The 144,179-nt window shown below is 45.1% G+C and overlaps 1 protein-coding gene and 1 long non-coding RNA gene across 2 annotated transcripts; both read left to right on the forward strand.

The window, feature by feature from the left end:
- The first annotated feature begins 1,637 nt into the window (after positions 1–1,637).
- LOC115096172 (cyclic nucleotide-gated cation channel beta-1-like) lies at positions 1,638–119,829 on the forward strand. Its single transcript, XM_029610685.1, has 16 exons — positions 1,638–1,749; positions 6,523–6,679; positions 15,720–15,877; positions 20,445–20,639; positions 31,113–31,321; positions 36,704–36,754; positions 43,709–43,795; positions 53,351–53,415; positions 61,976–62,098; positions 67,379–67,520; positions 89,396–89,555; positions 94,028–94,125; positions 100,188–100,271; positions 108,905–109,023; positions 116,135–116,281; positions 119,556–119,829. The coding sequence occupies exons 1-16, from the start codon at positions 1,638–1,640 to the stop codon at positions 119,827–119,829; spliced, it is 2,181 nt and encodes a 726-aa protein (XP_029466545.1).
- A 10,564-nt stretch (positions 119,830–130,393) lies between these two features.
- Positions 130,394–139,095, forward strand: LOC115095379. Its single transcript, XR_003857754.1, has 2 exons — positions 130,394–130,508; positions 137,613–139,095. It is a non-coding gene; the product is annotated as an uncharacterized LOC115095379 (long non-coding RNA).
- Positions 139,096–144,179: the final 5,084 nt, after the last annotated feature.

Genomic DNA, 144,179 nt, shown 5'->3' on the forward strand with positions numbered 1-144,179 from the left:
CAGAAGAAGAAACATAATTTTAAGAAACTGTTCTTATAGTACAAGCTTGGGGTCTATATTCAATTCCCTGTACATACCAGGATCATTCCAGACGATGGGTTATGTGCCCTGTCCAGCAGATGGAGTCAGAAACAGATTTCTGGGGGAGGTGCTACACTACGTCACCACCCTCGTCATCATCCCCAGTATCTTTCTGACTCCAGCAGATGCGGTTTGTGGAACTTGGGTTCCTCACAACTTTATCTTCATTATTAATTTTTCTCTCATTTTGCTTTAAGGGATCAAGTAAAAACTTTCTCTTATATTATAGCTAATTTCTTTATTTGGGAAAAGTCTAAAAAAAAAAAAAAAAAAAAATTTTCTATTGAGGGAAATTGAGCGCAGTAACGGTTTGTTACCTCACCGGGGCTTCCTGACAAGCCTCTTTTCTCTCTCTTTACTACTCTCTCTCCGTTTCTGTTTGGCTGGGGTAAGTGTTGCTTTTTTGAATTTAATTTTCAGGTTACCTCAGCGCTTTTTCGCCGACGTTTTTCGACGGAGGGTGCACGCTGGTGGTCCAGCCTCTCCCCCACTTTCCCCCTCCTCCCCCCACAACGCTATCTAGTCGACCCGCGGTCCCGCGAAGTTCATTCCCCGGGACCGCCGGCTGCCGGGAAGGTGATACCCCGGCGGTTCTTGGGTCGGCAGGGGGGAGTTTTTCTCTTTATTTCCCGCAGTCATCTCAGCGCGAGGCTATACTTGCCGCGCTTATTCGCCCCTCCCCCCTCATTGTTTTTTCAATGCCGCGCCCGGCGGCCTGTGTAATATGCGGCCGACAGGGAGCTAAAATCGTCAGGGAGGGGCGTTGCTCGGGCTGCCTCCCCGATGGGGAAACATGTCCGGCTGAGGGGGACGCCGAGGGAATGGTGGACCGCGATTTGAGAAAAAGACAGGCCCCGTTCCCGCTCAGCACAGAAACGGCAGCCATTTTAATGTCAGACTCGGAAGCGGGGTTATCAGAGGAGGACTCCCCGATTATTTCAGCACTCCCTTCGAGAACTCAGCGGACCTCAGCAGACCCCAGTCACCGAGAGGGTGAGGCCTCAGGGGCCCCCTCCGGAGGATTTTCTGCTTTTTCACCGGAGTTCGTTGTTCTGATGCACAAAGCTTTTTTGCATTTCAAGGATGCTTCTTCAGACTTCTCTGTCCCCCCTCCCCCAAAGTTGGCCCGCCTTTCATCATTGCAGGGGGATTCCCCCTCCCAAGGGATTTCCTCTCCTTCTGGCGCTCCACCTCAGCCTTCCAAGGATCCCTCAGCTGTACCTCCACCCCCGGTTTCGTGCTCAGGGGGGGACCCTCCGGGAGATCCTTCGGGAGATGATCCCACTTTGCTTTCTCATCTGGAGGGAGATGATCCAAGGATTCTACGTATTTTCCAGTCAGAGGAATTGGAGGACCTGATCCCTCATATTTTGACGGAAATGGACATCGACCCCCCTCCTGAGCCTGTTGGACCACAACCAAACGTAAGGAAAGGTGACCCTCTCCTTGCGGGTTTAAGGCCTTTGGCCAAGTCTTTTCCCACTCACCCTTCTTTTCTCCAACTCATTTCCCGTGAGTGGGATACTCCTGAGGCAACCCTCAGAGTTAGTAGAGCTATGGAGAAGCTCTACCCACTCCCACAGGATTTTCTGGACATCCTCAAAGTTCCCGCCGTGGACTCGGCTGTATCAGCAGTGACCAAACACACTACCATACCGGTCACGGGAGGTACGGCTCTGAAAGACACTCAGGATAGAAAATTGGAAGTCTTTCTCAAAAGGATTTTTGAAGTTTCCGCACTAGGCATGCGAGCGTCCATTTGCAGTGCTCTTGCTCAGAGAGCAGGTTTACGCTGGGTACAGCAGTTGCTTACCTCGCAGGAGTTACCAGATGCTGAGGCCCTACAGGCGGATCGGCTGGAAGCCGTGATGGCATATGGGGCGGATGCCTTTTATGACCTACTCAGAGTCCTCGCCCGTTCCATGGTAGCGGCAGTCTCAGCTCGACGCCTTCTCTGGCTGCGAAACTGGTCCGCGGACGCATCCTCTAAAACGCGCCTGGGATCCCTTCCCTTCAAGGGTAAATTCCTTTTTGGGGAAGATTTGGATCAGATCATTAAATCTTTGAATGAGAATTCAGTGCATAAGCTTCCGGAAGATCGTCCACGATCCTCAAGGTTTTCCTACTCTTCTTCCAGATCTCGATACAGGAATCAGCGGAGGACACGAAACACTCGTCAACAAGCTCCTCGGAACCCATCCTCACGTTCAGGTTCCTGGAACAGGCCCTTTCGAGGGCGCCGTCCCGGCAGGGAGGGTCAGGGACGGGGTTCCTCTAATTCCTCCTCCTTCAAGACAAACCAATGATGCCAGTCGGACCCACGACCCGGTTCCCCGGCTGGGGGGCCGGATCTCTCTCTTTTACAGCGAGTGGGTCCAAATTACATCGGACCAGTGGGTCCTGGATATTCTAAAGCACGGCTACGCATTGGATTTTGTCCATCCTCCCAGAGACAGGTTCCTTTTCTCTCCTTGCGGATCCAGTTACAAGCAAGAAGCTGTCGCTTCCACTCTCGACCGACTTTCCGCACTTGGAGCGATTTCACCAGTCCCTCCCTACGATTGGGGTCGAGGTCATTACTCCATCTATTTTGTTGTCCCAAAGAAGGAGGGTACTTTTCGTCCCATCCTGGACCTCAAGATGGTGAACAGGTCTCTACGAATCCCCCGTTTTCGCATGGAGACTCTTCGGTCGGTTCTAGCAGCGGTACATCGAGGAGAATTTCTAGCTTCCTTGGATCTCACCGAGGCCTACTTGCATATTCCTATTCTCAAGGATCATCAGCGCTACCTAAGATTCAAGATCTTAGGTCAACATTTTCAGTTCCGGGCCTTACCTTTCGGTCTAGCGACGGCTCCACGAGTCTTCACGAAAATCATGGTAGTGGTGGCAGCTGCATTGCGCCGGCAGGGCGTTCTGGTACACCCTTACCTGGACGATTGGCTCATACGAGCGAAGTCATGGGACCAGGGTTGCCGGATGGTCAGAATAGTGCTCCGCATGCTCCAGTCTCTCGGGTGGATTGTCAACTATGCCAAGAGTCACCTAGTTCCTTCCCAGTCCCTGGAATTCCTGGGAGCACATTTCGACACGAAACAGGGCATGGTATTCCTCAAGAAAGAAAGGGCTCAGTCCCTTCGCGATCAGGTTCTCCGATTCTTGGATCTTCAAGAACCCACATCATGGGATTACCTTCAGCTCCTGGGCACGATGGCCTCCACTATCGATCTTGTTCCTTGGGCCTTTGCCCACCTCCGCCCTCTTCAAAGGTCTCTGCTCTCCAGATGGAAACCGTCCTCACAAGACTACCAGATGGTACTCCCAATTCCGATGGATACCGTCCACAGTCTCCACTGGTGGCTAGAATACCGAAACCTAGCTCAAGGAGTATCTCTGGACATACCAGAATGGATAGTGGTCACCACGGATGCCAGTCTATCAGGATGGGGGGCGGTCTGTCAGGAGAGCTCTCTACAAGGTCAATGGACGGCGGAACAAGCCCGGTGGCCCATCAATCGTCTGGAGACCAGAGCGGTACGTCTGGCGTTAAAAGGGTTCCTTCCTCGGTTGCTTCACAGAGCTGTCAGGGTCCTTTCCGACAATGCGACCACGGTGTCTTACATCAACAGACAGGGGGGCACACGAAGTCTTCAAGTATCCTTGGAAGCGGACAAATTAATGCTCTGGGCGGAAAGGCATCTGTTGCGTTTGGCAGCCTCCCACATAGCGGGAGTAGACAATATACAGGCAGACTTCTTAAGTCGTCAACGCCTGGATCCCGGAGAATGGGAACTCTCGGGGGAGGCAATGGATTTGATAATCTCCCGATGGGGTCCTCCCCACCTGGATCTCATGGCCACAGCAACCAATGCAAAGACTCCGCGTTTCTTCAGCCGCAGAAGAGAACACGGCGCAGAAGGAATCGATGCTCTAGCCCTGCCTTGGCCGCGGAACATCCTACTTTATGTCTTTCCACCGTGGCCTCTCGTGGGAAAAGTGATTCGAAGAATCGAGAATCACCACGGTCCAGTGGTCCTAGTGGCGCCGGAATGGCCTCGTCGACCGTGGTTTGCGGATCTTCTTCTCCTAACCATGGAAGGCCCTCTACGTCTCAGCCACATTCCACGCCTACTTCGGCAGGGACCCATATTTTTACAGCAGGCCGATCGCTTCTGTCTAGCGGCCTGGCTTTTGAGAGGCGCAAACTGAGGTACAGAGGCTACCAGGAGGAGGTCATTTCGACTCTATTACTAGCTCGTAAGAGATCTACTTCAGTCACTTATATAAGAGTTTGGAAGGTCTTCGAAAATTGGTGCGGATCTCACGACATCCACCCCACCAATGCTTCCGTATCTCAAATTCTCTCCTTCCTTCAGGAAGGACTAGATCTCGGCCTCTCTTACAACTCACTTCGAGTACAGGTCGCGGCTTTGGGCGCCCTCTTATATAGTGGCGAAGGATCGCGTCTCTCCTCTCATCCGGATGTGGGTCGCTTCCTTAGAGGGGTGCGTCACTTGAAGCCTCCGTTACGTCCTCCTTGTCCGTCCTGGAATCTGAACTTAGTTTTACGAGCACTTAGCGGTTCACCTTTTGAACCCTTAAGATTTTCCTCTCTTAAAGATCTGACTTTTAAAACTATCTTCTTGGTGGCAATCTGTTCAGCGCGACGCATTTCAGAACTACAGGCACTATCCTGTCGAGAACCGTATCTCCGTTTTTCAGATGACGGCGTGTCTCTCCGCACGGTCCCATCTTTTCTTCCTAAAGTGGTTTCGGCCTTCCACCTCAATCAGTCAGTTGAGTTGCCTTCCTTCAAATCAAACGAACCCAGGGATTTACGTCTTTTGGATGTAAAGCGATGTCTGTTGCGTTATTTGGAAGTTACCAATGAATTTCGTCTTTCCGACCATCTCTTCGTTCTCTGGTCGGGCCCCAGGAAGGGTCACATGGCATCCAAAACGTCTATTGCTCGCTGGCTGAAGGGGACAATTGCTTCGGCTTATATTGGGGCCGGTAAGCAACCTCCTTTGGGGGTTAAAGCTCATTCCGTTCGCGCACAGGCAGCATCATGGGCAGAGTCTAGCTCTGTTTCAGTCCAGGAGATTTGCAGAGCGGCGACGTGGAAGTCTCTCCATACTTTCGCAAGGCACTATCGTCTGGATGTTTCCACATCATCAGACGGTTCTTTTGGGGATCGAGTCATCCGAGCAGGGCTATCCACGGCCCGCCCATAAGAGGGAAGCTTGGGTACATCCCATCGTCTGGAATGATCCTGGTATGTACAGGGAAAAGAAAATTATTCCTTACCTGCTAATTTTCGTTCCTGTAATACCATGGATCATTCCAGACACCCTCCCATTACTATTGAAAGTTTTAATTAAGGTGGGCTATCTCTGCTCGACTATGCTCTCCTTATTTTTCTACTCACTCTAGCACTCAAAGTTGTTTTGTTCAAATATTTATGTGTTAATAAGTTCTCTGTTGAGGTTATCATTCTGTTCTTTAACAGTTTTCAAACTTTAAATTTTAGTTAATACATTTACTTGATCCCTCTCTTCCTCTTGGGCTTGGCTTTGCTAGGCTAGATACTGGGGATGATGACGAGGGTGGTGACGTAGTGTAGCACCTCCCCCAGAAATCTGTTTCTGACTCCATCTGCTGGACAGGGCACATAACCCATCGTCTGGAATGATCCATGGTATTACAGGAACGAAAATTAGCAGGTAAGGAATAATTTTCTTATGTTACATAGTGGGATAAGTAAGACTTATCCATCTAAGTGGCGACCGCTGAATATCTAGCTATACAATTTAGCTGGATAAGTCACTTCTATGACTAAATAGTTAGCCGGATAGTCAGTGAGCGTGCAGTGGGCATAACTGGGAGGTGCTACTTACCTGGCTCACTTATCTGGACAAGTAGCAATATTCAGACTTATCCAGTTAAGTTAACCAGATGAGTTAGATGTGCCCCGCATGCACCAAAAATATTCGCGCAGAAAAAGCGCAGATTTCAGCACGGGTTTTATTACATTGGCCTTATAGTTGACTAGATTTAAATATTGGCTTCACTCTTAATTTGGCTCCCCTCTTTCATTCCTCTAATGATCAAATATGCTGCACCTGATTTCTTGTGGCAGAGGTTTAAAAGAGAAGCCTTCTCTGAGACTGAGCCTATGTAATTTCACTCTTGAGTTAATTTAGGATACCCAAAATGCATGAGCTGATCGTATCCCTCCATTAACATGTACCACGCCATGGCCCAAACCACACAATTAGCTCATCCAGGAGAATGGATGTGTAGAGTGCTATTGCTGAGCCATGTCTCTTCAATAGAATTCCCTTTACTGTTGGTCAGAGAATACCCAGATGAGATAAGTGCTATACTGGCCACAATTTATAGGCCATTTTCTTTCTGATTATCTTGTTTATCTCCTTTAAGAACCCCATGGAAGCCCCCACCCAGCTGTCAATGTGGAGGATGTGGATTCTGACAACAAAGCTATGGGCATGCAGACACAGGATTCCATCCAACCTCCTCTCTCTCCCTACAGAAACAAAACCCTTACAGTACCAGGAACTTCTGCTACTACAAAAAGGTATGGGTGTTATACAGGGACCGCTGCATTGTAACATGGATCTTCTGAGTGAGGTCCATATCCATGCATCAGGTTTTGTATGTGAGCCACTTTCCTTAATATAGGAAGACGGTATTCTCAGGTTATTCCAGGCAATGCTCCTACCCTCCACCAACCTTCTTCTGTATTCTGTCTGAAAGACTAGGTTCACAAATTTCAAAAGCTCTCTTTTATTCTGTACATGAGGATTCCCATTGTTTCCACAGAAACCATGTCCCAGCTCCATTCTTCTAATCTTTACCCTGCTTCTTTAACCAGATAACCCTAACAGTTCACCTCTAGAGCTTCTGCTTCTCTCTCTCCAGATAGGAGATAACTTCCCATTGTCTCTGTGGGAACTCCTCAACTATTTTCCACTCAAGATCAGGATAAGTTCTTATCCATTAGTCCCTGTCCTATTCTGAACATCTGGTAAGGCCAGAGATCTTCAACTTGTGGGTTAGGACCTAAATGTAGGTCATAGAAGACTTGCAAATGTTCACAAAATGAATCACTGTTAGAAAAACCTAGCGTAAACTGAACAGCAGCCGGTGGTTTGTCAGAGTTTTCAAAATGAAAAGCATATTGTTACCTATAGTTTGATTATCATCTAAAATGTTTTATTAAATACCATGCTCAATATAAACACTGGGATATCAGTGTTAAAATTATAATTAGTGGTATTTTATTTTTGTGGTAGGTCTCATGGTTTAATAAGTCTTGCGTATAGTGCTCCTTTATGTGAGATGTCCCTTGATGTGCCTCCTTGGTACTGATTTTTCATGATGTTTTTAACATCCTCTTTTATTAAGGGGGTCTAATACACCCTCATAATAAATCAACTCTCTTTGTATCCTTATATATCAGTTAGATCTAAGAAAACTCACTTAACACAATAGCTAATCCTAATGAGAAAACTAAAAAATGGATAATTTATCCTGCTAAAGTTAGCTGGAAAAGTTGTCAGGGATTCTCCGAGGATAAGTGAGATGGCAGGCCTCATATATTGGTGACCTCATTAGATGGAGCCTAGCATGGAAATTTGTTTTCAAAGAGTCTAGAAACATGCCCTCAGAAGCAATGTGATGACTTGGGTTGCTGTTGGACAAGGGAAAGAAGTGCGGAAAACACATGGTTTGGTCAATCTTTAATGTTTTTGAGATGGCATCAAGAGTCTCTGCAGTGAACATTGGCGCCCACAAGCTGACTTGGCTGTAGGCCTCAGACCTTCGGCCGGATGTTCAGGAAAGACTCGGTGGTGTGCCTTGCAAAGGAGAAAATCAGTTTGGATATATAGTCAAGGAAGCTGGGGCTGTGTGATGCTTCAGTTACCTCTCCACTGCCATTCCAGAGCTACCCTCTTCAACTAGGAGGTACCCTAGTGGAGCACTGAGAAAGTATTTCTTTCAGTTGAAGAGACATTTCCTTCCGCCCCCCTCAGATTCATCAATAGCAGGTTCCTCATGTTCATCCTACGCAGCAGAGGGCCACAAAGCCACAGCCAACACATCTGTCAAAATCTTGGATGGGGTTTTAACTGGATCATAGGTAACATAGCCAAGATCCTGGTATCTGTGCCAGGTGATCTTCATGTCAGAGGCAGGCTAAGGTTTTATGTAAACCATTGGCCCAGAATAACTTGGGTCCTCAGCATAATTCGAAAAGGATACAGCCGTCCACTGAAACTCACTTAGTAGCTGTCTCAGCATCAGGAATTGCTACAAAAGGAGCTCTTCTCTCTCTTAGAAGTCAAAGCAGTCAAGGCTGTTCCAGCAGAGGGCGGGAATTTTACTTCAAGTACTTCCTTATCCCTTATCCCAAAGAAAACAGGGAGCTCTGTCCCATCATAGATATGAAGGCTTTGAACAAAGTTCCTGAAAAGGAAAAAGTTCAGAATGATGTCCCTGGGCACCTTGATTCCCTTTCTTGAAAAAAGGAACTGGCTATGCTTTCTAGATCTAAAGGATGCTTATACCCACATAGAGTTATTTTCATCTTACAAGAAATATCAAATTCGTAGTAGAAAGATATGACCTTCAGTATCTCATACTGCCCTTTATTTTGGTGTCAACACCACCTGTATTCACAAAATGTCTGCCAGTGGTAGCAGTGTAGTAATTTAAGGGAACCAATCTATCAATTTAGAAAAATGTTTATAATATATCCAAAAGATTTTTAGAAAAAAGATTACAAAAAATTATTTAACAATAAAAACAATAAATATCATATGTAAACCCTGTCTAGCTGCCCAACAGGAATACCTTGTATCCATACTTATCTCACTAGACATACCAACACAATATAAGAACACATCACATGTGCAAAGCTACCCACAAAACAAAAGACAAAATTTCAAAGTGTACGCCGGCCAGGGCTGGTGCAAGGGGATTAGGCGCCCTAGGCACCTTCTGCCATGTGCCCACCCCCCTGGTTGCGTGCCCCCCTGATCACACTGCCCCTCCCTGTCGCACCGCCACCCCGATCTCGGCCCAGATCATGCTGGGCCTCGAGCAGCTGATACTCTACTCCTCCTCTACTCCTACTCTTGTGGTGCCGCTCACAGCCAGTGGCCCCACAATTGTTGGTGCCCTAAGCCCAGGCCTAGTGGTTCCGCCGGCCCTGACCTCGACAGAGGCCATTTTTTCGCTGAGTGTCAACTTCTTCAGGAGGCTTTTTTAACTGATGACATTTGCATGTACAACGTTGCCTTCTAAACGTGTTGCACTTTCGAAAGGCATGAGTCAAGGATTTTTAGTAAAATTTCAAACAGATAGTCTCGAGAGGCTGAGTGGTTAAGATTATCAATGCAGCACCACACCACTTTTAAATTGAGTGAATGGGATACATAACCTTCATTCTAGAAAAAAAGGAAAACAAAAAAGTTGTTAAAGAGATATAACACGAAGTTGGATTATTCTGAGATGCACGTCAATGCTACTTACAATAGAAACAAGGGAAGACAGTTCTAACCTTTCCACAGAGCTTTATAAAAAATGCTGCCAACCCGCTGCTGTTTGTTCATGTGATCTCTCATGTATTTTCTACAGAAACAAAAATGAATATAAAGCTGAAAACTAATGAGTTTAAAGATATGGAACTCATCCAATCAATTAAAGTTGTTGTAACACACAAAGTCAATGTGAATTGTGAAGCGCTTTTCACAGCGTACTGTTGCACCGTTTCTCAGCCCGCAAAGACATCTGTGAATTTTTGAAAAAACTTTTGAATGAAAATCACAAAAAATTATTGATACAACTTAAACCCCACACAAAAATATCCATATAAGAAAACATTTACTATCTGATAAAACTGCTTTCGTATTTTCACAAACTGAAACAACAAACCAAAGGTACCGACAATGCGGCCCTGCAGCTCCTTAAAACACCGTGCAGGCGCAGAGCTTTATCACCAGGTTCAAACGCCGTATCGTTCAAACTGCGCATGCACTGAAAAAGTGTTAGCGTTGTTATACAAACGGAGCCCATTCAGTTTTTTGATTGAGTCCCTTCGGGTGAAGCGTATGCCACTGGAAAATAAAACGCTGTTCTCTTTGTTTAAGAATCCCCGAGATATCTCCTCCCCAATGCAATCTAATCTTGCAAATCACAAAGAACATTAAATCATGTCAAGAGTGTCCACATGTGTTCCACGAAGGATGTTCGTAGTTTTAGTGTACGAATACAGTTTTTGAGTTCAATAATTCATGTGCGTATTTGTCTTTTTGTCTGCCCTATATAAACCAATTGACAGGGGCAGATAATAGCATAGATAACTTGACTTGTTTGGCATTTGAAGTTCTCTGTAAATCTGATAAGGTTTTGACAAATTGGGGTGATAAAAGCTTGAACTATTTGAGTGGACACAAATGGAGCAATGCCCACATGCGGAATGGCTACCATTCAGAGTCTGTACTATCTTCTGATGGGAACACAGCTGACACAAGATGATTTTGAAGATTCTTGGTTTTTTTAAAGGAAAAATGAGGGGGGGGGGGTCATTGAAGAAAACATTCCTGCTAATATATGCCAATGTTTGTAGATAATAGATTTAATCCTGGCTGCCCTGTTTGAGAAAGGGATTGTACAAACAATGTGTTCTAAGGAAATCTGTTCTCTGTTTCTGAACAGGTTGTCTCAATTTGCACAGAGAGCTCTTTTATAAGCTTGCTGTATGCATTTGTGAGTGTATTCCCAATCTAGGCAATGTTCAGATAATTTTTCAGCTTGCCTTTTATACTCATGAGTGGAGAAACAGATCATTCTTAAACGCAGAAACTGGCCCTCCCGTATATTTTGTTTAAGGACTCTAGGGTGAAAACAAGAATTATGCAGTAATGTGTTTTTGTCTGTAGATTTCCTATAAATAGTGGTAAGAATTGTATCATGTTCCACCTTTACTAGTAAATCGAAAAAGGGAATTTGTAAACTGTTGAATTGAAAACTTTAAATTAAAATCCTGAAGATTTAGCCATTGAATAGAAAACTTTAAATTAAAATCCTGAAGATTTAGCCATTGATATAAATTCCTGCAATTTGTCAACTGTATTGGACCAAATCCAAAAAATATCGTCATTGTAGCATCTCCATATAATGATATTTTGCCAAAATGGTGATTGGTATTTGTATCGCTTCTCAAAATCTGCAACATGAAGGCATTGAAGACTCCACAGCCACTTCCTTGACTCCTGATTTATGAGGCCAGAGTTCTAACTAGAAAGCTGCTGTAATTAAGCTTCATGCTTCCAGCAAACCAGTTGGAAAAATGATCCGTTTCTTTTTTTACATGTCCCCATTTGCTGTATGATCTTTTAGCAGGATCGATCATTTGATTATCTTTGCACTTCTTAATAGTTTTAAATACCTCTCACTATAGATTTTAGATTCCAATACACATTCTTGGAAACATTTCTGGCTTCTTGGTAGCTACAAAACTTTCACATTATGGATTTGTTACCTGCTATTTGTGTGTATAGCGAGCAATGGTGTGAATTGCATGGGGGGAATGGTATGAACTAGATGACTAAGACTGATGACTGGTTTGGTTGTGGAACTCATTCTGGCCATTTGCTTCTCTACAGGAGGAAACTATATTCCACAGCAGACAGCATGGAGGATTTACTTGGTTCTCCAGGTCAATCCATTTCGCAGGAAGAAGGGTGAGTAAGGCAAAGAGCCCAGCTATATGGTGCTTGACACACCAACAGACTTTATGAATTACCTTTTCCCTGTACGTACCCGGAGCAGTCCAGACCATGGGTTGAGCCTCCCTTCCAGCAGGTGGAGACAGACTAAAACTGAAAGGGTGTCCTATATGAGGACAGAGCCTACCCTGCAGCCCTTCAGTATTTGTCTGTCTCCAGCAGGTGGAACAGCTCACCCTGTGGTTCCCTGTTAGCTTGCCCTTTGTTCCGCTCAGGGTTCCTTCTTGATTCTTTTCCTGGGGCAAGCTCAAGCAAGTATTCTTTTCATCTGATTTCTTGTAAAAAAAAAAAAAAAAGAAAGAAATTTACTGACTGTGTCAGGGAGACAGTTCTGTCTCCCTCGCTCTTGGGGTTCCTAGGGGGGCTTGGCCCCTTGATTTGCTCAACCTATGTTCCCTTCCTGGTGACCTTTTTGTGGGTGAACTGGTGGTGCCAGTCACTCTCCCCTAGTCTGCTGCCTTGCCCCGAGATGTCCATTCCTTGGGTGCTCTGTCAGGGACGCAAATTCCCCTGTGCCTATCTGTGAAAAATAAAATAAAATAATAAGACAGGAAGCAGTCAAATTTTATTCTTTGCTTGTGCAAGTTAAAAAAAAAAAAAAATAATGGCAGCAAGATTTTTTTGGTAGGAGGGAGTGGGGTTCAATCTCCTGCTCTTCTCCTCTGGGACTCTCCAATCAGCTGGTTTTTCTGTGTATTGTGACTGCCTGTTTTTCTTCATGCCACGTTCTAACCTGTGCCTGGCCTGTGTAGAGCTGGCCTCCCGGCTCTCCCATGATGGGGTGTGCTCCTGATGCCTCCCGGGGGGGGGGGGGGAGGGCTCCTCCACGGTGGCACAAATTACTCGAGCCCGGGGTCGGGCTCCCCGACGCATGGCCACGCTGTTCCCATCCCGAGAAATTGCGGGAACGGCGGACATTTCAGGTATTTCGGAGGATGCAGGATCTGCTTCTCCCGGGGCAGGGGAGCAGAATTTACCACTTTTACCCCCCAATTTGAGCCCAATGTGCTCTCGGGGGAGTGGGGGGAGGTGTGACACAGACCCCCTCCTTACCCCATCGCCCCTCCTCCCCCAAGGAAAAATCGTCCCGGGCCAGTTTTTCATCGGATTTTGTGCTGCTACTGCACGAATCATATTTGGCTAGTCTACAGAGGGAGGTGGACCCCCTGTTCCACCCCCTGTTCCACCCCACCCCCTGTTCCACCCCCTCCGAACATTCCTCAGATACCCATGCCGGTTTCTGCCGCGGTTCTGGACCCACAAGGCTCTGTTCGGGTGCGGGTGGTCCTGGGAATCCCCCCCACCCCGGTGGACCCCCCACTGGACCCTCTTGATGAAGGCGATGGTGAGGCCTCTGCTCAGGCCACCCTGCTCAAGGGCGAAGATCCCCGCGTCCTACGTTTGTTCCAGCGTGAGGAACTGGAACCTTTCATTCCTTTTGTGCTCCACGAATTGTTTTATGCAAGTCCTTCTTTATTTTCAAGCGTAAAATATATGCGCACATATTTTTCCAATAGATAGAAAAAGTATCTGGTTGATTTTAAAAGCCCTGTGCACTCCACAGCCAGGAGATACGCGCGTGACTTGGCTCGGCGCGCACCATGCGTATTTTAAACAGCGCACGGTTACGTGTGCATCTCCCGGTACGCGCGCAAATCATATAGTTCAAAAAAGGGGCAGGGCCTGGGTGGGCGAGCCTATTACATGAAGTCTGCGCGTAAGTATTTCCACCCTACCACATAACTTTACTTCTGCTATGCCCATGCCGGGCAGTATTATTAAAATAAAATAAGCTAGGCTAGTCAGTAGGGTTTTAAGGGTCAGGGCTAACAGGGTAAAAGGGAGGCAAATTAGCTAGGGGGTTTAGGAAGTCCTCTCCATCACTGGGGCGAACTGGGAATGAACTGGTGAAACAGGTAATTGCGTTGGCTCGCGTGTCTACTAAAATCCCCCCCACTTACGCGATTGAGGCAGCATTTGCGTCAATATAAAATCAGGCACACATGTATGCGCGTATAACCGATTTTATAACAGATGCACGTATATGCACGAATGTTATAAAATCATTGCGTCCATGTGCACGAGCCAACAAACGTGCTCATGTTTAATGCATTGCATTTATTCGGGAATAAGCATACAGATACGCACATGTTGTGGGGTAGAGATATGTGTATTTTATATTATGTGCATATATAATATAAGCAGGCTATAAAATACTATCACAGATCTACGCGCGGCCATATACACAGGTATCTGTCGCTGTGCAGTTATTTATTTATTTATTTATTCACATTTATAGGCTGTTAATGCCTTAGCCAGAAGTGACTTACAATGTAACATACACAGTCCAAAATAAAAAGATAAAACAAAGACCAAAAAAGTTATCCTCATGTGTATCATTCATGTGTATAAAATTTATTTTTGATGATTTGTTGTATTATTCATTTTACAATGGTGTAATTTATAGAGTTTTAATGGTTCATTGTCATATGTTTTATTTGCTTTTAAGTTTAGTTTCACTGACATTGAAGAAGGACTATCCAGTCACAGGGAAGATAATTCTTCAAATAGGTATATAAGAACATACGATATGTTACTGGGTCAGACCAAAGGTCCATCAAGCCCAGTATCCAACAGTGGCCAATCTAAGTCACAAATACCTGGCAAATACCCAGACATTAAATAGATCCCATGCTACTGGTGCTGACAACAAGTAGTGGCTCTTCCCTATTGATTAATAGCAGTTTATGGACTTCTCTCCCAGGAACTTATCCAAACCTTTTTCAAACCCAGCTACACTAATAGCCTTAATCACATCCTATGGCAACAAATTCCAAAGGTTAATTGTGCATTGAGTGAAAAAGCACATTTAAAATGAATCTGAAAAAATTCCATTTGCTAACTTCATGGAGTGCCTCCTAGACCTTGTATTATCTGAAAGAGTAAATAACCGTTTCACATTTACCCATTCAAGTCCTTTCATGATTTTGTAGCCCTCTCTCATATCCCCCCTCAGCCATCTCTTCTCCAAGGTGAACAGCCCTAACCTCTTTAGCCTCTTCTGATAGGGGAGACGTTCCATGCCCTTTATCATTTTGGTCAGCCTTCTGACCAGGTGTCTTTATATTACATGAAAAACAGGATTCCTAGCTGAAACTCTGAAGTATAAAACCCCTGTTACCACAGCTATTTGTCTGCCCATGCCCTGACCTGGATCTTTTATTACCTTTCCCAGGCTTGCAAGCAAAGATACACAAGTATTTTATAACCCAGGCATATCATGTCACGCATTAAATAAAATACGTGTGTCTCTACCCTGTAACATCTGCGAGTATGTAGGCTTATGTGTGATGCATTGAAACCATGTTTTCATGCCCTATCTCTGTCCCTACGTTTTAGGTACTCAGCCCTAGTCAATTTAGGGTAACTTCAAAGTCAGATGCTTAAAATTTTTGAAAATAGATCTCATACTTTTTAATATCAAAAATTTGCTCCTAGGTTCCAGCTCACCCCAGTTCTGCCCTTCCCCAGAACATCTTTCTCCTGTTTGCGTAAACGCACGGGTGTATTTGGGTTACGCACATACTCCAACGTGCACTGAGCCCCGGGCTATTTTCTATCAGCCATGTATGTACTGGCTTTGAAATTCAGCCCTAAGTAACCATGGGCGAGTATCGTACAGTTCAAACAATATTATAATCGAGCCTTGACTCAATGACAAGTCCTACGTTTCTAAAGCCGACTGGCTGGTGTTTCAGTCACTGAACTGCTGCTCTCCCCCCAACTGTGAATAGCTTTGAAATTATTATTCCGTCTTGACAGCGTGCAAGAGCGTCCAAGCTCAGCAATGAGCCACAACAGCGCCGTCATCAATGAGCGACTTCAGGAGCTCGTTAGACTCTTCAAGGACCGAACTGAGAGAGCCAAGGAGAAGCTGATTGACGCTGAGGCTTCCAGTGATGAGGAAACCTCCGCTGCATGTGAGTCACAGTCCAGGGCAGGGGAAGGGAATCGTTTGTTTGGCACATGGCAAGAAATCCCCCAACTTGGAACAATGATACCTCATTTTTTGCGGGGTGTGGGGATGAGGAAGTCTTGGGGGGGGGGGGGGGGTCAGATTTGGAGTTTTTACTTAAGGAAGGCACAGGATAAGGGAAAGGGGCGGAGAAAAGAGAGAAGGCTACAGCACGTGATGCACCCACTCCCGCTTCTCACTCCCCCCCCAAAAATGCCATCATTAGAATTTGCTGACTAGTTCAGGAGATAAAACTAACACAGATGGAGCATTGTAAACCGGCATGATGTGCTTCACGAATGTCGGTAAATAAAAGTTAAAATAAATAAATAAATAAATAAAAAAAAAAGTTAATAAATAAATAAATAAATAAATTGCTGTGTCAGTTCTTCCACCTATAATTTCAAAAACAAGTAAAGACTATATAGGTATGTCCAAATTATTAGAAAACCTGCTCAGCGGGTAAACGAGGTGGTTCATTTTAACCTGCAGAAACTGCTGATTTGGAAAAAATCTTGTTTTAAATTTGGCATAGAACTGAACTCATGTGGGTTAAAATTAGTAGCTGAGCAGGATAATCCATGTGCCAAAACACACCACCACCTGCCCCATGGCGACCCCTCCCCGCCGATGGTATCCTTGTGATTGTGTAATCTGCTTCTGGTTTGGGTCCCCCTGGTGATCACACACCTTGCCCCCCATGGATCATGTCTCTCTTTCCTCCTCCCCTTACTGGGACACCCCTAATGATGGATATCAAGCTTCCCCATGGTGAGCACCAATCAAACTCCCCATGGAGGCTTCAGGATCTGAGGATCTCACATTTGAGGTCTCAGTGGAGGTCAGCAGAGAGTGGGTTATCGAATGATCAGGGGTCTTTGGGTGGGGGAAGGGGAAGGGGAGTTCAGCAATTCTTGGGGGGGGGGGGGTGGGTTTGGCAATAGGGCTTTAGGGCCTCCTGGAGTGCCACAGTCCCAGAGCCGGTGCAAGAGCATTTGGCACCCTAAGCAAACCTTCGGTCTTGCACCCCCCTCTCCCAACCTGCTCCAGCTCCTACAGCGGCAGTGGCTCCAGCACAGCGCTCCCTTCTTTGGCAGTATTGGCTCTGGCATGGCACCTTTCTGGGCCTCATGCTGGCAGGATTTTGCCATCCCCAAAATGTTGGTGCTCTAGGAAACCTAGTTTGTCTGATGGAAGCACAGTTTTTTTTTTTGGGAGGGGGGGAGGGGGGGAAGAGGCAATCAAAGATATAGAATGGACGGTTGGGATTCCGTCTAGGTTTGCGTCACCTTCATTAATGTGTGCAAGTCAGCATGGGTAAACTACTCACGTACATTGTGAAAACAAAATGAAATGATATGGCAGTTTTCTTCCCTATCCCAGTTCCACCCCTAGGCATGACTATTTGTGATGCAGCTAAAGGTACCCACTTTGTGATACAACGTGGATACTTTCAGCCTTTGAAAATCTACATTATGCAGATAAAGGTAATCTACCTGTGTAAACTGGAAGGGAATATAAATCAAATAAATAAATAAACCCTTGTTTTACATGGGCAGATGGAGACTAGGTTTTTCAAAATTTATCCAAAAATACATAATAATTTATAACATGATCCAATATTTTAAATTGAAAAAAAAAGTCTTACCTTTGATATGTGTGTTTGTTTTCTTCTTAATGTCGAATATTCAAAACCCTTTCTACTCTTAAAAAAGCCTAGAAGTTTATCAAGTCTAACCTTATCCTAATTTCCTTACTGCTTTCTCTGGGCCCTGTTTACTGAAGTGCATCAATGCTGCACCTTAGTTCCCATTGCGTTTACTAAATGTGGTGCAGCGTTCCCATAGCCTGTAATGCTTGGATGTTGCTAGCAGTGGTAATGTCCATGCCTTACCACTATGGGAATGAATTTTAACAGTCACCTGACCTGCAAATGAGAAAGGGGCAGTTAGCTCCAAGTGAAAGCCCCCCATCTCTACCCCCCACAGATATCCCCCCTCCCTATGCTGAAATCCTCCTCTCCCGGGGCACCTCCCTTTGCAGGAATGTTCTCCCTGCACCAAATCAATCCCTTCCATGTATACTCTCTTCCCCTTTACTCTAATACATTTATTTATTTATTTATTTATTTATTTATTTATTTGCTTCTATATAAAACATCCGATATTCTGCCTTTTACCAAGAATTGCTCAAGGTGGATTACAATCAGTCTAAATCAAACAGTACAGGATATTGTGATGGTTATAGTATCAAAGCAAGATTTTTCTTCTTCCTGGAACAAAGAACAAAAAGAAAGGGAAAGAAAGAGGGTTAGGAAAACTGAGTCATCTACTAGGAGTAGGCAGCATCTGCAGTAAGATCAAGGATCTGGAGCAAGAGTAAGAACATAGGTGCATAACAATAAGACTAACATCTGATGCAGATACGCGAGAATCCCATGGTGTTTAAGTTACAGTCATAACTCACAATGTCCCACCCTCGGGTTCTGTTCCCCACCTGAACCACATCCCATTACCCCATGGCAGAATCCAGGTCATCCTAAGCAGGAGAGATGCCCAATTGCTCCTGTCCCACTGGGGACAAAATCCAAAATGGCACTGGCTGATAATTACTTTCTACTTGTAGACGTTTAATGCATGTAAAAAGTGCGATAGTGTTAACATGCTTGTGTACAGGAAAGTTGTCGCAAATGTAGTGGCTCTCCAGTTGCTGGGGTATGTGTCATCGGCTGCATTACTGGATAAATATCAATCAGGTTTTTGTGAGTTTTTTTTTCATACTGAGATATTGCTGATGTCTTTTTTAGACAATTGTTACTATTTTAATGATGATGGAATGGACATCGTGGTGATCCTTCTTGATTTCTCTGCAACATGTTGATTGCCCGAATAAGAGCAGAGGGTTTAGACGATAGACAGTATTGCAGTTCTCCAGGACAATGGCAGGAAACAGCAATTGCAAATCATCAATCTTCACCCTGGGAACTGTCTTGTGGAGTTTGGCAAGAGTCAGTCCTGTCCCCTTATCTTTTTAACCTTTATAAGGCACCTTTATGCAAGATTATTAGGGCATCAGTTTTGAGATACCATTGCTTTGCCGATGACATTCAGATTTTTCTCTCAGTTTCAAAAGCTGGCTAGATAGACATGGAGTCAGTCAGTTACAGACTGAAAGTTATTTCCCCATAATTACAGGTTAATAAACTCAAACTGATTGTTAAAAAATTGGAGCATTAGGGAAAGGGGAACCTCAACCTGATTTTAAGATTATTTTAATGATTCCACTATCTCCCTTAAGTCTTCTGTTCACAATTTGGGAATATGGGTTGATTCAAGGCTGACCTTGAGATTCAGGTTTCCTCAGTGATCAAGTTGGTCTTTGGTTACCTAAGAATAGTTCATCAATAAGGCCCTATTGTTCTTAATGGCTCAGGCATTAGTAATCTCTAGATTGGACTATTGAAACTCAGTTTATTTGGGATTATCTGAACTTTTGATCAAGAGACAATAGTTGCTGCAGAACACATCAACAAAGATCTTGGGTGGCTTGCATGCCAGAGCCCATGGGTTCTCCTTTCCTTAAGCACTACATTGTCTCCCAGTTGAGTTCCAATGCAAGTTCAAGATTCTGATGGGGATCTTTAATTGTAGCTATAGAGGTGGTCCGGAGTATTTTGCAGAAAGATTAGCTAACTACGTACTATCTCAGAATCTGAGGTCCTCTTGGGAGAATTTTCTTATAGTTCCATCAAATGAAGAGAGTTACTTACCAAGAATAATGAAAAAGAATCTTTTCAATTAGGGGTCCTGAACTCTGGAATAAGCTTCCTAGAATAGTGAGGTCCCTGGAGAATTATAGGTGCTACAGGAAGGAAGTGAAGACCTGGCTTTTTTGAAAGCCTTCTCCCAGTGAAACAATTACATTTATAGCCGAGTTTCAGTTTTAGTTCATCAGGTTCAAAATAAGTTTTAAATTTGTTTTATATGGATTTGTTAATAATAGGAAATGGTTCTGGATTATGAGTTTTAATGATAAATTGATGTTTTGTCTTTATTGTATTGGTTTTAATTGTTTTGTATTCACAATGTGTTGTTTTTGCAAATCACTATGAGCTATTGGTCATCAGCGATCAACAAATGTAAACGTAAAGTAAAAAATAAAGTAAAGGTGAAAAATTGTAAATGGCTATCCTTACTGAAGGAGGCTCAAACCTCTTGTTGGAGCAGATGGATAATTTTCTGTGGAGTCAGAAGGACCACAAAAGTATTTTTAGAGATTAGGAGGTTGTTGAAGCAATGGAAACCCCTTCAGGTTCCCATCAGGCTCCATCATTTCAGGCCGAGCCAGTCCAGTTCTGGTTTCACCCCTCTGCCTACATGAACATGGAGTTGTGTTTTTATTAGGGAACTTGAAACTACAGGACCATGCACGCAGAGATGTAAAAACCCAGGGCTGCCCTGAGAAAATGGAGCCTGTTGCCAATATCCGAGAAACCTCGGATGACTGAAATAATTCTGAGTTCTTCCACACAGCCCCTGCCAAGAAAGAAACTCCACCTCCCCCTCCTCCACCTCCAGAACCACCTGAGCAGAAGAAAGAGCCAGAAGGAGCCAAGCATGAAGAGGAGGAGCATTACTGCGAGATGCTGTGCTGTAAATTCAAAGTCCGTCCCTGGTCCCGTCGTCGAAGACAGCACAAATTCCCATCCAGCATTGACCCTTTATCCAGTGAGTACCTGCAGGTGTTAGCTGAGTGATTTGACAGCGTGAACGACCGGTGAATACACCCAGGTGTTATCTCAGTGTCATGGTAGTGAATTACAAGAAGGGCGAAACAGAGGTAAGAACAATGAGAATGCAGGAAAGTAAGGCAAGGAAGAGGCAGGTAGATGAAGGAAGGATGAAACAGAAAGCAAATTGGGAAGGATTGCTGAGGAGAAATGGCACACTATACAGCATGAAACCTAGTGCTATTCTCTTGGGGAATTCCTCATTATTTTCTAGGCCAGCAACATTCAGGTAGTTATGTGTGGTTAGGAGGAGGGGAAGATCACTGGGAGACCGATTATTCAGCGCTGCTTAGCCGGAGAAGTAGCAATTTATCCAGCTATCTGAATATTTATTTATTTATTTATTTGGCACTTTTAGATACCGATATTCTTGTAAACAAGTTACAAATCACCTCGCTTTACATTTTAACAATAACCTTTGCACAAGGATGCATTACATAGAACAGGGATATCACAACTTGGAACCAACAAATGGGGATAACAAGTGGAAAATTTGGTTAGAGTATTAAAGCTGAAAAACATTTGATGGCATGTCGGTCCTTAGAGGCGGCTTGCTAGTGATGTGGTTCAGCTAACAACGCTGCCTGACATGAGCCCGAAAGGTCATCCGAGTTGGGCAAAGGCTTCGCCAAACAACCAAGTCTTTAATTTTTTCTTGAAGGTGTTTGGGCATTGTTCTAGTCTAAACTGCAGAGGGAGGGAGCTCCATTGCAACGGTCCCGACGTGGAGAGGGCTCTCTTCCTTAAAGTGGATTTAATGGGGTGGGCCAGCAGGGTGTCTCTGTAAGCTGATCTCACTGGTCTGGATGGCATGTGAGGTCGAAATGGGAACTTAAGATCCAGGGGGGAGATATTGTGGATGGCTTCCGGCTATGTTCAGCAGCCACCACTTAGCCGGATAAGTAGATAGCTGGATATCTGGTGGGCGGGCGGTGGGCGGATCGGAGCAGTGCTACTTAGCCAGCTAACGTAACTGGGTGTTTATTTATTTATTTTATTTAAATGTTCTTCTATCTTGCAGCTTCACAATACATGTTCAGTAGCAATATTTGTACTTAGACAGTTAAGTTAATTGGATAAGTTAACCCTGTTAAACAGCAGGTCTAACTTAGCTGGATATAACCTATACGGCTAAGTAGCACCAAGTACGGGGATATTCATGCTGCTGAATATCCCATGTAAGTTAGCCAGACTTGTTTTATCCAGCTAACTCAAAATATCCGGCTAACTAGCCATTTTCTTTTAAATATCCACCTCACTGAAAATGAAGCCAGGAAAAAAAGGACTTCCTTCTCTACCATTGAAATCTTAATCAGTTTCAACACTGCTTTATCCAGTACCCAATAATAACATTGACTGACTTCTTAAACTCATACAACTTTTATCAATGTTTCCTGAACTGGTTAAAGCTGACTGTTAACGTATCCTACAAACGTGGTATAACACCCATCAACATTGTACTCCCTTCCACATTTATAGGAATCTCCTTGTGCTCCTCATGAACAATCCCTCACTCTTTACTTTCAGGCCGATACAGTAAAAATCGCTGGAGAGCGGGCAAACGCCCACTCTTCCGGCGTTCACACAGGCCACGCTCCTGTGCGCGCCATTCAGTAAATAAAGTTATTTAAATTAGGGCCCGCGGTAAAAAGAGGCGCTAGGGACACTAGCGCATCCCTAGCCCCTCTTTTTGGACAGGAACGGCGGCTGTCAGCTGGTTTTACAGCCAATGCTCAATTTTGCCAGCGGCGGTTCTCAAACCCGCTGACAGCCACGGGTTCGGAAACTGGACGCCGGCAAAATTGAGCGTCCGGTTTTCAACCCGCGAGCCGTGGGCCCATTTTACATTTTTTTTTTAAATTTTTAATTATTTTTAACTTTTGGGACCTCCGACTTAATATCGCCATGATATTAAGTCGGTGCCGAGAGAAATTAACGCCTACTTTTGGGTAGGCGCTTATTTCTGAAAGTAAAATGTGCGGCTTGGCTGCACATTGTACTTTCTGAATCGCGCTGGAATAACTAGTAGGGCCATCAACATGCATTTGCATGTTGCGGGTGCTATTAGTTTCTGGGGGGTTGGGGTAAAGCTAGCGTGTCGAAAACACGCATCCAAACGCGGGTTAACAGTGCGCTCCGCACAATGCTTTGTGAATTCTTCTTTTGGCCTGTGTCTGTTTTCCCCAGAGAACTCATTATTTCTGCTGGCTTATAGGTAGTGTTTGACCTCTGCACTGTAGTTCAATACAGCCGCCGGAGTGCACTGTATTGTATCGGCTTGTTAGTTCTCAATCTGATAAGCTGCCTGCCATCTCCTTATATGGCTTTATGAGGTCCTTACACAGTGATCAGATCCTGCAGGCTATCCTTCGCTCAAGGCCAAGAGCCTTGCTTGAGACAGTCTCTATCTGTGTTAACTTCATCACCTCTGTTATCAATTTGGAAGCCCATGTTTTTAATTTTTCCAGCTCCTGGCCTATATTTCCAAAAAGCTGTTTGCTGGGTTGGGGAGATTCTATGGTGCATTATCCCAACATCATGTGTTGTGACCCGCTGCCCGCGGGCCCCCTCCCGCGAGTTGACTCACTTACCCACGCCTTGCTTCTTCACCCGACGCGGCATGGACGCCGACGTCGGGCCTGCCTGTGCGGCCGGAGCCGCGGTCTAGCCTTGTCCACGCAGCCCAGAGGCCACCCCTGCTCCTTGTCTTTGTCGCGGCCAGAGCCGCAGTCTTTCCTGCCTTCCTTCGTGGCATGGAGCCGTCCCGGGTCAGCCCTCGCGGCAGGGAGCCGCAACGCCATCGTGAGGGTCCTCATGGGACAGCCTGGAAGCTGCCCTGAAGCCTGCCTGCCCGTTTCCTGCTTCTCAGCATCTGACGTCGGTGCAGGCCGCTGTCCGCGGTCCTGCACTGGTCTCCTGCTGCCTCTTAGGTGCCGGCCCACGCCATTCTGCCTGATTTAAGGGGTCAGCCACAGGAAGTGTGGCTGACTCCACCTCTAAGTGGACTTCCTGCCTCTGCCCTATAAAGGGCTGCTTTGTCAGTCTGTTCCTCGCCTTGCATCGGAGTGTCACCCTTCTGGAGGCTCCGGCCTGCCAGAACTCCATCAGGCCTTCCTGTCTTCTCCATGGAGTTCCTGGTCAGTTCTTGTTGTCTCGTCTTGCCTTCGTGCCTGAGGTTCCTGTCTAGATGTTCCATCCAGATGTCCTGTTCAGATGTCCTGTTCAGATGTCCCGTCCAGGTATCCTGATGTTCTTGCTAGGGATGTGCAGACAAAATGTTTATGTTGATAAGTCCATAAGTTGAAGGTGAGGGTCAATTTCGGTCAATATGGACATATGGAGAATTCCATAAGTTGAGGCTATGTCCATATGTTCACCGGTTCCCTAAATAAAAATTTAAACCCCTCACCCTCCTTAATCCCCCCCAAGACTTACCAAAACTCCCTGGTGGTCCAGCGGGGAGTCAGGAAGCCATTCCTGTATGCCTTTGCGAGGAGCACGTGATGTCGGCGTCACGTCGGAGTGACGCGGACGTCATGTGATTCACTGCGTCTCCGCTCCGGGACCCCCGCTGAACCCAACCAGAACTTTTGGCCAGCTTGGGGGGGTCAGGAGGCCCCCCCAAGCTGGCCAAAAGTTCCGGTTGGAACTTTTGGCCAGCTTGGGGGTTGGAACCAGGGAGGCGCGGTGAATCACGTGACATCCGCGTCACTCCGACGTGACGCCGACGTCACGTGATTCACCGCGCCTCCGCTCCGGGACCCCCGCTGGACCCAACCGGAACTTTTGGCCAGCTTGGGGGGGCCACCTGACCCCCCCAAGCTGGCCAAAAGTTCCGGTTGGGTCAAACGGGGGTCCCGGAGCGGAGGCACGGTGAATCACGTGATGTCCGCGTCACTCCGACGTGATGCCGACGTCACGTGCTCCTCGCAAAGGAATACAGGAATGGCTTCCTGACTCCCCGCTGGACCACCAGGGAGTTTTGGTAAGTCTTGGGGGGTCAGGAGGGTGGAGGGTTTAAGTGTTTATTTAGGTTCGACGTATTCAACATAGCTATGTTGAATAAGTTGGAAATCGCGATCGTTGCGCCTCATCACTTTTTTAAGTTAAAAAAAAAAAAAGTTGCGTTTTACATATGCGTTCAAAACGAATACACACCCCTAGTTCTTGCTTTCCTGGATGTTCTTCCCTGCGTCTTCGTATGTGCTCCTGGCCTTTTGACCTGTTGAGCCTAGGAGTGGCCAACAGGTGGGATTCGTCCCTGCGCTTGGAGCTTCTGTTCCCGCCAGCCGTCGGAGCTACGGATGCCATTGTTCCCGACATCGGAGTTCCTCCTCGCCTGGATCTTCCCTGCGCATGTCCCGCTCTCCTCGTGGTCCGTGACCAGCCTTCAGGCTGTGTAGGGCGCGCGGTGGGACAGGGTGGTCCGCGACTCAGTCCCATGGGTGGGTTGAGTAGGGCGCCCTGAGAGACTGTGCAACTGTCCTTTTGCCCAAGTGTCTTTGTGATGTCTTCATACCCGAGTCTTGCTACAGTTCCTGATGTCTTCATATCCGAGTCCTGCTGCAGTTCCTGTACTTGAGTCTTACTGCAGCTCTTGTATGGTTCCAGTACCCGAACCCTGTTACCGTATATATTTACCATTGTCCTGTCTTCGTGTCAAGGTCCTCGACTGCCCTCTACCTCAGGCCAGGCCTGCTGCTCCATGCTGTTCGCAGCAGGTCCGAAAGGGCTCGGAATGGTCGGAGGACCATTCAACTTCCAACATCCTCGGATGTTGGCCTTGGGAGCTTGCAGGCCTTGCAGAGGGTCAGACGCCTGCCACGCTGGAATATGCCGTCAACCCTCAGGTCGGTCCTGGGTTCGCCTGGGGTCGGGCTGAGGCCCAAGGGCACACTAAACAATGCAAGGCCTTGAGGCCGCAACAGAATGTAAGGCCTTCAAGGTTGCAAAGGGGTGTAAGGCTCTCGAGGCCGACCGTGACATCATGAACACAACACAGCAGCTGGCGTCTTCCACCTGATAACACTTTCAGTGTTAAGCTGAGGTTTCTGCAGAATTTTCTGAGGGTTGTATGCTAATGAACTCTTTTAAGAAGGAAATGCTGGGTTCCAAAGGATTCAGTGCTTCCAGATAAAGGAATTATATTCCAACTGTGGCGAAACAGGGGTTTTAAATGCTTTGTGAATTCTTCTTTTGGCCTCTGACTGTTTTCCCCAGAGAACTTATTATTTCTGCTGGCTTATAGGTAGTGTTTGACCTCTGCACTGTAGTTCAAACAGAAACTTGACTCAGAATGAGGCTCGGACAGCATGCATATCCCAGAATCCTTGAGGAAGCTATAGGGCTCAGGGCCGGTGCAAGGGGATTTGGCGCCCTAGGTGAGCCTTCTCCCTTGCGCCCTCCCCCGGTTCGCGCCACCACCCCTGGTCTCAGCCCCGACTCCTACCTCATTCTCGATCACGCCCGCCGACTGTGTGGTTTTCTGGGTCACGAGCAGGTTGGGCACTGCTTGTGGCCCACCAAATCTCCACTCCTTTTTGCCACCACTTGCGGCCCCATATGGCTCACACCCAGTGGCGCACCAAGGGGTAGATTTTATAATTTTGCGCGAGTGCGTACTTTTGTTCGTGCACCAGGCGCGAACAAATGTACGCTGGATTTTATAAGATACGCACGTAGCCGCGCGTATCTTATAAAATCCGGGGTCGGCGCGCGCAAGGGGGTGCACATTTGTGCAACCTGCGCGCGCTGAGCCCAGCGCGCGCTGCCTGTTCCCTCTGAGGCTGCTCCGATTTCAGAGCGGCCTCGGAGGGAACTTTCCTTCGCCCTCCCCCCACCTTCCCCTCCCTTCCCCTCCCTAACCCACCCCCCGGCCCTATCTAAACCCCCCCCTTACCTTTGTTGGTAGATTTACGCCTGCTGAAAGCAGACGTAAATCTGTGTGCGCCAGCGGGCTGCTGGCGTGCCATCACCCGACCCAGGGGCTGGTCCGGAGGCCTCGACCATGCCCCCGGGCCCGCCCCCGAAACGCCGCGTCACGCCCCCGAAACGCCGTGTCATTTTCGGAACGCCCCCGACATGCCCCCGACGCGCCCCTTTTACGAAGCCCCGGGACTTACGCGCGTCCCTGAGCTCTGCGCGTGCCGGTGGCCTATGCAAAATAGGCGTGCCGGCGCGTGAGGGCCCTGCGCGCGTAAATCCGGCCGGATTTACACGTGCAGGGCATTTAAAATCCGGCCACAAGGGTTTCTGGCACCCGGGGGCCAATGCATTTGTGTGCCTCTCCAGCATCCCCCCCCTTAATCCTTCTTGTACTAATGCTTAAGGTCACAGAAAATCAGTGGTGTCTCTAGACAGAAGAATTGTTGGGGGGGGGGGGGGGAGCCAAAATGACATTTCTTCATCACACCCATCTCTATAGCATGGATCCTGCTTTAAAATTGGTTATAAAAAAAAAAGTGTTAATAAAAAGTCCAAAGGGTCTTCTGCATAATTTTAAAAATCTGGCCAATTTCACACTATAAAATTATTTGATAGCCTCGTTCAACTAATTCTATATGGCTATGAGAGTGAAGTCTGGAATATATAGGAAGGGACAGAATGTCAATACAAATCCTGCACCTCCAGTTCTGTAACTCTGTGCATCCACTGAAATTCCCCCAAACAATGGAGCTTGGATGTTTCCTTTACAGCTCATCATAGTAAAAGATATTTTCAAATTCTGGTGTCACCTCACAGTAACATCAACACAAATACCTTCCACTGCCATTCCATTGTGAACCTTCCACAAATACCTTCCACAAATACCTCCATTTTGAACCTTCCACAAATACCTTCCATTGTGAACTAACACAAAACCCCGCAAAACAACAATAACCCTACCTGTGAAAAAGCAAGGGTAAATATTACACTGGGTCCTAGAATACCAATACACCACCTACTGAGGAAACAAAACAAACCCGATTGCTATAGATCCCTATACAGACACTATATGCTAGCAGAATCTCTCATCATGGTCACACACACAGAGCAGAGACAGATCCTCACCAAATACAGAATAAGGCCACATAGAGTATAAATAGAAATTTGTAGACAAAAACTGAACTGTAAAATGCATCGTGCCAGACTCTATACAGTGTAACAATGGAAAAACAAAAACTTCACCATTCCTCGTGAAACAAATCAATAACATCATTAATCATAATTATAAAATCATACAAATAAAATAATTTCAAAACAGCTGATTAATAGAATATCCAATAATTAAAGACACATGCAAATTTTGAAAGTTTTACCAAACACCAATAAAATATTTCAAACAGCAGACACATCACATACTACCCAATAATTAAAATGGTAGTTAATCAAGAAACATGAACTTAAAAAGCCCCCTTTACTTAGCCTCTCCAGCAGTTCTCTTACTCCTTTCCCTTGCAGGCCACACCAGAAGCAGCAGTAGCTGCTGAAGCTGTCCTCACGGTTCTCTTCCTTAGGGACCGCAACCAGTCTCTTCTCTCTCTCTCTCTCACACACACACACACCAGTCACACCCTCAGGACCAGTTTCTGTCTCTCACACACCAATCATCTCCCCAACCAGTCTCTCCCTCTCTCTCACACACACACACAAGCACACACATACCAGTCATCTCCCTGATCAGTCTCTCTCACACATACACACGTCACCTCTCTGGCCAGTCTTTCTCAATCACACAATGCTCTCGCTCTCTCTCTCTCTTATTTACACACAGGCTTTCAATCACACACATGTTCTATCTCACTCACAGCCACAAGCATGCTCCATCTCTCTCGCACACACACATTGACACACAAGCACCCTCCCTGACTCACATATATACCACACATATACAGAAGCACCCTCCCTGTCTCACATATACACCACACATATACAGAAGCACCCTCTGTTATGAACCCTCCTGTAGCGGTGCTACAGGAGGCTCCTTACCTCTTCCTGGAGGCCGCTCCAAGCCAGGGTCTCACCTGTGAACTGTCCAGGATTTGCTCCAGGGAGGCCTCAACGTCCTTGGGCCTGCCTGAGGCTGCTTGTGTTTGCATGGACTTCCTGGTTTGAGCCATGCCCTTCCCTAGGGGCCGGTCCGCAGCACTTCTCCGTAGTTATAGGGCCAGCTAGGTGTGGGCCTGCCAAACTCCTCCCAGGGAGTCGCCGGTCTGCAGCCCTATAAAAGGACTTTAACTTCATTCTGTCTTTGCCTTGCATCATCATGACTTCCCTCTGGAGGCTCCTGCCTGCCAGAGCCTTGTAAGTCTTCTGTTCTCCGTGGAGCTCCTTGTCTCGTCTGCTTTTATACTACGTCTTCGTGTCTTGATGTTTTGCCTGAGGTCCCTGACCATGTCCTGATGTTCCGCCATGATCTTCCTCATCCTTTTGTGTCTGCCTGCCAGGATGTTCTTCCCTGCGTCTTCTTCATGAGCTCCGGGCCTTCTGACCTGTTGGGCCTAGGAGTGGCCAACAGGTGGGACCCATCCCTGCGCCCTGGAGCATCTGTTCCCGCCAGCCTTGGAGGAAGCTTCGGATGACACCGGCTTCGTCATTGGAGTTCCTCCTTGCCTGGGTCTGCCCTGAGCTTGTCCCGTTTCCAGTAGTGGGACAGGGTGGTCCGTGACCAGCCCATTGGGTCCGCTCGTGAAGGTGGGCTGTGTAGGGTGCCCTGAGAGACAGTGCCAATGTCCTCCTGCCTTATGTCTTGTCCTGTTTGGATCAAGTTCCTCGTCATGCTTGTGATGCCGTCGCATCAGCCCAGTCTTGTCGCACCAGTCATAGTCCTGTCTACGTGTCAAGGCCTCCGTCTGCCCTCAACCTCAGGCCAGGCCTGCTGCTCCAATGCCGATCAAGTGGCAGGTCCGAATGGGCTCGGAACAGTCGGAGGACTGTTTCCCTACCAACATCACATGTTGTTGTTGGCTCTGGGAGCTTGCAGGCCTGGCAGAGGGCAAGACTGTGTTCAGCTATGCTGGAGCATGCCGTCAACCCTCGGCTCGGCCCTGGATTTGTCTGGGATCGGGTTGAGGCCCAAAGACACACTAAACACCCCCGCTCACAACAGAATGCAAGGCCATGTGCCCGACGGTGGTGCCCCGCCGATGGATTCGCCTTGCTTTTGAGCCTTGTTTGTTCCTGGACTGTTTATGGTACTGGAAAAAAATTTTTTTCAGGTTTTTTGCATACGACCTGCTGGAGGCGCCAGCGGTCTGGATAATATGACCTGCAGGAGGCCTGCAGGTGGCCTTCAGCCCCTACCATGTGACAGGGGCTACTGGTGCCATTTGTTGGCCCCTGTCACATGGTGGGTCTAAAGGTCACCGGCACCATTTTGCTTAATGGCAGCCGAGGCCCAGGGAGCGGCAGATCGCTCCCGAGCCCTCCGCTGGACCACCAGGGGGGGCGTTGGGAGGGTGGCACTGGGGGGGGGGGGAGGCAGGGCGAGTCGGGGGCTGGCAGAATTTTGAAAGGGCACTTTTTGCCCTTTCAAAATTCTGCTGCCTGCTGAGGCGCCCCCTAAGTCTCGGCGCCCTAGGCACAGGCCTAGCTCGCCCCGTGGTTCCTCCGGCCCTGGTAGGACTGTAACATCTTGCAATCCTGTAGCCCAGAAAACTATTATTAGTCAGAAGACCATTGGTCAGAGAGCTATTGTTAGTACTTTGTGTCCTGATTGGCCCTTCAGACAAAGAACTAGCTCTGACTTTGCTAGCTTTCTTTAGTTTTGGCTGGGAGTACAGAGAGAGCAGATCTCTGTGCTGAGACCCTGCTCCACCTCCAGTGTACAGCACATTCCCTGAAACTCCCCAGGAACTGAGAAGCAGTGAAAAATGTTTAGTTGACTTTTATTGTTTAATCTTTATTATTTTACCTGTCACTGGATGCAAGTTAAATCTTTTTACATTCACTGTTCCCACTTTTTATGTTCACTGTTCCCATTTTTGTAGCTCTGTCTGTCCTGAAATAATTAAAGTTCCCAGTGTTTTTGCATTTGGTCTGTAGGTGTATTTCTAGGAACTGTGTGACTCCTGGATTGTGCGGGGTCCCAGTGTCCCTAGAAACCACCAGGTGATAGCTTGCAGGTGGGGTACTTGCCCAAAGGCAAGCGGGACCCAGTTGGCAGATGTGGGGTAGCCAGTATAGGAGCACGTGCTCAGGTGCAGGCGGGCCTGGGCGGTGCTTAGCAGAACCCTCCGAGTGGGTGTTAGGAGTGGAGCTGAGGTGTTACATGACACCAACATATTAAGGAATCTCTCCAGTATTCAATATTTGTCTCTGAATAGTCTCTAGGAATAATATTGTTCCACCTGTCACATTCATGTACCTTCCTACAGTCTTGGAATCTGGTAAGGGGAGGTCGCTTCTCTTTCCCTCTCTTTTCTCCACTTAGATCTGATGTATATCCTGTGGCTGTTCTTTGTGGTGCTGGCCTGGAATTGGAACTGCTGGCTGATCCCAGTCCGCTGGGCTTTCCCTTACCAGAAACCAGATAACATCTATTACTGGTTGCTGATCGATTACCTCTGCGACCTCATTTACCTGCTGGATATCACTGTGTTCCAAACACGTCTGCAGTTTGTTCGTGGAGGAGACATTGTGGTAAGAGGTCACTACATGCAACATCTCCTGGGAAACCTATGGGAAAGCAGAAACCGTTCATTTCTTGCTTGCATGAGTACCATCCCCTGTTCTGATTGCAAAAGTGGAAGAGGGAATGGATTCATGAAATGGGGTCATGAAGACGTTGAAGTGTACTTTCAATGCAGAAGAACCCCAGGTAGATATAATAATCCATGTCAGACACTGTTGATATCCCAGTGGCTTGCTTTCTTTGAGTTAGATATGGCAGTTCTGGTCAATTCTCCTATTTCTGCTGAACAGACAGATACTCAGCAATTCGGGTCGCCGCATCTCAAAAAAGATATAGTTGCGATGGAGAAGGCACAGAGAAGGGCAACCAAAATGATAAAGGGGATGGAACAACTCCCCTATGAGGAAAGGCTGAAGAGGTTAGGGCTGTTCAGCTTGGAGAACAGATGGCTGAGGGGGGATATGATAGAGCTCTGCAAAATCATGAAAAGACTTGAACTATTAAATGTGAAACAGTTATTTACTCTTTCGGATAATACAAGGAGGAGGGGGTCACTTCATAATGTTAGCAAGAAGCACATTTAAAACAAATTGGAGAAAACAGTTTTTCGCTCAATGCACAATTAAGCTCTGGAATTCATAGCTAGAGGATGTGGTTAAGGCAGCTAGAGTAGCTTGGTTTAAAAAAGGTTTGGATAAGTTCCTGGAGGAGAAGTCCATAAACTACTATTAATCAATAGGGAATAGCCACTGCTTGTTGCTGGCATTAATAGCATGGGATCTATTTAATGTTTGGGTACTTGCCAGGTACTTGTGACTTGGATTGGCCACTGTTGGAGACAGGATACTGGGCTTGATGGACCCTTGGTCTGACCCAATATGGCATATCTTATTTTCTTATGTTCTTATGTAATATGCAACCTCAAGTCACACGTCTAACAGCACTACAGAAGTGCCACATGCCATGTGATTTCTAATCACTGTTCTCATGTTACTAGGCTAAACAGCTTTCTAGAAGACTTCTCCTTTGGCTGGCCCTGTTTTGGAGGCAGTTTCCAGACAGAGGGTCCTGCAGAGAGGATGATATTAGGGATTTGATCTGAATGCTAAAACTCCCTTCAGACTCTTCCAGCATCCTGTGGCTCAACAGTGCATAGATCCTTGTGCTACCACAAGCTCCAGCTCCTTCTCTCTCCTGAAACACTCAGATTCCAATTCTAGAACTTTCTTTTGTTTTTATAATTAGAAATGTATTAGAAACCAAAATGTACAAATACACGTATAAAACACGCTATACAGCTCATTTCAAGCTCAGCAAAACCTCCAATGCAGAGAGTTAGAACATCGAGCACTAAGACTCAGCAAAATTACAATAAGTATCATAATCCTATTGACAAGCTAACTCTTTAATATACCTTTTCACCTAGGTAATCAATGTAACATTGATATATAAGCAATTTACCATTTTGGATCAGTGGTGCATAATAAAGAATATAAAAGTCCAACTTGTGGGGTTCACTAATTTGTTTAAATCCCTTCCCACCCTCTCCTCCAACCCCCACCACTATCCCAGCAACATTGAAAGGTAATATGAACAGAGTTTCCATTAATGAAAATATATAGAAACGAATGAGTACTAAAACTTTAGTTTTACAGTCACAAATACCTATCGGCCATGAATTCACGACATTAATTTGTTTTGTACCCCTTTCCAATTGATATAGGGTAACCAAGTTTTATGAAAAGAGGCAATAATTTTATTTTTGTAAGCCATTATTCAGCTCAAACAGAAGGTCAAGTCAGCTCTGGCCTGAACTTTAGATCAAGAGGGAATATCACTGTGCCTCCAAAGGCATGCTATTTCACAGCGAGCCAATATTATTATATGATGTATTAACTTCTGTTGATATTTATCTACAACAGAACAAGGTACATTCAAGAGGGCTATTTTTGGAGATAGTATTATATCCATCTCCCGCCAGAAATCCTGAATGCATGAGCATGCCCACTAGGAATGAAAAAACATGCCTAAATTACTGCAACCTTTCCAACATCTATCCGATAATGAGGGAAAAAGTTTGCTTAAGCATTCCGGAGTATGATATCAACGATATAGTACCTTATAGCCATTTTCAATCAAGGAAGCTGAAATCAATCCCTTGCCAGTAATCCGGAAAATCTCTTTCCAGAACTCTTCCAGACTCTCCTCGCCCAGATCCTTTTCCCATGCCCAAATATATGAGGTTTTAAACTTTAGCTCCTGATTTAACAGCATGTAAATCTTTGACATGACTTTCAGTGAACTATCAGCAAACTTGCACATAGATTCAAATAATGTAACCCCTTTTTAATAAATCCTCCCGTAGATTAGATTTCAGCATAAAGTGTCTCAATTGAAGGTAGGACAATATTTCTGTATCAGTTAATTGATATTTTGCTTGTATGTCTTGAAACTCCATAAGATCTCTAGACCCCCAAATATTGTCCCGTTTGTGAATACCACGTGTTGACCAAGAAGAAAAGGCTTGAAAGGCACACCCTGGAGGGAAAGAGGTATTATGAAATAAAAAGTTATTGCGATAACCTCCATCTCTCCCAGATACATAGGGTATGAGTCAAGGAATCCGGGAGGGCATCTAAGGGTTTCCAAGACTTTCAAGATTGCCATACAAGAGCAGGGAAAGGCATCTGCCCAATAATTGCCTGCTCCAAATGTGCCCAAGGTTTGCGAGTGCCTATCTTATACCAATCAACAATTGCCCTTAATTAAGCTGCTGCATGATACTAAATAATATTTAATTCTAGAACCTTCTATAAGATCCCAGCACTTCCCCTGCTGGACAGGCACACTCTCCCCCCATCCCTCAGTCTTCCCTTCTCCCTCCAGGTCATCAAGATCATGTCAGCAACAGCATGTGCTGTGCAGATAGACTGCATAGTCTCCAGCTCTACACTCGTCCTCCTCTTCCCTGCACGGCACATCATTTCTGAAACTGGAAGTTGGGGGAGGATGAGGAGCAGCTGTGGCAAGAGAGTGTGTTCACTCTTTGTCTTTTTCCCCATGGCACACACTACTACTGCTGCCATTCTGGAGACCTCAAGGAGGCTGCTTGAGTTCTGGGGCCTGTGGCCTGGGTATCTACATTTGGAGGTTCTAAGGAAGATTTGGGAAGTGGGAGGTAAAGCAGGCAGCCCAGAAGTCTCCCAGAAAACATGGAAGACTTTGTCTGAACACCTCTGAGGCAGTGAGTCAATTTCATTATAGATTGCAGAAATGATGGAACTCAGCAGATCTGTACTGCAACAGATATACCTACCATCTATATATTATCAGGGTCAACCAAGCAAGGGAACATGTTCATGCAATGACCTTAAGGCAAAGGTCAACACAGAATGACCATTTCCTTTTGCTTTTCTGCTTAGCATTTGAATTCCAAAAAAAGTATAATTTTTCTCCTTTTGGAATATTTTTAGTTTCATATATGTACTCCATTTGAGTGTGTTTTATTACAGACCAAATCTGATTTGCAACAGAAGGCATACATGCCAACGTTTGTAGAAACAGAGGTCAAACAACAAGTTGTAGATGTTAGTAAAAGAAAAAGGTAACAATACCTTTGTAACTAACTAGCATTAAAACCATCATGGTAATGCGAGATTACCTGCCAGCTTTAATAGGGGTGTCATATCAAATTTTAATGCCCAATGTACTCGACTGATGATACACAGAAAAGAGCTGCATTACCATGAGCGGATTAAAGAAGGCGTGGCCCTAGTAACACAGGCCGTGCTCTGCATATGACATTTCCTCATGCTAACTGGCCAGTTAGCTCAAGAAACTCTTACCCCATCCCCGCAAACAGAAATCATTCCTCGAGGTCCATGACCTCCTTTCCCCCCATGGTAGCAACATTGATCATAAATTAGCTTTGGTATTTGGGTCAGAGTGTCTACAGTGCCATTTTGTATTCAAGGGGCTTTCTTTTCAATAAATGGAGGGGTCTGTGTAGGTGAGTAGGAGATCATGGGCTCAGCAACCCAATCACTGCTTGAGGCGTGGAGGTGGGGGAGATGAGGTGGGCCCAACGACTCAATTGCTCTTCAGGAAGTGGGGTCTGAAGGCCCAGAGTCCCAATCATTGTTTGGAGGGTGGCAGGTCTACAGGTCCAATCACTTTTTTGGGGGTGGGTGGGGGGAGGTCACAGGCAGGGGCCTGGTTGCCTTAGGTAGCGGGCCTAAAGACCATAACAGAGAAACATAAAAAACATATCCCTGTTTGAGGGGTTGGAACAGGGGGCACAATGACTGTTTGGAGGTGGTGGGGGGAAGTCATGGGCCCAGAAATACCATTGCTGTTTGGGGAGGGGGATTGTTGAGGTGGGGATAACAGGCCTAGAGGTATGACTGCTGTTTGGGGGGGTTGTATGCTTGGAGGCCTGTTTATATTCTGGGGAGTTCAGGGAGGAGGCGTGATTGGCCTGCTTATGCTATGAGGAGAGTGAGGGGAAAACATGTCTGGCCTCATTTGTGTTCTAGATGGGTGGGTGAAACTGGCCCAATTGTGTTCTGTCACATGGGGGAGGGAAGTGCTAATATTCTGGGGAAAGGAGTTGCGGTGAGTCTGGTAGAGGTGTAGTTTATTTTCTTGTGTTAAGTGCCCCATTTTAAGACTCACAGGTATTAATGCTTAATGAGACCATTAGCACAATATTTTATTTTATTTGGGTCATTGGCATGCACATTACATTACAGTGTGATAACACTAATGTGTGTTTTACATAAGCATTAGGTAATGCCTGTGTTAACATCTATTAACACCATTAAATTAAATGCATTAACATGTGCTCTTGGTTAGTCCAATAAAAAGATACCACCTACAACTTGGTTTGCAGACCTTCATTCTATATATGCAGGTGGACTAACATGGCAAGCACACCAATTTTTACTAACATTTGAAAACTCTCAAAAAGGAGGTCTGATAAAAGAGACAGATTTGCTTTGACCTGATAAAGAGCGTGCAGCACTAAAGTGAGTGAAATCTATATGAAGGGGAGAATTTTCAAATAGTCCAGCATAATCATGATCTACGTTGGCAATTTTGACACATACTCCAGGGAAATTTTCGAGGAGAAATTACCTGCATTGTTTCTCCTTGAAAATGAGCACATGCAACGTACATGCGGTAAAAGCTGTGTATCACTGATTGTAAGCCAGAGATACCCTTTGACTGAGGAGGGCTGGGTCAGCCATGGCCCCGGAGATGCAGAACCACTTTAGATCTCAGCCAGCCTTCTGATTGCAGAGGAAGAACCCGAATGCATTTGTATTGCCAAATCTGGCTGAAATAGCAAAGAAAGCTGACCTGATGGATTCTCTCTTCTTCTTTTGTAGACGGATAAAAAGGAAATGCGAATGAATTACCTAAAGTCAAACCGCTTCAAGGTTTGTCCGATTTTTGTTTGCCCTTCATCATTTTCAAGAACTGTTTCCCTGTAATTAGAGCTTCTTTACTGTGTCTGGGTTAAATAAATTAGTGTGGCAAATATTTGGTTCATTTGCCTGCACATTTAGCATAATTTCTTATAACATAAACTATATTTTACTGGTGCTTTAATTTAAAGGCCAAATTTAGGTTTTCGGCAAAAATAGTGCAATCTGTTGCTCAAGAACTTCATTTTCTAAAACTTCTGAAAAGAAAAAAATTCCACAGCAAAACTGTGCAAGAAAAAAGTTCGGAGAAGGCTTTGTAGAACTTGGACTCGACCACCCCAACTCACCCTTGCTAATTAACAGCAATCTCAGGGTGACCACAACTCAAACGTTCCCAGCCAAGATCACAACTCTGGGGGACTGTACAAAGCAAGGCAAAGAGATGCCACAGTGTTAAGTTCCTTGCTGCATTTATCATATGGATATCGGAGACTTGATATATTTTGAAAGCCTTCGTATAAGTTTAAACATGTCTAGGATGTTTTATGTTGAATTAATCAGACAAATTGTGTCATGAAAAATGATCTAGTAGTACCAGTCTTGGCCATGTTGGTTCTCCATGGTCCCCTCTGTGGTGAGACAGAGCAGGAGGCACTAGCAGGCAACAGCTATTAGGTTACTGGCTGGCTTGAGGGGCAGATGTACCAAACATTTCCCCATAAACACAAAAAAAATGGGAAAATCCCTTTAGTACATCTGGCCATATGTGAGTAATTCTAACTAGGCAGAAGTAGAAGAAACAGGCCTAAGAGAGGTTCCTGAGTGCAGACCCAGCATGAGTGGGTGGGCAACACACCCCGGGGGGGGGGGGGCGGCAACAGAAGAGACCACAGGACCAGTGGAGCCAAACCTGCCAGCGACTGAAGAGGAAGAGAAGCTGCAGACAAAGTTCAACCCGCCGGCGGCTGAAGAGGAAATACTGTGCTGCCGTAGTGTTCCCTTGTTGTGTCCGTCGGTGCCCGACGCCCTCTCTCCGCCCTCCTTACCACTCTGGCGCCTCCCTCTTCGTCTGCAGGAAGATTGGCTGCCGCGGCGTCCTCGGGCGTTCCCGGACTGGCTCGACGCTACTATCCGCCATGTTCCTGGAGCCTAGGGGCACGCGCGTGGCGCAGCCCCGACTGAAGTACCGGCAATGGCGTGAACCTCAGGGGTGTCCCCCGAAGATGACATCACCCGCGACGGATATTTAAGGCCTCAGAATTTGGTAACACATCGAGTAAGCAAGGAATGATTCGGACTCGCTTCGTCCTTCCAAGCTACTCTGCCTCCTCGGACTTATCAGAGGTACCCGCTCCTCGGGGCCCTCGCTCTCTCCTTTGTTTTTGAGGTGACAGTCTGGATCCGGTACTTGCTCCTCGAAGGCCCTTGTTCCCAGACTTGCTCAGTGTACACTTCTGCCTGGAAGTCTTCACTACCAACTATTTCAGCTACATTAGTGAGTTCCCTTTTTCTCTCTGAGCTTTCCCTGGAACCAAGTACTCGCTCCTCGGGGGTCCTATACTTTCCAGCTCCTGGGCTTCATTGGGACATTGTGTGAGTGTTACCATCTGCACACCCTGCCTACTCACTATATCTCAGTTTCTCTAAAGCTCAGCCTCCAGGGATCGCTGTTCCAGTACCTGAGGGACTACGGCCCTGCCGGGCTTACCAGCTCACTACTGCCATCTCTGGTGGTTCAGTATACTGTCTAATAAAAGAACTAGTGTGTGTTTGTCTCCTAACTCTAAGCCTGAATGGTGGTCCCTCTCGGGATTACTCCCCGGGGGCGTGGTCATCTGCCACTGGTCCAAGGATCCACCCACAACTCTCCTAAATAACATCAAATCCTGAACAGATTGCTAACTCTTTAGCAGATCCAGAACAGATTGCTAACTCCTGCAACTGAGACAATAACAAATTACTAACTCCTTAGCAGATCCGGAACAGATTGCTAACTCCATGGATCCAGCACAACTTAGTGCTCTGCAGGCCATACCGACCCTGGCCCAACGCATTGTGGAGCAACAAGATGCCTTGGAGAAACTTACTTCAGCGTTTCTTCAACTATACACACAGAAGGTTCAAGGCACAACCTCCAACCAAGAAGGTCAGTCACCGGAGGTAACGTTGAAGACTGCTGTACCACTGGCGGCTCCAATCCGCTTTTCCGGAGAAATCCAGAAGACCCGGGGCTTTTTGAACCAGTGCTGTATGCACTTTGCCTTACAGCTGTCTCTATTTCCTACAGCTCTCTCCAAGACTACCTACATCCTTTCATACCTGGATGGTAAGACCCTGTCTTGGGCATCCACCTTGTGGGAACGCAAGGACTCCATTTTGCAGGACATACAGGGATTTATGGACTTGTTTAAATCTGTTTTTGATGACCCTGCTTGAACTTCTGTAGCTGGTTTTGCTTTAGTGGATTTGAAGCAAGGCAACAGATCATTGGCTGAATTCGCCATAGAGTTCAAGGCTCTTACAGCTGAACTCTGCTGGGACCCCAGGTGTCTCAAGACTCTCTTCTGCAGAGGCCTGGATAACTGTTTAAAGGACGAGCTGGCCGCTCGCCAAACACCTGACTCGCTGGATGAATTGATAGTCTTGGCCACTCGGATTGATCTCCGGCTCCGGGACAAGGTGAAGGAACTCCGGCCTAAGGTGTTACCTGGGTTGAAACAGGCTAGTGCTGTCTCTACACCTCGGATGGTTCCAGTAATTCCTGCTACTGATACAGATGAACCGATGCTACTTGGTCGTGGACACTTGTCTTCCAAGGAGAGAAGATTTCGGAAGAAGTGCGGCCTTTGCATGTACTGTGGTCAGTCCGGCCACAATGTCTCTACATGCTCCATTCGGCCAAAAGGAAGGACAAGCCAAAGTCCTACTGGTGGACTATTCTTAGGCCTTACTGCGCCCTCCCGTACGCTCTCTCTTCTAGTCTCCTTGACTTGCGGACTGTTCACGGTTCGGATTCTTGCCCTGGTGGACTCAGGGGCAGGAGGCAATTTCATTCTCAGACATCTAGTGGAATATTTGAGGATCCCCCCCTCTTTAAGTTGAAAAACCCACTACGATTATCTTCTATTCATGGAGAGCCCTTACCGGGGGATGTGACTTACCAAACTGAATTAGTCACTCTTCGCACCAGAGCCTTTCATACGGAATCACTCTCTTTCTTCCTACTGGAAAAAGCTGTGCACCCTATCATCCTGGGGTTACCCTGGTTGCAAGTACACCAACCCCAATTTGACTGGACATCTCTGGATCTCTCACATTGGGGCCCAGGATGTCATGGGAAATGCCTGAAGGAGGTATCGCCTGTTATGGACACGCCTGCAATGCCAGCAGTTCCAGGACTGCTGCTCCAGTACACCCCCTTTGGGGATATCTTCTCCAAAGAAGTAGTTGATATTCTTCCTCCACAGGAGTCCTATGTCTGTGCCATACGACAGAAGTCTAAAACTGAGTCTTCGAAAGGACAGGTGCACTTTCTCTCAGCCCTTGAGAGTAAAGCAACGTCGGAGGACATTGAAGAGAATCTCCAGAAGAATTTTACTCAACCATCTGAGTCACCCGCTGGTATGGACATTTGCCTTGGAGGAGACGAAGACAATACACTAACTAGTGAATGTTCTTCAATATCTCAAGACAAGGATAATACACTAACCAGTGAATGTTCTTCAATTCCTCAAGATGAAGACAATACTCTAACCAAGGAATGTTCTTCAATATTTCAAGACGAAGACAATATACTGACCAGTGAATGTTCTTCAGTATCTCCAGACGAAGATGATACTACTCCTAGTGAATTATTTTCTATATCTCAAGAATCACTTATCTTCAGTACAGAAGACGAATTAGAACTCAAGATCACAGAGATCCTGGATGTTTGTAAAAGAGGCAAGACTTTTGAATACCTTCTAAAGTAGGAAGGTTTCGGCCCCGAAGTGATTTCTTGGGAGCCTCAGACCAATATCCTGGATAAAGAGATGCTTCGTCAGTTCCACCTCGCGCATCCTTCTAAATCTAAGCCTGGTACCCAAAGAGGAAGTCACCCTTTGAAGGGGGGTACTGTTGTGTCCGTCGGTGCCTGATGCCCTCTCTCCACCCTCCTTACCTCTCTGGCGCCTCCCTCTTTGTCTGCGGGAAGATTGGCTGCCACGGCGTCCTCCTGCCACAAGTCCTTGGGCGTTCCCGGACTGGCTCGACACTACTATCCGCCATGTACCTGGAGGCCTAGGGGCGCACGTGCGGCGTGGCCCCGACTGAAGTACCGGCAATGGCGCGAACCTTGGGGGCGTCCCCCGAAGATGACATCACCCGTGATGGATATTTAAGGTCTCAGAATTTGCTAACACATCGAGTTAGCAAGGAATGATTCGGACTCGCATCGTCCTTCCAAGCTACTCTGCCTCCTCGGACTTACCAGAGGTACCCGCTCCTCGGGGGCCTCGGTCTCTCCTTTGTTTTTCACGTGACAGTCTGGAACCGGTACTCACTCCTTGAGGGCCCTTGTTCCAGACTTGCTCAGTGTACACTTCTGCCTGGAAGTCTTCACTACCAACTATTTCAGCTACATCAGTGAGTTACCTTTGTTCTCTCTGAGCTTTCCCTGGAACCAGGTACTCGCTTCTCGAGGGCTTATACTTTCCAGCTCCTGGGCTTCATTGGGACATTATGTGAGTGTTACCATCTGCATACCCTGCCTACTCACTATCTCAGTTTCTCTACAGCTCAGCCTCCAGGGATCGCTGTTCCAGTAACTGAGGGACTACAGCCCTGCCGGGCTTACCAGCTCACTACTGCCATCTCTGGTAGTTCAGTATACTGTCTAATAAAAGAACTAGTGTGTGTTTGTCTCCTAACTCTGAGCCTGACCAGTGGTCCCTCTCGGCATTACTCCCCGGGGGCGTGGTCATCTGCCACTGGTCCAAGGATCCACCCACAACTCTCCTAAACAACATCAGATCCTGACCAGATTGCTAACTCCTTAGCAGATCCAGAACAGATTGCTAACTCCTGCAACTGAGACAATAACAGATTGCTAACTCCTTAACAGATCCGGAACATCCCTGAAATATACCACACATGCACCCGCGCACAAGTTTTCCCGCTTTAGTGCCAACTAAGCCCCCCCACCAGGGCTGATGAGAAGAGGAGCCCACGGGGCCATAGTGGAGCTCATCCCACTAGGCCCGAAGAGAAGAGGAGCCCAAGGGTCGTGATGGAGCTCATTTTACCAGGATGAAGGGAACAGGAGGCCATGTATGTGTGTGACTAAGTCGATGTGACAGCTTATGTAGGTATATATATCTGTGTGTGAGCTTGTGTGTGTCTTTGTCTGTGTCTGTGTGAAAGCTTGTGTGTGTGTGGCTGTGTGACAGCCTGTATGCCTGTGTTTGACTGTGTGAGAGCTTGTGTGTCACCATGTGAGAACCTATGTGCTTGTGTCTGTGTCTGCCTGTGTACATAGGATTTACGCGCGTAGGAGGGTTACACGCGCCAGGCCTATTTTCAAAAGGCCCAGTGGCGCGCATAAAGCCCCAGAATACGTGTAAGTCCCGGGGCTTGAAAAATGGGTGGTCCAGGTGCGGGAAGGGGGCGGGGCCAGAGGCCTCTGCAAGGCCATTGTGCACAAATGTACGCCGCATGCGTTTGTTTTAAAATCTGTCCCATTATGTATCTATGAAGAAGAGAGGGAGTATGTGTAAGAGCATAGGCATGTATATGAGACAGGAAGTATGTTAGAGAATCAATGTGTTATTGTGTGAGTGAGAGAGAGAAGATAAAGTTTGTACGTCTTTATCTCCCTAAATCCATGAAAATTTCAGGGTGACTGGAAATCAAAAGATCCTAGGTATGGAAAACAGGAGATTTTTAAATCCTTATTAATTTTAATTATTGAGTGTAATTTGCTTTTGTTGTTTTGACATATTTTTTTGTTTTTTTGGGAAGTATTAGAACATTTTTTAATTATTGGATTTTTAAAAATATTGTATTTGGGAAATTTTGGATATTTTATTCATTAACTTGTTTGAAATATTTATTCTTTTTATGAATATGATTGTACTATCATGTTTTATATTTCTTCATTTTATTATTTAATGTTTTATGAAGACTGGTTATGTGTTTGTTTTTCCCTTGTTGCTCTGCATATAGAGGCTGGCTTATGTGGGTTCCAGTTCATTTCTTCTCAGCACGTTTCTATTTATACTTTCCAGACTCTTTATTCTGTATTTGGTCAGGGTCTGTCTGTATTCCTCATATGTGACCGAGGTGAGCTATGTTGTTGACATGCAGTTTCTGTGTAGGAATCTATAGTAACTGGCTTGTTCTGTTTTCCTAATAGGAGGTGTATTGGTGTTCTAGGGCCTGATGTAATATTTGCAGTGTTGCCTTTTCATAGATAAAGTTGCTACTGTTTGAGTGCTTGTAGTTAGGATTGTTTGGTATGGGAAGTTTACTATATTGTAATGGTAATTACGTTTATTTAATGCTTTCTGAGGTGCCATTATAAATTCCATAGGAATTCCATGGTAGAGAGACTGAATGAATCATGGAGAGGTGGGGCAGCACAGTAATTGTTCTCACAGGGCTGCAACAAAGCTAACACCAGTCCTGCCTGAGTGGAAAAGATTGCTCTGGTGATTTTCATTTTTAAATCTTGTTTTGGTTTGCACAGAGCTCCAACTGCTTGGTCCCCACAAATTGTAGGCACTTGACTGGTTACTTTTCAGGTGCTCAGCTCTCCTAAGTTATTATTCACTACTTGGAAAGAGCCTTCTTGGTCCTCATTGCATTTTTATTTGTAGTCCATATTGCCTATTTCTTCATGCCATCAGACATTTAGGTATCACATCCCTTCAGATGAATGAACTTTTATATGTGTTTCCTGATTTTATTTGTTTAAATAACTTATTTCAGATGGATTTGATCTCGCTTCTTCCTCTGGATTTCCTTTACTTTAAGTTTGGTGTGATATCGCTATTGCGTTTCCCACGCCTGTTGAAGGTAAGCATATGTAGCTCCTTCCTCTCCTATGTCCTGGTTACAGAGGTGATAGGCGTATGAATCTCATGTATGGGGTCATGCAGATAGTGAACTGAAATCTCAGCAGAAGGAAACCCAGGATAACAATTTCACTCACTGGGTTGGGGTTTCCCAATTACTTGCATTTATCTGGGGTAGAAGGTATAAATCCAGTAGTTAATGGAGAAACTATTTACTGAATGAGAAAAGTAATTATGTACAAATGCATCTCTTACTTTTTTTAAGTAGGGAAGAAACATAGTCCACTCCTTCCGCTCCATTTAAGCTGCGTGTAGCTCAGCTCCACTTTAAACTGAATTAAAAGGAAGTCCCTGCTTCTCAGACACAAGGGTGAAGGCTAAGTCTCCCTAAAGTGGCTCTCTTCCAAGGTGAAGATGGCAGATGGATATTCTCCAAGTAGAATTTTAGGTCTTACTCACAGTTCTCCTCTTTAGTTGTCTCAATGGGATTTTTCATAGAAAGAGTCCATTAGCTCTCTACAGATGTCCCCTCTTCAGGAAGGAAAGGTGGCCACAAACCTCCTCCTGGGAACTCAGAAAAAGTCTTCACAAAAAACAGCAAACAGATCAGGAATCCTCTTGCAGGAGGTCACCTCTGGTCCAGCCCTCTCTCTAAGGGCATTGGAGTCTTCCCTACCCCCTAATTTAACCTAATTGTTGGACTCTCCGAAATCCTCCAGCCAGGGGTATCAGGGTTCTCACAAGTTGGAAACCTCAAAAATGGCAAAAACATCCAAAATTCTCCAATCCAAAATATGGAACTAGCAACACCAAGAAAGGCACTGACCCCATGCTATGAAGCCCAGTACCAAAACAGGGGAACAAACTCATAAAAATCACTCCTATTCTTTCAAACTTCTAACCAATCTGCCACACTAAGCTATACTGCAGGCTACTTTTATAAAGGGGGGGGGGGGGGAGCTGGCTGGCCATTCCAGCAACCACAGAGAGGAGCCATTTTGAATGGTGCATCCCACCCTCCATTACCTTTCCTGTTCTAGCTCAAAGGGTTCAAGACTAGGGCCTCTATAGTGACAATCCCAAAAGGTCATCACAGGTATAGTCATGCCCATTTATCAGTGGCCCCAGGTAAGGAGCTGTCTGGTGCTCCATGCTCTCATTTTCTCTTGCAACTGATCTCTTTGGGATGGCATCATGACTGCTTATGCTCCTCCAGGAGTGTTGGCCTGCTTGGCATCGTGTGCTGTGTATATGGCTGCCCGTTAGCAACTTTTCTTTTTCGTTCTAGGGAAAGTATCTCTAACACACAAAGTCCTCGATGGGCTCTCTGCAAGCATACTATAATCTCCTGAACTCCCTTCCAAATCCTTGCTTAACCCTTCCTTTAATCCCTGGGACAATGCCCAGACATCTTTCTCTGTCTTCTTGATGCTGTAAATCCCTCTGGATGTGCATGATGGCCTCACCCAGCTGAGATATTGCAGGCATTACTGTTGTGTCCAGTTTGGAAAGGATAGATATCAAGAGTCTCGCCATTTCATCCACCTTGGAGATGTAGGAATGGCAGATGTTTTTAATGACCTCTGATTCTCTAATGCAATCTAGCTCTCATTCTCTTCCATTTTGACCTGCATTGGATTGGCTATTCTTCCTTCTCTTCCTTCTTCTCCATACTCCTTTTGAGTTTCCCGAGATCGCATGTCAACAAAAGCTTGCCTGGAGTAGTGTGGCACTCCAGAGTGTAGCTCCCTATTGAGGGCACCCTGCCATGAAGTGCCCAAGAGTGCTACACCACAGGCACTCATCTCCCTGAGCTTGGCTCCTAGGGAGGAAGAGCATCTATTTACATTGATTTGGGACTACTGTCTTCAGAGGCAAAAGGCAAAGAATTTGTCAAGGGGAAGGAAAGTGGCCATCAAGAGCTTCCCTTTATGCTCCTTGGTGTTCCCCTGGTCGCATATCTCTATGGATGCTAATGTTTATTAGCTCTTCCAGGTTGGGGGTGGTTCCTTCTTAATCTCTCTTAGCTTAAGGCAGAATTGCTGCCCCAGGGGTTCATAGCTCCATCCAATGTTCATCTGCAACTGATGGAAACAGGTTGCATAAGAAAGAACAGAACCTGTGACTTGCCTGTAGAAGGCCTCATTCTGCATGCGCCCCTGATGTGAGTCTGAAAGCATTCATGGGAATTTGGTGATAAACATGGCCTAGGTTATGTCCTAATGATCTAGCAGGGTGGTAGCCCATTTCAAAGTGTCCCCTGAGTTACTGCCCAAAACAAATTCTCAGTTTCCTGGTTGCTGCTGCTCTTCTAGGGTAGCCATTGCTACAGAGCTACAGACTGTGCAAGAGGCACAAGAGATTCTTAATATTGCATTAATTCAGGCAAAATTCAGGGCATATATAGTCTATTTAAAGTAAATTGGACATACACACAGGTCAATGCAATAAAGTGTGCCCGGCCTAGCGCACAGGTTTACTTGCGGTTGGACGCATGTTTAGGGCACACAATCTTAGCATCTGATGCAGTAAGATTAGTGTGTCCATAACGCGTGTCCTAACCAAAGCGTATCCAATAGCACCCATCACATTTAAATTGCATGCAAAAGAAGACATTAGCTATTATCGCCCGATGCAGGAAAGCACACCCAAAGGCTGGGCACCCAATGCACATTTTTTTTTCTGGCAGAAAATTAACTCCAACTCTAGAGGTGGAGTAAAGTATATTTGCAGTCAAGGGCTCATGAGAAACATAAAAAATGTGGTCCTCTGTGTTACGATAAATGTGCCCCTTATAGGACAGGGTTGTTTAGAGAGATTTCCATAAGATTTATTTGTTTGAGGTTAGAACAAAAAAATAATAAAATTATATGTAGGGATTAGTGGAGAGGAGCATGATGATTAGCTAAAGGACACCTTAAAAAGCTGTGAGTGATTCCTTTACTTTTGGTAACAGGCATTGCAGAGTTCCATAACTTCATGTAAGCAATGCACTTTTGCTAGGAACACACAATAGACGTCCTTGCGCCCGATGCAATATACTTTTGAGTGCCAGAAACGCATATTTCTTCCTTTTTCTACACTGCTTTGATATCATTCTCATTAAGACTATTGCATCGGGAGCACAAGGGATGTGGATGCGCATGCGTTAGGAAACGCGTGAGCGCCTGTTTTTTTGCGCGCATCTTACTGCATCGGCCTGACAATGTCTCTAGGCAGATGTTCACTTTGAAAAAAACACAGTTCACTTTTTCTTCTGGTGAAAACACAAAACCAGGTTTCAGGAGTAGACTTGCCAATCAGGATTCGTGCTCAAGCTTTAGAACAAACAGGCTTTGCAGGTTTGGGCAGAGGACTACAGTCAGGTTGTTAATTGCTCAGAGCATCTAGATGACTTCCAGAAAACAAACAAGCATATATAAAACCCTACCTCCTCTTTTGGAGTAATGGCTAAATTCAATTAATGCACTAACAGGCCGATACAGTAAAGCGCGGCCGCGGTTACCCTGTTTCTAACCCGCTTTGTACGCACAATTTGGACGCGTATGTCTAACCCGCGATTCAGTATCCGGTTTTACGCATCCTTACCGCTTCTTGAAATCGACGCGTATCCCTTTCCGCCCGCAGCATGTATATGATATGTAAACGATCGGATTAGCTATTCCCTTCGATACAGTAACATGCACCCAGATTATCGCCTTTTTAACCAGCTATTTTGCCGCGTCTTTAACCTGCAAATTTACCGCCTACCCTGACCCTGGCGTTAGTGTGGTGAACTTAGCCGCCCAGTCCCAAACCAACCCAATCCACAGAACAAAATGCTTCTCGCACAAGGGGGAAAAATTATTACAAAAAATAAAGCAAGGCACAGTGCGAAAATCATTTCTGTATTACGCTCGGGCATTGGGGATTGCCAGCTTGACAAGCGTCAGGCAAGCCCCAGCAGCCGGCGATCGGCGGCAGGGAGCCCAAGAAGCACCTGTGCGCGCAGCTCCGATTTTCCACCTCCTTCGGACGGGCAAGAGAGAGATGAAATTTCACGGGCAAACTTTCCCCCAGCCCCCGCTCACCTGCCCTGGCCGCGGCCATGCAAGACCCAAGCAGCAGCAGCAGAAGGGTGTCCATGGGTGCAGGTCTTCCGTGCAGGCGCACTGACAGCTCCGGAGCAGCCCCAGTCCTCTCTCCTCTCCTCCCGAGGCGTGCACCGCGGCTCCCCTGACTCCTGGGGGCACCCGGCGGCGAGAGCGGCTTCAGCAGCCTGGGGTGGATTGGGCGCTCCCTATGCGAGGCGGCTTCCAGCAGTCCCCGCCGGCGAAGGTGCATGAAAGCACGCCTATACACCCAATTTGGGCGCTCAAGGCAGCAGGCTCATGAACGCACGCCGTGACCTGAGCACCCGGCTGGACGTCCGAGGTCACGCCCTCGTGGAGCGAGTACTGATTCCTATGTAATAGAACTCACTGTGTTCACGTCTGCGATCGCTTCCAGGCAATGAGGAGTCTTCCGAGTGTTCTGGCAATCTGAAATAAAGAAGAGAGAGCGGAGCCCCCATGGAGCAGGTACTCCTGGTAAGTTTGAAAAGGCTGAGAAGTGGAGAAGGCTTCCCCTCGCTGACTCGGATCGTTGTTGCAAGTATCGTGGTCTGCCGAAGCAAGTCCTGTTGCAGTTCCTTGCTAACTTGTTAGAGGTTAGCAAACAAAGACCTTTTAAAGTGCAAATGGATGACGTCACTACGGGGGGATGCCCCCGAGGTTTGCCCCTTGCTGGTACAAAGTCTGAAGCACACGCCCTTACGTAATCAGGAACATGGCGGATCCGTGGTGTCAGGCCAGCCCGGGGGGACCGGGACCAAGAGGTGGAGAGAAGCCGCGGCTGCACTGTCCGTCAGAGCTGAAGGGAGTCGCATCCCAGGTAGAGAGGGTGGAGTGAGGGGCGAGAAGAGGCACGATCGCAACACCAAGCAAAGTTACCTCAGTGAAAACTAAACTCTAGAGGGCGGAATATGGTGGATTCTGTCAACTTGTCAGATTGAGGACTTCCCTGCAATATGTGAGCCAAGTCTAGTTCAGAATATATGAAGGGGTGTATTGAGGAGTATCTAAACAGAAGAAAACCAGCAGTCTGATAAAAGTAAATAGCATAGGGATAATGCAAGCACAGTCCAAGATCCAGTCCGGGTCAGTTAATTCACTTATATCAATATTCGACAGGTTTGACACAGTTAGACTATCTTAACAAAACTTCCACAATACTCTGTTTACAGGAATAAATACGTGGGTAGGAGGTAGGGATGGGCGTTTGTTTAAAATCACTTGGTTTTTCAGAACAAAAAATATTCAAACATTTTTGGCTATTTTCAGGTTCATTCCGCACCCCAAAAAAAAATGTTTGAAAAGGGCCTCCCTGGGCACCCATGCCTCTACCTCAGGTCCAAGGGTTCCCTCCCACCCCTGCAATAAGTTGGAGCCTCCCCAAGCTTCTCCACTTCCTCACACCTTAGAGGAAGCCATGGCTTAATGGAGGGAGGTCTGGGGCTTGAGGCCACAGCAGGGGTGGGAGTCCTGGGTGAGTCTTGTTTTGCTTTTTTAAAAATATGTTTATTTTTGTTTGGCAAACAAACCAAACTGAAAATAAACATTAAACAAACCAAAAATACAAAATGACCCTCTCCCCTCAGAATCTCCTGAAACGAACCTCCTCCAACAGCTCAACTCAGCCTCTAGCCCTCAAGTTACCAGAACACTGGGGTGATCCCAGCATTCGTTTTTGAAGCCCTGAAAAACAATCCTGATTTTCAGGGGGCAGGGAGATCAGTATTCTGACTCTAACTGTACTTATGTAAGCAATAACCTCTGACCAGACAAACCCCGCTTCAGAGCACTATTTTCCCAGACAATTCCCGGTGTTTGGGTGATAATTTACCTTATTTTAGGGCTAAGGAGCCTTATATTCCACTCCTTTACTTAAAATCTTGCTCCCTCTGTAAGACGCTTCTTCTGCTTTACAGAGGTAGACAAAAGACAAAGACCTCGATTAAACAGCGAAACTTAGGGAATTATTCCTGCCTCCCATGTAAAATCAAAGCCGCCATTATGACATAGCTTGGGGCTCAGTGTGCGTAAAAACACACATGCAATCTGATTTCGCATGTGCTTATACGTTCACTGATGATAGGCAGGTCTGGGGGAGGAGAGTTGAGACTTCCTCGCATACACTTTAATTTTCAAAAGTGTGCGCGCAAGTTATCCTGCACAAGTTAGGCCCTGCAAAGAGCAGGCATAACTTTGTACACAGTGAAGAGCATTTTCTTTGGCCCTTTGAAAGCAAATTTAAGTCGAACGCAGACTTTCACATTTATAAAATTACCCTCATTAATAGCAGCGAAAGATATACCTGCGGGCCTACTTCAGAGCTGATCATTTCCAAATACACGTTTAATTGATATTAGCATCATCTCTCTTTTCTGACTACTTGCGGGAAACATTACTACCCGAAAGGAAACCTATGTCCAACTGTCCGCGTCAGACCGAAAGACCAGAAATAAGAAATTAACAATAGGGCTAATGATCTGGGGATATTAGTTGAAAAGCTTTGGTGCAACAGTCAAAGCTAGATGCATGTTGACATATATGGGGGAGAGCGGCAGGAAGGCTGCTGAAGCAAGCAACAAAGATGTCATTCTCCCACTGCTGCAGGCATTTGTCGGGTCCTATTTAGATTACGGGGGCTCAATTTTGGATGACTGCTTAGAATCTATGACTGATGACTTAGAATCTATGACTGATGCGCTATTTGTTTCACTATGAATGTCCTGTTGTGGCTCAGCGGAATACAAATGCTATAAATAAATAAATATCCATCCTCAAGAAAAAAATGTACAGATATTAGGGAAAGTGAAGGGAAGGTGCCAACACGTGCTGAAAGATTGTCCAAAAATGACAAAACAAAAAGATGCTTAAGGTGAAACCTAAAATTACCCTATGAAAACGTAACAGTGGATACCGCAGGGATCTCGTAAGTCAATCTTCTTTCCACAGCAGCAAGAAATAAAACAAGGGGGCAGCCTTTAAGGTTAAGCATAAGTAGATTTGACCACCTTTTAGAGGAAGGGCTTTTTTTAGTCATGGAGTGGTGAAATTAGGGAGCATTTTGCCAATAGAGGCACTCATTACCACAACCCTGTACAACTTCATGACTAAACTGGACAAGTTGTAAAGGAAAAAGAGGTCTGGGGTAGGATGATGTGGTTAGATGTTTGGGACAAATGCTGGTTCAGAGATTTTTAGCTGATCACTATCGGGCCGATACAGAAAAACCCAGCGCGAGCCCAGGCCACTCTCCTGGGCGCGCGATTCAGAAAAACAAAAAATGCAAATGAGGGCCCGCGGTAAAAGGAGGCGCTAGGGACACTAGCGCATCCCAAGCGCCTCCTTTTTGACAGGAGCGGCGGCTGTCAGCGGGTTTGACAGCCGATGCTCAATTTTACCGGCGTCGGTTCTCGAACCCGCCGACAGCCACGGATTCAGAAAACAGACGCCGGCATTATTGAGCGTCCGGTTTTCAACCCGCAGGCCGCGGGCAGATTTTAATTTTTTTAATTGTTTTTAATTTTTGGGGCCTCCTTTGGCAGGAGTTAGTTTCTGAGTGTAAAATGTGCGGCTTGGCTGCACATTTTACTTTCTGAATCACGCGGGAATAATTAATAGGCCCATCAACATGCATTTGCATGTTGCGGGCGCTATTAGTTTCAGGGGGGTTGGCTGCACGTTTTCCATGCGCTGTTACCCCTTACTGTAAAAGGGGTAAAAATAGCGCGTCGAAAACGCGCGGCCAAATGGGGGCTAACAGTGCGCTCAGCCTGAGCGCACTTTACTACAATGGCCTGTATATTTGGGGACTGGTTTCTTTTTTTTCACTGCCACAGAACTCACTCCAGATGTTTAATGATGTTTTTGACACTTCCCTTGGATTAACATGTAGTCAGAGCTGTTAAGGCAGGGGTGGGCAACTCCGGTCCTTAAGAGCCACAAACATGCCTAGTTTTCAGGATATCCACAATAAATATGCATGAGATAAATTTGCATACCATGGAGGCAATGTATGCAAATCTATCTCATGCATATTCACTGTGATATCCTGAAAACCTGGCCTGTTTGCGGTTCTCAAGGACTGGAGTTGTCCACCCCTGTGTTAAGGTATAGCAAGAAAGATGGACTGGATGGATTTCAGGTATTTCAACCTAACTATCTATGTAACTGTACATAATCTATTCTGCCTGCACGAACATTGAGGGACCAATAATCAAAACATTTTACTTGGGTACATGCGTGTGTGGTAAAAGTATGTGTGTGCTGCTCATAGTGCGTGTACTTTTAGCCATGTTAAAGAAAAGGGCGTGGCTAGGTCAGGGGAGGAAACACACCCTTGGCACAAGCATTTTCAAATCACTACATGTACTTTCCGGTGCATCCTTGGCGCCTGAGTGGAATTTTGAAAGGAAAACCCCACAAGGAGTTTCCCTTGGAAAATTAGCTTGCGATTAGACCTGTGAAATTGCAAGGCCTGCGTGGTGTCTCGGGGAGGATAATTTTCTGTGTGTTGTGGGATAAGATCTGCAAATATGTTTTACATGCAGACTTTTACCCCAAACTTTCAAAACAAACTTATGGGCACATGTTCACTGGGAAAATGTGTGCATGAGTCCTCTGGTGTGTGTAGAAACTCAGCCACACAAAGTTGCACCTGCTCTATCAAGGATATAACTTGTGCAGGTGAAGTGCCATGCGCACTTTCTAGCACACAGAAGCATGTGTGTAAGTCCTAGCTCCGCCTCCTGGAATGCCTTCCCCCAGTTTGCATAAAAGCGCACACAGAGTTGGGATACACAGATACTTTTATGCAAATTGATCCCCGCCTATTTTGGTATAGCCATTTCCGCACATGAAACCAGGCTTTGGAAATTCAGTCCTTAAACAGAGGCGTCCCGTACATATTACAGAACTGACGCAGGGTTGCCTGGGCGGGAGAATGATTGCTAGTCTAGCGGCAACCGCTGCTCGCACAGGCGCCATTCTGAGGAATTCTGTCTCGCCAAAGATGAACCAGAAGGCCGGGTGTCCTGGGAGGATGGGGAAGAATGTGAGAAACACAAAAAAAGGTGAAAAGCTTCTGACCAGAGTATAATATAGAATGCGTTCTTCAGAAAACAGAACCTTTTATTTCAGTTTATTAGAGGGAAGACGGGTTACAGTAAAAAGTTCTGAAGAAAGGGCTAAGAGTTTGAAAGGAAGCGATAAAACTCTGAAGAAAAGATTTGTGACTTGGTATGACGGGCGGGGTCCAGAAAACGGATTTTAAAAAGTGTTAGGAACTCAATAGCCAGTGACTGGGAATGAAGACCTGCAGGCTGGGTATGAAAGGAGGAAACATTTAATTCCAGATCACCGTGCGTGTGGAGTCTCTCTTACCGGTGATGGCTGAAATTGTGTGAACTGTAGCTTATTAAAGCCTTCGGAATTACTGATTCACTGATTTGTCTCTCTGTCTTTCTTGATAGTACATGGCCTTCTTTGAGTTCAATAACCGCCTGGAAGCCATTCTCAGTAAGGCTTACATTTACAGGTGAGACTGCTCAGCAGCAAACCCCTGCAGACACATATTAACTTGTTTTTTTCCTGTGCGCATATACTGGGGCAATCTATTTCCACTAAGCCACTCGGTAATAAGGTGTGCAGATTATTTTGTACCCCTCATCTACTAACGTCAGTGAATTTTCAAAGAGAAACTAGATAATTTTGGAAAATTCGCTAAAGCATATGCTGGTACCATATAGTTTGCACCTCCTATATCTGTGGCTGGGGTACATAGGGCAAAACTGTGGGCATATTGGAAAATACAGTATACCTGCATGGTTTCCTTTCCCAACCTAGACATGACCCCAGGAACACCTTTGTTTTGTGCAGGTAAAAGTGCTTGCATTGGGAAATATCGTGCCCATTTTGTACTCATTAACAGGCTGATGCAGAAAGATGTGTTCAGCCGAATGCAGTTGTACCTGCACTTGAATGCATATTTTGTGAACGTAAATCTTACTGCAGATGCAGCAAGGAGTTTTACACTCACAAAATGTGCATTAAAAAATGTGAACATTGCTTAAGCACTTTTTAGACTCCATACTGTGTAATGACATATTAAGCCAGAGCAAGTCCTTGTATGAGAATTTCTGTGATCAAGCTGACCATATGCAAGGGTTGATATAAAATACTTATGACGTTCTCAGTCGGTTCCTTGAGCCACTGAAGCATATTAAAGCCTGGGAACTAGGCTTGGGAGGACCTTTAAGTGGTGAAGAATGGGATCTAGTTTACATTAATGCCAAAAGATGCTCTGTCTCTGCCTCTCTACAGGAGAACTGTTACAAACTCTTATACCGTTGGTATGTAACCCCTGAAAAATTGAACCGTATGTTTGCTTCTGTGTCAGTTTCATGCTGGAGGAAATGTGTCCACACCGGTTCTTTTTTCCATTTACGATGGCATTGTGGGATGGTTGTTTCTTTTTGGGATCACCTTTCTCAATGGATAACCCAGTCTGTAGGGCTATCGGTGATTAGAGACCCTAGCTACTATGTCTTATTAAGTGTCCCTACACCTGGTTTAGATAAACACATGCATCGCCTGTGTCAGCAAATTTTCATAGCAGCTAGGACTGAGTTAGCTTTACATTGGAGGCATTCTGAGGTTCCCTCGGTCTGGAAGGTTATTCATCGTTTGCACACTTGTTACCGCTTAGCACACCTCACTGCTATTTGAAACAACCGCCTACCCGCTTTTCAGGCAACCTGGGAGCCATTGACTCATTGGTTCCAAGCACAAAATCCATCAGACTCTTGAGGTCCAGGGTTCATGATCAGATAACTTGTCTTACAAAGTCAACTTTGGGAACAAAGAATCACAATTATATAATATAAACCATGGAGTACCGCGAGGATCTGCCCTATCCTCTACCCTTTTTAATATACATATCCTCCCCCTCTGTCACCTCCTATCAGAGCTTGGCATCATGTACTTCATTTATGCTGACGAGGTACAAATCGTCATCCCCATTACTGACTCGCTTAACAGTGCCCTCAAGAAATGGGATACGGCCCTTACAAGCATTAGCGCTCTCCTTACCAGCATCAACCTGGCCATCGATCCCGACAAAACGGAAATTATGGTAATCTCCCCTAATAAAGGCAACAACACGGAATCTTCCGCACCCACTCTACTCCCCTCTGTCACCTCTACGCAGAATGTCAAAAACCTTGGAGTCACAATAGACAACCATCTTAACTTTAAAAAACACATCAATAATACCATAAAAGATGGATACTTCAAACTGCACACTCTAAAAAACTAAAACCACTCCTGTATCAATGTGACTTCCGTACAGTGCTTCAAACCCTCATATTTACTAAAATTGATTACTGTAACGCCCTCCTATTAGGCCTAACCAAATCCACCATCCTACCACTGCAAATGTTGCAAAATGCTGCTGCGTGCATCCTCACTGACACACGAAGGTCAGAACATATCACTCCCATACTCAAAGATTTGCACTGGCTGCCTGCTGTACAAAGAATCACTTACAAAGTATTATCATTAATACATAAGACCCTACACACTGAAAATATGAGCTGGCTCCGTAATGCCATCCATTTCCGCAAACACTCCAGAACCCCTAGAGCGCAACATGCAGCCACACTCCACACACCCTCTCACAAAACTATCAGACTCGACACAACTAGACAACCTGCCTTTGCCATAGCCGGCCCCTCTTGCTGGAACAGTATGCCTCCTGATCTTCGTCAGGAATTATGCCCGAAAAAATTCAAGCCAAAACTCAAAACTTGGCTATTCTTAAAAGCCTTTGCATAAAGTACCCAATATTGTATTTCACCATTTCCACCTCCCCCCCCAGCCTCTCTATTCCCTCGGCTTTTAACCCGACATCCTTTCCTTTCTCTGATCCAGCTGCCCCTTCTGAGCCCCCCTTTCGCAATGTGCTACTTGTCCTATCCCTATGACCTCGACTTCCCTCTCTTGAAATGCTCCTTCCTTTAAAGATTTTATTACTTCTGCAGTCTGCCACGCATTTTTCCTCATTGTTTCCTCGCCCCCCATGCATTCAACACACGATTAAGTTCTGTAAATTTTGTACTTTTCTTCTGCGTTCTGTAAATTTTGTACCCCCATGCATTCACCACACGATTAGTAGGGATGTGAATCGTTTTTTGACGATTTAAAATATCGTCCGATATATTTTAAATCGTCAAAAATCGTTAGAGGCGATATTTAATAGGAATTCCCCCGACTTATCGTCAAAAATCGTAAATCGGGGAAGGGGGAGGGCGGGAAAACCGGCAAACTAAAACATCCCTAAAACCCACCCCGACCCTTTAAAATAAATCCCCCACCCTCCCGAACCCCCCCCAAATGTCTTAAATTACCTGGGGTCCAGTGGGGGGGTCCCGTTGTGATCTTCCACTCTCGTGCGTCGGGCGCGTTGATAGAAAATGGCGCCGGCGCTACCTTTGCCCTGTCATATGACAGGGCAAAGGTAGCGCCAGCGCCATTTTGGTTCCTGTTCCCCGACGTCACGAGCATAGGAGATCGCTCCCGGACCCCCGCTGGACCCCCAGGGACTTTTGGCCAGCTTGGGGGGGCCTCCTGACCCCCACAAGACTTGCCAAAAGTCCAGCGGGGGTCCAGGAACGACCTCCTGCACTCGAATCGTGTTGCCGTACGGCCGGCGCCATTTTGCTGTACGGCAATATGACGCCGTATAACGATTAAGTTCTGTACTTTTCTTCTGCGCTCTGTAAATTTTGTACTATTCTTCTGCGCCCTCTAAAGTACTTCCAATAATATCTCTATAAATGTTTCCTTTAATTAATCATCGTAACTAACCATTTAATGCTAGTTTATTTAGTTAACTCCCCCCCTGTTTGCATTATCATTTATTTCTCTGTTATTCGCTTTCTCTTAGCATTGTTATGAAACATTGTTGACTGTCATTAATTGTAAAGCACTGCCACTAATCTCTGTTTTTCTAGCGTCGATGTGAAACATTGTTAACTGTAAACCGACAGGATGTTACTAAACGAATGTCGGTATATAAAAAACTTCAAATACAATAAATAAATACATTTCTGTATTTTGTGTTATGTGGCAGACATATGACAGAAAAACTGGGAAGTTGCTTATATATAATGTTTATTGTACTTGTTGACTTCTAATAAAAATGTTAATTACAAAAAAAATGTAAACTGTGTTTTAAGAAACTGTGCTTAATTTCAGCACACAGTTTTAAAGCACAGATTATTGCATCGGCTTGTAAAATGGAATACATTTTTGTGTTACTCTCAAAGTTGACCGTGTAAAATCCAACTAACACACTGGAAAATCCATTTAGCATTTACATGCACATATATCCTGCCAACTACAGATACTCATAATGGCATTCACATGCTCTACACATGCAAGCCATTCCTTTCACATGTATCCATCACTAGCTCTCAAACATGTCCAAAGATTGCAGGGGTCAATGGTTCTGCTTTATGGGATGCATTTAAAAACAAATGTATCACAGTCTTACATTATTAGGTCATGGATCATGTTATAGAGCAGACATTGGAACCCACATAAGATCACACTTGAAAACCTTCTTGCCTCATAGTCTGGTCCGTTTGTCAAGTCTACCATTCCTGTGGTAGGTTGCTTTTTAGAATGTTGCACTGAGCTGTCAGAGCAGCCTAGCAATGAAGAGGTGGTGTGCTGATTCTTCAGTGTAAGAGAAAATAGGGGTATGCATGGGGAAAATTGTATTTGTTTCTTTTTTCATGTGTATTTTCATGTGTGTGTTTTTTTTTCATTTCATTTCTTATGCACATTATGTTACGATTCCTCCTGTAGCTGTGCCACAGGAGGCCTCTCACCTTTTCTCTGGAGGCCGCACTGAAGCTGGGGCCTTGCCTGGACAGTCTATCCCGGTTTTGCTCCATGGCTTGGGAGGCCTTCCTTGCCATCTGGGCCTACCTGAGGCCTGCTCTTCTTCCTCCTGGACTCTCTGGTTTGGGCCTCGCCTCTTCTTCCTAAGGGGCTGGTCCGCAGCTCTTCTTTCTAGTTATAGGGCCAGCCGGGTGTGGCCCATCTAAACTCCTCCCAGGGAGTTGCCTGCTTCCTGCACTATAAAGGACTTGTCTTTCAGTTCTGCTTTGCCTTGCATTGGAGTTCCATGCTCCTGGATGTCTTGCCTTCCAGTGCTCCATCAGGCCTTTGTTCTTCGTTGGAGTTCCATGTCTTGTCTTAATGTCTGTTCCTGATGTCTGTGATCCAATCCTGATGTTCCTCGCCTGTTCCTGATGTCTGTGATCCAGGGGTGGTTCCCAACCCACCACACAGCCAAGAGGAAGGAACTAAGGGGTTGAAAGAAAGGAGTTGCAGGTTCACCTGGCAGTCCCAACCTGCCATGTGGCCGAGAAGGAGTTGTGGGTTCACCCAGCGGTTCCAACCTGCTGCATGGCTGAGAGGAACGAGCTGTAGGGCTACCTGCCAAGCAGCCAGAAGAAAAAAGCCGCAAGGAGATTCCCAACCTGCCCCCAGAGGAAGTGAAGAAGCTGAGGGCTTGTGGCTGCCGAGAGAGTCATTGGTGTGTGAGTGAGAGTGAACCGATATGTGTGTGTGTATGAGCAGGAGGGAACCTGTGTGTATGTCTGATCGTGCGTGTGTGTGTGTGTGCGTGAGCATGTGTTTTTCTGTGTGTCTGAGTATATGAATGTGAAAGGGAGCATGAGACAGGTGAAGAGACCAAGCTCTAGGAATGATGAAGTAAGAAGTCTAAATAGTTCTTTTTGAACAATAAATTCTGCAGTTTATATCAGGAAAGGTTGTGGTATCCAAGCATAGGGTGTTCTCTGAATGGTTGGGTCCAGGACTGCCACTACTCTTCCTGTGTGTTCTGAGCATATGTGTGTGAGTGGGTGGGTGGGGGTGGGGGGGGGGGAGTGTTGACCATGCATGTGATATGTGAGATAGAGGATTGTTGTGTGTGTATGTGAAAGAGGGAGCATGTGGGAGGTAACTGGAAAAAAATGCTCAGGAATGGAAAGCATGAATCCTTATCCTTACTAGTTATTAGTTTTAATTTTTGGGTGAAATTTGATGTGTCTGTTGTTTTGAAATATTTTATTGGTATTTGGGCAATTTAAAACAAATTTTATACAAGTTTTTAATTATTAGATCTTCCATTCATCAGCTGTTTTGAAAAAGTATTTTTATTAGTATGTTTATATTATTATGATTTATTATATTTCTTGATTTTATTGTTTAATGGCTGAGGACTGGTGATGGTTCTGTTTTTCCATTATTGCACTGATACAGAGTCTGACTTGTGATTTCCAGGTCAGCCTTTGCCTACATGTTTCTATTTATACTTTATAGTTTCTTTTTTCTGTATTTGGTGGGGGTCTGCTTGTGTTCTGCATGTGTGACAATGGAGAGGTATTCTGCTAGCATTTAGGAATCAATAGCAGCTTGGTTTGTTCTGCTTTCCTAATAGGAGGTGTGATTGGTGTAATATTTGCAGTATTGCCTTTCATAGGTAGGGCAGACAGTGTGTTATGGTATGGCAGGTTTATTATTGGTTCTGAGTACATTTTTTGCAGGGTATTATACAAGGTGGCCCATGGAAAAGTAGCCCGCCTCCAATACCAATGCATTACACAATGTTCCTAGCAGTGGATGGAGTTTGTATTGCTGTTCCTAAGGTGACATCAGAATTTGAATATTATTTATTCTGGTGAGTGCATGGTAAGGGATGCTATCCTTCTTCTGCTCTGCACCCTTTGTTGATGGAATTTTTGTGAACAGAGATTATTGTAGAACTTGACGTGCAAGATTTATAATTGGATTCTATCCTATCTTGTATAGACTCCAGAATTCACTTCCTTACAAAATAATTTTTATTGCTTGATATTTTTGAATAATTATGTAGTAGCGTTATGGGTCCTGGAGTCAGGAAAACCCACCTGGGGAGCGGCACGGGAATACAAGGCAGGACTCAGGACAAGACAAGGGCCAGTATTCAGCCTAGCCAGCCCCCTCCCCTGCTGGACACAGGCAGGAGTATGACTGGACAGGCAAGGCTTGGAAACAGCAGGCTGGAGACGAGGCTTGGACAAGGCAGGGTGGAGACAAGACTTGGCAGGCAAGGCAAGGCAGGCAGGACAAGGCAAGGCTGGATACTGAGCAGGACTTGGAGCTAAACAAGACACAGATAAGGCAAGGACAAGTCTCTGGTACAGGCAGGACTGGACAGGCTACTGGAACAGACAGGGCAAGACCAATAAGGCAGATTAGGGCAGGACTTAGACAAGGCAGACAAGGGAAACACCAAACAAGAACACAGAAGCCTGAAGGCAGCAAGGTTTAGAAAAGGCAGAATAGTCTGAAGGCCTCAAGGCAGGATAGAAGAGAGAATAGGCCAAATAGCCTCAAAACAGGAAACAAGGCAGGATAGGTCTGAGGGCCTCAAGGCAAGGCAGAAGGCCCATAGGCCACAAGAGAAGGCAAGTACAAGAGTCAGGTCATGGAGCCAAAAGTGACAGCATGAGAAGACAAGACTACTACGGCAAGATAGGTTTACATAGGACTGAGGCAGAGGCATGGCAAGGGCAGAGAGGAAGAGCTTGATAAGGCTAGAAGTAAGGCTTACTGAGGGCCTCTGCTGGTGAGGAGGCATCAATGCAGGAGACAAGAAAAGGAAAAGGCTTTGTAGCAAGTGAAATCCTAACAAGTTGGCAAATTAAAATACATTTCATTGTGTGCACCTGTTGAATGTGTTCTATCTTCTATATGCCGTATGTACTGTGTGATTTTTTTTTCTTATTTTTTTCACATTTTTGTAAAGATCTTTATTATAAAGGTTAAACTTTGTAATAAATTCTACTTTGAATATACGTACGGATATTTGATGAAATCTGATTTACCCCCTGTGCTTTTGATGTGATTGTACATATGTGATGTCCTATTATGTGTTTTTATAGGATTGTTCCTGGGTGGGGAGGAAGCTGCGGAGCATGATTAAGTTAATTATGAAAATCTCAGGGGGGGTGGAGAGAGAAGGCTTATGGGCCTAGGACCTAGATCTTTTAGGTACCGAGTAATGCCTCTGCTTGTTTCTCTCTCCCAGGGATAAGCTCTGGCTTTCCCATGTCTACCTGGCTAATAACTGTTTATGGACTTTTCCCTACAGGAACTTGTCCAACCCTCTTTTGAACCCCACTACGTTAGTTGTCTTCAGGAACAGATTCCATAGCTTATTGTTTGCTAAGTGAATTAATAAATATTTCCTACGATTTGTTTTAAATTCGCCGGTTGCTATTTTCATGGAGTGTTCCCTAGTCCTTCTGTTGTTTGAAAGGGTAAATAACCGTTCCTTTTTTTTGCCAGTCCTTGCTTCAGCACGCTACTTGTTCTTCCCCTGCTTTATTTCAGATGTGATGCCAGAAGAGCAGCTTTGCATGTCCGAAAAATACTCAGGCATATTGGCTCATGAATATTGTAATGAATCAGGACTTATATTACAACCAGGAGGGCCAGTCTAAAAATCAGTGCAAAGAGGGTTTATTCATCTTTTTCAGAAATGTGCAGGGCCGCTCATCCTCTGGCTTAAAACAGAAGTTTTGTATTCATCAAACTTTACCCCGAATTTTCAGAGCAAACCTCTGCATGTATCAACCTGCCTGCAGAAAGTGACACTTGCTCTGCCAAACTTTGGTGAATGCAATATTTTGCAGTCCTGACTGAGTGAATCGAGTCCCTAGATTTTAGAAGAATATGTTATGATTTAACCTCTGCTGCCCCTATCCTGTAGGTACAAAACATAGTAACATAGTACATGGCAGCAGATAAAACCCAGTATGGCCCATCCCCTCCGCCCAGCGGCAGTTTGTCTACTGTGGGTAGATGGCTTGTACAGATTCCCATATGGACCCCTCCTGTGTTCCTCGCCCAACCTTTTCAAAGTACTGTCACTGCTTTATAGCCCGTATTCCCCTGATTTGGTTTACAGTGGGTCTTTGTGAGGGCTTGTGGTAGAGTTTTTGTAAATTGTGTCGTCTTTTTGCTTTTTTTTTCAGGGTGATCCGGACCACGATGTACTTACTCTTCAGCCTTCATGTGAATGCATGTCTGTATTATCGGGCATCAGAATTCGAGGGCCTAGGATCCACGGTCTGGGTCTATAATGGAGAAGGAAACAGGTAGATTGCACTGGAAGGGGGTAATTCTGTAGCACTGCAAATTAAAAGGGCAGCAAATTGTGCGCATCACTTTAGCAGTTTTCAAAGTGGACTTAACACGCATACGACTGCCTTGAAAAAGCTGGCGCCAAATCTAGCCTGCCCTGGTTGCACCTGCTAAAATGTGAGCACGGATTTTTCCTGAAGATTTAGGTGAGTGGTTTTAAAAATCCATATGGGGCAAACTCCTCCCTAGCTACACCCCCAGAAAACTCCAGGTAAAGTTTCACTTGAAAATGAGGTCTGCCTAGAAGTTTACCCATCCAGTATACTCACCGCTACTGGTAGGGTTAAACTTGTTCACAATTAACCTAAATCCAATAACCCCACAACTGTTAAATATATATAGGGGGGAAGGTGGAGGTTTCATATATCAACTCAAGCAGGCCCCAACGGCCTCGGGAGCTTGTTATTTTTCAAATGTATAATCATTAACACGCCACCTACCCACCCTTTACTTTTTGTGCACTGTGTGATAACTCATTCAAAACTAAATTTTTCTTCCCTTTCCTTGTTTTTTCTTTTTTACTTTCTTTTTATTAATTCTTTTAAAATCTTCAAAGGCCATTATCACTGACTCCCAACTTGAAACAAACAGTCTCCTCCTTAATAACTTTCATCAACTCCTTAGCTGTCTCCTGCTCCCGACATGGCCGTGCTTCGAAAGTTCTTCCTTCATCTGGGGGAGCTGCGCCTTACTCCGGTCGCTGGACACACTGATCCCCGTTGGTGTTCTGAAATGTTGTTCCCTTTGAAAACTGGTGCAGAATCCTTGGGTAAAAGTGCCCCGTGGACTTTTCCCCCTGCTTGCACAGCTTAGAAAATTGCCCCCTCCCCTCCCCAAATATTACATCGTAATCTGCACTCCAAAGCATCATTGAAAGCAGAATGTGAGACAGAGGAGATTTTACAAAGGCATTTCCGTATGTAAAGCAGCGTCGTCCGCACAGAAATGGGCTCTGAAAATCGCCTCTCCTCTCTGTATGTGAAAGCGTGCGAGTAATGTCAGCACACGAGAAGGAGTTCCTGGGGGCGTAGTCCAGGATGCGCTAGCGCTCACGCACATGATTTCACTGGGAAACGTAGCCCCCCCCCCCCCACCTACCTACACAAATAGCAGGGACAGGTCTGCGTGCGTACCTTTTCCCAACCTGATTTTCAATTTGAAAATTGCTGTAAAGTCTGCAGATAAAAAGTACCCGCATACTTTACAGCTGCTGCGGGCAGCTTGAAAGTTGCCCTCCTAGTAAATATCTGCGTAGGTAAAGACTGATTGGCCTGTACAACCTGCCCAGACATCTGAGGCTCTTTCTCTCCAGTTGTCTGCTAGCTCGAGGAGATGAGCACACAAATTCCCAGTTCCCCACCGTGTCCCTCACCTGACCACTCCACAACCCTGTTCCCATCACCACCCTCCACAATTCCCCCAAGCCTGTCCCTCTGCCATTTCTTCTCCTCAGCATCCTGTAACCCCAGCACGCTCTGTGTCTGTTCCAAGCATTTACAAACTCAGTCCTGGCTTTGGTTGCCGACAGCTCCTCTGGTCGGCCACTCCATCCCTGCAAAGAAACATCTGCTCATGTTTCCTCTGCACTCACTTTCCTGCAACTTCACATCGCAACCCCCTCTCCCCTCCCCCCATCCCAGAATATTCCATTTGTACCTCACAAAACATTTTACATCTAGACAGTGAGGAGCAAGGGCGTTGGTTCCTTTTAGCTGTGGAATAAAGACTCATCCTTATCATATTGAAGGTCCTCATGGCATCATGAAATGATTGTAAATTAAGAAGTCATTTTTCACAGAATGTTTGCCTACCTGATGTTCTTTGTTCTTGATCCCAGAAACATCCAATTGTTGATACTGAGCGTAAATGAATCATAAATGACAAACATAAATGGTTTATTATAGTATTTTAAAATGGGATCCTTCCTGGAGGAAGACTGTGCTGTTATTTTTAAAGATTTGAAGCGTAGCAGCATGGTTTTTTTTTAATCGAGTTCTATTCAATGTTTAATCAACACATCTACCATAAAGTAGCAGTAACTTCCTAGAGAGGTTGTGTCTTCCATGCAAATTTGGATTGCCAACTTGCTCCATGTCAAAAGGGACAGTCCTAGTTTTACCCTCCTGCATGCAGGTAGTTCTGATTTTCCCATTGATGTCCCTAAGAAAGTCCAAGTTAGAAAGCCATGCATCCATTGACGTAAATCCAGGCTTGGATTAGTCTGTGCCTGATGACATACAGCAGACCCATCAGGCAACCCTAATACCAATACACTCTGTTGCTGTACAATACTCCTTCAAAAGCACACTGTGAGATCCATTCACTAAACATGGAGCCATCAGTCCTCTTCCTGCTGCTGCCAGGGGCGGATTGACCTATCGTGGGATCAGGCTTCCCCCGGTGGGCCGGTCACTCCTGTCATGTGATTTTTTTTTTTTTTTTAAATTATAAAGTTTCCAGCCAAAGTATTAGGGGGCGCCGCGAGCAGTGGTATCCCGAGGGGAGCCAATGCCCCCGGGCCCAGGGAGGCTCAAGCGGCCGCCAGTGACACGCATGTAGCAGGCAGATCGGCAGGGCCGTGGTGGAGCTCACGTCACCACGGCCCGAAGAAAAAGATCGCGTTTAAATGCGCTGATGCTCCTCCTCCTTCCTGCCCACGCGGTCCCAGAAGTAAACATTGCTGGAGCCGCGTGGGCAGGAAGGAGGAGAAGCATCAGCGCGTGTAGAAGAGGAGCAGCATTTGCGCTTATGGGCCGCTGCGAATCATCTCAGTGGCCGGAGAAGAGGAAGAGGCCCGGTAGCAGGGCCGCTGCGGCCGGAGAAGAGGAAGAGGCCCGGTAGCAGGGCCGCTGCGGCCGGAGAAGAGGAAGAGGCCCGGTAGCAGGGCTGCTGCGGCCCGAGAAGAGGAAGAGGCCCGGTAGCAGGGCTGCTGCGGCCCGAGAAGAGGAAGAGGCCCGGTAGCAGGGCTGCTGCGGCCCGAGAAGAGGAAGAGGCCCGGTAGCAGGGCTGCTGCAGCCCGAGAAGAGGAAGAGGCCTGGTAGCAGGGCCGCTGTGGCCAGAGAAGAGGAAGAGGCCCAGTAGCAGGACCGCTGCAGAGCCCATCCTGTGGCGACCCGCGAAGAGGAGGCTCAGAGGTGAGAGAGAGGCTGAGGGTCTGTAGAGTGTGTATGTGTGCGTGCATGAGATGAGTTGAGAGACTGTGTGTGGGAGTGAGGACCTGAATGTTTGCAGAGACAGTATGTAAGAGCCTCTATGTGTGTGAGAGAGACAGCATGTGACAGTGAGAGCCTGTGTGTGTGTATGAATGATTGTATGAGAGAGAGCATATGACAGGAAGAGCCTGTGCTTGAGCAAGACAGCATGTGGGAGTGAGAGAGCCTGTGTGTGTGTGTGAGAGAGACAGCATGTGAGAGCCTCTGTGTGTGTGTGAGAGAGACAGCATGTGACAGTGAGAGCCTGTGTGTATGAATGATTGTATGAGAGAGAGCATGTGGCAGTGAGAGCCTGTGTGTATGAATGATTGTATAAGAGAGAGCATGTGACAGTGAGAGCCTGTGTGTGTGTGAGAGAGAAATGCATGTGAGAATCAGAACCTGACTGTGTGTTTGAAAGAAGAAGATGGAGAGAAAAAAAGATAATATAAAAGGAATTGGAAAAAAAAATAAGAAAGGGAAGGTGGGAAAAAAAGCCTGTGACCAACCGATTAGAAAACTAAGATCAGCCAGCAAAGGTAAAATAAAAAAATAAATTACTTTTTAGTGTTTGGCACATGTAATCTTTGGGAATGTGCAAGAATAGCACTTTCTCTATGCGGATCTCACAATGTAGGAGATCAGCATGGAGAAAGTGGAAGCCCACGGGGCCTGCACAGAGGAGGCAGCAGAATGGGTTTCAGTGTCAGTAGCAGCAATCGGCACCTCCCCAATAGCCATGCGGCAGCAGTGACAGTGGCAGCAGAGGAATGAGAGAGGCTCTGAGGTTGCTGGCAAAAAAAAGAGAGGGGGTCTGCCTTTAGTGTGTGCATGTGTATGAATGGGAGTCTGCCTGGGGGTGTATGTGTGTGAATGCATGGGAGCCTGCCTGGGGGTCTGTGTGTGAGAATGAATGTGTGCATGCCTGGGGGATGGGGAGGGAGTGCTGTGAAAATGAATGGGAGCCTGCCTGGGTGTCAGTGTGTGTGTGTGTGTGTGTGAGTGTGAGAGCATGAGTGTGTATGAGAAAATCCAAGGGAGTAAGAGTTTGTGTTTGGGGGTGTGTGTGTGTGTGTGTGGAGGGGGGAGAGAGTGTCTTAGAGCCTGTCAGTGAGAGCGAGAGGTTATGGTGGATATAAGAGCATGAATGTGTATGTATGTGACAGTGTTATGTGTGGGAGAGAATGGACATGTGAGTAAGTGTGAGAGAGAGAGGATAACCTCCTAATCCTCGACAATATCAGGGTGACTGGAAATAAAGAGCTCCCATAGAAGGGGACAGCAGGGGCTTTTTAAAATCCTTATTCGTTTTAATTATTGAATGTTATTTGATATATGTGCTGTTTTGAAATATTTTATTAGTGTTTGGGATATTGTAAAAAATGTATATGATTTTAATTAATAGAAATTCTATTTATCAGTAGTTTTAAAATATTCTTTTATTATGGGTTTACTATTATAACTGAAGCTTTGTTTCTTGATTTTATTTGTTTTATGAGGAATGGTGGTTCTGTTTTTCCATTGTTAATACACAGAGTCTGGCTTCTTGGAGTTTCCATTTCAGTCTTTGTCATTTGTGCTCCTTCATTTTGTATTCTGTATTTGGTGAGAGTTTGTGTTCTGCATGCAAAGACTGAGATGAAGCATTCTTTTAGCATGTGGTTTCTCTGTAGGGATCTGTAGTAGCTTGGCCTGTTCTGTTTTCCTGATAGGAGGTGTATTGATATTTTAGATTCTGGTGTAATATTTGTGGTATTCTTTTTCATAGGTGGGGTTGTTATTCTTTGAGTGTTGGCAAATAGTACTGGTTGATACGGGAGGACCATGCCGAAATATAGGGGTGTGCACATATATATGTAAATTATATTGTATATGTAATTGGGTACCCATGGGCCAGTAAAGAGAAAAATCCCCCGGGCCACTATTTTCCCTCAATCTGCCCCTGGCTCCTGCCATATCCCGGGAGAGGCATGACAGGATAGTTGTGGTTCTTCGTTTTAGATGTGACAAACACTTACTTTTTATGCTTCTTTTTCTGCACAGTTACATTCGTTGTTATTACTGGGCTGTGAAAACCCTGATCACCATTGGAGGACTGCCTAAACCGGAAACTCTATTCGAGCTGTGCTTCCAGCTCTTGAACTATTTCATGGGAGTGTTTGCCTTCTCTGTCATGATTGGTCAGGTAAATAACAGGTATTAGTACCTTTTGCAGGGCAAATATTTTGCAAAGCTGCTCGCTATGGAGCTTTCTGAAGTACCAGCCCCATTCCAGGACAGAACTCTGAAAGGTCCATATTCATATTCACTGGCAGGGTGGTAAAGTTAAACTTATCCAGCTAATTTTGGAGAGAGATTCAGAGGGTCAGCTGCATTATTGAATATAGACAGCTATGTTAAAGGTGGCCGGATAAGTTTATTGGCTAATTTTAGGATAGTTCTACGGCATGACCGGAGTTAGCTGGATAACTTATGCAGCTAACCTAACTCCTCTCAGAAATGCCCCTGAATGCCCCATCTTATCCAGCTAAATGTTAACCAGATAAGTGCCCAAAATATTCATAAGCTGGCATTTAACTGGATAACTTGGGACTTATCCATCTAAATGCCTCTAAATATGGACCTCTGTAAACCTCTAACTCACTTTTCTCCATATCTAACATCCCAAACAGAATCTTACAGTCTTTGCAGATCAGACTTTTTTATACGTTTTTCTTTCCTTCATTTTGCATGAACTCTACATTGCACCTTGGAGAGCACCACTTCAGTTCTCCCTGCACTCTAGCAGGCCTTCTACATGTCATTGTTGTACATCCTGTTATATAGAGGCAGGAAAAGCAGAACTACAAGTCCATGCATGCAGTGGAATAAAATCAAGACTGGTTCAACCTGTCCTGAAAAAACGGAGCCACTTGAACTCCCTAATTTGTAGCAGGTTTTTGTACCTGGGAGCTAGAGATCCTTGTAGATTAGAATGCCCTGAGGAGCTGAAACAGGTGCTGTGAAAGACATCTCTTACCTGCTTAAGCAAATGTTTTTAGAAGAAATGTGATACTTCCTAATACATTTCTGAAGCTTCATACAACAAGGAGTTTTTGTACTAAGTTACATTAAATAGGCTATTAGTGTCCATTAGTCTTTTGATTTTCACATGGGCATTGGTTACTGGTTTAATGCCCAAGGTACTGAAGGGCATAGAGCCTTTAGTACATCGGGCACTGATGGTAGGATTTACTATGGTTGGTAATATTCCAGCTCCAATTGGGGCTCAGATCACCCTCTCTCCCTTCTTCCCTCCTGCCCCCTCCCCTCCCCCTCCCTAGTGCAACTCAAAGGTTTTCCATAGGCCAATCCCCCCTCCTGAGTAAACATAGAAGGTCTATTAATGTTAATGAGGACTACCACATTAAGGGGGCAATTTTAATGTCCATTTCCATGCATAAAACAGTGGATTATGTGAGTAAACGACAAACTACCTGGGGTATATGTGGGTGGGGCAAGCAGGAGGTGGTGAAAGATGCAGCAGTACTAAGGGGGAGGAGAGTGGAGGCAACAGTTAGCAGGGAGGACTGACCAAGAGTGGTGGTATTAGGGAAAGAAGGAGGAGAAAGCAGCAGAGGCACTGGGTGGGAGGTGAGGGAAAAAGAGCTTTGAAGCGGGTAGCGGAACAGATGTCAGGTTGGAAGCCTCTGCAGTAAGAAACACCACTCAGCAGTGGATTCTCAATACAGGCAGGATTGGACTTATTAACTGCAGGCTCTGTAGCAATGTTCTTCAAGGTAATGCCTGCGGGCCAGTGGCAACTCCTGTGGACCTCTAATGTGACGCCCGCTACAGCTCCCATTTCCCATTCTGCTGGATGGAGCTCACTGTCTCTCTCTCTCTCTGCTGGGCAGGGTGACCAACTGCCCCGTTTTCAATTAGACTTCCTGTTTTTGCAGCTAGTTATACAGTGTAAAACACAATAAAGCAAGGCCAGGGACTAATCAATGGTGGGGGCAAGCCTGAAGACATCGAGAGAGAGAGGGGGGCCCAACGAGCAACAGGCAGAGCCCATCCCGCTGGCAGCTAAAGACACTATGGGAGAGGGAGAGGGCCGGCTGCTGCCAGTGAAGCTCATTGCACTCATATCTGAAGACATTGAGAGAGAGTGAGAGAGGCCAGCAGCCGCCAGTGGGAGCCCATCCCGCTGATGTCTGACGATGCCAAGGGAGAGAGGCAGCCCCAGCATGAATCAGAGAGTCAGCATGTATATATGTGAGAGAGAAAGGGTGTGTATGTGTTTGTTTGTCTGTATGAGTGAGAGGCAGAACATGTTTGTGTGTCAGTGAGAACACATGAGTGAGAGCATTTGTATGTATCAATGAGAACATGTATATGTATCAGCGAGATCATATGTGTATCATAAGAGATCATAGGAGTAAGAGTGTGTATGTGAGAGAGAGAGAGCATATGTGAGTGAGAGAGTGTGGGCGTGGGTATCAGCAAGAGCATATGTGAGAGGAAGCATGTATGTGAGATGCTGTGTGTGTGAGAGAGAGAGCTTGAATGAGAAAGGGAGCATTTAGAGCATATGTGACAGAGGAAGCATTTGTATGTGTGTGTGTGTCTGTCTGTGTGAGAGGGAATGTGTGTGAGTGAATGTGTGTGTGTGTGAGGTGGAAATCAAAAGTTCCAAGTATGAAGAACGAGAGATTTTGTAATCCTTATTAGTTTTAATTTGTGGGTGCTGCTGTGCTGCACTGGCTCCCAGTTGGCCTTAGAATTAAATTTAAGGCTTTGACCTTTGTCTTCAAGACTATCCACAGGCTTGGTCCTGGTTACCTTGAAAGTCTCTTTGTGCCTTACAGTACCATGTGTCAGTTAAGATCGTCTGGGAGGTCTTGATTAAAGGTACTCACTTTTAAGAAATACCAACTGGCCGAGCCCCATAAATGGACATTGCCAATTGTGAGTGTGATACTATGTAATGCTCTGCCTCTAGAGCTTCAAGAAGGGGATAATACCCTTTCCTTCAGGGAAAAGCTGATCTCTTTCCTTTTTACCCATGCTTTTCAGCCTGGTTGTTCTATATAGTTTTTGTGTGGATTTCTGCAGTGTGAATCTTACTATGACTAGGACTTGTCCAGCTTTTGCCAAATTCTGTTTTGTTTATTATGGTTATTACTTGTATGAATATACTTGTTATGTTTTGTCATGAATTCAATGCATTTATTATTGTCTTGCTTCTTTTGGTTGTAATTCGCTGAGGACACAATCTGTATTAGCAGAATATAAGTGATGCTAACTAAAGAAATAAATATTCAATAGGTTTATCCAGCTAAGTTTGGGACTTAGCCAGACTATGTATTTATTTATTTATTTATTTAAAAATTACTTCTATACTGCGTGCCCCAAAAGAGGTTACGGTGGTTTACAGTATTAACATACAAAAATTAAAAATATCGTCAGACAAAAAATTAGTGCTTCAAATATAAAAGCAAAACAGCAGTAATAACAGAATACTACTTAAGCTCCCACGTGTCCTTCAACTGCCGAGATTATAAATCAAATTCTTGCTTAAACAGCCAGGTTTTCAAAGATGATTTTAAAGGCCTTCATATCTTGTAAGGTCCGTAGTTGCTCCGGCATGGTGTTCCATAAGACCAGGCCCACTAATTGAAAAGGCCCAGTCTCTCACCTTGACAAGATGTGCCTGTTGAATCGTAGGGGAACCCAGAGGTTTAAATTTTCCACCCCTCTGAACAGGTAAGTTTTAGCCAGTTAAGTGTGATGTCATAATCTGCTGAGGATGTAACCCCAAAGTCAGAACTGGCCTGTGCTTGGTAAGTTGCAACTGAAGCAGGAATAGGGTGTCTTCTGCCTGTGATGGCCACTTTCCCCTCAAGTTGAGCCCTCAGGTGCAGGATGAGCCCTCAGGTGCTGGACTTGACAGCAGAAAATACATGGAGGCAAAGGCGAACTTAAACATGGAGACATGAAAGCACCCACAGAAGCAGTGTAAGACTACTGCGGGAACACAGGATACATGAAGCAAACTAAGATCAAACAGGTATACAGGATACACGAAGCAATCTTGGACAAAACAGAAACAAGAAACACAGGCCCTAGAGTAGGACCAAACATATGGCCACAAAATAGGGCCAAAGTGAACCAGAATCTAATACCACAAAGGAAGACTAAAACTTGGACCAAGCTCTGGCAAGGTTCAGACTGTGAAACTCCAATATAACTGAATCCATACAAGAACAAGATGACCATCAGCAGGAGGTAGAAGCCATATTGCTGGGAGGACTAGACAGATAGTTGTTGCATCTGTCGGTGACAGACAGCTGTGACCGCTCTGCCTTACCTCTTTTCTATCCTTTTCCTCCTCCTTGGACAAGATGGCTGCCTCTGGTACCGAGTGCCGAAACCCTCAGTGTCTCCAACTCAGCATGGGCATTCCAGTCCGCCATGCTTCTTCCCGTGGTCTCCTAGGGCACGCTGATATGTGGGCAGCAGCTTAACATGGAGACTTTGGCTCATTCAGCTTACCTCAGAATCCTTTGCTGTCTGACTTAACTGAAACTGCTGACATACAATGAACTTAAGCTGACCTGTGCGTGAATGGCTGCTGAGAGACATCTGGAATGCATTCAGACCTAGTAGGATATGATGAAAGGTCATGAGGTTACAGATGGCAAATGATTGAGGCCACATTCCAGGGCACATTCTTGGATTATCAGTCTTCAACGGAGATAGCCAACTGATATCAGAGTTTCTCCCTGCCCCCTGGAGATGAAATGATTGATATATTGACAGGACAAAGAACTAACAGAAGATTGACAGTACTCAATAGACACGTGGGCCCTTCTTAGGCCTAATTGGATCTTAAGGTGGGAGTGGTATCAGGGAAGCTTAGATACAGTTTGTATGATTTGATAGGACACATGTGGTACCTGATACTTTATGCAGTCCCATCAGGGATCATTGAATGTTCTTATCTATAAAAACTCAGCACTGACTAACAAACGCTGAGACATGCAGGGAGAGCCCTTAACAAACAATGGGCTCCCGCTCTATGTCTCTCAGGGGTCTAATATGATTGGCTTTTAATATTAAATAAACTTAAATTGGTTTGTAGTAAAGTTGGACATCTGTGTATTATTGAAACAACTAATGGCACAAAAAAATAATAAAACAGCGTGCGTGCACGTTGCCTACGCTCAAATACACATTATGGCGGGAACCTCGGGGGCGTCCCCACCGCATGACATCCATACCTCCGGGTATTTAAGCCTCCACAATGCTACCACCTTTGAGTTAGCAAGGACTTCGGTTCAAGCTTCTCTGACCGCCCTAAGCTGCTCGCTTAGACGCCTTGCTACACTCCGGGGATCTCACTCCTTACGAAGCTCTAGACAACCACTCCTTGGGGGTCTTTCTCTTTTCTACTTTCAGGATTGGACTATCAGGTACTCGCTCCTCGAGGGCCTACCAGTCTATACATCCTGCACCTCGGACCTTCGGTCCCACCATCTTCATCACCAGGAAGACGCCTGCACTACGCTCCTGTGAGTACCTCTACGATCCGGTGCTCCAACTCCACCCTCCAGGCTTGGCGTTGCCCACACCGCGGGTTGCTAGCTATCTAGGACATCTGGGTGAGACTTCTAACTCAGAGACTGTTGAACGTATAGGCACCTTGCGGACATCAGCGCCTTACCTTCCTGCATCTAACTACAGCAGTACAATAAAGCTTTCCATCTCCCGTGTCTTCTTTCTGAGACCAGCCTATCGCTGTGGTTCCCCACGGGGCTCCTCCCCGTGGGAGGAGTCATCTCCACAGCGACCAAGGGTCCACAATGCCCCAAACACAACAGATTGCTAACTCCATGGACTCGGCTCAGCTCGCGGCTTTGCAGGCCATTCCTGGCCTAGCCCAGTGGATCACGGAATAACAAACGTCTTTGGAGAGCCTAGCTTCTGCCTTCAATCAGTTACATGCTCAGCTGAATTCTTCAGCTACTCCTGTGAAAGAAGTGCTGTCTCCAGTGGTGACCTTCAAGACCACTGTACCTTTATCTACGCCTTCCTGCTTTACAGGTGAAGCCAAGATGTGTAGAGGGTTTATTAATCAATGCAGCATGCATTTTTCATTACAGCCTACCCTCTTTCCCACTGAAGCTTCCAAGGTTACCTATATCCTATCATTTCTAGAGGGACAAGCCTTGGCTTGGGCTTCACCGTTATGGGAACATGAAGATCTTATCCTGAATAACCTATCAGGATTTCTCAAACTTTTAAAGTCTGTCTTTGATGACCCGGCTCGCCAGATTGTCACTGGATCTGCTTTGCTCAATCTCCAGAAAGGTAATAAGCCACTCACAGACTTCACTATCAAGTTTAAAACCTTAGCATCCGAACTACACTGGGACACTGGATATCTTCCTGCCATATTCATGGAGGGCCTCAGCTCTCACTTAAAGGACAAATTAGTGGCTCGTGATTTGCCTGATACCCTTGAGTCTCTGATGGAACTGGCTGGGAGAATTGACCACTGTATCCGAGACCGAACTCAGGAGGCTAAGAGTCCACGAAAGTCCACGGTGGGGGCAACCCATCCTAAACCTGTGCCTACTGCTTCCAGTTTACTGTCAACTTCCATAGAAGAGGAAGAGCCTATGCAATTAGGCCGAAGCCATTTAACTTTCAAGGAGAGATGGTTTTTGCAAACGCATGGGGTTATGCATGTATTGTGGTCAATCGGGCCACGACTTCCAATCTTGTTCCATCTGTCCGGGAAACTGACGGGCCTAGGATCTGCAGGAGGACGTCTCCTGGGCCTCACATCTCCTACTCCTCCATTATCATTACCAGTATCTCTGCTCTGCGGCGGCCTTGAATATCAGACTCTCACTCTCATTGACTCCGGTGCCGGAGGTAATTTTATTTTGAAGCGCTTGGTTGAACATCTACGGATTCCTACCACACAAATAGCTAAACCTTTGCTATTATCATCTATCCATGGAGAACCACTTCCTGGAGAAGTTTCATTGACTACCCAGGCCATTGGCCTGCGCACTGGAGCTTTACATTCTGAATCCATCTCATTCCTAGTATTGGAAAAGGCCATGCATCTGGTGCTACTGGGGCTGCCCTGGCTTCAAGATCATATGCCTCCATTTAATTGGGCCCCTTTGGAACTATTGCGGTGGGGGCCTGACTGTCATGGCCGGTGCCTCGCTGAGGTTTCATCGCTCATTTGCATGCCCACTACACCATCATTACCTGGCTTACCTCCTCAATACGCCTCCTTCCAGGATGTTTTTTCAAAACAAGCAGCAGATGTACTTCCACCACACAGAGTATTTGACTGCGCCAAAAATCTGAAGCCTAATTTAGAACCTCCCAAAGGAAGAGTCTACCTCCCTCTTTCAGTAGCTGAGTCTAAAGCCATGTCCAACTACATACAAGAGAATTTAGAGAGAGGATTCATCAGACCCTCCAAATCTCTTGCTGGTGCAGGCTTCTTTTTTGTAGGAAAGAAAGATGGCCCCTTAAGCCCCTGCATCGATTACAAGGGTTTGAATGAGATTACCATCAAGGACAGGTATCCCCTGCCCTTAATATCCGAACTATTCGACAGGCTCCAAGGAGCCAAGATATTCTCCAAATTGGACCTTAAAGGAGCTTACAACTTGGTGCGTATTCATGATGGAGATGAATGGAAGACTGCTTTTAACACCTGTGATGGTCACTTCGAATATCTTGCCATGCCCTTTGGTTTGAGTAACGCACCTGCAGTCTTTCAAAATATGATGAACGACAACTTACGGGACTTGCTTTATCAATGTGTAGTGGGATATATTGATCTTCTCTCAAGATCTGCAAACTCATCAGGAGGATGTCAAGAAAGTTTTAAGATGTCTGCGTGAGTACCACCTATATGCAAAGCTTGAAAATTGCGAATTCCACAAGGAGTATGTACCCTTCCTGGGGTACATTGTTTCTAAGAATGGGTTTCAGATGGACCCCAAGAAATTAGAAAGTATCTGGGACTGGCCCCAACCTACGGGTCTGAAGGCTCTGTGCCGCTTTTTGGGCTTCACCAATTACTATCAATCCTTCATAAAAAAACTACTCTTCATTGACAGTCCCTCTAACTGCTATGACCAAGAAGGGAACCAATCCCGCCAATTGGTCTCCAGAAGCCATATCAGCCTTTCTGACACTCAAAGAGACTTTTCAAAAGAAGCCGTGCCTCCACCATCCTGACCCACATCGTCCATTCATCGTCTAGGTCGATGCATCAGACATTGGTGTGGGAGCAGTTTTAAGCCAGTATAGCGAATCTAATGTGCTCCATCCTTGCTCCTTCTTTTCAAGGCGATTCTCGCCTGCTGAAAGAAATTATGGAATCGGGGACAAAGAGCTACTCGCAATCAAGCTGGCCTTTGAAGAATGGCATCCTTGGCTGGAAGGCGCACAACACCAAATAGTAGTGTACACCGATCACAAGAATTTGGAGTACCTCAGACATGCTCAACAACTCAATCACCGTCAAGTAAGATGGTCCCTATTCTTTAACAGATTCGATTTCCTGCTGAAATATCAGCTGGGAGAGAAAAACACTGGGGCTGATGCCTTGTCTCGATCCTTCTCCCCTCAGGTTGTGCCAGATGAACCACGTCACATCACTGACCCCGGTAGAGTGGTTCTGGTAGCCACTCATACGGTACCTGCCGTGAAGATGGTGGTGGCCAGAAATCTAAGGAAAAAGCTGTTGAAGTGGGTGCAAGATTCCCATCTGGGAGGCCATCCAGGACAGAGTCATACCTTAGCTATGTTACAGCGGTACTATTGGTGGCCAACCATCAAAAGGATGTACAAGCTTATGTGGGTTCCTGTGCTGTCTGTGTCAAGCAGAAACCTCCAGCCAGTCATCCTTGGGGTTTGTTACAACCTTTACCATCGCTGGATGAACCATGGACACATATAGCTACCGACTTCATGGTAGATCTGTCACTGTCCAATGGAAACAACACCATTTGGTCACAATGGACTGCATCTTCAAAATGGCACATTTTGTAGTGTTACCAGGATTACCCTCTGCTACAGAATTAGCTAAATTCTTCATTAGACATATCTTCCGCCTTCATGTGATGCCTAAGCATTTCCTATCCGACAGAGGAGTACAATTTACTGCAAAGTTCTGGATAGCTCTATGTCAAAAATTTGACATCGCCTTGGATTTAACCTTCGCTTATCATCCCCAGCCTAATGGTCAGACTGAGAGAATGAATAGGACACTAAAACAATTTCTACGTGCCTATGTCAATTCCCGACAGAACGATTGGGCTGAATTATTGCTTTGGGCAGAATTTGCCATCAACTCACATCCTGCTACTTCTACGGGATCTTCTCCCTTCTAGCTCGTCTACGGACAACAACCACTGCCTCCTCTGCCAATTCTATTATCAGTGGCTTCTCCTGCAGCACAGACCATTGCAGCAGAGCTATCTCAACTGTGGAAGCAAACAAAGGAGTTACTTCTCAAAGCAGGACAGAAGGCAAAAAGAACCTACGATGCCCATCATCGAAAGGCACCACAATTTCAGCCTGGAGACAAAGTCTGGTTAAGTACCAAGTATCTTTGCCTAAAACTCCCTTCAGCACGTTTTGCTCCTCGCTATGTTGGACCCTTTGCTATCCTTCGGCGATTAGGGAATCTGACGTACAGTTTGAAATTACCTCCATCAATGAAGATTCACAATGCATTCCATGTCTCTCTGTTAAAACCATTGATGCTTTCCGAGTTCTCCAAAAAGACACCAGAACCTACCAGCCTGGACACTGAGCATGACATCGAATATGCCGTGGATGACATCTTGGATGTCCGTAAGAGAGGCAAGACATGGGAGTATCTCATCTCCTGGGAGAACTATGGACCAGAAGAGAACTCATGGGAACTGTTGGCCAACATCACTGATAAAGACATGGTACGTCAATTCCATCTGGCACACCCGCAGAAACCCAGACCACCTGGAAGAGGTCTTGGAGAGGGTCCTTTGAAGGGGGTACTGTTGCATCCATCGGTCGCAGATGGCTGCGACTGCTCTGCCTTACCTCTTTTCTACCCTTTTCCTCCTCCTTGGGCAAGATGGCTGCCTCCAGTGCCGAAACCCTCGGCGTCTCCAACTCAGCATGGGCATTCCAGTCTGCCATGCTTCTTCCCGTGGCCTCCTAGGGCAAGCGCGCGTGCACGTTGCCTACGCTCAAATATACATCATGGCGAGAACCTCGGGGGGGGGGTCCCCACCGCATGACGTCAATACCTCCGGGTATTTAAGCCTCCACAACGCTACCACCTTTGAGTTAGCAAGGACTTCGGTTCAAGCTTCTCTGACTGTCCTAAGCTGCTCGCTTAGACATCTCGCTCCTTACAAAGCTCTAGACACTCGCTCCTCAGGGGTCTCTCGCTTCCAACTACTCTTCGGGGTTTCTCCTAACTAAGACAACCGCTCCTCGGGGGTCTTTCATCACCAGGAAGACGCCTGCACTACTCTCCTGTGAGTGCCTCTACAATCTGGTGCTCCAACTCCACCCTCCAGGCACGGGTTGCTAGCTAACTAGGACATCTGGGTGAGACTTCTAACTCAGAGACTGTTGAACATATAGGCACCTTGCGGACATCAGTGCCTTACCTTCCTGCATCTAACTACAGCAGTACAATAAAGCTTTCCATCTCCCGTGTCTGCTTTCTGAGACCAGCCTATCGCTGTGGTTCCCCACGGGGCCCCTCCCCATGGGAGGAGTCATCTCCACAGCAGCCAAGGGTCCACAATGCCCCAAACACAACAATGGTCCAAGAAACTCACCAAGGCCCTCCGCCGATAGAATGTAAGAACTGTCCAACAGATCCTCACATTACCCCTCTTCCCCAAAAGGGCAAATTCCTTAACATCTCTCCCAGAACCCAAGCATCCCAAACCCACTTCTGTATCAATCCATGGTGTGACTTCATCTTGAGTATATGTGCAGTTTTGGTCAGCACATCTTAAAAAAAAAAAATATAGCAGAATTAGAAAAGGTACAGAGAAGGGCGACCAAAATGATAAAGGGGATGGAACGATTCCCCTATGAGGAAAGGCTAAAGAGATTAGGATTCTTCACCTTGGAGAAGAGACGGCTGTTGGGAGATTTGGCAGAGGTTTATAAAATAATGAGTGGAATGGAATAAGTAAACATTAATCAATTGTTTACTCTTTCAAAAGTACAAAGAGTAGGGGACACACAATGAATTACGAGGTAATACATTTAAAACTAATAAGAGAAAATATTATTTTACTCAACGCATAATTAAGTCCTGGAATTCCTTGCTAGAGGATGTGGTGAAAACTATTAGTGTAGCTGTGTTTAAAAATAGTTTGGACAAGTTCTTGTAGGAAAAGTTCATAAACCATTATTAGGGTAGAGTTGCACATATCCACTGCTTGTTCTTAGGATATGCTGCTTGAAATCTATCTAGCCCTTGAGATCCTGCCAGGTACTTGTGACCTAGATTGGCCACTGTTGAAAACAGGATACTGGGCTTGATTGACCCTTAGTCTGACCCAGTATAGCAATTCTTATGTTCTAAGCAGAATCCCATATAGAGATAGGGGTTAGATTCGGGCCCAGACTTAGCTGGCCCAAAGTTAGGAAGAGCTGTAATCCAAGTCTCAAGAACAGTTGCATAGAGTTGGACCTAGAGGTATAAACATGACATGAGCTAGATCTTTAGGTCATGGGAGCATAGCCAGTCCTCCCTTTGCAAAAGGGGGATCAAGGTGCCCAGGGAAACCATCTCGAATTTTTCTTTTTTCAGAAATTTGTTCAAGGCTCTTAGTTCTAGGATGGGACAGAGTCCTCATGTTCCTTTTGGAATCAGGAAGTACCTGGAGTAGAATCCCTGCTCTCTTTGCCCTGGTGGAAGAGGTTCAACTGCTCTGGCCATTAAGAGGGAGGAGAGCTCTGTTAGCAGTACCTCCTGATGTGCTACCACCCCTAAAATAGGCTTGGAAGGCAATTTGGCAGGACACCCAATAGATTCAGTTGGAACCCTTGACGGATATTGGAAAGAACCCATTGCTCTGAGCTTATCCTGGGCCATCGGTTCGCAAAGAACTGCAGTCTGCCCCCAACCGGAGGGTCCAATATGCTGGGTATGGGCAACTAGCCTATGCTCCCTACGATCCAGTCAAAGCCCTGTCCCTGGAATTGACTGAGGCATCAGCTGGGGCTTAGGGACTCTCTGCTGCTTGGGATGGACATGGGAGCCCTGATGCTATTGACAGGAGCGAGGGGGTGGAGGACAATACGTCCTCTGGCGAAAGAAAGACTTCTTCGGTCCTGATCTTACCAACCTCCTAGAAGAGGAGTATGGGACCGGAGTGCTAGTGGACAGTTGTTGGAGTGTTTCATGGTGCTCAAGGCCAAGTACCTGGCTGGGAAGGAGAACTGGCTAGCAGATTACATCTCCTTCTGTTATGCCCAGGTGGGACTTCATCTTGGGGGTCATATCAAGGCTCATTCTGTCAGAGCCATGGCAGCATTGGTGGCCAACTTGCGAGCAGTTCCCGTGGTGGAGAACTGCAAGGCTACAACATGGAGTTCTCTTCACACATTCATATCTCATTATTGTCTGGCTAGGGATGGTCGACGCATCAGTAGGTTTGACCAGTCTGTCCTTCATTATCTGTTTGAGGTGTAGAACCCATTTCCCCCCACTAAGGCCCGTTGTTTGGGTTCAGATTGTCTCCCCCACCGCCTGTTAATAACAGCATGATTGTTGTACTCATTGGCACCTGGTTGGGTGTCTCTTGGTCCCCTTTTTTGTTGGAGAGCAACCTGTAGTTAGGGATTCACCCATGTATGAAGACTACCAATCTGCTTGTCCTCGGAGAAAGCAGAGTTGCTTACCTGTAACAAGTGTTCTCCGAGGACAGCAGGATGTTAGTCCTCACGAAACTTGCCCACCACCCCGCAGAGTTGGGTTTCTCCTAATTTTTTCATTTATATATAATTCTATGTTATAATACTGGAGAGAGACCCCATGTAGACGTGTGGTTTAGGGCATACTGGCCATGCTCAGTATGTCAAGTCAAAGTTATAGAAACTTTGACATACATTTTTCATATCGGGGCTCATTCTGCTCTCCTTGGAGATCTCCTGTTACAAGTAAACAACTCTGCTGTCTCTAGTACTGAAGCTGACTTGAAACTAGGCTGGAGGTATGATATGGAGTCCTGGTGGCATCCAGGTGTAGGTTGTGTAGGATATTTGCCAGGATCTCCACAGGATTCACATTGTCTGGAGCTGGATTCACGAAAAGGACCCAGAGTTACATGGACAGTCAGTGCTAGATTCACTGGAACTGGAGTTGCATGGACAGCTGGTGCTAAATTCATGAGTGCTGCCAGGTACATGAGTAGGCAGGAATGGAATTAGAATCATTGGAACAGCTGGGGCTGGACGATCCATAGCAAATCTACCAAAAGCATTGGAGCCAGATCATTGGTGCAGGAACTAGATTCAGAGATACAAGAACTGGAGTAGCTAGGAACAATGTTAGAATTACTGGAACAGATAGAGCTGGAGCAGCCCGGAGCAAAGCTTCTGAAACCGTTGGAATCAGAGTCATTGGGGCAAGAATTAGATTTGAAGCGTAACAAGCAACATAGTTTGCTACAGTCCAAAAAACCCATGGATGAGTGGAATTTTCTTGAGAACTACTCAAATAGGGACAAGTGTGCTGGCAAGCCACACAAACATTTTTTTTAAAATTTTTTATTTATGCTTTACAATTACAAGGAGAAATAAACGATACAGTAATAAATTCCAAGTATAATAAATTAATAGCAATTATCAAATGTATCTACCTCAAAACAATTAGGTAATCCACCAGAGGTAGGTTAGAAAACAAGCGGTTTAAGGAATGAGAATAACTCCATATACAATTGAAATATAAGGTAGCGCTTTCTATCTATTTTGCCTCATCCCATGGCTAAAGCTTCTAGGTTAGTGAATCCAAATAAACTCTCAGTTGTGAAATATCATAGAAGATATATTTCTGATTTTGATGAGTTATTTCGCATTTACATGGAAATCTAATTAACATTTTCCCTCCTTTCGTTTCTACTTCATTTTTCAGCATTAGAAATTGCTTTCTCCTGGCCTGTGTCTGTCGAGACAGGTCAGGGTAGATCCAAATCGGGGCTCCATAAAATTTCTCTTGTCTCTTCCTCATGTATATGCGAAAAACTGCATCTCTATCAGCAGGAAAAACAAAAGAGACATGCAATGTAGTTCTATTTTCTATTTTTGTATCTACTGAAGCTTCAATTAACTCAGATAAGTTTAATTGTGCCTCTACTGGTACCCTTTCTATATTTAATTTTTCCTTCTTAGTTTCCACATAGTAGATCTTTGCAATAGGTGGAATAGATTTTGTGGCATATGCAGAATAGTGCCTAGATATTCTTTAAACATATCTAAAGGCGTAATCAAATCATATTTTGGGAAATTCAAAATTCTTAAGTTTAGATACTTCAATGAATTTTCAATGGCCTCAAGCCTTTTATCATATAAAATCTCTATTTTAGTGATCTTTTGAGAGTTATTTTGCAGGCCATTTATTTTCATTTCCATTTCTTGTTGCTGAAGATCCAATTTTGACACTACAGTTTCTATTTTGTTGAAGCGTTGATTTGATGTTTCCGTAACTTTCGTTAAGTTTACAATAGCAGCTTCCAAAGATTTTATAGCTGACCATATAGAACTCATAGATATCTCTTGTTTTTATAAACTGTGATTGTTCATTAGGCCCACTGCTACCTTCTTTAGCCAGGTCTCCTTCTCCTACCAATTCACTTATAGACTCATTAATTAAATGTTCAGAAGAAAACAATTGTGGTGGAGGAGGAGTGTTAGGGGCACCAGGAGTTAAAGATGCCTCGGCCAGAGGATCTGCCACCCGCTCCATGGCATTCTCCTCAGCGGCCATCTCAACCGGTTCTTTTAAAGCTGCTGATGGGAAAAAGGCTGGGATCTGCAGTTGAATAGGCTCAGGATTGGGAGATGAAGTTGTTATCTCCCTAATCCTTGCCTTTCTTTTAGTATGAGGCATTTATTTAATCTAGTTTCCTTAGATCCAAGCCTTCCAATTCCCAAGTTATCCTTATGTATTTACTTCCTTCTCTGGTGAAGCCACACAAACATTAATAATGTTACTCATAAAGCAAAAATCACAGATCTACTCTCCTGGTTTCTCAATAAACTGAAGTCCCAAGCCAGAGTTCCCAGGAGTGAAAGAATTCTTGCTATTCAAACATGATTCTTCCATGGTTGCAAAACTTTGAGATGGTAAATACCTGGACAGGTGTAAATCGAAGTCAGAAAAAATCAGGCCACACTCTGTGGAGTCCATCAGGCCAGAACTTGATGTCATGGCGTAGTCTGCTGGGGACATGATTTGATTTCAAAGCCATGAGCAGGCTGTGTGCAGACAAGACTGGCACGTTGTAACTGAAGCAGAAACAAAGTGTTTTTTTGCCTGTGGTGGTCACTTTCCCATCTAGTTGAGCCCTCAGGTACTGGAATTTGGACAACACGACACCCACAGGAAAAAGATGGCTACAATCCATATTGCTGAGAGTCCGAGAGGCCCACCAAGGCCCTCTACTGATGGGAGGCAAGGACTACCCACTCGGTCTTCACAGTAAATCATTACCTGGTGAAAACTTACCTGGACAAAGAAAGAGGTGGTATGCAGGCATTCTGCAGGCATGGCTTAAAGTTAGCTCGGTTGTGCCGACATTCATCTGGTTGTGGTGTCAAGCAGATCTGAAGTTATCCAGATGCGTTTACATGGATAACTTTCAATGTAACCAGCTACATAAAGCTTATAGCCGGGGAAGTAAAAAAATAAAATAGCAGCTGACCCACAGTTGAATTTCTGAGAAGGATCTGGCCCTTCAGCTGTCACTGAAGAACGCAAGTGAATAAATTAATTAATACATAAGGGTGGGAGCTGTCAGAACTCTGGGCACATATGTATTACAGGAGCGAGAGGAGGTAAGAGACTACTCCTGCTCTGCATGTGGGAGCCTTTTGAGGGTCCTGGGTGGGGGGGTTTGAGAACTTAACCAGACATTATTGTCAAGGTAGAAGAAAGGGGCTGATGAGTTCCACTTAACCTGGCCATTCTTTTTAAATATTTTTTTCGTGGGAGGAACTCAGGCAGCAGTGGCCACCTTTATTTCTGAAACTTGGGCAGGGGGATGAAATTTGGCTGTGGTTCAGGTGTTCGGTTTTTTCTTTTATTCAGCAAATGAACCTGATAAATCAGCAGGAAACTTGTCTCACGCAATATTTGGCTAAAGTTATCTGGGAGCCCATTTCATCTGCTGCATGTGATATCTCCAGTCCTTCTACTGATTCAGTTACCACTAAGGGGAATGGTATGTTGGATCAACCTAAAGAGGTACGAGACCAATCCTTGGTGTTCCCTAGTAGAGTAGAATCCTCCAACAAGCTCTATAGGGCCTCCCAGCCGGAGATGATTGTGAGGAGAAAAGTCTGAGCCTTGTTTGGACTGCAGTACCTACTTTCTCAGTTCGTTGAAGAGAACAGAAATGCATGGCTCTGGGAAACAGCTGACTATAGATTGATCAAGGATGCAGAAGATCCTCAGTTCATCAGAAATCATCCTGATTATTCAAAAGAAATGGAGAAAAGGAAGGCAGATATAAAGCTGGGGCTGATCATCAGAAGGAATGCAGTGTCTACAATATGAATAATTGAGAAAAGAATATTTATAGAATTGATTGTCTCCTTCCCGGTGACTAAACCACATCCTGAATATCACGAATCCACCACTTTCTCCAAATAGAAATGAGACTGTTCCAGGATGCTGGATTTTCCTTGCATTAAGGGACATGTGCCACTTCCTTGAAGAGGGAGAACAACAGACATTGTCTGTGTGGTATTTGTTCTCTCTTGCTTATTTGTGAGCGTATTTTATGTTTTGTTTATAGGTTTCAGGTGCTTGGGAACCTGAACTGTCTCACTGAACAGTTTCCTGGTCCTCCTAGGAGAAGTATGAAATGCTCACCTAGATTACCTTCCATCAACAGGATAAAGCCCTGAAGACCATGGAGACTTCATTTATGGGTTGTAAACTGAAATATAGTAGCCTTTTGCCTCAAGGAGGGAAGCACAATTTTTTGGCCTTTGCCTGTGAGGTGAAATTTTCTGGGAGTGGGTGGTGGCAACTTGGACTCCTTTATTTTTTAGAGATTTTCTATCCATTCCACCTAGGAGACAAGCGCAACAATTGAAATTGCATTAAGGGTTTTGTTGTGTGATGCTGCTATCTGTGTATGTATAAATCTACCTCAAATGTAATGTATGCTTGTAGGAATGTATTTTGTTCTGTGTTCTGTACCGGACGTAGACATCAGTAGGGTATGAGCTTTTCCAAGTGGCCAAACATGAGATGGCATGCATAATATATTTAAAAAAGGCATTCAACATACAGTTTTATTCATCCTGTGTCGATTAAATGTATTGTGTGCTTTTACTATAAAGATTTGTGTACATTGTCACCAAATTTTGTCATTGTGGTGGGAAAGTGTAGAAACCCCATGAGAATTTACATGAATAGATGACCTAGTGGTCACCACATCTCAAAAAGGATATAGCTGCACTAGAGAAAGTGCAGAGAAGGGTGACCAAAATGATAAGGGGCATGGAACGGCTGCCCTATGAGGAAAGGCTAAAGAAATTAGGGCTTTTCAGTTTGGAGAAGAGATGACTGAGGGGGGATATGATAGAAGTCTACAAAATCATGAAAGGACTTGAACAAGTTAATATAAATTGGTTATTTACTCTCTCAGATAATAGAAGGACCAGGGGATACTCCATGAAGTTAGCAAGTAGCTCATTTAAAACAAATCGAAGAAATCAGCACGTAGTTAAGCTCTGGAATTCATTGCCAGAGGATGTGGTTACAGCAGTTAGTGTAACTGGGTTTAAAAAAGGTTTGGATAAGTTCCTAGAGGATAATAATCAAATCACGGTGAACCTAGACGATGTGGTAGACCTGGTTGACAAACTGAAGAGTAGTAAATCACCTGGACCAGATGGTATACACCCCAGAGTTCTAAAGGAACTAAAAAATGAAATTTCAGACCTATTAGTAAAAATTTGTAACCTATCATTAAAATCATCCATTGTACCTGAAGACTGGAGGATAGCAAATGTAACCCTAATATTTAAAAAGGGCTCCAGGGGCGATCCGGGAAACTACAGACCGGTTAGCCTGACCTCAGTGCCAGGAAAAATAGTGGAAAGTGTTCTAAACATCAAAATCACAGAACATATAGAAAGACATGGTTTAATGGAACAAAGTCAGCATGGCTTTACCCAGGGCAAGTCTTGCCTCAAAAATCTGCTTCATTTTCTTGAAGGAGTTAATAAACATGTGGATAAAGGTGAACCGGTAGATGTAGTATACTTGGATTTTCAGAAGGCATTTGACAAAGTTCCTCATGAGAGGCTTCTAGGAAAAGTAAAAAGTCATGGGATAGGTGGCGATGTCCTTTCGTGGATTGCAAGCTGGCTAAAAGACAGGAAACAGAGAGTAGGATGAAATGGACAATTTTCTCAGTGGAAGGGAGTGGACAGTGGAGTGCCTCAGGGATCTGTATTGGGACCCTTACTTTTCAATATATTTATAAATGATCTGGAAAGAAATACGACGAGTGAGATAATCAAATTTGCAGATGACACAAAATTTAGAGTAGTTAAATCACAAGCAGATTGTGATAAATTGCAGGAAGACCTTGTGAGACTGGAAAATTGGGCATCCAAATGGCAGATGAAATTTAATGTGGATAAGTGCAAGGTGATGCATATAGGGAAAATAACCGATGCTATAATTACACAATGTTGGGTTCCATATTAGGTGCTACAACCCAAGAAAGAGATCTAGGCGTCATAGTGGATAACACATTGAAATCGTCAGTTCAGTGTGCTGCGGCAGTCAAAAAAGCAAACAGAATGTTGGGAATTATTAGAAAGGGAATGGTGAATAAAACGGAAAATATCATAATGCCTCTGTATCGCTCCATGGTGAGACCGCGCCTTGAATACTGTGTACAATTCTGGTCGCCGCATCTCAAAAAAGATATAATTGTGATGGAGAAGGTACAGAGAAGGGCTACCAAAATAAGGGGAATGGAACAGCTCCCCTATGAGGAACGACTAAAGAGGTTAGGACTTTTCAGCTTGGAGAAGAGACGGCTGAGGGGGGATATTATAGAGATGTTAAAAATCATGAGAGGTCTAGAACGGATAGATGTGAATCGGTTATTTACTCTTTCGGATAGTAGAAAGACTAGGGGGCACTCCATGAAGTTAGCATGGGGCACATTTAAAACTAATCGGAGAAAGTTCTTTTTTACTCAACGCACAATTAAACTCTGGAATTTGTTGCCAGAGGATGTGGTTACTGCAGTTAGGATAGCTGTGTTTAAAAAAGGATTGGATAAGTTCTTGGAGGAGAAGTCCATTACCTGCTATTAAGTTCACTTAGGGGCGGATTTTCAGACTCCGCGAATAGGCCTACTTTTGTTTGCGCTCCAGGCGCAAACAAAAGTATGCTGGATTTTAGTAGATACGCGCGGAGCCGCGTGTATCTGCTAAAAACCTGGATCGGCGCGCGCAAGGCTATTGATTTTGTATAGCCGGCGCGCACCGAGCCACGCAGCCTACCCCCGTTCCCTCCAAGGCCGCTCCGAAATCGGAGCGGCCTTGGAGGGAATCCTCTAACGCCCTCCCCTCACCTTCCCCTCCCTTCCTCTACCTAACCCACCCGCCCGGCCCCGTCTACACCCCCCCCTTACCTTTCTCCGGGGATTTACGCCTCCCGGAGGGAGAAGTAAATCCCCGCACGCGAGCGGGCCTCCTGCGCGCCGGGCCGCGACCTGGGGGCGGGTACGGAGGGCGCGGCCACGCCCCCGGACCGCCCCGGGCCGTAGCCCCGGGCCGTCGCCCCCAAAACGCTGCCGACACGCCCCTGAAACGCCGCAACGACCGGGCCCGCCCCCCCGACACGCCCCCGACACGCCCCCCTCGGAGAACCCCGGGACTTACGCGAGTCCCGGGGCTCTGCGCGCACCGGTAGGCCTATGTAAAATAGGCTCACTGGCGCGCAGGGCCCTGCTCGCCTAAATCCGCCCGGTTTTGGGCGGATTTAGGCGAGCAGGGCTCTGAAAATCCGCCCCTTAGAGAATAGCCACTGCCATTAGCAATAGTAACATGGAATAGACTTAGTTTTTGGGTACTTGCCAGGTTCTTATGGCCTGGATTGGCCACTGTTGGAAACAGGATGCTGGGCTTGATGGACCTTTGGTCTGACCCACTATGGCATTTTCTTATGTTCTTATAAGTCCATAAACTGCTATGACGGTAATTAATAAGCTATAGTAGCTTGTGATCTATCTAATGTTTGGGTACTTGCCAGCTACTTGTTACTTGGATTGGCCACTGTTGGAAACAGGATATTGGGCTTGATGGACCCTTGGTCTGACCCAGTACGGCATTTTTTTATGTTCTTATGATCTTATGTGTTAGTATAGAAGAGCATACCATTTCACGCACCACAGAATCCCCATTGGAGGCTCCTGCTTATTTAAGTGCAGGTAACTCCTCTGTCTAGCATGGGATCTTTGTGTTGGAGTTTTGGGAAGAAGGATGATATTTGTCAGTTCCCTTGTCATTACTCAGTATTGGCTAGAATCCCTGTGCTATGTAGGTTAAGAAGTGAGCAAACCACTGTTTATGGCCCAGTGGCTAGATTGTGGCTCTCAGTGTTTTGAGTATTTTTGAAATATAGGGTGTAGTTTTAGATCTGGAGAGAAGTTTTGTTGCCTACTCCTGCTGCCCAGAAAGGAGCGAGGAAAGAAGAGGATTTTATTTCCCTGCTGTTGCAATTTCTGGGATCTTTTAGCCTGAAAGATCCAAATAACCTCTAAGAAGAGATTTGGGAGTGCAAAGCTTTTCATCTGGAGAAAGGAGAGGGGCCAGAGGCCCCGTTCAGGAGTCTCTACCTTGGAGGAGAGGTTGGAGTTGGAGATGTTGGAGTCGAGCAGAGGATCACAGATATTTTGGAAGGAGACAGCCACCAGAGATAGGTGATCCATTCCAACCTAAGTATCCTATTTTTCTACCTTCAGGGAGAAAGGAGACCCCTGGAAAAAAAAATACCAAGGGACCACGGACACAGATTGTGTTTGGAGTTGATTATAGAATCAATCTGTTTATTTTGTATGGTTAATTTTGAAGACTTAAAGGACTGAACTGAGGCCCCAGAAAATATTTTACCCAGTACCTGGAGGTATACCCTTCCCCCTATCCCTGCCAGGGTTTGGACTTTGCACTGACAATGCCCTGGTAGCAAGTGTGACCCCTTTCTTTATAGTCACCCCTAGAAGAGGGGCTGCATGAGCCTCATTGGGGTCAGATGGAAAAGACATCTGTCTCCTTACATTAGGCTTCTTCCTAAGTGCACTGTGCATATATTCCAGTGCCCATTAATGGTTTTGTGTCTTATTCTTAAAGTCCTTCATTGAAGATGCTTCCAATTATAACTAAAGGCTGATACTTCAGAGGCTTTCCTAGCATGATTGTAAGGGACACGTTCTTTGACTTCAAACCGAACAAATCTTTTATATGCTTCAGTTTCTGCTCTCTGGTTTGCCCTACTGATTGTCTCATGGAAAATGCCTTGGCTTGCAGAGAAATACATGTAATTTTTATGAAATCCATGTTCCAAAATATGCTGTTGGGCCCTCCATCTAAAGAGGTGTCTGCATGCAGGTTCTGAAGTATTTAATTGTAATGTGTTTTGGAATTCTATCTGAATGAATGTTGCTATAAAAATCCAGTTTAGGCCATTTTCCCTAATGGATGATCCAGCCCTAGGTTTATAATTACTTCTCAGTTTCTACTTTTTTCTGTGTCTCTCTGCAGATGAGAGATGTGGTTGGTGCTGCCACAGCTGGACAGACGTACTATAGGAGCTGCATGGACAGTACCATTAAATACATGAATTCCTACAGAATCCCCAAATCTGTACAGAAACGAGTCAAAATGTGGTACGAGTATACATGGCATTCTCAAGGCATGTTGGGTAAGAACCACCAGGATACCTCTTTCATGCATCATTCCAAGTTGCGTATTTTTTTTTGTTCCCACGAATGTTTGCGAAGAAAGACATCTTGCTTTTCTAAATTCTAGTTCTGAAACTACAGGGAATTTCCAAGGTATCAAGGTCAGAATCAGCCTGCTGCCCTTCAGACCTCATATCATATTGGTATCATGGTTCAGGTTAGCTTTTGAAACGCAGAATGAACTTATTATAATCTCAAAGCCAAGATTCACAACCAACTTGTGAATACAGTACCAATGACACAGTTGTGCACTAATGCCAGTATTCATATTTTAGCTCAGTCATCTTCACTACTTTTCAAGCAAGAGCCATTTTGGCAAAAAAAAATCTTCTGTGTGAGAGCCGGCACCCTGGTCAATGACATTGCTAGCCTGGGACAGGGAGGCGGCGGGAGGTGGGTGGTGAATGCCCTCCGATAATGCAGCTGGCCTTACTGCTGATGCAAACTCAGAGTAACTCATGCAACTGTAACTCCTGGGCGGGACGGATCCTTTTACTTTCACCCAGGGCACATAGAAAAGAGGAGATGGAGCCTTTCTGCGCAACCCACCTCAGAAGTCTCTCTGGGTCTATTCCCCGTGCCGCCAGATAGCTTCTGCCTCTGAGTTCCAGGATTCTAGTCTGGGGACGAACAAAAGTTCTTATACCCTGCTTTTTGCACTTGAGCTCCTTCTCCATCCTCTGTACACAGCAATGATAATTAACACTGTATCTGCATCCAACAAGCACACATGAGAAGAAGGGTGGTTTCCAACTTCTTTACTGATAGTTGATCAGATGACAGAATACTATTTACAGCTTTAATTCGCTTCTCAATTAAAGTCAATAAATAATAAGACAGCAGGAAGAATAATAAACTTGTGACTCACTTTTCTAGCAAAGTCTCTCAATTACTTTGGAAGCACTCTTTTTATACTTGAATACCTTCTTTTATCCAGCTCCTCAGATTTCTTGGATTATTCAGATTGAAGTTAGTGGAATCCTCTTTTACGCCCCAATTTATTATTCAGCTTCTTCCCACTGAAGACGGTCAGAGTTTATAGTCCCAATGTGAGATTAGAACTTAGTCCCAGTCTCACACCATTACGGATTCCTCTTAGATCCTTTAATTCCTTATGCGGCACCTGAAGAGTACCTTACTCTCCCTTGTTATCTATCTAGATTAGTAGCAACAAAGTTCTGGTTACCTTCAGCTCCAGCCACTTTGTATTCTCTAGCTCCTTTTCGTAGTGGCATTGCAGGAATCCTCTTCTCCAGCTGTGCACTTCGACGCTCATGGTCTCTTTCCAGATGAAAGACCCCACTCTCCTTTTGGTCAGATTACTGAGTCCCGGGTACCAAGGACCATCAGCTCCCACTGGAACAAAAATAATCTTTAACCTCAAGAAGCAGGAAGGGTGGAATAGAACTTCCTTGCCTCAGAACGGAGGAGATAGTGCAAAAGACAGTTATTTTAGAGTTGAAACTCCTCTGCATCAGGTCACTGTCAGGTCTATTCTCTGAAGGAGAAATAGCACACTGCAGGTCTTCCCTACCCCATGATCCAGCCGTGAACACAGGGACGCCCCAATCCACTGCAACAAGGGGGAACCAGCTCTCACAGGGAATTCTGCAAAATTGGCTTAAAAGAGTCCAAAAGCAACTCTAAACTTCAGATAGACAGGCCAATGAGATGGGAAGCTTTCCTTACTCCTTTACCATAAATCAGAAGAAAAATAGAGGACAGGAGGCAGAGAGCACCTGCTCAAACAAAATCCAAATTAAAATCCACAACCGGTCTAAACATCAGTACAATAATTACTCTTTAAAATTACTTTTTAAAATTCTATGCACATTATTTGTCAAAATATAGTCATTGGTAATAATTTAAAATGCAAACTGAAAAAAGTTATTGTTCCAATTTTGGAATGTTTTTATGCAGAATTCCCCCAGGAATACTGTAAAAATGCATCAAAGTCTAGCCCCTCCCCCCTGCTCTCTCCCCTACCTCCCCAGAGTTGATTCCCCCTGCAGCTGGCTCTGACTGACCCAGACTCAACTGCCCTCTCCGCAGGCTAAGCCTCCAGCCCTCCCTCCCTCTCCCAGGCTTCAACTGCCTCTCATCTTTCTCCCTAGCAATCCCTTGGTTCGACTTTCCAGTTCTTCCCCAGTTCCTGCTATTTCTCACTGATTTAGGCTTGAATGCCCTCCCCCCAGGCTAAACCTCCACCTCTCTCTGCCTCCCTCTTTAGCTGGTATATTCATTGGCAGAGCTATCCAGCTAAGTGCTGCTGAATATCCAGGCAGAGTTACCCAGGTAACTTTACTGCTCCCTGACCCACTGAATATTGGCGCTAAAATTCCCAAGCTGGATCAAAATTTAGCATGTCCCATTTAATTCCAAACATTTGCCACCCTGCCTTGAGGTGGAGCAAAGGAACTAACATTCCCGAATTGGTGTGCAAGCCCTTTATCCATCATTCCCCTACCGGCACCCCAATCATCCCCACCTCCTGCCATGCACCTTTTACAGTAAAAGGGTCCACTCCCAGGGCACCCTCTCCCCTTCCTTGATACCGAATATCCATCCTCTTCCTCTCAACCACACCACTACCCCTCTCCTGGACTCTCAGCATGTCCTGACCTGCCACTCCTCCCCCCCTTTGCACCTTTTCACATCTTCTTCCTTCCTCCGGCAGGAAGATAGTCGCTCACTTCCTGCCAGCTTGGCAGATCTTCATGGGAAGGCATGCTTAGCAGTGCCATTCTGGGAGTGACAGCCAAGCTGGCAGGAGATGAGGGGCTGTCTTCCTGCTGGTGAGGAGAGGTGGTGCTGCTGACCTGTAAGGTGGGGTGTTACTTGATCCTATGTTCCACTTATTAAAGAAAAAACCCTTCTAAACCATTCTTATACCCAAGCAATGGATGCCATGCTAATGGACAAAGAAAAGTCACAATATTTCTTTAATTACGTAACTATCTACAGGTTTCAAATTAGAAACCCACAGTTACAATTCTAATATCTGACTAGTTTTTAATATAAGTTTAAATAGTATCTGCCTGTCCAAGGTGACCAAGCTATGAGGTATACACAAAGGCCAATGCTGATTATCTGTCAGCTTTCCCCAGGGTCTTCCATCTCAGATTGCTCTATGTTCCGTCTTCTCTCTCCTCCTCTTTCTATATCCATACTATTGTACCCCGACTGTAGGGAAGTGTTTTTATAGGACTGTGGTCAGTCAGCAGAAATTGTGGCTTGTGTAACTTCTACTGACTTTTTAGTTTTTCCTCTTTTTCTGTTATTTTGGGATGCCAGGTGTTTATCACAGATCAAGCTGCTCCTGCTTGCCAGGTGTCCCGCATGGTCAGGCATGCGTGGTCAGAGCTGGCTTCACCCTGCGTTACTGGGCTTGCGGTTCAGCTGCAAGCTTTTATTTGTGCTGTTCCCAGAAACTAGTTCTGCTTTTAACTGCTTTAGAGAAAGATCATGGGGAGAGGGTACCAGAGGCACCACAGGAGCTGTAGTACTGTGATTGTGGACTTTTACTTTGGAGAGGATAACTTGGGGATGCTCAGGGTGCCGAATGGGAGGGAGGTCAGCAACGTCTCCTCTTGCTAAAGGGCTGGTTAGCAGAGGGGATCAGTGATTTCATGTGATATCAGTGGCTTGGCAATTTTAGCTTGCTGCTCATTTGCATGCATGACCTTAGTGAATGCTGCAATATAGTTTTGAAACACTATCCATGATGCCTTTCAAATCTAGCGTGGCTTTAATAAGTAAGCCCCTTATTCTGTTATGACTATGCCCTGGTATTGAAGTTTGCATTTGCTGTGTATATGATATATGATGGGTTTTGAAAATGCAATTGCCTACTTACCTGGGGCAAATGTTTTTTCTCTTCTGACAAGTTTGTCTGAGGAGCAGGGGGTGGCAGAAACATCTTCAGCCTCAATAGGAGCAAGTGGGTGGGAAAAGGAGGCATCCAGACCTGAAAGGAAAGTGAGACAGAAGGGGGGGGGGGGAGGAGGTGGGAGAAGAGGGTGGAGGACGAGAGTGGGGAGTAGGAGGGCTGCAGGGAGGGGAATGAGGAGGAGAAAGAATGAGGGAGGAGAGCAGAGAAAGTGAGAGGGCTTCAGGGGGAACAGGAGGAAGAAAGAGGACTGTCCCTGGGTAGGGTCATATGTGGTTAGTGGAGGGAGGGAATGATGAGTGGAGGAGGAGAGTGAGAGAGCTGCACCCGGATGATGCCAGGTAAGAAGGGTGCTCATCATATACTTCTCTTGCTGCCAACCTACCAAAAGAAATTATTGATAAGGGGAGGGGCAGAACTGTACAAGTACATGGCAAGTGCATTTTGTCTCTGGCGAGCATGTCCTGGAGGAATTTTAGAATCCCTGGCGATGTAATTAAGCTACTGCTGAGTCTTTCTTCCCTTTCTTCCTGTTTCTGGCAGATGAGTCAGAGCTTTTGCTGCAGCTGCCCGATAAGATGAAGCTGGACATTGCCGTTGATGTCAGTTACCATGTAGTCAGCAAAGTGCCTCTCTTCCAGGTAATTGCAATTATTTGTAGCTTGCTGCTGGTGGGCGTGGCACTGTACTAGTATCACACTTCCTGCAGCTATTGCAAGCCAGGCACTCAATATTAGCCAATTCTAGTTGGGTAGACTGAGGACAAGAGAAAAACATGACTTGCCATAGAGCACAGAAGACAGGTCTGAAACCCCTGATGGCTAAGATGTGGAAGGGACTCTCTGATGACATGTACATGTCGCCTCATGATATTGCAGAGGACATTTTCTGAGGCTTTCTAGGAAAGATCCCAAGTACGTGCAGGGATCCCCTATGCCTGCTGCAGCTGCTGCTCCTCAGTTTATATTTTCCCCCTGACTGTCGGAGGCAATCCTGCCAGACTATTCCCACAGCCGTCAGCCTTTTCAGCGATTACTCATACTCCTCTTGCTCTCTTGAGCATTATTTGTAGTCAGGAGTTTTGCTCGCTCTCTCTCAGTTCGTTGCCATAGACCTTTTGGCGGCGTTTGATTTGTTTTTCATCGCCACTGCGTAGCCTGACCCCCATGAGTATCAGCTCCTTCTCCACTGACCCGCGTTGGACGTGGGTAGCCCAGGCTCCGTTTTTCTGTCTGGACGCTCCTTTCTGTAGTCATAAAAAGGTCAATACTGAAAAGGCTTTGGACAGGTAACTTTTAAATAAACCTGGATAAGCCCTAAGATTTAAATTCCCTGTCCCACCGGCCGGTAACATTTTACCAGGGTCGTTTTTCATCCAGGTTAAAGTTAGCCAGATATAAAGAGGGTGCAGAGGCATTCTGGGGTGTGGCCTAAAGTTATTGGACAGCACCAATATTCAGCACCAGCTGGGTAAATGTAGTTAGGTAAATCTGGTCAGGAAAACACTGTCCTAGAGTTAACCAGATAACTTTGGGTGGATATATTTATTTATTTATTTATTTTTTGTTTTTTTATACCGATCTTCCTACATTAGATGCAAATCAAACCGGTTTACAAAGAACAAAAACTTGCCAGACGGCCTTACATGGAACAATGAACATTTAAGCAACTTTAAGTAATAGTCAATGAGAAGAAAAACTAAATATACAATTTAAATTACATAGTAATCAAGGTAGATAAGAATTGGATTGGATTACATAGTAATGAAGGTCATAAGTGATAAAAGTCCAGTAAATGTATAATTCAAAATTTGTTGTTCTTGTACTAGGCTTAGTTAGGGAGCAGGTATGTATAAAAGGAGTGGGGAAAAGCGGAAGACATAAATGGAATGAAATAGAATAAAATAATAACATAAAATAAATAAAATTAAATAAAATAAAAATAAAATAAATAAAAAAATAAAAATAAAAGGGAAAGTCAAAAGAGTGACTAAGGGTCTCTTCAGAGGGAACCAGAATAAATGAAAAAGACTAAGATTAATAACAGATCAAACCATATAAGGGAGAGAAATAAACAGAGAAGTGTAGTAAGAGATGTAGAGAAGGCTTTAAGCTAACAAGATGGTTCTGGAAAGGCAATCTTGAATAACCAAGTTTTAAGTTTTTTCTTAAAGGAGATAGGGCAAATCTCTTGTCGGAGGTCAGGAGGGAGAGTGTTCCAGTTAGAGGGACCAGCAGTAGAAAAGGCCCTTTTTCTTAGAGATATTTTAGCTTGAGGGATGAAGAGGGTACTAAGGTAAGCTCTTCTCAAAGGTCTGGTGGAGTATTTAGGGCGAACCTGGAAAGTGAGATCGAGTGGGGCAAGATTATGTAAGTTTTTGTGTATGATGGTTAGTACTTTGTATATAATTCTATATTTGATGGGGAGCCAGTGGAGGTGGTACAGGATTGGAGTGATGTGATCCCTCTTTTTTGTATTTGTCAAAATCCTGGCAGCTGAGTTCTGTAACATCTGTAGTGGCTTTATAGTTACAGCAGGGAGTCCGAGCAATAAAGAGTTACAATAATCGATTTTAGTGAGTAAGATTGATTGAAGAACCAAACGGAAATCATAGAAGTGTAGAAGGGGTTTAAGTTTTTTAAGGACTTGTAATTTGAAAAAGCATTCTTTAGTTGTATTGTTAACAAATCTTTTAAAGTTGAACTGGTTGTCTAAGAGGGTGCCTAAATCTCTTATGTACGAAGAATTTTTGAAATAATCAGGTATTGTTGAAGGGAAGGTAGGAAGAGAGTGGTTATCAATCTGAGGTTGAGCATTTGGGAGAGAGGTTGTTTCACTAATAAAGAGATTTGCATCATGAGAGATGATTAGGAATTCCGTCTTGTCTTTGTTGATGACTAGGTTAATCTTGAATAGGAGAGAGCTGATTTCCTGAAAGCAACTGTCCCAAAAGGTGATGGTTTTTTGTAAAGACTCCTTGATAGGGATGATAATTTGGATATCATCCGCGTATATGTAATGCTTGATTTTCATCTTAGTGAGGAGGAGGCAGAGAGGAAGTAGATAAATGTTAAAGAGGGTTGGTGAAAGGGCAGAGCCTTGTGGAACACCCAATTTGGAACTGATTGAATGTGATTGATTATTATTGATTTTCACCTTGAAAGATCTATTATGAAGGAAGGAACGGAACCAATCTAAGGCAGAGCCCGATATGCCAATATCCTTGAGTCTGTCTAGTAGAATTGAATGGTTGACCGTATCAAAGGCAGCCGAAAGATCAAGTAGAATCAGGAGGTGCGATTGTTTTTTGTCCATGTTCACAATGATGGAGTCTGTGAGCGAGATCAGAAGTGATTCCGAGTTTAGAGATTTACGAAAGCCATATTGTGATGGTGATAGAATCTTGTGGTCCTCCAGGAATTCTGTGAGTTGTTTATTAACTATTTTCTCCATGATCTTGGCGATGAAAGGCAGGTTGGCTATGGGGCGGAAATTTGCTGGGTCAGAATTTGATAGGTTGGGTTTTTTTAGGAGAGGTTTCAAAATGGCTTGTTTCAGAGAATCTGAAACTAGTCCTTGGGTTAACGAACAGTTGATGATTTTTGCAATGGGCTTGGCAATGGTATTTGGAATTGAAATGAGGAGGTTTGCTGGGCTGCAGGCTTACTCGGGTAAGTCCCACTGAATTACCGAACTAAAATCACCCAAACAATTTTATCCAGGTAACTTCCCACTCACCACCTCAAATTTTCTTCCAACTTTCAGTTTGCTTTTCTCACCAAGTGCCTTTGTGCTGTCCTCCCAGCTGAAAAAGTTCTACTGGCCCTTTAAAAGTGGCTTTTCCATGGGTAATTTTTAGCAGTCTTTAAAAATAGAAGGATATGATACAGGAAGTTGTGCATGGTTGTGGCCCATAATTCTTGATTTTGTTATGTCTTTCCCAAAGCCTACAGATAGATACATAAAATATAGCAAAAATTACAATGTGACATTAAATGTACATGGTAAAAGTGTTATTTGAAAATTGCCCACCCTGTATGCAGATAAAAGCATACGTGCTGTTCCACAATTTTTCCTCCATTTTTGTGGAGCCGTTCCTGGGGTGAGGCAACAATGCACATAGTTGTGCATTTTCAAGACTAGGCATGGTGCTTTTGCTGGAATAACGGGTGCTAATCTCTACAGGTACCTTTTTTGGGCAATTTTCAAAGTGAAAGTATGCACATGGGGCAGATTTTAAAAGCCCTATGCGCACCGAGCCTATTTTGCATAGGCCCAGCGACATGTGTATGTCCAGGGGCTTGAAAAAAGGGGCGGGGCATGGGTGGGGTGGGGGCATGGCCAGAGGCCTCCATAGGGCCTCTGGGCTGGGGGATTGCGCACCAGCCCTCGGCCGGCATGAGCAACCTACGCCTGCCCAGAGGCAGGCGCAATTTGCAAAACAAAGGTATGGGGGGGGGGTGGGGGGGTTAGGTAGGGCTGGGGACAGGTTAGGTAGGGGAAGGAAGGGGGGCGGAAGGAAAGTTCCCTCCGAGGCCGATTTCGGAGCGGCCTCGGAGGGAACAGGGAAAGCCATCGGGGCTCCCCTAGGGCTTGGCGCGTGCAAGGTGCACAATTGTGCACCCCATTGCACGCGCCAACCCCGGATTTTATAACATGCGCGCATGTTATAAAATCGGGCGTAGATTTGTGCGCGCCGGGTTAGCCCAGGCAGATCACTTTATTAAAATGCTATAGTAACAAACCAGGCATTCATGTAGTTCTGCATCAGTAATTATATTATTGTGTAAGGGTTCCCCAAAGTGATTAAAATGAATATATATACATATATATATATATACAGATATGTTGACAAATTGGTTTTTATCAAGGTAATTTTTAATAGTGTGCATAACTTAGCACATATGAGCAAAGTGGGTGCGCCTATTGTGCCTTTATTTTATAAATAGCAGCAGGAGCCGCATAGTTATAAAATATTGCATGTCACCACCCCAAAAGTACAAATGTATGTTTCAGGAGAACTACATTTTTTAATGCAGGCATTATCCCCTTTATGCACAGAGGGAGGTAATTTATAAAGTTGGCTGATGCATGCACAAATCTTGCTTATGAAAGTACTTACTTTTTTGTGTACTTCCACGCACCAACTCATCAAGACCTCCACCATTTGACCCAGACCTTCACCAGTTTATCCACATGTTCTACCACTTGCTCCAGACCTCCCCCCAAAACCCCAAACAAAAGAGAAGAGAGATTTAATATCTGTGACTTGATCAGCAGGTGTAAAAGCATGCACGTATGTTTGATGATGTATGTGGTACTCTGTTTATAACATACGTAAATGTGAGTGCCCTAGAAATGCACTCTTCGTACCTGCATAATTTTCCACATGGCAGCAACAGTACACACATTCTCCCACCCTTCTGAAGATTTGCTTATCACACGTAGAGGCTACTTATGTGTGTGAAAGCTGATTTTACATACACAACCCCCATGTAAGTCTATGAAAATGACTCCATGTAAGCTGCTCTATGAGCATTGTGAAAGGAGTAGCTATGCTGACTCTTATTTCTGCATGCCTTGAATATCTTTTTCTGGGACATTCCAAACATCTTGGGGTTTTTGTTTTGTTTTACAAATATTTTGTGAATATCTGCTTTTCTGGCAGTTGCTATTTAGCATTTTTACAATATCTGCCCTCCAGAGGCCAACTTTATTTTAGGTGCATCAAGCCCAGGATGTCCTTCAGCTTCTTATCTTCTCCACCTTCGACTATTGTAACTCCCTGCTAATGGGAATACCCTTCTCTTCCCTCAAACCTCTCCAAATACTTCAGAACTCCGCTGCTAGAGTCCTAACTGGAACAAAAAGAAATGACCATATTACGCCCATTTTATCCTCACTTCACTGGCTCCCTATTACTGCACGAATTGCATACAAATCCATGACTATCATCCACAAAATCCTTAACAACAATCAGCAAGGCCTAAATACCCTTAACATAACTCTTCAAAACTCCTCAAAAAATCTACGATCCAATAACTCAAACTACTTATTAATCCCCACCATCAAAGATGCTCATCTAATATCAACAAGAGAGAGAGCCTTCTCCATCGCCTCCCCCAATCTTTGGAACACTCTACCTGAAGACCTGAGAACTCAACACAACATAAAAACCTTCAAAAAAGACCTAAAAACTTTACTGTTTCGCAAATTTTTCACGGACCCCCAATAATCTGCTTATACCAACTCTCAAATGAACTAAGAACTATAATTTACTATCTAAATCATTTCCCTCTTCTTCCAACCTTACATTACTCCCTAGAATTGTTATTCTATGTTTTACTGTAATGTTCACTATGTTATAATAATATTTCAAAATTTCCTTAGATATATTTGTTCATCATGTAAACCGTTATGATGGCTTTACCGAATAACGGTATATAAAACTCCTCAAATAAATAAATAAATAAATAAATGATTTAAAAGAAACTATATTTAAAATTCTACTTTCAGTAAACGTTCTTGTCGATATCCTTTCAACCGATTGGAATGCTGCATTGAGTTTCCCTACTGCAACCTTGAAAGCCCTCCTCCTTCCACATGCCTTCTGCCATTCTCCAAAGAACTTTTTACCTGAACAGGATACAAAGGTTCTAATATATTTTCCCTCTCTTCTGGTCTATCTTCTTTCTTTGAATAGGGTTGTGACCGTCAAATGATTTACGACATGCTGAAACGATTGAGGTCTGTGGTTTACCTGCCTGGGGATTACGTCTGTAAAAAGGTAAGAGGGAGCTTTACTTTCTATGTAAATACATATCCTTGCACCACGAAGTGACTCAATTGCTTTAATCCTTTAATAGATTTTAATATAGCAAAAAACAGGAGTTCAGCACCTCTACACCTCTAAATTTAAACCCCTAAAAAATAGGCAGAGTAAAATAAGTAAGTTGGGTAAGTTAGGTGCATTGCACTGATTTCTGTTACTGAGAGCCTAACCTAGTACTTGTATTTAGATGAAGAAACAGCAGGCCTTGATTTAAAGTCCCTAAGTTTGACAATTTTTCAGCCTAAAAATTAGGCTCTTAAATATGGCTGAAATTTTCCCAAACTTTAGACACCTAAAACTGAGGCACCTAGGTCAGGCGCTCAAGCTTCCTTTGAAAATCAGCATCATAGTTTTCTGATTAGCTGAGAGCTCGTCTTCATGTTCATACAAATCTTTATTGCCATATGGTTTAGACGCAGTTCTGACTCATCACTAGTCTTCATATGAAAAAATCCCTATTGGTGAAAGCAAATGTCAATCAAAATGCTCAAAGTTCTGTTACAGTCCTTTCAGCAGCCATCTTGGAATAGCTGATGCCTGACAGACAGTAACAACCTTAAAATTCCCCACCCTTTCACTGTTTTTCACCTTTGTAGATAGGTTTAAAACAACTGAAATTTTCAGGGTTCTTTCTAATTGTAACCCTCCCACCTCCATGGACGGGGCACATAACATGTGAGAGGGTCTGGCACCTGTCTCTTGGAAGGATTCATAAAGGAATGTGGATCAAGCAGATGGTAGCGGATCTGGGCCTAGAGGCAAGGAAGGTTTGTAGAAGGCCTGAGCTGGATCAAGTTCTCAAGCTAAGAATTATGTCCTTTTCTGACAGCTGTCTCCCATGTTCACATCTCACCACACCAGAAAAACGGAGCTCATTCTGCAAATATATTCCAAACAATCAACTTTTATTTTTTGGTGTTACCAGCAGTCAGAGCATGTCTCAATAGAGTGATAGGAAAAACATTGGTTAGATCATGGTGCATAGGCATGCACAACTAGGCTGCGGAGTTTATAAACAACTACAGAATCCTTAGCAATTATTTACACTTTGTCCTGGATTAGGAAAACTTCTTCCAAACACTTTTCTCCACTTCCCCCTCCAATACTCCAAAATACTTTCAGTGAAAGCAATTTTCACTCATATTGATCACTCCAATAGTTCACATTAAACTCACAAAATACAATTTCAAATCCTTATCACACTATTTCTCCTCTTCCTCAGAAAATTATGGTTATTTTCATAATACAAAGAAAACCATAGAAACTCTTCTTTCTCACAGGATAAGCAGGATGTTAGTCCTCACATATGGGTGACATCATCAGGATGGAGCCCAATCACGGAACACTTTTGTCAAACTTTCTGGCACCACTGAGCATACCCAGCATGGTACCAACCCTGCATCCAGCAGGGGTCTCCCTTCAGTCTCTTTTTTTCCACGCAGCTTTTGCCACATGGACTTAGGAGCTCTCTCACAAGTTCCTGACAGGAGTTTTTTCCTCAGGAATTTCTTTGCAAATTGCAAAAGTTTATACCCCCTTGGGGTCTCCCTTCTCCGCCGTCAATAGCCGCATCCGTATGGTAAGTTTTTACCCGTTTTTCGGTCGGTTCCCATCAGGGACCGGTATAGGTCTCACAGGCACCGAGCGCGACCGGCCTAAATTTTCGACAGCAGCAATGGCGATGGGTTTTCGTTGGTGTCCTGATTGTCCTAGGACAATGTCTATCACAGACCCTCACCAAGTCTGTGTCTGGGCCCAACACATGACGTGGACTCATGTACCAACTGTGCCCAAATGACCCCGAAGAGCCGCCGGGCTCAGCTGGAAAAAATGGCTTTGTTGTTCCACACAAAGCAGTGTCCACCATCCCAAGCTTCCACATCATCGGCACCATTGCTGACAAAGTCACGCCATTGGTCGGATACCGATGACTCTCGGTCGATGTCGAAGTCTACTACTTCACTGTCCTCAGTGCCAGACACAGGTAAGGCGGAGCATCGAGAGAAGCATAAGCATTGCAAATCTATTCCATCGACGCCAAATGCACCGGTGCCTTCAACTTCCAAGTCTCTCGAGCCACCGAAGAAGAAGCCCCATGCTGAGGAGCCCTGAACTTCCTCTGAACCGGGTGCACTGAGGTGTTCCCCGCCTTCCATGGGCGCGCGGCAGCCAAGACTCCATTGGGACCAGTGGACCCTCTGGTGACCCTCCATGCTCCGGAACTGGTTTTAGCCGCACCAGCATTCCGTGAGGAATTGCACCGGATGGTGCAAGAGGCGGTGGTACAGGCCATCCAGGGCCTTCTGAAGCCATCGATGCTGATACTGGTTCCCATGCCGGCTCCGGAACTGATGCCACCGATGCTTATTCCGCTCCTCGACAGGCTGGACGTCCTCATCGGTGCTCTGCCAGTGGCACTGGGGAAAGCACCGATACCCCTCGGTCCCTTGATGCCCATTCATCTCTCCTCGGACGAGGAGGATTTATCGAGGCTGGAACCGGTTCCAGGGCCTTCTGGATCGTTTCCACCAAGGCATCCACCGAGGTCACCGATGCCTTCGGTGCCCCTTTGTCCTTCACTGATGCCGGACACGAGACCATTGATACTGCACCCGAGGTCGTCTGTGCCGGCTCTGATACCCTCGGTGCCCAGACCTCCTCCGGCCAGAGAAGGTCCCTTTTTACAGTCTGACCCACCATAGGAGCTGGGGATCAGCCTTACCAACCATGGACCGATGACTTATCTGATTCCCAGGACACAAAAGATATCCCATCTGAGCCTTCGCCACCTGAAGAGAGACATAAGTCTCCACCGGAGGACCTCTCCTTCATTAATTTCATTAAGGAAATGTTGGAGACTATACCGTTTGCCCTGCAAACTGAAGAAGATTCCAGACAAAATGCTGGAGGTCCTTCAGTTTGTTGATGTACCAAAAGAAATATATTTAAATTAAAAAAAAAAGAAATATATTTAAATACTATATTTAAATTGTATATTGTTTAACCATTTCTTTTCTCTCCTCTCTTCTTCCTTCTCCAAGTTCGGCTACCCTTGTTAAATGTAACTGTACCTTCGGTCACCACAGTTCTAGTTTTTTGTATATAATTACACTCCTGTTCGATGTAAACCAGCAAGATATGTTTTCATGATTGCCGGTATATAAAAACTCTAAATAAAATAAATAAATAAATAAATAATGTCCATCCTGGTGCATGATGTCCTGCTTGATCTTCTGCAGCGCAACTGGGAGAATCCTGGTATGGTCCCTCCAGTCAACCGCAAGACTGATGCCACCTATCTAGTCCAGTCAGCGCCTGGTTTCCAAAAGAAGCAATTGGCTCATCATTCAGTGGTCGTAGAGTCTGCCCAGAAAAAGGCCAAGAGATCAAGGCCTCATTCTTCGGCACCTCCTGGGAAAGAGCAAAAATTCCTCGATGCTTTTGGGCGTAGAGTTTTCCATGGCTCAATGTTAATTTCTCGTATTGCGGCATATCAACTTTATATGACCCAAAACAACAGGAATTTATTCAAGCAATTTTAGGAATTTTCTGAGTCTCTCCCGGATCAGTTCCAAGACCCACTGAACTCCATCATAAAAAAGGGCTTCGATGTAAGTAAGCATGAAGTCAGGTCAGCTTACGACATTTTTGATACAGCGTCCAGGTTATCAGCAGCTGGAATAAGCGCACGGAGGTGAGCCTGGCTAAAATCCTGCAGACCTCCACTGTACAGGGGACAATCTGTTTGGAGAAAAAATCCAAGAAACTGTCGCACAACTCAAAGATCATAACAAGTTGCTGCGGCAGCTTTCCGCTGTACATGTTGACTTCTCTACCTCTTCTAAAAGGCCATTCAGAGGAGAGGCGAAAAGAACTGTTTACAAAGCACAAAGATACTACCCTCCACCAGCTCGGTCTCGCCCATCTAGACCCTATCAAAAGCCTCCACCTTGACAACCCAGGCCTCAGAAAGCACAGCCACCTGCGCAATCCGGTCCTGCCTCGGGGTTTTGACTCCCCCCCCCCCCCCCAGAGAACGATTGTCATTTTCCCCCTCTGCCAGCCCTGTCAGTCGGCGGCTGGCTCTGCCACTTTACCACCATGTGGCTCAAGATCACCACGGACCAGTGGGTCCAGTCTGTCATAGCTCAAGGATACCATTTAAACTTCCTCTCCATACTGTCGGACTCTCCACCTCAGCCGAGGTGGACTTCCTCCAACCACTCAACTCCTGCAGGGGGAGATAGCTTTCCTCCTGCAAGCCAATGCCATAGAGCCAGTTCCTCCTTTCCAAAGGGGCAGGGCTTCTACTCCCGATACTTCTTAATACCAAAAAAGATGGGAGGCATTCACCCATATTAGACCTTCATGCCTTAAACAAATATCTTCAAAGGGAGAAGTTCAAGATGGTAACCTTAGGCTCTTTACTACCTCTTCTCCAACAGGGAGATTGGCTTTGCTCTCTAGATCTAAAAGACGCGAACATGCACATAGCAATTACCCCGTCTCACAGAAATTACTTCCGGGTCCTCGTCAGAAACCAGCACTTCCAGTACCGAGTACTTCCGTTAGCCTGGCATAGGCCCCTTGTGTCTTCATGAAATGCTTGGCAGTAATAGCCACATACTTAAGGCACTCACATCTATCCTTATCTAGATGACTGGTTACTGAGTGCTCAGTCTCCAGAAGTGGCTCTTCACTCCCTCCCATCTTACCTTGCGGCTCCTACTGTCCTTGGGATTTCTAATCAATTATCAGAAGTCTAATCTGATTCCGTCTCAATCCCTCTCCTTTATCGGAGCAGATCTCGACGCTATCCAGGCGAAAGCTTTCCTTCACAGGGACCAAGCTCATACGCTGGCAGTGCTTGCGCCCACTGAACAGTCTTGCTGAACCACGACTGCGCGTCATGTCCTCGTCTTGTTGGGAAATATTGCATCCTCGGTCCTTGTTACCCCAATGACTCGACTTGCCATGCGAGTAACTCAGTGGACATTAAGATCCCAGTGGCCCCCAGGCACACCATTCAATATCCAACATTGTCCATATCACCAGGCAGCTTCGTCTCTCACTGGCTTGGTGGATTCAAGAGTCCCACCTGCTCAAGGGGCTACCGTTTCAGGCTCCAGAACCTCAGATAATTTTGACAACCGATACTTTCACTATTGGTTGGGGAGCGCTTGTAAACCACCTGCAAACTCAGGGAACCTGGTCTGCAGCAGAAGTGCAACATCAAATAAACGTTTTGGAGCTCAGGGTGATCAGATATGCCCTTCTAGCCTTCCAGGATTGCTTATCCAACAAGAAAATCCTAATCCAAACAGACAATCAAGTTGCGATGTGGTACATCAACAAGCAGGGGGGAACCGGTTCCTACCTCCTATGTCAGGAAGAAGCACAAATTTGGGCTTTAGCTCTCTCTCATTCCATGCTACTGAGAGCGACCTACCTGGCGGGTGTGGACAATGTTCTAGCGAACAAACTCAGTCGTGCATTTCATCCCCAAAAGTGGTCCCTAAACCCCGCGGTGGCGGATCATATATTTGAGAAGTGGGGGGTATCCCAGCATAGACCTCTTTGCGTTGCTTCACAATCGCAAGGTGGAGAACTTCTGCTCCTTACATCGCAGTCACAAAACTCCGCCGAGAGATGCCTTCACCCTCTCTTGGGCAGTAGGTCTCCTCTATGCCTACCCACCACTTCATAAGAACATAGGAAATTGCCATGGAGTTATTTCTGACTTTAAATCCTGAATTCTACACTAGCAGACCCTCATTTCCATTAACTCCTCCCAACTAATGTGCATTGCGATATTTATTGCACGTGTTAGGGCCCTAACACATTTTGATGAATGACCTGGTTAGCTGGCTAAGGCTGAATTTTGGCACTTACTTGGCTAAGTTAACCAGATTAGCTCTGACCCTGAACATCCTGATCTTCCCCCCCCACACACACACACACACTTACAGCTCGATACAGTATCGTTCGGTTGAAGATTTCCCGTCTGTAACGTGCTCGGAGCGCACAATTCGGACGCGTAAGGCGATTCAGTGATACAGTCTCCAGTTTTGCGCGTCCTTAGCGCTTCTTAAAACAGACGCATAACCCTTTCCGCACGCGGCATGTAAATGAACGAATTAGCCGTATAATGAAGGAATTAGCTATTCCCCTCCGATACCGTAACGCGCGCTCAGATTATCTCCTTAGTAACCCACTATTTTGCCGCGGTCATGACGTGCTAGTTTACCGCCTACCTCTACGTGGTGTTAGTGTGGTGTTCGAACAGCTAGGTACCGGACTGCACCATGGACGAGCTGATTTTTTTTGCTCTGACGCTAATTATGATTCGGTGGAGAAGGAGACGAATGTATGCTCGACTGAGAAACCCAGGAAACGCTCAGCAGATTAGAGAGGTGAACGGGGGGCTGCCGCAGCATGGAGAACCCGACCGACCCGAGAACCCGGCTGTAAGACCGGAGGTACGTGATCTGTTTGTTTTTCTGTAAGAACGGTGCCCATGCCTTCTGGTGCCTCTATTGATGCCGGAGGATGTGCGCCGGTCGATATAGGCGCCGTAAGCGGACAAGAGAAAAGCAGTCGCCCGTAAAGGGCCATTCACGGGCGCCGGTAAAGGGCGTGGGTAATGGGCGCCTTAAAGACCAGTCGATATAGGCGTCCGTAAGGTGTCCGTAGGGCGGACAAGAGAAAGCAGTCGCCCGTTCAGGGATGCCTTTAAGACCTCTACGGGCGCCATGTTCACGGCGCCTCTTACGGTTGTCCATAATTGTTGCTGATCCATGGCCATGCTTTTTTTTTCTGTATGTTTATTTGCTGTTTTAAACAGCTATTGAGCTAGTCCGGCTGTCGTTTGTTTATTTATTAATGTATGTAAAGTTTTTTTTATACTGCGGCACGTTATAGACATCACCTCAGTTTACAATGAACAATAGAAATGTTAATCGAGGGAGGGCGGGAAAACCGAACCGAGTATTGCAAAATGGCGCCGGCCCTATGCCCGCGGCACGTCGAGAAAGCAGTCACCCGTAAGGCCGTTCACAGGCGCCTATAAAGGGCGCCAGTAAAGGGCACTTTAAAGGGCAGTCAATATAGGCGACCGTAAGGTGTCAGTAGGGCGGACAAGAGAAAGCAGTCGCCTGTAAAGGGCCGTTCACGGGCACCGGTAATGGGCGCCTTAAAGACCAGTCGATATAGGCGCCGTAAGCGGACAAGAGAAAAGCAGTCGCCCGTAAAGGGCCATTCACAGGTGCCGGTAAAGGGCGTGGGTAATGGGCGCCTTAAAGACCAGTCGATATAGGCGTTCGTAAGGTGTCCGTAGGGCGGACAAGAGAAAGCAGTCGCCCGTAAAGGGCCGTTCACGGGCACCGGTAATGGGCGCCTTAAAGACCAGTCGATATAGGTGTCCGTAAGGTGTCTTGTGGAGGTTTTCCCGCCCTCCCCCTTCCCCTCCCCGCTATTTATGATTTCTGACGATAAGTCGGGGGATTCTTATTATATATAATATATTAGATATATGGTTTTTTGTTTTTTTTTTTACACTTCCTGGTACCTGTCATTTCCTGGTACCTGTCATTTCAAATGTCATTTGAAATGACAGGCACCAGCGCACCCAGGTTACTGTATAGGCGCTGTATTAAGCGCCTATACAGTAAAATGGGTTGCGCGGGCATAACCCTTCCCTAACGCTTCACAGCCGCGGCATGCATTTGCATGCAATTAGAAGAGAGTATCAGGCGCTAGGTCAAGAGAACTGTGCGTGCGGGAGGAAGGGTGCGCCTGGCAATGCCGCACTCTTTCTGCCGCGGTCTTACAGTATCGAGCCGTTAACTGGCTACGTGGCAGCTGCTGAACAAGGCAAAATATTGAAACGGCACCATGTAGCCATATAAGTCCAAACTTAGCCAGCTAAGTTGCGCTGAATATCGACCTCTGAATATTTTGTAAATGGAATACTATTCCAGTTGCATGCGGTTGTGAGATTATAGACACACTACATGGTTTATAAAGCATTTAAAGTATGCTTTTATATTTTGATGGCTGCATACCTTGCATATCCTGCTTGTAAGGACAAATGTGCACCCTTGGGGTAGAAGATGGGGTTATTCAGCCAATAATAAAGTTCCCATATTGCTGTCCACTTATTAAAGAAAAATCAACTTGGCTTAACAGAAGTGATTAAAGCAATCATCCATTCTAGCCTTTTATATCAACTGTTTTGATAGATTTGTTTTTGCATATCTGACTTTCTTGACAGTGTTTAATTTGTATTATTATTTGGGGAAGGAAGCAGTACTTTTACTCCCCTTGACAGCCTCTTGCATCACTGGAGACATATGTGCCACACACACTCACGTCTCTATCATTTCACAGTGATTGTGCATTCCTTGCACATCTTTTGCTTCCCTGGTTCACATTAGCTGGGCACCCTTGCACACTGTTTCTTTGCGGGTACAGTTATCCAATGTATCACCTACTTTTCTCCAGCCTATGCAGGATGCCCCGCGAAGCTTTCTCATGACTGTTCTGCTATAGTTGTATGCATGTCCTGCACTTATGTCCTCCTTTTTCAGGGTGAAATCGGAAGAGAGATGTACATCATTAAAGCTGGACAGGTGCGGGTGCTAGGAGGACCCGATGGCCAGACAGTGCTGGTGACCTTGAAAGCTGGTTCTGTCTTTGGAGAAATCAGGTCCGTTTCTTTATTCTTTCCATTAAGTGTCTTAACAAATGACTTGATCAATATCTGAGAGCATTCATGGAGCAGAGCTGATGGTACATGGCCTGGGGTGCACAGGAGATGTAACATCCCCCAGGGAAAGGGATCTAAAGTTGCAAAATCATGAGCTGCCACTATTTCTTGGGACAGGGCAAGGGAAGATGGTGAGCAGGGATCAAGTAAGGTCCTTAGCAAGAAGGTGCTAAGGGTCAAATTGGAAGGAACAAATAGTCCTTACCTGTGTTTCAAATGCATTGCAAGCAAACCTCTTCTTTTAGGGGCAAATTCATCATTTAGCCAATTCATATCCTCCACAATATGTGCTAGAAAGTCAAATTGACCACAGCATGCACCAGTCCACCCAGTTTCTCCATTGAGCTAGTCCACACATTCCATTAAAATGAGGGCAGAGCTTGCTTTGTGTGTTCTCGTTTGCATGCTATGAATAGTAATAAGTCAGCTTTATGTTGGCGAGCTTGTGGTCAGTGAGGTACCCTATCTCATATACTATATGGGTACCCAGTAGTAAAAACCTTCTGGGCAGAAGTTGGGGCACTGATATCATCAATGCTGGGATGGGATTTGCTGGAAGATTCTAGAATATATGTATTCCAGAGTATATTATATCTGACCATGTGATTGATTCCAGAAATCAGGTCAGTTATGGGAAATTTGGCACTATATATCTATTCATGTTGAGTTGATTGTATTGCTATATACTGCTTAATAAAAAGTGAACTAAAAAAATAGGACATCTGGGGTCTGCCCAGTGGCAATGCTTAGTCTCGGGTCAGGTCTTCTGTTCTCCTGGCTGGGAATGTTGTGAAATCAGTTTTCACAGCCCCTTGGGGAGGGAGCCCCAGCCATTGCACAATGGTGACACCTAGTGGCCAAATTTAGGGTCCATGATATCAGGGTTCTGGACTGAGCCCTGTACATGGCCCTGGACCAAGGATGATGAGTGGGCTAAGTGAATTGGAAGGAGATTAGAAAATAGTGAGCAAATCTCCAAGTTGTTGTGAATCAAGGCTCATGGGGGCCAGATCCTGTCACCAGTTCCAATTGAGCAGAAAGTCCAAAGGAGCGGGAGGAACTGCCACACCCAAAAATAAAAAAGAACAAAAGAGACAGCTGTAAGTGGAAAATAAGAGGCTGCATCTTTATTGCACTTACAGAATAATACTGAACCATGAAAACCCTTAATAGAACCACAATGAAGAATAGCTTGTTCACCACTGAAGCTGGATGAGGGCCACCAAATGCAAGCCATTCTGTTAAACCAAATTTTCCCCAGTTTACACCCCATACAATTGTGGAGTGGGGTAAACATCCAGATGGGTGGCTAACTCACATATCCAGATCTGCCATAGGTCTAGCCTGTATACCTTGGACTCAACAGGTCATAGACCCTGCAAGATCTGACTTGACATAAAACCTACCCATGATAACAACTCTGCCTCTCTGCTGCTTTCAGTCATCACCATTCCTTGGGAAATGGGGTATTTCCAGTATGCAATAATGATGGTCCTCCATTAACCATTTTGGATACCTACTGCTTTAACTTGACAAGGTTACGACAGGATCTCTATCTAAACCATAAAAGTAGAGGCAGGCAGGTGGGCAAAAATCACCACCCCTAAAACCCATAAGAACCTCTTCATCTTTTAAATTTCAGATTTCTATTGTGTCCTTAGTAGGACCAAGTTGGGGACAAATCAAAAACCAACAAATCCTGTGCCTGAATTTCCATCTCTCCCTACTCCTAGCTCCTGACATCATTCCCTTACCTACTGTTCCCTTTCCCCCCTCCCCTTTCAATCTCCCCATCTGCTTTATGTTACGAATGTGCCCAGAGGGCCCTGGAGTGGAGAGGGATGCAGGGATGTGATTGTCTGCTCCTGGGTGAGAGTGAGCCCTTGGCCCATGAGGCGACTCAGGAAGGAGCCCCAAGACACACCCCAAGGGAAGTGAGAGAGTGCAGCCACAGGTGGAGCAAGTACACAGGAGCTAGGAAGAAGCAGGGTCAACCCCCCCTCCCTCCCCGCTGAGCTACATACACCAGTGAAGACAGATGGAGGCAGAGGGCTGGGAATGAAGAGACAAGGAACTGGAACAGGAGACTCCAGATCCTAGAACAAGAGAAGAGTCAGAGAACATAGAGAAGATGAGGACTTCTGGTACTTGGACGAGATGAGACTCTGGAGGCTTGGACGAGACGAGACTCTGGAGACTTGGACGAGACGAGACTCTTGGAACTTGGATGAGACGAGAATCTTGGAACCTGGACGAGACGAGAATCTTGGAACTTGGAAGAGACGAGACTCTTGGAACTTGGAAGGCACTGTCCCTAAGGGTGCCCTTCACAGCCCGATGTGGACTGGTCATGGACCACCCTGTCCCGCTGCGTGCCCTACACAACCTGGGAGGTTGGTCGCGGACTACACAGGGAGCAGAACGAGCACAGAACGGAGAAGAGGATCCAGACAGTGCTTGAGAGAAGTCCAGCTGGAAGAAGACTCCAGTCACCCAAAGACAGACATCGAATGAGATGGATTTACTCCGACGAAGAACGGCTGGAGACAAAGTTCGGTGGACGGCAAGGCTGCTTATGGATTTTTCAGGATCGAGGTCAGGAACGAAGGAGGACGGTACACAAGAGAATGGTACCCTCCGAACACAAGGGCATCTGGACACCTGCACATCTGAACGAGTTGACATCTGGACATTGGGACATCTGGGCATCTGGATGAGAGATCAAGAGGACATCAGGACAAGTGGAAATCCGGACATCTGGACAAGCGGACATCAGGATGAGAGTACATCTGGACGAGTGGGCATCTGGACATCTAGACATCTGGACACAGACGAGGAACTCCTGGACTTCAGGAAGGGAAGTGAGGACTGGAACATATCATGAAGGAGATACGACGAGGGACGAGACCTGGAACATTGGACGGAGACAAGGAGCACTAAGAACAAGGAACATGAAGTCATCTGGACAGAAGCAGTAGATGGAACTCCAAGGAAGGAATTGTAACTCCATGGAGCTTATAACTCCATTCGAAGGCCCTGAGGAATTGAAGCAGGGCCTTTATATAGGGCAGGACCAGGAAGAGCCCCGAGGACGTCATCCAGTGGGGCCAAAGAGTACTTCCTGCTTCTGGCCCTTTAAAATGTGAGGAGAGGCGCACACCCATGCCTAGAGGAGCCCCAGAGGCTGGAGGGCGGAGCCAAGGCCTGTGGCGGCATCCAGCCACATGGAGAAGGAGAGAGCAGGCCAGAGACAGCTCCTGCCGCAAAGAGGAAGAGAGAGCAGGCTGCCGCCGGCTTCCTGCCATGAAGAGGAGCTCCGATGTCGGTGCTCAGGCCATGGAGGAGGAGTGAATCCTGGTGGGGACCTCCCCACTATAGGCATCAGCGGCGCAGCTCCAGCCTCGCAGGAGAAGAGCAGCAGCGGTGGTGGCAAGGCCACGAAGACGGAGGGAGGTGCGGCTCGGAAGCAGTCCGGAACACGATGAAGGGCGGCAGTGTTGGCCGGGGCAGGAGAGAGGTGAGAGCCTGTCCGCAGGATGGGGTCCGCGGGCAGGATCATAACACTTTAGCCTTCAGAGGAGTAACAAACAATGTTGTGAACCATCAGCTTCCTGGAGGAAAGTTTAAAATGACTCTTTTTGTTTGGATAATATGTCTTTCTCCAAAGTGTAAATCTTTTTTACATGGGTGATACACTTGAAGTTAAAAGATTTAAATTGGTTCAAATAATAAGGTGGTAAGAAAGTATCTCTCACTTTGTAGACAGTGGTGTCACGGAAGCAAGAAACACATAAACTGGATTTATTGTTCACCTTTCCAATTAATGTCCTACATACTCAAGGTGGTTTATAACAAATATACTGCCCAAAGATCTTACAATCTAAGCAGGTACCTGAAGTAACAGAAGATGAGGGAGTTGCCCAAGGTCACAAGGAGTGTCATTGGGGGAAGTGAGATTTAAACCCTGGTTTTCCTGGTATGCTAGTGTAACTGCATCCCCAAAGGCAGACTACAGTCCGACGGGGCCATAAAAGATTTAATTACTCTTTAGGGTTGGAACCTCAGGCAAGCTCTTTCATTGTCTCTATCGCCCAGGACCCAGAACCTTTTTCTAAGGGAGAACGATTGTCTCTTTCAGGGCCCGGAGTGCTAAAGGTGACTTGGATTCACATCTCTCTTTGGCCCTGGGGAGTGGTGTCTCTTATTCACTATCGGGCCGATACAGAAAGAAGCACGGGAGAGCCAGCGAGCGCCAGCTCTCCCGACACACGCACACGCCAGCGTCCTGGGTGCGCGATTCAGTATTGGCCTGCATGCAAATGAGGGCCCGCGGTAAAAGGAGGCGCTTGGGACGCTAGTGCATCCCTAGCGCCTCCTTTTTGACAGAAGCGGCGGCTGTCAGCGGGTTTCACAGCCGACGCTCAATTTTACCGGCGTCGGTTCTCGAAGCCGCTGACATCCACGGGTTCGGAAAACGGACACCGGCTAAATTGAGCGTCTGTCTTCCAACCCACAGGCAGATTTTTAAATTTTTTTTTAAATTTTTTATTTTTTTTTTAATTTTGGGGCCTCCGACTTAATATCACTATGATATTAAGTCGGAGTGTGTACAGAAAAGCAGTTTTTTCTGCTTTTCTGTACTCTTTCCTGGTGCCGGCCGAAATAAACGCCAGCCTTTGGCAGGTGTTACTTTCTGTATCGCATGGGAATGACTAATAGGCCCATCAACTGTATAAGGGGTAAAAATAGTGTGTCGAAAACGCGCGGCCAAAAGCGGGCTAGCTGTATCAGCCCGTGTGTGTGCAGTTTGTGCCCCCCAAAAAAACCATGCTGAAATAACCAAGTTTGTGTGCAAAACAAAGATATTTATTGTTGTAAATGTCAGATGAAATATGGCACAAAAACTTAGTCCTCAGCACCTCTATCTGTGCAAGTGTTTCATTACCAGAGCAAGGGAAACTTCCACCCTCCAGGGCTTGGAAAAGTGAAGTTCCCATGTGGGCAAGGTATCCTTTAGTTAGACAGAAAAACCCTTCCAATCTGACAAAAAAGGTAAAAATACAGTCTCAGCACAGAGAGCCACAAACCTCTCTCTCTCTCTCCAGGCTTGAAGACTCCAGATGGGTGTCCTCAGATGTTCTTAGATAAGATTCTTACCCAGCAGATACTACTTTTTCTCTCTGGATCCCAGATGGGTGTCCTCAGATGTTCTTAGATAAGATTCTTACCCAGCAGATACTTCTTTTTCTCTCTGGATCCCAGATGGGTGTGTCCTCAGATGTTCTTAGATAAGATTCTTCCCCTGCAGATACTTCTTTTTCTCTCTGGATCCCAGATGGGTGTCCTCAGATGTTCTTAGATAAGATTCTTACCCAGCAGATACTTTTTTTTTTTCTCTGGATCCCAGATGGGTGTCCTCAGATGTTCTTAGATAAGATTCTTACCCAGCAGATACTTCTTTTTCTCTCTGGATCCGAGATGGGAGGGATCCATCTGCAACAGGATCCAATACAGGAAGGAAGGGCCGGCCAAAAAACCTTCCTCCTGGCTCTCATAAAGCAAGTCTTTTCCCTTTCATCATAATTTAACCCAGGAGTTCCTCCTTGCGGCAGGTCACCACCAAACCTCCCTCCTCGCTGAGGGTATGGAGGGGAAGGTCTTCCCTAACCTGAACAGCCTTAGACACAGGGTTCCCCATGCCATGAATCCAGGTCGCAGAAAAAGCGTCACAACCTGGAAAAATCAACCTAGAGGGAACTTCCAACCAGCCAGTGAATGGACCAGAAGGAACACCCTCCCGACCTTGATCAGGATCCCCAGGCAGGATGCACCTGACTCCTCAGATTGGGCCTGAAAAACCAACTCAGAAAAAAAAGCTCCTCACTACCTCCTAACTTCAAGCAAACCATAAGGGGCTGCCCCCAGTCTCTCTGGAGAGAGCTGCTTAAGAAACCTTCCCAAGGGAACAGCCATTCCAGCGCCCTCAACAGGAGAGGCTGCATTTGAATACTAACCTTCTCTATTCAAAGTAACCTATATGCTCTTAACTATTGAAGGGTTCACCCAGGATTTAATGGTAACAACCAGAGGGTCTGCTACACAAGCCATTGCTCTAACCACCAGGACACTCGTCTGTCTAAAGAGCAGAGGGCACAGACTTCAGATCTGACCCAGCACTCAAACCTGGTACTCTGTATGGCAGCGCCCGTGTGTCCCATTGTACTGGTATGTGTGGACTAGCCCAGTTCAGGAATTGGGTGGAATAGTGCAGTTTGTGCTCGGGTTGACTTTTCTAGCACACAAATCCCGAATATTGTGGAGGTTAGGAATTGGCTAAATGGTGTTTGCATTACATTTGAAGCACAGAAGATGTCAGCAGGTAAGAATCCCTTGGTCCTCCCAGTTTGCCCCTTGTGTTGCTTCTTTTCTGTCTAAGGAGCACAGAGCAAAGCTAAACGGTTTCTAAATCCTCAGCATGCTTCAGACTGGCAAGAGAGATGACAATCGCTGACTATACCAACACGTTCAACTCATACTATGGTGCTCAAGGATAGGACTAGCATGATAACTGCTTCACCTGCTCCCCTCCCCCCATTGCAATAAAAAATAATCATATGGAACACACCAAAATATTAAAATTAAAATATTTCTTCTTTATTGAAAAATTAATTTAAAAAAAACGAGTCCCCAGTGCTGGGTAATATACAATCTCAGATGTATTTTGTCCACTCCCTGTGAGCCAATCATTACTGAAATAAAGGATAAATATACTTGGCTCATGTAAGATGTTCTTTTCTACTAATTTATCTTATATTTTGTGTTCCTAGTGAACAAATATCATGAGGAAAAATGTGTCTGAGAATATTTTATACCAAAGTTAGCAATGTTCCTTTCATTTAAATGGATTTTGTCAAGCCATGAGATGCCCAATTCCCTTGGTGAGACCTGGCAATGGCCGATTCTGGCACAGTGATGTTCTATAAAAACATATACAGTTTTCATTGGGCTGAGGACCTATTCCAAACCTTTTTTTTCTATTTTTTTTTTATAGCTTGCTGGCGGTAGGAGGTGGAAACCGCCGCACAGCCAATGTTGTTGCTCATGGATTCACCAACCTATTTATCCTGGATAAGAAGGATCTCAGTGACATTCTGGTCCATTATCCAGAATCAGAGAAGGTCCTGCAGAAAAAGGCGAGGCAAGTAAACAGAGCTGCTGTCCATGAAAAGATATACAGTATATGAGTACCAGCTGAATGCACTAGACCCAGACACTTACTGTGTATTTACTGTGTGAAAGACCATCATAATAGGCTTCATCGTGCAGTGATAACACTTTATAACTCAGCCTTATTTTTAGTCATAGGTCAATTCCAAGAGGATATCTATTTTTTGATGGTTTTTTTTATATATATATGCTGTGTAAAATTTCAACTTAATTTTGGTATGAATGCTGTCTTTGTCCAAACATCTATGAAGCCTCGCATTCTCAACACGCCCAACATGGGTCCATGTTTCGAACAAACAGTTCTTTTTCAAGGGCTTAATAACAGCGTCTACAACGAAATATAGGTGATCAATGCCATATAAAAAAGCTTCTTAGTATCAATAGAATGACTTATGTGTACAAATACTCTTTGCCAATATGTTGCCACCTATGCTGAAATGATTTCACTCACTTCATTCTATTGATACTAAGAAGCTTTTTATATGGCATTGATCACCTATATTTCGTTGTAGACGCTGTTATTAAGCCCTTGAAAAAGAACTGTTTGTTCGAAACATGGACCCATGTTGGGCGTGTTGAGAATGCGAGGCTTCATAGATATTTGGACAAAGACAGCGTTCATACCAAAATTAAGTTGAAATTTTACACAGCATATATATATATAAAAAAAACCATCAAAAAATAGATATCCTCTTGGAATTGACCTATGACTAAAAATAAGACTGAGTTATAAAGTGTTATCGCTGCACGATGAAGCCTATTATGACGGTCTTTCACACAGTAAATACATAGTAATCATCTGAGACTAATGTGTTCAGTTGGTACTTTTGGCAATCTGGCTGGTCTATTAGATATTCTGCCAGCAGCCATAGTCCCTTATTTATCAGGCAGGGGTTGGATGGGGTCAATGACATTGGGAGCAGAACGCAGAAGGAAGGGAGGAGATTGACAAATACTTTCCTGCTAAAATTCAGGTCAATACAGTAAAGTGCGGCCACAGTTACCCTGCTTCTAACCCGCTTTCTACTCACTTTTCGGCCGCGTTAGTCCAATCCGCGATACACTATCCCCTTTAACCCATTCTTACCGCCTCTTTAAATCACCGGATAACCCCTTCCGCCCGTGGCATGTATATTAGATGTAAACGATCAAATTAGCAAATCCCTCCCATACAGTAACGGGCGCCCCGACTATCGCTTTTTTAACCGGTAGTTTTGCCGCGCGTTTAACCTGCTAATTTACCGCCTACCCCTACCCCTGCATTAGAGGCAGGGGTAAGGGTAGACGGCAAACTTTTCCCCAAAAGGAAACCTAAAAACCTAAAATCCCCTCCTCCCGAAGCGACTCGACATGTTACCAACTTACTTTTTGTTGCTTTCAGCCCCTTCAACCTTCTCTGCCGTCCTCCGGAGGGGGCAGCCGGTGGTGAAAGCGGCTTGCAGCGGTCCCCTCCGCGCAGGTCCTGGTTCTCCTGGCTCAGCCCTCATCTGCTTAAGGAAAATTGTGAAGTCAGGTAAGAGCCCACTGTTCTGTGCCCTCTCCAGTCACGGCGCGAGCGGAGCGAAGCAAAGCGTACTTTCATTGGCTTGAGCGCCGGTCAATTTGGGCACTCAAGCCAATGAAAGCACATGGACGGGCGTGTGTGACGCACGCCGTGACATCACGCCCGCCCGTCCATGTGCTTACATTGGCTTGAGCGCCTGTCAATTTGGGCGCTCAAGCCAATGAAGCACATGGATGGGCGGGTGACGTCACGCCCGCCCGTCCATGTGCTTTCATTGGCTTGAGCGCCTGTCAATTTGGGCGCTCAAGCCAATGAAAGCACGCTTCGCTTCGCTCGCGCTGTTACGTCATGCGCTTTGCTGTCTCTAGCCATTGGAGCCGAGAGCCCGAACTGCGCCACGGAGTACCTGCTGGAACATCATCGAGAGCCAGGAGAACCGGGACCTGCGCGGGGACCAATGGAAGCTGCTTTCGCCACCGGCTGTCCCCTCCGGAGGACGGCAGAGAAGGCTGAAAGGGCTGAAAAGTAACAAAAGGTAAGTTGGCACATGTCGAGCCGCTTCGGGAGGAGGGGATTTTAGGTTTTTAGGTTTTCATGGGTTAAAGTTGGGAGCCACTTCCTGGTGCCTGACATTTCAAATGTCATTTGAAATGACATTTGAAATGACAGGTACCAGCGCACCCAGGATACTGTATAGGCGCTGTATTAAGCGCCTATACAGTAAAATGGGTTGCGCGGGCCTAACGCTTCACAGACGCTTCTTGGACGCGGCTTGCATTTGCAAGCTATTTAAATACAGTATCGAGCGGTAGGTGAGCCGGACTGTGCGTGCGGCAACCGCGGGTGCGCCCGGCACTAACGCAGCTCTTCCTACCGCTCCTTACTGTATCGGCCCGTCTGTTTGTCAGTAGGAAGGGAGGGAGGGCTGATCGGGCTACTGAGCACTTTTTATCAGAGCTGTAGGGAGGGAAAGAGACCAGCAGCCCTGAATTAACCATTAAGCAAAATAAGCATGGGCATAAGGTGTCAAGAGAAGAGGGGCAGCACAGAGTGCTGAAAATTTGCATTTTTTTCTGGTGCCCCCTAGTTATAAGTAAATAATTTGCTTATATTGCTTACTGCTGTTTAGTGTTAAATAAATACACATTTTTTAAAAAGTTATATTTAAGATCGTTGTGGGGTCTGGCCTGGAAGAAAATTGAATTTTTAATCTCTTATTTCACCTTCAGCACTTATTGAGTCTTAATGTCTTGTCAGTTAAGCAATGGAAGGGCCAAAGGGACACCACTGTCGGGCTGCGCTTAGGCATCAGTAGGCTTTAATCCGGCCCTGGAGATCAAGTTATTGGATAATTTTCTTATCATGGCTGTTAGGAAGGAGGGATTGCAGACTTGGTAGGTTTCTTTTTTTTCTTTTTAAAGAGGATTTGACCAGTTAGCACTGATTTACAGCCCTAACCAACTGAATTTAGAGGGCAACCTAGCTGCACACAGATCTATGATAAATGTAGCCAATCAGTTTTGGCCGGCTGGATTTTCCTGAATTTTCTGCTGAAGACCTTCACCAGTTAGGTTCAGCTGAACATTTGGCCAAACATAACTGGTTAAAAATAACTGGTTGCTTTTGCCACTCAGCGGCGGTTTGAAAATTGGCCTTATATAGCTAGTTGCCTTCTCAAAATATTGATCCTGTAATTTGAGGTGGTTACTGTATGTAACTAATGCCCTTTGGGTTCTTTCAGGAAAATGCTCAAGAAAACCAGCAAACCTAAAGAGGAGAAACCGGTTGCTAAAGGGATTCAGCATGTCATTCCCCCCAGGCCCGAGACTCCCAAGCTCCTGCAGGCCACCCTGGCAGCCACAGAAAAGATGGGAGTGAAAGGATCCTTTACGAAAATGCGACAAAGACTGAGAGTGAAGAAGACAATCCAGGTGAGGGGCACAGCTCGGCTTTATGTAAAAACTATCAAACTGACAAATGGAAAGGGTCACAGTCAGTTTAAAGGAACACTTTAGAGAGGTGACCCTGTGACTTGGCTGCAGTGCTTCGCATGGTTTATAACAGGCAAAAAGGGCTTGAAAAGGGCATTAGGAAAAGAGAACCCCTTTAAACCGAAGCCATGTTTCTGCATAAAGCACTTTGATTCTATGAACTGTCTGTCTCCTTTTCTTTACAACTTCATCTTTATTCAAATGTATTTAGCGCTTAATCGGATTAACTAAGCAATGTACAAAGCTGACGTTCATAAAATCATAAATAACATAAAAACAAAATTAACATGCATAAAACATTGAAATTATCTTCATCTTCTTCGAGGTCCATATTCAAAAACATTTAGCCGGCTAGTTCAGAAGTTAGCCGGCTAAATGAATATTTTGGCACTTATCCGGCTAAATTCTAGTCAACTAATAAAATAGCCAGTTAGAATTTAGCTGGCTAAGTTAGGGGCGCTCTGGGGGTGTAACTGGGAAGTGTTGAGTTAGCTGGCTAACTCCAATATTCAGAGAACTGGGTAACTTAGCCAGCTAATAGGTCATTCATCAAAATGTGGTATGGTATACTGTTAATACCATAATGCATGCAATAATAATAGTATTGCATTGTATGAATGCAAATTTTTGAAAGGGGTGGGATTAGGCAGGAGTTAATAAAAATAAGGGGCATTATTGCATGTTTTAAATGCTGGAAATAACTATATCTGATGTTAAGCTGTGTAATATGGAGAGAGAGAAAGAGAGAGAGAGATGGACTCTATGCTAGTAAGCAAGGATTAGGGAACATTGTAGAAATCTCATCTTTGTGAAACTTTCCTCATTCCAAATGACATCAAATCTTCACTGGGGTGTACTGTACTGTTCGTACGTCTCACTCTGCATGTCAAACTGGCCCTACAACCCTAAACCACCACCGAAACCTCACCTCAGGTTATTATCTGGCCTGCCTATAGTGATATAAATAGTTGAATACTGTGCAGGCCTCCCAGAGTCTGTCTCTGTCTCTCATTTTTCCCCTGACACTTTAAATTGGCAGCGGGATCCTCAGGACATGCCAGAGAGATGATCATGGCTGAACACCTTCTTGGTCAGCCTTGATAAAATTGCCTAGTAATGACCTTCTTTACAAGGCATTTGCATTATTCTTGCATGCAAAGAATGTCATTGTAATAGGGGAGGGTATCTGGGCAGGATATGCTAAGTATCATGTAGAGCATGCAATATAAATGCATTGGAGCCTTTTATGGTACCATAAGGCCCTAATGCACTTTGATGAATGATCCGGTTAATTTGCTGTCTGGACTGTGTCTGAATATGGACCTCATCCTGGACATCTGGATATAAATTAGGGATGTGTATTCATTCAGGACGAATTAGGCTATTTCAACGAAATTGCCTAATTCATCCTGTTTCAGGGACAACAAATCCCGAATGAATGTTTCCCGAAATTTCGGGAAAAAATCATTTTCGGTTTAGCGCACACTAACAGGAGTTAAAATGTTAGCGCATACTAATAGGGAGTTAGTGCGTCGTTAGTGCGCATTAACCTGAAATTCAGGTCCCTCCGAATTTCAAAAGGCCCAAACCACGGAAAATACGATATTTCCTACGGCGGGCCAAAAATGAAGCCTGAACCAAAAGGTTTGGGCTTTGCACATCACTAATATAAATATTGATCTGTGGGGTGGCCAGCTAATGGATACTGGATATTCAGTGATGTGGGTGTGCTGCTGAATATAAGTTTATCAGGCTAACATTAGGACTGCTCCTCAGCTCCTCTAAAGTTAGCCAGCTAACTTAGGGGGTCGTTTTCCAAAGTGGTTGCACGAGAAAAGGGACTTTTTGCGCGCGAAAAGTCCCTTTTCGTGTTCGATCACTAAAAAGGGGTGGCATCAAGACCGGAACAGGAGGAGTCGGGGCGGCACCGGGGCGGCACCAGGGCAGATGCCGGAAAGACATCGCGGACAGCGAAAAGGTAAGAATCCTTTTCACTGCCAATTTCTCAGCCAATAGCACCACCTTTTATGATGGTGCTATTGGGTGCGAAAGCCGGCAACGATCGCACCGCAGATGTGCGATCTCTGCTGGCTTTCGCAGGCCCATTCCCCGCTTCACCTCCCTACCCCCCATTACCGCGTGATTCAGGAAGCTGCGGTAGCTTAGAAAATCTAGGCCTTAGCAAAATTAAGTTGAATATTGACGTTATCTGACTAATGCTGCTCCGCCCAGAATGCCCCCAACCATTTCCGACTTATCCAGCCTAAAGAGTTAGCCAGCCAACAACTTAGCCAGACAAATCATGGGTGGTGAAAGCAGCTAGATTTTAAAAACCCATGGTTTGTCTGGCTAAGTCCGGAAGCTAACTAGACAAACTATTTAAATATGGACCTCCTGGACTTTATTTTTTGCTATTAAGTCACAGAAAATAGATAGATACTGGTGCCACTCACATCCAAACCAAGAGAAAATAGTGTTACCTTTACTGGCAGTCTATTTGTCCACAGTGTGAAACAAGAACATATCCCAAGAAATTTGTCTCCCAACACCATTTCACATCCCTGTGCTTTATAAGTAAATGTTTTATCAAAATCTGCTACTTTTTTGAATGTTTTCTGGAGGTGTGTAATGATTTCAAAAGAATCCTTAGAACATGATTGAACTATGATTCCTTCAATGTTTGGGTATGAATGCCCTGTTTTTCACTCAGATTTTGAGCATATATACTGTTTGATAAGAGTTAAATGATTTAGTGGTCTCTTTTCCTATATAATATCATTTGTTTATGCCCCATACAAATGAGTAACAGTGTAGTCAGCAGCAAAGTTAAAACACAGCAATGAAACCTTTTCAATGTTTTTGTCTCTCAGCCTTCCACTTCCAGCCTAATCCCGCCCGCATCCCCTGGCCATCGTTTGTCTCCTGTTCCCCTCCAGAAAGTGAAGGATGACGACAGTGCAGACATCATTTCTGAGTCTTCGGATAATTCTGTCTTTATTTCCATGAGCCCCAGCCTTCAAAGGGATGAGCACGTTCTCTCTGTGAAAGAAGGAAAGAAGAAGGAAAAAGGAAAGAAATAGAAAAATGTATTTTATTTTATTTATTTGGTGCTTTTCTATACCGGCGTTCATGATACAATCATATCATGTCATTTTACATGGAACAGGGGAACAATAAACCTTAAATATTAACATAGCGAAGAAAGGCAGAAGTTACAATAGAACAGGGGTGCTGGAAATGGGGGAAGAAGAAGACAAAGCATAAGTAACTCAATGGCAATAAGAGCAATTATTTACATAGTGCTGAATGTATAGTAATGGTTGGAATGGTGAATCAGTGAGTTTCGGGAAAGGCTTGTTTAAATAACCAAGTCTTAAGCCTTTTTCTAAATGTCAATAGGCAGGGTGCTTGTCTGACTTCGGGGGGGATAGTGTTCTATATGGTAGGTCCCGCAGTGGAGAAAGCCCGTTCTCTGGATACTAGATGGAGTGTGGATTTGGTTGGGGGGGGGGGGGGGCGTGCAGGGAACCTCTATAGGCTTCTCTGATAGGTCGAGATGAGGTGTGTAGTTTGAGTGGGAGTTGAAGGTTGAGAGGGGCTTGGTTATGGATGGTTTTGTGGATGATGGTGAGGAATTTGGGTAGAATTCTGAAACGTATTGGTAGCCAGTGTAGATTTTTTAGAATGGGAGAGATATGGTCTCTTCTGCAGGAGTTTGTCAGGATTCTGGCCACCGCGTTTTGAAGCATCTGAAGAGGTTTGATGGAAGAGGTGGGGAGACCTAGCAAAATGGAGTTGCAGTAGTCTATCTTGGAGAATATTACGGCTTGGAGGACAGTTCTGAAGTCTTGAAAGTGAAGAAGTGGTTTAATTCTTTTTAGTACCTGCAGTTTATAGAAGCAATCCTTGGTTGTGTGGTTAATGAATGTTTTTAAGTTCAGACAGTTGTCAATTAATACTCCCAGGTCTCTTGCTTGGGTGACAAAGGTATTAGTGAGTGACTTTTGAGGAGTATTACTGTCATCTGGGGAAATGAGGAGGAGTTCAGTCTTGGCAGAATTGAGTATTAGGTTTAGGTTAGAGAGGAGGAGGGTGATCTCTCGGAGGCAATTTTCCCAGTGCTTGAGTGTTTTTGTAATGGATTCTGTAATGGGGATCAAGATTTGCAAGTCGTCAGCGTATAGGAAGTGTTTTAGTTTAAGGTTAGTTAGCAGCTGGCACAGGGAAAGGAGGTATATGTTGAAGAGTGGGGATAAGGATGAACCCTGGGGAACTCCTAGTGAGGACTTGAAGCGAGGGACTCCTTATTGTTGATTCTGACTTTGTAACCTCTGTTACTGAGGAAAGATTTGAACCATGTAAAGGCAGTTCCTGTTATTCCGATGTCAGATAGTCGGTTGAGGAGGATGGAGTGGTTTACGGTATCGAAAGCCGTTGAGAGGTCAAGGAGAATTTGTCCAGACCCATGATAAGGTGATCTGTCAGAGATGAGTAGGGTTTCGGTGCTTAGTGCCTTACGGAACCCGTATTGGGTTGGGTGAAATATTTTGTGCTCTTCAAGATAATCTGACAGTTGAGAGTTGACTAGTTTTTCCATGATCTTGGCTACAAAAAGTAGATTGGAAATAGGGTGGAAGTTATTGGGTTCCTTTGGATCCAGGTTTGTTTTTTTTTAGCAGAGGTTTAAGAGAGGCGAGTTTTAGGGCGTCTGGGAAGATTCCTTGTGACAACGAGCAGTTTATGATATCAGCCAGAGGTTTGGAAATGGTGTCAGGTACTAGCAGGAGCAGTTTTGTTGGGATTTGGTCATAGGGATGGGTAGAGGGTTTCATTTTCTTTAATAGAGTTTGAATCTCCAGAGCTGTAGTTGGTTCAAACGATTCAAGAGAGATTCCCTTATTTTGGAGGTGCTAGGTGCTAGTAGAAGAGGAGGGGGTGGGGGTAGGAGAGAAGAGGTTGAGATTTTGCTTTGGAAGAAGAGTGCCAGTTCGTCGGCTTTGGATTGTGCTTGGTTGTTAGGAATAGATGGTGCGCTGGATTGTGTTAGTTCGGATATGTAGGAGAATAGTGCTTTAGCGTCGAAAGCTAGGTCGTGAATCCTTTGAGCATAGAAATCCCTTTTTGACCGTAAGGTGGAGTTCCTGTAGAGGTGGAGGGCAGATTTGTATGTGGATAGTGTGCTAGGGCATGGGGCTTTGCGCCATTTGTTTTTTCTGTCTGAGGCTTTGTTTAAGTTTTCAGAGATCGTTGGTGAACCACGGTTGTCTCCTTTGAGAGGTGGGATCGATTTTTTTTGGTTGACAGAGGACATAATTTATTTGCTACTGTCTCTGTGATGTTGCTCCAGGATAGTAGAGCTGAGTTGGGGTTTGAGAGGTCTATGTAAGGAAGTTCTTTGGCTAGGTGATTGCTGAGGACATTGGAAGAGCATGATCTCCTATAGAGAAACGATGATTGAAGGGGGTGAGTAATGGGGGTTTCTGCCAATGAGAAAGTGGCGGAGATTAAGGAGTGGTCTGACCAGGGGACCGGAGTGCATTCAGGGGGGGATGAGTGTGTGAGGCCAGAGTTTGTGGAAATAAGGTCCAGGGTGTGGCCAGCTTTGTGGGTGGGCTTGTTGATAATCTGCTTGAAGCCCATAGCTGAAAGGGAGGTGAGAAAAGCCTCACAGTTGGTTTATTTATTTATTTTTAGGTTTTTTTTTAAACCTTGACAGATTACCTCATCATGGGCCTCGACAAAGGCCAGGCCTATCTATTGATCCTCTTGGACCTCTCAGCCGCCTTTGACACTGTTAACCATGCTATGCTCCTTAACCAGCTATCGAACATCGGCATAACAGGCACTGCATTGGCCTGGTTCAATACATTCTTGAGAAACAGAGGCTATAAGGTCAAAATACACAACAAAGAATCTAAGTGCTACCCTTCATCTCTAGGAGTCCCGCAAGGCTCATCCCTCTCACCTACACTCTTTAACATCTACCTTCTCCCTCTCTGCCAGTTACTAACTAACCTGAACCTAAAATACTATCTTTACGCTGACGATGTCCAGATTGTGATCCCCATCAAAGAATCCATCAAAAAAACCCTAGATCTATGGGAAACATGCCTTCGAGAAATCAACTCCCTCCTCTCCAGTCTGAATTTAATCCTAAATTCTTCAAAAACGGAACTCCTTCTCATATCCACGGAGAACGGCAACATCACCACAAATCCTTCAGCAAACTTACAAATAACCCAAGTGAGAGATCTGGGAGCGATCATTGATAATCGGCTAAACCTAAAAGCTTTTATAAACCAAACCACCAAGGACTGCTTTCATAAACTGCATGTCCTAAAAAGAATAAAACCACTGTTCCACAACCATGACTACAGAACAATCTTACAAGCAATAATCTTCTCTAAGTTAGACTATTGCAACTCTTTATTATTAGGTCTCCCATCATCGCATACTAAACCTCTTCAGATGGTTCAAAACACGGCAGCCAGAATATTGACAAATACACGGAGAAGAGATCACATCTCCCCAATCCTCAAAGACCTACACTGGCTGCCGATTCATTATAGAATCTTATATAAGTCCATCACCACAATATACAAAGCTATCCAACAAATCGCTCCGCTCAACCTACAAATCCCTTTCAAAAAACATACATCCTCCAGACCCATAAGAGAGTACTATAAGGAATCTCTACAGGTACCTCATTCCAAAACCTCCCTTCATGTAACCTTCAGAGACAGGGCATTCTCCACAGCAGGACCTCCTCTTTGGAACTCCATCCCACCGGAGCTACGGCAGGAACCTTGCCTCCCAACATTCAGGAAAAGACTCAAAACGTGGCTATTTAAAAAAGCCTTCCCAGACTCGGATTAAATCATAACTCACCTTTAACCAACGTCCAATCACTACCCTTACGCAGAAAACCATAACTTCCTATCACTACCCTTACGTAAAAAACTACAAAAGTTCAAATGGACATGGCCTAGTAAATACCCTAATCTTTGTAAATGTACCCCGTCAAATTTCGGTTAATATATTCTGTTAAATTTCCTATCATTTTTCACTGCTCCTAGTTGTACTTATCCCTGTTTTATTGTAACTGTAACTGTTTTTCGTTCAGCACCTGTTATTTATTTCGTTCACTGCAACTTTTATCACTCCCCTGTTTATTGTAAACCGGCATGATGTGACACTCTCACGAATGCCGGTATAGAAAAAACTAAAATAAATAAATATATATATATATATATATATATTTTATCCATCTCATTCAAAAGTGTATTCACTATGGAGCACAGCTGTGTTTCAGTGAGCAGCCATGACTTTTCCATGGTCTCTTCTGCTGTTGCAGACCTAAGGAGGGCTAACAGAACGAAGCAACATTAACTGTGAAACCTGGATCAACTGTGAGGGAAGCAGAGGTTGCAAGCGGGTGAGTTTCCAGTGGAGAGTGCCTCTGAAATGTCATTTCTAGAAACTTTATTTCTTTTGCTATCATGTCAGCCATATAGGCCCTTGTGCAGCAAAGCAATGATATCAACAGGCCCACTTTTAGCGTCCTGTGCTGTAAAGATAGAGGCTTTCTTACACTTAAGTCCCAATTGCTTACATCACACCTCAACCTGATGGTGATAGAGCAAGCCAGAGATGCAAAGCATGATTCTTTCTGCTCTAATCTCTGAAAGGTACGTTTTTTGCACATTTGGTTATAAGGGTTCGCTATATTATTTCATGCGTAATATTTGAAACATTTGTTGAAATACCGAAACCTCTTTGACATCCACGGTTATATGTTCAGGAGTTCAGATTGTGAGCCAGAAGCAAAGCAAAATGTCTGTTGAGAATGGGCTCCTCACGACTATGGATTAGAGAGGGTTGCATTAGATCAAGAATCTTACACGGCATGTCTGTCGTGAGAGAGCGAGCCAGAGATGCAGAGCATGATTCTTTCTGCTCTTATCTCTGAAAGGTACGTTCCTTGCACATTTGGTTACTAGGGTTCGCTATTTTATTTCATACGTAATATTTGAAACATTTGTTGAAATACCGAAACCGCTTTGACATCCACATTTATTTGTTTAGGAGTTGAGATTGTCATAAGCGGGTGGTTCTGTGCACTTATCCTAGGCTCCCACCTAATGTGGTATTGGCTTTCAACCTTAACTAGTGGATTGTCCTTCCAGCATTCTTTCCCAGGCCACATGACCACAAAGGTGAACAAGCACTATACAGATAGCAGGAGGTTCTCTTGCAATCCTATCTGGAATGGACTAAAGCCCATAAAGTCCATTCAGCTTTGTTATACTCAGGCAAGCCTGAACATGGTGAGCCATATCAAAGTTCATAGTTCTCACAGCCATAACTTTGTTGGTAGCCCAGCTAAGGTCAGTCTCCATGAAAGAGATCCGCAAGGCTGTGACATGGCGTTCTCTCCACACAGTCACATCAAATTGTTTGGATAGAGATACCTGATGCAACAAAGTTTGGCCAGTCTGTCCTGTAGAGTGAATCTGTGATATAGAGCTCATCTCCATCCTTCCTAGGGCCTGTTTTATTTTTTCCTAGGCTGTTCTTATGAAAGACAGAAAATATAAAAGTTTTTTTTGTCATCAAAAAAGGTTTTTGCCCATTGATGCTTGAGGGTTTTCCTTTTTTTTTTTTTTTCCCCTGTTCTGGTCTGTAGCTAGGGATTCCCCATATGCAAGGACTGCCATCCTGCTTGTCCTCAGAACATCTATTACAGTAAGCAATTCGGCTTTCTTTAATTTTATTTTATTTATTTATTTATTTATTTATTTGTGGTTTTTATATAGCGGACTTCGTAGGATAACATCAGTTCGGTTTACATTATAACTTCAAAATCAGCAAAACAGAGGCTTTACATAGAACGTATAGGAAGACAGTGAATAAAATAAAATTAAATAAACTATATAATGAACGAGGCTTAAATAGAGGTTGTTGGATAGCTGAGATGGTATTGAGAGAAATGGTTGGGGGATGGAGTGGGGGAAAGAAAGAAAGGGGTAGAGGGAGGATGAAGATGGACGGAATGTATAGAGGGGATGGGGTTTGTATATTGCATATAGGGAGGGGAATGAAGAGTTGAAAGGGTTGCATGGGGGAGGGAAAGGAGGAGTTGCAAAGACTGCAAGGAACTATTTACAATAAATGCATTGGGGAGGAAGTAGCGCATATGATTATAAAACTATATACAGAGTGTACATTATTGAAGATATGTAAGTTAAGGCAGGAAGTTGAAAATCCAAGATGGTAGCAACTAAGAGAGGGAGTTATCTTATGAGGGATCTGTTAGGGGCAGGGACGCGGGAGAGGAGGGGTGGGGAGGGTAGAGGCATTGTGTGGCAGGGAGAGTGTTTTGTTGGCAAAGAAGATTGAGGGGTGAGCAAAATGAGTGAGTTTTGGTGATATGTACTATTGAATGCCTTTGTGAAAAGCCATGTTTTGAGTTTTTGTTTAAATGTTTGATGGCAAGCCTCTTGGCGTAGATCTACTGGCATAGTGTTCCAAAGGGTTGGTCCTGTTACGGAGAGTAGACGAGCTCTAGCTGCGGCCAGTTTGGTGGTTTTGTGAGAGAGGGTTAGCATGGTTGCATGATATTGGTGTCTTGTTGGAATTTAAGGGAACCGTTAAGCCAGTACATTTCTGGGTTGTAAAGGGCTTTGTGAATGAGAGAGAGGGATTTGTACTGAATACGAGAAGTAATAGGGAGCCAGTGAAGGTTCATGAGTATGGGGGTTATATGCTCATTTCTGCGTGTGTTGGTTATGATTCGAGCAGTGGTGTTTTGTAGAATTTGTAAGGGTTATATAGCTTCTCGGAATTTTGAACGAATAACACTCCACCTATGTGGCGGATTGGCCATGCAGTTACATAACTCATAAGGGAGCTGACAAAAACTAACTTACATTGCATGCATTTAATTATTATAGTGGTGGTTCAGCTGGCAAAAGACTGCCACCTTGGCTACAGATGTTTGTATTATGATGGGGTTAAATGGATGAAAGCAAAAATGACACAGAAAAAATCCTGCCACATTCATATTGCAGAATATAAGCAGCCTCCCTGGTGCCTGGGAGTAGAGAGCAAGATACTATTGGTGTAGGATTGGAGATGCAGAGTCTGCATACCATATTGTTTCCTTGTATAGTGTGGTGCCATAATAGCCTCAGCTGTGTTTGAATATTGGCAGCAAGGGTATTTCCTTTTAGAGCAGATAGGTTTTCTCGGTCATTTATTATACTCCTGGAGTCTTGTGTAGGAGTATCATATTTTGCTGAGAGGAATCAGCTGCTTCCTGCGTTGGTTGGATATCTCTCTCATATACATAAATATTTTGACCTGAAACAGGAAACAGTCTTAAATATATTGAAAATTTCAGAAAAGTTTATTTTCAATGTACTTTCTAATTTACTTCTTTAATCTGTAAATAGTTTCACTTGAAATGGGGACATTTTTGTGAAACTTCCGTGAAATTTTCAATGTGGCTTGTTTGACTTTTTGTGAGTGTAAAAATGGAACAAATATTTCTTCTCTTCCACTACAAACTATGGAGATCTAATTATGAATTTTTTCCTCCTGTTAAACAGAAACTGGATGTCTGTAAGTCTCTAGGATCAGATGAGTGTGTACGGGGTCCCAGCTACTGGTGTAAAACCATGGAGACAGCAGCACGGTGTAATGTAAGTCACCAGGGCTTCACTGTTCATATCCTGAAGAATACTGCTCATACTGCTATGCTGTTTAAATTATTGAGCAAGAGTTAGTATCTACCAATAAGTGAACACTATCATGCTTTGGTTATGTTAAGGTATAAAACCTTAAATGAGCTAAAGATTACTTTTATCCCACTACAGTGTATATCCTGGAGTAGCTAATTGTGGTGATCAATTTAAAAATGTTTGTATTCATGCTATTATGTAATATTTATATTAGCTGATACTTGCAGCAACTCTTTCCCCTTTTGGGTGTGTCCTGTCCCTGGCAGTGAATTTGCAATCATCGTACTGCTGACGACATTGTGGACAGGGCTCCTGATGGGGTCCTGGCTCAGGCCAGCAAGCTGCCAGAACAGATCTCATAAAAGCACATTTAGGGGGTCATTTTCAAAGGAGTTACGCATTGAAATGTGACATACTATCGTAGCAATTTTCAAAAGCTAGTATTTACTCGAGTAAAGTGCACTTACTTGAGTAAATCCTATGGACAATTCAATGGCATATATTGTAGCAATTTTGAAAAGCCCACTTACTTGAGTAAAGTGTATTTACTCGAGCAAAAACCAGTTTTGCTCGAGTAAATGCTTTTGAAAATCTGGCCCATAGAGTTTCCACTGACTAGCTGCAAGCAGGCTATTGGTGATTATTGGTCCTGCTTTCCTGTGGAATGCTTTCTCCTGCTTCCAGCTTTCTCCTGCTTCCAGTCTGGCCACATCTGCTGTGCTCTGCACAGCAGATGTGGCCAGAAGGGAGTGGCAGGCCTAAAGGAAAATTGGTTCTTACCTGCTTTCATTTTTGTAGTACCGCGGATCAGTCTAGACTCCTGGGTTTATTCATCCCTGTCAGCAGATGGAGACAGAGAAAGTTTCACTGACACTGTTTCATAATCTCTGCTGCCACCTGCAGTTTCTCAGTATTGATCTGTACCCAGTAGGGATGTGAATCGTGTGATCGATCGTCTTAACGATCGATTTTGGCTGAGGGGGGGGGAATCTGATCGTCTTAGTTTTGTAGGTTAAAAAATCATTTTATCGGGGGAGGGGGGACATAGTGAGGGCAAAGGTAGCACCGGCGCCATTTTGAATATTGGCAAATCGGCCCGAGTGCAGAAGGTCACTCCTGGACCCCCGCTGGACTTTTGGCAAGTCTTGTGGGGGTCAGGAGGTCCCCCCAAGCTGGCCAAAAGTCCCTGGGGGTCCAGTGGGGGTCCGGGAGCAATCTCCTGCACTCGTGACGTCAGGTCACAGGAACCAAAATGGCGCCGGCGCTACCTTTGCCCTGTCATATGGTAAGGGCAAAGGGCCACCGGCACCATTTCTCTTAACGTAGCCGTGGCCCAAGAGTGGGAGATCGCGCCGGGACCCCCCCACTGGACCCCAGGTAATTTAAAACATTTTGGGGGGGTTCAGGAGGGTGGGGGATTTCTTTTAAAGGGTCGGGTGGGTTTTAGGGTTGTTTTGGTGTGCCAGTTTTCCCGCCCTCTCCCTCCCCCAATTTACGATTTTTGACGATAAATCGGGGGAATTGTTATTGTATCGCGGCTCTAACGATTTTTGACGATTTAAAATATATCTGACAATTGTTTTAAATCGTCAAAAAACGATTCACATCCCTAGTACCCAAGCACATAAACATTTGGAAGACTTTTTTCAAGGTTTTACAAGTTTTGCAATGCCCTGGGCCAATTGTCACTGGCATATTGCTCCCCAACCAGAAAATGTGGTATCATTAGTAAGAATTACCCAATCCAGAACCTCCAGATCGACCCTCATGGACCAGATTGGATGACTGCAGCCACCTAGCCAGACTGACCCGCACATGACCATCAAATGAGATGGGCATATGAAAACCTCAGACAACAGAGCTCTCTGTAGCGATCTCATATGGGCAAAATACCACAGCACTAACTACAGCATTGAGGCCATCAAGCAGAGAACCTGCAAAAAATTCCAAGCTCTGGGAACCTGCAAAGCCAACAGACTTGCATCTGTAACTTGCAGGCTCTCTCCTCCGAGAGGAACACCTTGCCCTTCAGCATGTTGAACTGAGCCCCCAAGTATTCTAGGGTCCGAGATGGGGGATCAGCTGGCTTTTTGCCAAATTCACCATCCAGCCTAGGTTATTACATTGTGCACCACCACACGACAAGCAACTTCAGACTTTGCTCTCATGACTCATTCATCTAGATAAGGGTGTACCAGGACCCCCTTGTGCCACGCTGCAACGCCGCCACCACCACTATTACCTTGGTGAATGTGCGGGGTACTGGGGAGAGCCTGAAACTGGAAATGCTGACCCCAGTACCTTGAACCTCAGGAACCACTGGTGATCCGGACAAATGGGGATATGTAGGTAGGCCTCAGTCAGATCCAAAGAAGCCAGGAACTCATCCTTGTGCACCACTGCGATTACCGACCGCAGTTTCCGTCTGAAACCTCGGGACCATTAGCACCACATTTACCCATGTTAAATCCGGAATGGGACAAAAAGAGCCTTCTTTCATTGGAACTACGAAGTAGATGGAATATCAACCTTTGCCTCGTTTGCTCCTCATAACCAGAACCACCACTTCTAAGGCCCATAACCTGTCTAATGTCCCCCAGACCACCTGATGCTTTTCCAACGACCTGCAGGGGGAAACTAGAAACAAGTCACGAACGAACTGAGCAAATTTTAATAATTTATAATAAGCCATCTCTTATTATGCTGAGGACCCACTGATCCTGAGTGATCTTGGTCCACTCCCTGTAAAATCTTGCTAGATAACCCCCCTATAAAAAGAAAAGCGGAGTGGACTGGCTTCGTCTCATTTTGAGGATTTGGCTCCAGCAGCCCCACTATTGGAGGAAGCTCTGAATGGCTGCTGACACCCTCGAAAGGACTGCCCCCAGGACTGACCTCAAGAAGAGAACTGCTTTTGTGAGGTTGGTGCTCCTCTCGCCTGACGCGGCCTCCTAATATCCCAAAAACACAACAGAGATTGAAAAAGCCACTTGCCCTTAGGCTTATCCTCCGGCAACTTATGCACCATATTTTCACCCAGGTCCTTCATCAAGTGCTCCAGATCCTCACCATACAAGAAGCACCCCTTAAAAGGCAGCAAGCCTAAAAGAGATTTAAATGAAACATCCACTGACCAGTTGCATAACCACAATAGCCACCTGGCTGACACTGTGGAACCCATAATACAGGAGGACGTTCTGACCAAGTCATACAAGGCATCCGCCACATAAGCAACAGATGCCTCCAAGCGCTCTGCTTTATCTGCTTTGACACCCGAATTTGCCTGCCCGTCCTGAAACTGTTGAACCCAACGCAGGCAAGCCCTTTGCATGAAGCTGGAGCAGATAGCCACCCACAGACTCAGGGCAGATACCTCAAAAATCCTTTCGAACTGAATTTCCAACTTCCTGTCTTCAACATTCTGCAACAAGGATAGTCATCGTCTTTGTGACTGAAACCGCAGCGTCCACCTTTGGAAGGGAAAAGAGCTCCAAAGTCTGTTCCGGCAATGGATAGAGCTTAGCCATCGTCCTTCCCACTTGCAAGCCAGAGTCAGGCGCTCCCCATTCTCAATCCACCATCTTTTTCACAGACTTATGATAGGGGAAAGCTTATGGGGGAGCCTGAAGCCCATCCAGAACAGTATCTCTGGAATTTGTTGCCAACTCTGGAATTTGTTGCCAGAGAATGTGGTTCGTGCAGTTAGTATAGCTGTGTTTAAAAAAGGATTGGATAAGTTCTTGGAGGAGAAGTCCATTACCTGCTATTAAGTTCACTTAGAGAATAGCCACTGCCATTAGCAATGGTTACATGGAATAGACTTAGTTTTTGGGTACTTGCCAGGTTCTTATGGCCTGGATTGGCCACTGTTGGAAACAGGATGCTGGGCTTGATGGACCCTTGGTCTGACCCAGTATGGCATTTTCTTATGTTCTTATCCGCACCTTCCATAACTGAGTCTTTCTGTGGGAGTTTCAGCCCTCGTTCCTCCAAAACCTGAGGAATCAAAGGGCCTAACTCCTTCAGGAATAGAGCACTTTAAGGTAATCACCCTTCAAGACTAGAAGACTATCTAGATCATCCATGAGATACTCTGACGTCATCTGGATCAATACCCTGATCCTGTGACAAGGACTCTTGTGTCCCGGGGTCCCCCTGAGACCCAACAGTCATCGGTCTGCTTCAGCAAACCCAGGACAACACGAACGCTGTCCCAGTGGAGGGTTCCAACGTCGGGATTGCTCAGATGCCAGATTGTGCCTCTGACACACTAGAGCAGCGGTTCTCAACCTGTGGGTCGCGACCCCTTTGGGGGTCGAATGACGATTTGCTAGGGGTCGCCTAAGAGACCATCGGAAATATGGGTTTTTTGTCGCTCCTCGAGTCACTCCCTCCCCTCACCGGATGCAGTAAAAAAGTTCATTCTGCGCTCCCTTGCTCCCCGATTGGCCGGTGCTGGGCAAAAGGGGCTTGCCAAAAGCAAAGCCAAAGCAAGCTCCTTTTGCCCAGCACCGGCCAATCGGGCAGCGCGCCCTCACTTCTCGAGTCACTCCCTCCTGCTGTAAATGTTGGAATGCGTTGGAAGAGGGGTAGTCTTATATGGCGAGTATATCCCAAACTCTATATTTTAACTGTAAATGTTGGGGGTCGTCTTATATGCCGGAAAATACGGTATATACAGTACAGTTATTTAGGCCTATGAACGAAAATAATTTTACGGTTGGGGTCGCCCCATAGTGGGGAATTGTATTAAAAGGGTTGCAGAACTATAAAGGTTGAGAACCGCTGCACTAGAGGGTGAGATTGGCTACTGAAACCTGCCTGCTGAGCTAAATATGATTCATGCAGCAGGAGAACAAAATCAGCAGAAAAGGTCAGAGGAGCCTGAGAGCTGAGAGGGCACAGTCTCCGCGGATGCAGGCACTGGCAGATCTAAGCGCACTGCCGTGTTCCGCACATCAGCACTTCACAGAAACCCTCGGGAGAGAGCCCGAACAGTTCTTGCCTCTTGCGGTTGCCGAAGTGTTTGGCGGACCCTCTCCGCCCCCCAAAATGCAGGCTGCACATAAACTAAAGTGGCTGAGCTGTTCCGATCCTGCACCACACGTGCAGCAAACAGAGCCGTGAACCTGGCTGAAAATGGCTGGAAACCCCCCTCTGCTGAGCTCAAACAAATGCACAAATGGGAGCAAAAAACACAGGGGCGGATTTTAAAAGGCCTGCGCGCGCCGGCGCACCTATTTTGCATAGGCCGCCGGCGCGCGTAAGTCCCGGGGCTTTCGAAAAGGGGCGGGAGGGGGCGTGTCCGGGGGCGTTCCCGAAATGATGCAGCGTTTCGGGGGCGGACCCAGGGCGTTGCGCCAGCCCGGGGGCGTGGTCGAGGCCTCCGGACCAGCCCCCGGGACCGGAGGACGGAGCGGGGCTGCCGGCTGGCGCGCGCAAAGTTACGCCTGCTTTCAGCAAGCGTAACTTTGCCGACAAAGGTAGGGGGGGTTTAGATAGGGCCGGGGGGGGGGTGGGTTAGGTAGGGGAAGGGAGGGAAAGGTGGGGGGAGGGCGAAGGAAAGTTCATTCCGAGGCCGCTCCGAAATCGGAGCGGCCTCGGAGGGAACAGGCAGCGTGCGCTGGGCTCGGCGCGTGCAGGTTGCACAAATGTGCACCCCCTTGTGCGCGCCGACCCCAGATTTTATAAGATACGCGCAGCTACGCGCGTATCTTATAAAATCCAGCATACTTTTGTTTGCGCCTGGTGCGCGAACAAAAGTACGCGATCGCGTATTTTTTAAAGATCTACCCCACACTGAATACCCACTACAAACACAGGAGACAGCCTTACCTTTTTTTTTCTTTTTAAAACAGCTTTAAAACTGATGTCAGCCTCTCCTCTGCAGAGAACACGGAGCTGTCCAGCTCAGGCTCAGCAAAAGGCAAAAAGAAAAATAAGGAGAGACTGAAACCAGAAATTTAAAGAAAGGCATGCTAATGAAAGAAAAAAAGATTCCAGCCGCCCTGAGCCTAAGCCACCTGAGCAGCCCTCGTGAAGGGGAGGGATCTAGACCACCAGACTTATATCCCACGGACTAAAGGAGCGAGCATACAAAAAGGTCATGGACCTCCAGCTTGTCCACCTCAACCAAACGGAGAAGGATCCACCAGGACCCAAACAACTCTGGAAGGAACGGTTCACACCCAAAAAAGAAAAAATTCACCAGATCTCAGAACTGCAAGTTTATGCACCAGCCACCATCTGCTGGAGACAGAGAAACACTGAGGAACTGCAGGTGGCACCAGGGATTATGAAGCAGTGTCAGTGAAACTTTTTCTGTCTCCATCTGCTGGCAGAGATGAATAAACCCAGGTGTCTGGACTGATCCAGGTAAGCACAGCAAAACCATCTTCTCTATGAGAAATAGAGGAGAGTCTGGAGCACAAAGTAATGAACAGATTTAAGAAGGTGCACCCATGGTGGGAGGGAAGGTGGATGTGGTTCAGGCTTTTCAGGAATCTGAGAGCTACATTGAATAGGGAGCTATGAGAATATGGTGGTGGTAATTCTGGTGCTGTTGGGTGATAAGTACAGGGTCATGTGCCTAGAAATCCTCCCCTGAGGAAGACAGAGTAATTCAGTAAAATTGTTATCTTTTAAAGGTCAAACTGTTATTTACTCCTGCAGGTAAAATAAAACAATGAAATTCTGCTTCACAGCAGCAAGTCACAAAATTTATTCAGAGTGCAGAAACACCTGTATTTCAACAGCAAAAACTGCCTTTTGCACTTCACCCTGCTGCATATGGTGATTCGTGTTTTACTGTTGAAAATGTTTTAATTTGAAGTGATTAAAACATTTATATTAAAGCAGACCTGACAAAATTAGATAGAGCTTTCCTATTGGCTGATACAAGCTTAATTTGTATAAACAAGCTTCAGGGGCAACTTTCTCTGATATGAAGGAGTTACGGGAGATGGGAGCCTGTCTATATTCTGAAAGAAAGAGGCTAGGCCATAGTTTGAGAACTTTTACAAATGTACCACTAAGACTTGTTTAACCTTTTTTCCTTTTCCTCAGGCGGTTGAGCACTGCAAGCACCACGTGTGGAACTAGATTATCTCCAGCTAAGCAAATTTGTTGAATTTTATTAATGCAAGGCACCTTGATCTGCAAGATGGAAATGATATTTTCCCCATGTTCCCTTTCTCTGGCCTCTTTGATTCCTGTTGCATTGTTGCAGCTTTTGGAGAATATTGGCTTGCAGTGCTAATCAGCGTTATAACAGTTCTTGTATATTTTTATGGAAGCTTTGTATGTTTAGTGCATGTTGGAGCTTTAGCAGTGGGATTAGAATAGACTTTAGAATGAGAAAAAATGTTAGAATGTTCTAAATTATGCCAATGCTAGGAAATGGTCATTTCTGCTTTTTTGATTTAGACATGGGTTTTCTGAACTGAAGAATTTAGGGCTACTCAACTACATAAACTGATTCATTTTGGTTTTTTTATATTGTCTGGAGAAAATTTGCTTAATCTAATGTAAAGATAAGACAAATTAAGATTTTTTTTCATCCTAGCTGCAGAAACTGTGGCTGTAAACTCTTTAGCCATTGGTTTTTATTTTGTGATTTCTGAAACAAAGTGGTGGTTTTAATAATTGTGGTGCAGCCCTTCACTTGCATTGCTGTTAATGTCAATTTCTTTTTATATTGCTTTGGAGTGCTAGACAGGCATAGAAAAATTTAAGATTTTTTAATCTATCTAGAACATGTTAGTGTTTTAGCAGTCGTTCAGCATTAGGAATGTGCTAAGTGACTGCTGCCCCTTTTTGGGTTGTGGATGTGAACACACTGGAATAGATACAAAGACATGAGTGAAGTTCAACGGATAGTAGACCTTTAGAAAACTATTTGTACATGAGTATATTTGCTGTGAACCTGCTCTAGACTTCCATTCTGTAACTCAAGAGACTAAACTTAAACAGAAGTTACCAGACACTATCTTGGATGGGTACAGTGCCTTGTAGGGATTATCTGTTCTTTGCTTTGTGTCCTAAATTTCTTGTGTTCTATTGGATGATAGCTTAAGTCATCTTTCGAACTAAATTGGCTAAGCACTAGTTACTAGGCAAAGGCTAAATATTCCCATTCTGAAGGGAAAAAAAAACCTATATCCTTGTCTGTTTTTTTTTCCCCTGAGAAGGTAAGGAGACATGGGCAATTAACACTGTAGTATATTGACCTTATATATTGCTATTGTAAGATTATATTAAAAATTAGAACTCCATTTTCTGTAAAATGTATCACCATTGCTACTGATTGTACAAAAGTGGATCACAATAGCTTTGATGTAATTACACTTAAATGAGGACCTGACCTTGAAGATAGATTACTTTTGTAAACTGCAGAAATGTTTAATGTTCAAAATATGTCGTTGGGAAAACAGGGCACTAGAGGACCACATTTGATGGAAAATTATGCAAGAGTTGTTTTAATAAGATTGTCTTGACTTTGCAGTAAAGCTTGTGTAATGGAGAACAATAAAATCTTTTAACCCTTAAATCCATGTGTGATTTTTAATTTTTGTTTAAACATTTAGGGGCGGATTTTAAAAGGCGCGCGAATAGCCTACTTTTGTTTGCGCTCCAGGCGCAAACAAAAGTACGCTGGATTTTAGCAGGTACGCGCGGAGCCGCGCGTATCTGCTAAAATCCTGGATCAGCGCGCGCAAGGCTATGGATTTTGTATAGCTGGCGCGCGCCGAGCCGCGCAGCCTACCCCCGTTCCCTCCAAGGCCGCTCCGAAATCGGAGCGGCCTCGGAGGGAACTTTCCTTTGCCCTCCCCTCACCTTCCCCTCCCTTCCCCTACCTAACCCACCCGCCCGGCCCTGTCTAAACCCCCCCCCTTACCTTTGTCGGGGGATTTACGCCTCCCAGAGGGAGGCGTAAATCCCCGCACGCCAGCGGGCCTCCTGCGCGCCGGGCCGCGACCTGGGGGCGGGTACGGAGGGCGCGGCCACGCCCCCGGACCGCCCCGGGCCGTAGCCACGCCCCCGTACCCGCCCCCAAAACGCTGCCGACACACCCCCGAAACGCCGCGACAACCGGGCCCGCCCCCGACACGCCCCCCTCGGAGAACCCCGGGACTTACGCGAGTCCCGGGGCTCTGCGCGCGCCGGGAGGCCTATGTAAAATAGGCTTCCCGGCGCGCAGGGCCCTGCTCGTGTAAATCCGCCCGGTTTTGGGCGGATTTACGCGAGCAGGGCTCTGAAAATCCGCCCCTTAAGGATTTGGATTTTGTTCTGGCATTGCTTCTTGTTCTCAGGATGAGGAATTCTAGTTAAAGCTTTGAATCCTCCTGTTCAGTCATTGGACTAGGAGTATGGATTGAGGCTACTAGTGTCTGCTGGGACACTGCAATCTTGTGATTTTTTTTTTTTTTTAAATGTGAAGGTTATTACAGTGCTTCCTTCAGCAGCGATGTATTGGTGACAAACTTATGTGCTGCTATTATCATTGATAAAGGCATGAGCAAGATTGCACGTAACTGCAGTGGTGTGACTCTTCACAGATCAGAAAGTATTCCTCACATTCCTCCATGATGTGCCAAACACCCAGACCGTATCCCATTAAAAGCATGAAAAAGTAGGGCTAAGAGCCCAAGACAAGAACTGCCTAGAATGTAGAAATATTCTCTTGGAATCAGCAATCATGTTCACTACCATTCAACACCCTTACATTTTTCCTGATATCTTTATTAAATGTCTGCTCTTGCCAAAAGTGACTGTGGCCTCTATGATGTATTTGTAATGGGTGGTTCCCAGAAAGAAGATGGGGAACTCTCACAAAGGAATTAACCGGTGTGTGTATATATGTATGTATGTAAATTCAAGATACAGTCTATTTTCAGTTTCTTTCCTTAAGCATTTATTTTTAGTAAGCCAGCAAAATGGAAATGTCCCACCCAAATTTTAGTTGAATACTAAATCTGCCCCTTCACATGACATGACAGGTACGCAGTGGGCACTGTCTGGTACTATTCTCCATAATAACCATCTGGTTCCAGAGATGCACTTTCATTTGCCTCTGTAGAAGGCAGGACTTAGCATTGTGCCTGTCTCCCATTCACCTGGTACAACTTCATTGTCTGAGGCACATACATGTCCCACACTGCAGTAATTAGAATGCGAAAGCTGCAACACTGGAGGAATAAGCTTGCCTGAAAAGTCCCAGGGTTGATGACCACCTTGATTTGTATCCTACAACATTCCCCCCCTTTGTTTTAATACTTAAAAAAAAAAATAGGTTAAACAAAATTGATAAATGCAATAAGTTCAAATAAAAATGTAAACAATGAGCCATTAAAGTGAATAGCCTCTGATCCGTTATGGAGAGGATGAAGTTAATAAGAAAAATAAAGAAGTCAATATCAAAGCTGGCTGTTTAAGAAAATTGGCCAGATATAATTCAATGAAGTTACAAGGTATATTTATCGTCATGGTTATATAAAATATATACATATAAATTTGCACTTAGCTGGTTACAGCTTATATGGCTAAGTTTAGTCTTTTTATATGGCATGTCTAGCTTAGCTGGTTAACTTATGTGGCTAAGATTGAATATTGGAAGTTAGCATGAGTTATGTGGCCAACTTCCTCTGTGCTGATCCGCCCACTAAACGTCCGCAAGTTATTATGCTAACTTTTTAGTCAAATGACTTATGTGGCTAAGCAGCAGCTTTCGAATGTAGGCACATTCAGTGGTCATTACTTAACTGCATAAGCTATACTTATATGGATAAATAGTGCTTTGAATATTGACCTCATGATGTTTAAATTATTCATTATTATTGTATGGGAGAGAGGTGAAGTTAATCACCTCCCATGCTGTGCACTTCCTTTCTGTAGTGTCATCTTGACCTGGATCAGTTTGCTAGACTAGCAAGGCCTGTTCTAGCCCTAATTCTGTGATCTCCAATAGGCTTTCCAAAATGTCTTTCATTTTATGCATAGATGTAGACGGCTGATTCTGTACGAGCGTTTCTATCAATAGATGTCCCGCTGTCCACATTTAGGGTTTCTGGGGATCACCCTTGGCCTTTCTGGTCATCTTTTGGCAGGCTGTTGATATCAGAGGTCAACAGAGTGCCTGTGCTTCCATGAACTACATGAATACTGTCTGGCCCCTTCAGCTCAACCAGCTGTTTGTTCTTCATCTAAATCATTCTTTATCAAAAAAAAGCTTGAGCAAGGTTCTCTTAAGAAGAAAGCAGGTCATCACTATTTGTGCTTCTGTTAATATTAAAAAACTGTAATCTGGCCTCACTTTTTTTTTTATTGTAGCATAATCAGTTCAGGTTCTTAGAATAGGTTTTTTTTTACTTTCTATAATAGTTAACACAAATCTAGTGTAAAAAACAGTATTTTGATAGAACTATTTTTGAAACTTATGCAAATTTCATTTATATTATAAGAAGTTCTTGTATAGAAAAGAAAAACAATAAAAACTTACTAGTATTGTATAATAAGAAATGACATTTCTTACAATTCTAAGTCCACAAAAAGGATCCCTTTTACCAATTCTAGGGAAAAAAAATCCCAAAGGAAATAAAAGGAAAGAAGCAGTGAAAACAAAGGTGATTCATTCTTGGACACTCTGCTGTCTCTTTGGGGGAGAACCACTTTATCACTAAGAAAAACAAGTGTGGGGGAATATAGAAAACGTATGAGACCGTAGAATTTTACGAGATATTTACAAGGAAACTTTAGAAGAAAATGAACCCCTATTTGTAAGACTAGGTCTTGTCAACAAAAATGGTTTCCTTCTGGGTTTGTCTAGAAACATCTGGGTATACCCTAACTTTAAGGTGGAAAAAAGATTCTAATCTGTTTTAAAATGGAACCTGATCGTGACTGGGTATTAAGGTTATAACACAAATGAAACCAACATAGTAGCTGCCTCAGCCAGGGCTCTATTGGATGTTTCCAACAAATTTGAGATATCCATGTTTGATGGGATCAGAGGTTTCATCTCTTGAGAACCCACTGGTGCTTCTGTACCCTTTTTTTTTTTTTTATAGGGAGTAGATAGTATGATTTAGATAAAGGAGGAGCCACTTGTTCTGGAACCTTAAGTATATCCATTAAATATTTCTTAAACATATCCTTTGCTGAAAGATGTGGTATTTTAGGAGAGCTAATAAATAGTAGATTTTTCCCACGGCAACATTTTCTAATTTATTCTGTAAAAACTGATTTTTCATCAAAGTTCCTGAGTAGATCTCCTTCCTTGAACCTCCAATTTAACACCTTCCATGTTTTGTGTAAAAGTCAGAAGCTTCCAGAGATGTCATTCTATTTTCATTTTCTTTCACTTTCTCAACCAAGAGTTTAAGCTGTGAAGTAATCGAGGCCCCTAAAGTTTTAATTGCCTCCCATATTTTTTCAAGAGTAAAATTGTTTGGTCTTACCAACAGCAGCTGTGCTATAGATTGTTGTGCTCAGCAGCCAGTGAAGGAATAGTCTCCACCTGAGGCCGAAAACCCCCCTCCGGCAAGTCAGCAGTCTCCATTACAAAGTCCTCACTGGCATCTGTTCCATCCTTCCGGAATAGCACTAACCCTGCTTGGAGTCATGGGGCAATTGCATCATTGGCACGTGACACATATAAACACACACTGTTTCTCTCTCTCTCTCTCTCTCTCTCTCTCTCCTCTTATGATCGGGGAAAGTGAGATGGAGAAGCCAGAAGGTGAGACATGCACCTCTTCTCCAAGGGCTGCGTACCTGATTGTTCTCTGCAGACAATGTGTTCGTCCATCAGGCCAGTAACATAGGTATCCATCGAGGTTGCACAGTAAATCCTCTTTAGCCCTCCATTTTCACCCAGTATGTGGGCATTGTACAAATGTAATTTTAGCAGGCAGACAGAGCTCAAGCTGCCATCACTGTGAGTGCCATCTTGGGAATTATTAGAAAGGGAATGGTGAATAAAATGGAAAATGTCATAATGCCTCTGTATCGCTCCATGGTGAGACCGCACCTTTAATACTGTGTACAATTCTGGTCGCCGCATCTCAAAAAATATATAATTGCAATGGAGAAGGTACAGAGAAGGGCTACCAAAATGATAAGGGGAATGGAACAGCTCCCCTGTGAGGAAAGACTAAAGAGGTTAGGACTTTTCAGCTTGGAGAAGAGATGACTGAGGGGGGATATGATAGAGGTGTTTAAAATCATGAGAGGTCTAGAACGGGTAGATGTGAATCAGTTATTTACTCTTTCGGATAGTAGAAAGACTAGGGGGCACTCCATGAAGTTAGCATGGGGCACATTTAAAACTAATCGGAGAAAGTTCTTTTTTACTCAACGGACAATTAAACTCTGGAATTTGTTGCCAGAGGATGTGGTTAGTGCAGTTAGTATAGCGGTGTTTAAAAAAGGATTGGATAAGTTCTTGGAGGAGAAGTCCATTACCTGCTATTAAGTTCACTTAGAGAATAGCCACTGCCATTAGCAATGGTTACATGGAATAGACTTAGGGGCGGATTTTAAAAGGCCCACGCGCATAAATCCTTCCGGATTTACACGCGCAGGGTCCTCGTGCGCCTGCGGCCTATTTTGCATAGGCCGCAGGCGCACTTAAAG

This window comes from Rhinatrema bivittatum, chromosome 7 (assembly GCF_901001135.1).
Source record: "Rhinatrema bivittatum chromosome 7, aRhiBiv1.1, whole genome shotgun sequence".
Taxonomy (NCBI): domain Eukaryota; kingdom Metazoa; phylum Chordata; class Amphibia; order Gymnophiona; family Rhinatrematidae; genus Rhinatrema; species Rhinatrema bivittatum.

Excerpts from the sequence above, each read along its gene's own strand:
- LOC115096172 (XM_029610685.1), top strand. The coding sequence starts at position 1,638 with ATGGAGAAGCTCTACCCACTCCCACAGGATTTTCTGGACATCCTCAAA. Across the intron at positions 1,750-6,522 it reads TACCATACCGGTCACGGGAG|AACCCCATGGAAGCCCCCAC; the intron begins GTACGGCTCTGA and ends ATCTCCTTTAAG. Across the intron at positions 15,878-20,444 it reads TGAGGAAACCTCCGCTGCAT|CCCCTGCCAAGAAAGAAACT; the intron begins GTGAGTCACAGT and ends TCTTCCACACAG.